This window comes from Callorhinchus milii, unplaced genomic scaffold (assembly GCF_018977255.1).
Source record: "Callorhinchus milii isolate IMCB2004 unplaced genomic scaffold, IMCB_Cmil_1.0 Scaffold27, whole genome shotgun sequence".
NCBI lineage: Eukaryota > Metazoa > Chordata > Chondrichthyes > Chimaeriformes > Callorhinchidae > Callorhinchus > Callorhinchus milii.
The window spans coordinates 4,454,159-4,571,685 of NW_024704768.1; the positions used below are offsets into that span (position 1 = coordinate 4,454,159).

Below are 117,527 nucleotides of genomic sequence, written 5' to 3' on the forward strand. Positions count from 1 at the left end.
GTGTATTTGTGGGCGAAACGCGGCAGCCAATTGCGCACAGCAGCGTCCCCACAAACACTCGTGGGCTGAGTGACCAGACCAGTAGGTTTCTTTTTTAAAAGGGATTATTAACCCCCGGAAAGAGATCCACCCAATCTTACAGTTTAGACCGATCCCATGTTTAGTGGAGCCGGTGCATAAGTGCCAGGACATTTGGTGTGGCCCCACAGTCACTACGCTTCACAGTGTATCCTGTGAAGCACTTGTAGTCTTCTCGACCACGTGTTAAGTCTCTGTATTAAATGCAGGATTATTATTGTTGTTGTTGTTATGATAAGAGGCTTTCTGGCTTTTGGAAGAGAATTTATTCCACGTTGAGCTGAAAAGTGACATGTCTTGGATCCATCATAAACGGGGATGAATTGCTCGGGCTAAATTGGTGCGTGGAGACATCAACCTTTCCCCCCACCTCCCCTCAACCCCACCAACCCTCCCCCCACCCCCCTCCCCCTCTCACCCCCAGGGAGAAAAACCTCCTGGAAGAACCTCAATAAATAGCATTTTATCACAACTTTCTCATCAGCGCTGACTGAAGCCATCTGCTCTCTCAGCCCATTCACTGACCCCAACCCCCAACCAACCAACCAAGCCTCCCCCCCTCCCCTCCCCTCCTCCCCTCGTAATACCAGCAGGTCTCTCCGCCTGCTGTGTAGCCACTGGCTCTTATCTTGATCTAACCCTTACCCTAACCCTCTCGGTCCTAAAAATCCTCTCCTCTAAAGGTCTGAAAGTGTTTTGCCTGCGGTGAGGGATTTACTGTAAATCCGTGCATGGATACGGTGCCTTATCACGTCAGTTGAGACGTCTCAAAGCGCGTCACAGGGGCAATAATAATCCCATCCTCTTCCGCCCCCCACCCCCCCCCAAAAACATAATAATAATAATAATTTGGTCACTCAATCCACAACTGTTTGTGTGGGACACTGCTGTGCGGCAATTGGCTGTCGGGTTTCACCTGCCAGGAGGGAGACGGAGAGTGTGGTGGGGGGATTGAGAATAAAACCACTTGCCCGTACTTCATCGTCCTGGGAGTGGGTTTTGTGGGGGGAGGGCGAGGCGAGGAGAGGGTGTGGGGGGGGGGTCTGAAGAGCGAGCCTCAGCAGATGCACAGATCAACGCCTATGCACTTGTCAGGGATCTGCCACGGGCCACATGGCTGTTTGTGGATAGCTGCGACTCGTGATATTATCAGCTCTCCGAGGACCTGCACAGCTGCAGAGATACAGTGGAATGCATTCTGCCTCCACCCGCCCTCCCCACCCTCCCACTCGCCCCCCCCCCGTCCCCGTCCCCCCACTGCCCCCTCCTGCCGTGTTGCTGGGTCGACCGTCTCCGTATCCGCTATCGCTTTCAGTCCTGACGTAAGTGTCGATAATAATTAATAATAATAATAATCCTGGCATTTGACCCGGCGCCTTATCACGTCATCGAGACGTCTCAAAGCGCTTCACGGGATAGGCTGTAAAGTGTAGTGACTGTGGGTTTCGTGGCGCCCACTCTCACACTCTGGCCAACCTGCACCTAATACTCTCCAGAATTAGGTAATCGGGGGCGGGGCGGGGGGGGGGGGGGGGGGGGTCCCTCCAGGGAGAGAGGGAGGGAGAGGGAGAGAGAGAGAGAGAGAGAGAGTGCATTCCATCCCGACAATCTCTCTCTGGGATTCCCAGGTGTAAGTGGGAGGCCTGGAATTCTCAGTTGGGTTTGGACCAAAGGCGACAGGTTTCCGCGCGTGTCAGACACCCCGATGACCCGTGTGTCTGTGTGTGTGTGTGTGTGTGCGTGTGTCTGTGTGTGTGTGTGTGTGTGCGCGCGCGTGTGTGTGCGTGTGCGCGTGAGAAAAATAAAACAGTCGTTAGATGAACGACTGACTTGAGGATTTCGAGCGAAAGCCGCGACATTTATTGGGATGCGAATGGTGATCGGGACAATCAGAACAATCCTCGCACGTAAACGCGGTACCTTTCCGTGTCGCCGTCGAGAGAGACAGAGAGAGAGAGTCGTCTCAGAGCGCGTCACGGAACGCGGCATCGGGCGAATCGACCACGTGGGTTTTGGTCGGCTGCCGCCTTTTCGCCCGCGCAACACGTGGGGTCGGGCGCTGTGTCGAATGCGACGGTTGTTGGGGCTGTCGTCGTCATCGTCACCTCCTCCTCCTCCTCGCGTCGGTCGGTCTTTCGAGACGGAGTCGGGAGGAAGAGGAGGAGGAGGAGGAGGAGGAAGAGGAGGAGGAGGCAGGGCGGGTGGGGGTGGGTGGGGAGGGGGGGGGTTGGGGGAGAGAGAAGTGGGATTATTGTGATGATTGTTAGTATTATCTCCTCGTGTTGGTCTTCCCCCTTCCCCCCCCCACCCCCTCCCCGCCCCCCCTCCCCCCACAGGCCTGTTGAAGATGCAGTGGACACAGGAGCATGCTCAGTGGCCCGAGCAGTACCTTGACGTCTCGTCCACGACCCCCTCCCCCGCTCACAAGACGGACGCCAACCGCCTCGCCCGGCAACGGCACCAATACCCTTGGGCCCACGATGACATCTCGGCCCTCACCGCCTCCAACCTCCTCAAGAAGTACGCGGAGAAGTACTCAGGGCTGGCTAACCCCGCCGCCTACGAGAGGTCCGACCTGAACCCCTACCCCCCGGAGGGGCTGTTCGGGCCCCCCCCCAACGGGCAGAAGATTGACGGAGACGGCTGGCAGATGTCCCTGAGTGCCGAAGGGACCTACTCGGTCAACGCCCTCCACGAGGACCTCAAGCCGGGCCCCGGCTCCTCCTCCGGCGGCGAGGGGGGGCTCGGGGGGGCTTCTTCCTCCTCTGTCACGGACCCCCGTTACCCCCCCAACCCCAACCCGTGCGGCCCCCCGCCCCCCTCCGCGGTCCCAGCGGAGTATTCCTCAGGTTACAACGGCAGTTACATGTCCCCCGGTTACTGTGGGCAGCCGGGACCCCCTCACCCACCCCCACTGCATACCCCGGGCCTCTTGCAGCCCGTCCACCCACCCCGACCCTCGCCCCGGGCTTCAACCCAGGTCCGATGTATACCTACCCGGCCAACAGCTACCCGACGCAACCCAACCTGGCTCCTGGCTACGTGGGCACTCACCCCACGGCCTCCTACTTGCCCTCGGGGATCGCGGCCCCCACCCCTCTGGCCCCTGCGTCTGCCAGGCCGCCCGTCCTGCCCGGCTACCCGTACCAAAGCCACCCCCTCCTGCCCGCCTCGCCCTCGACCTCCCCCTCGCCTGTCAGCAACGGGTCGGGCTCCCTGCTGAAGAGGAAGGCGTTTGAGATGAGTTCGGAGTTGGAGGAGGAGGAGGAGGTGGGGGGGGTTGTGGTGGTGGTGGGGGCGGGGGAGGGGGAGCGGCGGCGGGGAGGTGGGGGGAGGTACAAGCGGTACAGTTACGCACAGCCCCGTGTGCCCTCGGTCAACGCTTACCAGATGCCGGACGGTGGCGTGCCAGACGAGTTTGTACCGGGGGCCGGAGGCGGGGGGGCTGTGGGGAGGGTGGTGGTGGGGGGGGAGGAGGCGTTGATGAATGGGGAGAGAGCGGCGAGCGAGCACTTGCTCGGGCACCAGCTGCGACTGGCCAACGTGGAGACACTTGGAGAGCGTCCCACGCTGGAGGAGCAGCTGAAGGGCTTGGACCCGCGGCTCCTGGAGCTGGTGTCCAGCGAGATCGTGGACCGCGGGCCTCCCGTGCAGTGGGGGGACATCACCGGCCTGGGGGGGGCCAAGGCCGTGATCGAAGAGCAGGTCCTGTGGCCGCTCACCCGGCCGGGGGCGTACAGCGGGGTCAACCGGCCCCCCAAGAGCATCCTCCTGTTCGGCCCGCGAGGCGGGAGCAAGACCACGCTGACCCGATGCGTGGCCACCCAACTCGGGGCCACCTACCTCAAGATCGACGCCTCGTCCTTGGTGTCCAAGTGGAAGGGAGAAGCCGAGAAGATCCTGCAGGCCACTTTCCTAGTCGCACGTTCCGCCAGCCCTCCATCATCTTCGTCAATGAGCTGGAGGCCATCCTCTCGGCCGCCCCGGCCGGTCGGGACGAAGCCACGGCTGGTCAACTCCGGTCCTTACGGCCAAGTTCCTCGCCCAGCTGGAGGGGCTGGCCAACTCGAGCGGTGACCGGGTGCTGGTCATCGGGGGGACCCGGAGGCCGGACGACATGGAGGAGAGCGCCCGTCGGTACTTCCCCAAGCGCCTCTACATCTCCCCGCCCGACGGGCTGGCCAGGCGCCAAGTCCTGGGCTACAGTCTGGCCCAAGAGGACCACCGCCTGAGCGAGGCCGAGATCGACTCCATCGTCCAGCACACGGACGGCTACTCAGGAACGATCTGGTCCAGCTGTGCCACCAGGCCTCTTCCTCGGCCTCTTCCTCCTCCTCGTCCTCCTCCTCTTCCTCCTCAGCCTCCTCCTCGGCTCAGGCCCCCAGTCTGACCGGTCAGCTCCGGCCGCTCAGCTACAAAGACTTCGAGGTGGCCTTCCGCAAGGTGCGCCCCAGCGTCTCGCCCAAGGAATTGGAGCTCTACCTGCAGTGGAGCAAGTTGTTCGGGTCTTCTCCCCGGGAATAGAGAGGGGTGGGTGGGGTTGAGTGGGGTTCTGTGGGGTTGGGGGGGTGTTGGTGTGGAGAAGGGGGAGGGCAGGAGAGGAGAGAGGGAAAGAGGGATGATGGTGGAAGGAGAGGTTGGGGAGAATGGTGAGCCTGTGTGCGTATTTGTGTGTGTGTATTTGTGTGCGCGCGTGTGTGTGTGGGTCCGTGTGTGGGTGGGTGGGTGGGTGGGGGTGTGTGTATGGGTGGGGGTGGCAGGGAGTGGAGAGGGGTGAAGGTGGGGGAATATCCCAGGGAGAGAGAGAGAGAGGAGAGAGGGAGGGAGGGAGACAAAGAAGACTGGTACACACAAGCAACAGGAAAAAGTATTTGGGGGTGCGATCAGTTTAAGGAGCCCCCTCGCACCCAACCCCCTCCCCCACCCCACCCTCAACCACCACCCCCACCCCCCCACCCCCCAAGTCTTGATGCGTAATGCGAGTCAAACGGGGACCATCTGGAAAATCCACCGATATTTCCCCTCCGAGGTGTCAGTTTCAAAGGGGTTTGACCTGACTCGGGCTCTGGTGATGGTTCTGGTTATGAACCCCCTTCGGATTAACGAAATTGCCCATTTTTTGGGGGGGGCAGAAAGAGAGAGAGAGAGAGAGAGAGAGGAAACCGGTGATAAAAAGAGAATATTAAAATATTCCCCCCACGCCCCGGATCAGTCAAACCCCAGGTTCGCTCCCGACCGAGTTTAAGGTTAAATTAACGCTCAGAATTATTCGACTATTTATTTTGCTCCCGTCGAGTGTTTTTTTTTCTTTCTTTCTGTGTGTGTGCGTGTGCGTGTGCGCGTGCGTGTTTTTTTGTGTTTTTCCCTTTCCCCCCCCCCCCACCAAAAAAAAGAGGGACACGGGGGAACGGTTTTAAATACCTCTTTAAATGTCGTGCGCGTGTTTTTGTTCGGGTTCCGGACGGATGGATGAGTTTCACGACCTCGCTTCCAAGAACTCAGGAAAAAAAAAGGAAGGAAGGAAGGAAGGAAGAAACCGTATTAATTATTTACCTCAAAAAGAATGTGTGACGGATGCTTTTTTGGAAACGGGTCGTTCATATGATACAAATCGGGTTGTTTTTTTTTTTAACGAGAAGGTAAAATAAAACAGTCGGAACGTCGAAACATTGGGGAGTTCGAAGGGCGATCGGTACCTCGAAACCGCTCGATCGCAAATCCGATGCCTTTTGGGGAATGTTTTATCACCTCCGTGTGGTATAAATCTCTTTACATTTCCATTAACGCCCCCCACCCCCACCCCCCCCAAAAAAAAACAACCAAACCCCCCCCACCCCACCCCACCCCCCTCCCCTGTAGCTGGAGAGTCATTACTGTGTGTTTTACCTCAAACAACCTCACAGGTGTCTCGGAGATTGACTGTGAATGTATTTCCAGTTCCCCAGAAAACATTGTGGGGTTCTTTTTTTTAGGTGGTGGCGTGAGATTATTCCCTTCTCCTTCATTCAGCCCCCAACCCCCCCAACCCCACTCCCGCCCCCCCCCCCCCCAATCTCCCTTTCCCCCTCTCATCTTCCTCCCCACACACCCACCCGCCCCACTTTTCAGAACATGTTACTCTCAGGAAGTGCTACTCTTTCGATCATCTCGGAGATTGGACTCGTCAGGTTTTGGAGTCCTCTCTTCTGGAGTCCCGTTTCCCCCCCCCCACCCACCCCCACTCCACTCCCCCACTATAGCTCAGGGGTTAGACCCCCCCCCCTCGCCTGGCAAGCCAGAGGGACAGGACAGGGCGAAACCTTAGGCAAGTTTCCTTACTCCACACACGCACACACGCCCCCTTCCTCCCCGCCTCCGTCACTCCCCCCCCCCCCCCCCCCGCCCCACACCCGCCCCCCAAAAGAAATCTGAATTTGATTGAACTGTTATCTGTAAAATTTGGTTTTATCTCTTAAGGCTTCACCCCCGAATACGGCCAATGGCCTCGCGATGACCCTTCGCAAATGTTGTCCAATTGATGATGTGTGATTTAGTGTCCGTTAGAAGCACTTATTGATGATCCCCTCCCCTCATTGTAAGAGCACTTTCCTCTTCAAGTCCCACCTGCATCGAGTCCCAGGAGCTCAGGGGTTAGAGCCCTCGCCTCGCAAGCCAGAGGCCCGGGTTCGATTCCCGGGCGGGTCAAGTCAGGGCGAAACCTTAGGCAAGTTTCCTTACTCTCCCCCACCCCCCCCCCCCACCCCACCAACCACACACACACACCCCCCCCACACACACACACCTCTATTTACCAGCAGTAAGTAAGAACCCGGTTGTTAAGTCGATTGGCTGCCGCGTTTGGCCCTCAGTCACTACACTTGGCAGTGCATCCTGTGAAGCGATTTGAGACGTCTCGAAGACGTGATGAGGCGCTGTATCAAATGCAAAGATTATTATTATTATTATGATGATTAATTTCACCCCAGGACTGCTAAATAGAATGTTTTGTGAGATTTTGGGGGAGTTCTACCTACATTGGAGACTCATGTCTTTTGGAAGGGAATCCACCCATTCCCTCTCCCTCGTGAGTAAGGTCCTTCTCCTTCTCCTTCTCCTACCTACCTCACCCCCAACCCCTTTCCTCAACACCCCTCCCTCCTATATTGTCGCTCTTATGTTGTACATCTCAACACCTGGTTATATCTGAAGTCTTTGTGACAATCTAGGGTGGGGGGTGGGGGGGGGGGGGGCGGTGAGATAGGTTCAGAGCACACAAGTCACTCTACTTTAGATTAAAAAATAATCCTGTGAAGTGCTTTGTCAAATCAAACGCAACGTTCACACAATCACAATATTGGGGTTTGGATGAACAAGACCCTTCGGCCCATCTGATCTCATCACCTCCACAAGCCCCCTACCCCACCTGGCCCTACCCTACCCCACCTGGCCCTACCCTACCCCACCTGGCCCTACCCTACCCCACCTGGCCCTACCCTACCCTACCTGGCCCTACCCTACCCCATCTGGCCCTACCCTACCCCACCTTGCCCTACCCTACCCCACCTGGGCCTACCCTACCCCACCTGGCCCTACCCTACCCCACCTGGCCCTACCCTACCCCACCTGGCCCTACCCTACCCCACCTGGCCCTACCCTACCCCACCTTGCCCTACCCTACCCCACCTTGCCCTACCCTACCCCATCTGGCCCTACCCTACCCCACCTTGCCCTACCCTACCCCACCTTGCCCTACCCTACCCCATCTGGCCCTACCCTACCCCACCTGGCCCTACCCTACCCCACCTTGCCCTACCCTACCGTCCCCGTCCCACCCCCTCCACCCATCACAGCATCAAACTGCTTTCTGAACAAATAACTAACTTGACTTGAGGACACAATCCAAGTCTCTCACTTACTTGAAACCTTAGGCAAGTTCCCTGATTACACACACACACACACACACACACAGACACACACACACACACACAGACACACTCACACACCCACACACAGACAGACAAACACACAGACAGACACCCACACCCCCACACACACAGACAGACACCCACACCCCCACACACAGACAGACACACGCGCGCACACACACACACGCCTCTGTTTACCAGCAGTAAGTCGGAACCCGGATGTTAGTCGATTGGTGGATCGCTTTTCCAGGGGGTAATAAATAACCCCTTCCTAAGTAAATAAATAAATGAAAAACGTATTAATTTGGTTACTCGATCCACAGCTGTTTGACGGGTGAATGCTGTGTGCAAATCGGCTGCCCACAAAATGCACAGTCGATCCACTTTACAGTACATTCTGCGAAGGGCTTTGAGACGTCTCGAAAAGACATGATAAGGCGCTGTATCAAATTATGATTATTATTATTATTATTATTATTTTTACTCCACAATTTGTCCACCAAGTTTTTTCTATTGATCCAAAAAGTGGTGCTTCCCTTTGTGAAAGCTTTATTCTTGCTATTTCTGATTTTACACGATAACCATTTCTACCTCAGCAGTTTGTGTATGTATTTCACATGAAGTATTTATTTCATGTCTTTTTAAATAAATGTCATGTTTTAAAAGAAGTTTTAAGAATCGGAGAGAGAGAGAGATTAAAAAAATAAAGAAAGTTCTTGATCTGCAAAGTGGTCTACCTCAAAGCTAAGTGACTGTATTTCGAAGCAGTGGAAACAGTATTAAAGAGATTACATGAATTGACGTGTGCTTTTCTGTGTCTTTATCTGTCTGAGCTCCTCTCTTCTCCTTTCCTCCACACCCTCTATTTCCGTTGCCGTTCCACCGTCAATCACCAAAATCCTCAGCCAAGACTCCCCTAAAACCTCTGGTGGTGTAAATTCCCAGTGAGATTTTTTGGGGGAGGGAGTGGGGGTATGGGGGGGGGGGGGACGATGGGGAAGCAGATCCGATGGTAGCTTTCAAAAGCGAGTTGGATAGGGACTTGGAAAGGAAAGGAAAATTGTGCAGGGCTTTGGGGGTAAGAGCAGGGTGAGTGAGTGGGATTAGTTGGGGTAAGAGCGGGGGAGCGGGTGGGACTAGTTGGGGTAAAGCGGGGGAGCGGGTGGGACTAGTTGGGGTAAGAGCGGGGGAGTGAGTGGGACTAGTTGGGGTAAGAGCGGGGGAGCGGGTGGGACTAGTTGGGGTAAGAGCGGGGGAGTGAGTGGGACTAGTTGGGGTAAGAGCGGGGGAGCGGGTGGGACTAGTTGGTGGCTCTTCCAAAGAACTGGCACAGGCCCAATGGGCCGAATGGCCTCCTTCTGCTGTAAGATTCTATGAATTGGGACAATTGGTGGCTTTAAAGAGCGATAGGAAACCTTTACACATCAGGAACTCATTTGTGTTCAAAGCCTCCAGGCGGAGAGTGGGGGAGGGAGGGGGGGGGGGAAAGAGAGAGGTAGAGATGGGTGGTGGAGGGGGTGGGGGTGGGGGGGTTGGGCAGGTCCTCGCTTGCATTTTTAAACCTCCAAACAATCCATTGACTTCCCCTTTAAGACTGTCAGGTATCCTGACCGAACACAGACAAAAGCCTGAAGAACTTTACGAGAATCCCGAGGTATGAATTTTCCGAATAGTTGCAATAGTTTTTGCCGGGGAATGGGATGACTGTTTCCTTGTGACTGGCAGCAGTGAGTCACGGAGTGGGTGGGTTGGGGAGTGGGGGGGGAAATGTTAGAGGGAAGTGTAGAGGGTAGGGAGCGGGGGGTGGGGGGAGGTGACTGTAGTCATTGGTCAAAGAGGATGGTCTAAAAATATATATATATAATTATTGTGTACAGTGGAAGCTGTTTAAGATGAACACGTCATGACCAAACACACGTATAATTATCTACATTAATAATAATTATTATTACTATGTTTTTATTTGTATTATTAGAGTAGGAGTCCAGCAAATGGCCAGAGCTGGAGTTGGGGCAATCAGAAAGGCTTTACGAGCTGGAGCCAGGGTTGATATGAGGCCCGCTGTGTAACAGCTCGGAGGATTAAAGCCAGATGCCCAGGCCTGTTTTTCCACCATTAATGAAGTTCTTCTTTCTCTCTCCCTCTCTTTCTTTCTCTCTCTCTCTCTCTCTCTCTCTCCATCTCTCTCTTTCTCCCCCTCCTAATTCCTTCGAAATAAATGCAAATAACTACTGTTTGCGGGACGCTGCTGTGCGCAATTGGATGCCTGTCGGGACGTCAAGTCCTGGATGCTCTCAGCATCTCCCGGAGACAATAATGGAACCTCAGCGTCCTGTTCGACCCTCAACTGTCCTTCATCCCCCACATCCATGACCCGCTCCGCCTTCCCCCAACCTCCACAACATCGCCCGGCACCTCCACTGTCTCACCCCGCAGGTCACCCAGGCCCTCACACACGCCTTCATTACTACGCAAACTCCCTCCTCCCTCCACAGGCTGCAGATCATCCAGAACTCTGCAGCCCGTGTCCTCTCCCGGCACCGGGCTCAGCGACCCCATCACCCCCATCCTCGCCCGACTGCACTGGTTTCCCATCACACAGAGGAGACAGTTCACGATCCTGGTCCTCACCTTCAAAGCCCCGGCAGCAGTGAGTCGCGGAGAGGGTGGGAGGGTTTGGGAAGGAGGTGGAGGGAATGTATTTTTATTATAATCTTTTATCTATAAATGGGCGAAACGCGGCAGCCAATTGCACACAGTGTCCCACAGACCCTCGTGGAATGAGTGACCGAGTAAGTTTTTTATTATGAAGTCCCTCATCAAGTGATTGAGATCTTGAAACGTTGTGAGATGATGATAACAGCAGCAACTCACACTCTGAATAATTGGTAAGTGGGGCACAGGTTAGCGCAATGCTTTGTCTACAAATCGATGTTGATTTGAATCAATCCTCACCTTTGGCTGGGATATTGATCAACGATTTATACACTAAATGCTTTTTGTATTCGGTTTATGGGGTCAATGAAGCACACTGCAACATTTATGTGGAGTTCCCTGTGGCTCAGGGGTTAGAGCCCCCTCGCCTCGCGAGCCAGAGGACCCGGGTTCGATCCCCGGGCGGGACAGGACAGGGCGAAACCTCAGGCAAGTCTCCTTACTCCACACACACACACCTCTGTTTACCAGCAGTAAGTAGGAACCCAGTTGTGTTAGTCGATTGCTCTCGACTCTAACCTGCCCTCCCCCCCCCCCCCTCCCCACTCAGCGAGAGAGCGAGAGAGCGAGCCAGGACATTGCTGGAGTCTGAAAGCAGCTATTGTTCCTCTGGCAGCTGCTCAATGGTGCAGTTGGTCGGAGGAATTCAAAGGGGCCGAGCGATGGGGCGAGGCTGGGCTCTGGGTTTAACAACATCAGCAACTGAATCAACAGCTCATGGGAGAGAGGGGTACCTGGTGGTTAAACTCTCCTCTCCCCGCGCTCAGTCCCTGCGAGAGAAACCCGCTTCTCTGCGCTCTCTCTCTCTCTCTCTCTGCCGCTCTCCCACACAAACAACTCCACTCACGCACTATCGTGGCGATCCTCATTTGCGCTATTCCGTAACCAGTTTCCCAACGATTGCACGCGGCAATGTGCAGCCCCTGCGGCTGAGTGCGAACAGCCCTCGCCTCGCAAGCTGGTTCGATTCCCAGGCGGCACAGGTCGGGACGTTAAACCTTGGGCAAGTTTCCTTACTCCACACACATACACACACACACACACACACACACCCAGGCAGTCAACAGTCGACAGGAACGCGCTTGTTAGTCGATTGGGCAGTCTGCAGTATCCCGGCCCGGCCCGGCTCAGCCATCGGCAGGACCTGGAAGGGCCGACCGACCGGACACTGGGGGCAGGGAATCCTCCCCCTCAGCTCCTGTTAAGCTTTTTAATGAGACTCAACTCAACTCAACTCAACCCACAGCCTCAAACTCGGAGATGTTTGAGATTTCCTTTGAAAATAGCGTCATCTAGTGTTGAAACATCAATGACCCACTCAACACTTCACTGATATAAATATACTTGGTCTCACACTCTCATTCTCTCTCCCAATTCCCCCACCCCACCGCCCCCCGACTCCTCTCTCTCTCTCCCCCTGTCATATAATATCATATAATAATGATCCTGATTGAAGGCGCTGCGTGAAATGCAAGGATTATTTATTTATTTTCATTATAATTATTATTATTATTGTATCAGCCCACCCCAGCTCAGCTCAGCCCAGGCCAGGCCAGGCCAGGCCAACTCAGCCCAGCTCAGATCAGCTCAGCCCAGCTCAGCTCAGCTCAGCTCAGCCCAGGCCAGGCCAACTCAGATCAGCTCAGCCCAGCTCAGCTCAGCCCAGGCCAGGCCAGGCCAGGCCAGGCCAGGCCAGGCCAGGCCAACTCAGATCAGCTCAGCCCAGCTCAGCTCAGCCCAGCCCAGCTGAGTTGCCCCACAACTGAATCATCGCTTGGCGTTCCCTTTGGCAACCCCGATTCTCCGTTTCCATCGTGTGAAGAGAAGGGTTGATGGAGGGAGGAGAGTCGCATTCCTCCGCTCAAACCGCAGAGCGTGAAAGTTGTGCGCTCGCTGGGCTGTGTACGTGTGGTAACCTCCGAGACACCGAGATCTGTCTGGCTCCCCCATTACTGCGCGAAGCTGTTTCCCAAGACATGGGTGCCGTTTTCCGTCGGGTGAGATGCCAGGAAGCCCGGCAAGTCTTCTTTCATCTGCAACAGGAGGAACAAGAACAAAGGTTTACAAATAATCCTTCGGATCCTTGCATTTGATACAGCGCCTGATCACGTCTTCGAGACGTCTCAAAGCGCTTCACAGACCAACACTGTTTCTATTCACTTGCCAGGTAAGCAGAGGTGTGTGTGTGTGTGTGTGTGTGTGTGGTAGTGTAAGGAAACTTGCCCAACATTTCGCCCTGTCCTGTCTCGGGCTGGGAATTGAACCCAGGTCCTCTCTGTTGCGAGGCGAGGGGTCTAACCACTGAGGACTCCAAGATTACGGCAACTACATACACTGGGCAGTCAGGGATTTGGACCCGAGCTGAGGGTTGGGATCAAGAAAGGGGGGGTGGGTGGGGAGGGGAACCGGGGAGGGGCAGGCCCTGGGGGGGTAGGAGGGTGACCGAAGGAAGGCGGGGTTGAAGAGGAGGGTCTTGAAATGTGCCTTGAAGGAGACGAACGGTTAGATCGCTCGCTCTTGTTGCATCCAATAAAGTTATGGTTGTGGGTTGGGTTGACTTTTCAATCCCAACTGGAATCTTTACGGAGATTTTGCTCGGGTTTATTTTGCTGTCAAGTTATTGGTAGCATTCAAATGAGCGGGTCAGTCAAGCAAATGCTCCACCATAGACCAAGACAGACACAGATACAGGGGTCCAAACCCAAACCCTAACCGCTCACACCCCCTCCAAGGAGGATAGTCGGAGTGAGAGAGAGAGAGAGAGAGAGAGAGAGAGAGAGCTATGGAGACGGGAGAGAGAGGACCTTACCCTGTATAGATCATTGGAATGCCAGTGCTCCCGGTTGCTTGGGCGAAGGTGGGGATAGTCTCTAGAGAGGAATGGCGAGGCTGAGGGCAACACCGAGGCCGGGTGCCCTGGGGGGTGAGGAGCCAGTGGGCGCCCGAAAACCAGGAACGCCCCCCCGTTTTGCTGGGCTCCCAGGAGACAGTCTGTTCGTCCCAGAGTCTTGGGGAGTCCATGGAGGCCGTGGGGAGTTGGTGCTCCTCCGCCCCACGCAGGGGGTCCGACGGTGGCGAGGGTCCCTGCGAAGGGCGGTGTGTCGCTTGGGGGTTGCAGCCTGCAGTTGCGGGGGGCGGGGTAAGTGTCAGGGCCAAGGGTCTCGGGGGCCGGGTGGTGGGGCTGGAACCCGCAGAATCGCACCCCCACTTCGCCGTTAAGGCGCTCATTGGCCTTCGCGGCTGCCTGGTGCTGCTGCTGCTGCTGCTGCATGCGCTGGAGCTCCTGCTCCTGCATGCACGGGTGCCGCAAGGGTTCCTGGCTGGCCCAGGGACAGCCCGAATGCAACGGCAGGCGTTGGTGTTGGTGTTGGCGGGCAACCTCCCGCTGGCGACGGCTGCGTTGGTGTTCACAAGGTGGTGACGGAGCTGCCTGGGCGGCGAAACAAGGGCGAGGGAGGGGAGGCGGAGTGAGGGCCGGGGCTGGGGCAAGCTTGCCCCCGCCCACCCGCCAACCCGACTCCGAGAGAGGCGAGCCCACAACGGCCAGTGGGCAAAGCCCCCCGCCTGGGTGGTGGTGGTCTGTCGCTGGCCGCTCCCTCGAGACCAGGGAGCTTTGCACGTAAGACAGCACCTGGTCGTTGGTGAGGAGGTCGTTGAGAGGGAACCCGGCGTCCATCTCCATGGTCAAGGTCCTCTCCACCCACTGCATCAGCTCCAAGTCCTCCGGCCCCAGCCCCTCCAGCACGCTGGGTATCTCCTTGTCTCCCTCCCCGAGGTCGGTCTTGAGGACCTCGTCCAGAATGGACAACAGGTCTTCCTCCTGCTTGCAGTTGGTGCTGATCTCCTCCTCTTCAGCCTCTCCGTGCGGGAGACCCTCAAGACCATCCCCGCCCGCCCAAAGCCCAACTCCAGCCCCAGCCGTCCTGTCCAGGGTGAGCCTAGGCTGGCGTGGCGCCAGGTGGCTGATGTAAACGGACTCGTCCTGGCTCATCACGACTCCCAACAGAGAGTTGGGGTCGAGCCTCTCGCTTTGCTCCAGTTTGTCAGCGCCCAACGGGTGAGGGTTGGCGAAGGAGGTCAAGGGGGAGCTGGTGCCGTACAGCGCTGCGTCTGCGTTGGTGAAGGTCAGAGGGAATGCCAGGCTCCGCTTGGCAAAGTGATCGGCACCTTCTCTCTCCCTGCAGTTGGGGAAAAAGAACACGGTCAGAATCCTTAATAGTCGTCATCGTCATCATCATCATCATCATAATGATAACAATAATAATGACAATAATACTAATCGGGGCATTCGATACAGCGCCTCATCACGTCGTCAACACGTCTCAAAGCGCTCCACGGGATATATCATGAAGTGTAGTGACTGTGCTTTTTTGTGAGCCTTTTTTTTGACATTGGAAAAAAAAATTGAAATCGAAATTATTATTATTATTATTTTTGTTGTTGAAAATCAATTTGTTGTGGTTGTGGGTGTCGGTGTGGGTGTCGGTGCGGGTGTCGGTGCGGGTGTGGGTGTGTGCGGGTGTGGGGGGGGGGGGGGGGGGGGGGGGGTCGGTGTGGGTGGGAGTGTGGGGGTGGGTGTCGGTGTGGTTGTGTGCGGGAGTGTGTGGGTGTGGGTGTATGTGGGTGCGGGTGTGGTGTGGGTGGGGGTGTGGGGGTGGGTGTCGGTGTGGTTGTGTGCGGGAGTGTGTGGGTGTGGGTGTCGGTGTGGGTGGGGGTGTGGGGGTGGGTGTGGGGTGCGGGAGTGTGTGGGTGTGGGTGTCGGTATGGGTGGGGGGGTGTCAGTGTGGGTGGGGGTGTGTGTGTGGGTGTCGGTGTGGCTTACGTCAGGAGTCTCTGTTTGGCGATGATAGAATCCGGTTTCCCGTTCTTATAAACCAACCGGGCGTTGGATTGGACCCAAACCCATTCGTTCCATTTGGTCAGAAGTCGGAAAATTGTCAACCCAGTCTCCCCGGTCTTCATCACTGCAACAGGAAGTCAAAGGAATCATCATCATCATCATCATCATCACCAGAGAATGATGATGAGGCACCATCCCAATCGCCGAATGGTTCGATTTCAAGATCCTCACACACTCGTCTCTAAATCCCTTCACACCCTGACACCTCCCTCCCTCCCTCTCCGACCTGCTTACCCTTCACTTCCCCCCCCCCCCACCAGCCCACAACTCTCCCCCTCCCCCCACTCCACCACCCGGTCGTGCGTTATCCCTATCCCCTCCCTCCCTCCCTATCCCCTCCCTCCCTCCCTATCCCCTCCCTCCCTCCCTATCCCCTTCCTCCCTCCCTATCCCCTCCCTCCCTCCCTATCCCCTCCCTCCCTCCCTATCCCCTCCCTCCCTCCCTATCCCCTCCCTCCCTCCCTATCCTCTCCCTCCCTCCCTCTCCCCCTGGCTCAGGGTCAGACTCCGACACCATCAAGCACTCCAGGATACTATCCCACGTGAAGGGGGCGCTGTGTAAAATGCAAGTTGTTGTTTCGTTTCCCCCCCCACAAGGGAAAATGGAGAGACACTGGGATGGCACCCACCACCTGCTACCCTCACTGGCAACTGAGCCAGGCAGAGAGGTGAATGACTGGCTCGCGGGGAAGCCTGGCACTTACACCGGACGTGCATGTCAGCACAGTAAAGCATGTCAGCCGCATGGACAAACTGATACCCCGAGCCTCGCATACACAGCTCCATCTCCGTGTAGCCCAGCACCATCTTTGCCCTGTAATAATAATCAATAATCAGTAATAATCAATCATCCATAATAACCAACAATAATCAATATTAATAGCCAATACAACAATAATAATCCTGGCATTTGACCCAACGCCTCATCACATCTTCGGGACGTCTCGAAGCGTTTCACAGGATACACTGTAAAGCGTAGTGACTGTGTGTTTTGTGGACGAAACGCGGCAGCCAATTGCGTTTGAAAAGCAGTTTGATGTTGTGACGGGGGAACGGGAGGGGTGATGGGGGTGTAGGGGGTATAGGAGGTGGGGGGGGGTGTGGTGTAGGGGTGTAGGGTAGGGTGGGGTATTGGGGAGGTGGTGAGATGTGAGGTAGAGAAGATGAGCTGATGGTCTCACTGATACCTACTTGGTGTCACACCCGACAGGGGTAAAGTCCAGCTTGTGTCTGGTGTGAAACAACCCACTTTTAGTGCGTATCTCCAGGATGGAGGGCAATTCCAGAGGGGTGGCTACGGCGAAGAGGGCAAGCTGAGGGGGGAGCAGCGAGCCATCCTCCCCCCGTTTGTTCTGTCCGTGAAGATATTTCAGCCTCCCCTGGAGATTCAGTGGCTGAGAGACAGCAGAGGACACGGGGGCGTCAATAACAATAATAATCCTCGCATTCGACAGCCCGCACCTTATCTCGGCTTCGAGACGTCGCAAAGCGCTTCTTAGGCTATACCGTAAAGTGTAGTGACTGTGCAGCCAATTTCGCACAGCGGTGTCCCCACAATCAGTGGGTGTGGATTGAAGTGACCAAATTATTTATTTTTTGAAGGGATTATTACCCCCGAAAAAGCGATCCCCCAATCAACTAACAACCGGGTTCCTACTGACCGCTGGTAAACAGAGGCGTGTGTGTGTGTGTTCGTGAATGCGTATGTGTGTGTGTGTCTGTGTGTGTGTGTGTGTGTGTGTGTGGAGTAAGGAAACTTGCCTAAGGTTTCGCCCTGACCCTTCCGGGAATTGAACCCGGATCCTCTGGCTTGCGAGGCGAGGGGTCTAACCCCTGAGCTACAGGGGCTGTGGGGTGCGAGGCGAGGGGTCTAACCCCTGAGCTACAGGGGCTGTGGGGTGCGAGGCGAGGGGTCTAACCCCTGAGCTACAGGGGCTGTGGGGTGCGAGGGGAGGGGTCTAACCCCTGAGCTACAGGGGCTGTGGGGTGCGAGGCGTGGGGTCTAACCCCTGAGCTACAGGAACTCCACATCACTCTGTAATCGTTAGCAAATTGGTTATGAAATATGCGCAAGTTAGGTCGCGACGTGTCTCACCACAAAACCGGAGGCCGTGTCCAGAAGGGACCGCATTCGACACACGAAGCTTCGCTCCAGGAAGGCAGAATTCTCAGGCGGGAGGTGACGAGGTTCGAAGCTCACGGGGCTTTCAGCCTGGCCACCGGCACCTGCACGGGACGGGAAGCGTAGTAGTGACTGTCTGTTTCGTTGGGGGCGCCAACTCGCGCAGAGCGACGGAGCCGCAAACAGGCGTGAAGCGAGTGAAGGATTTTACACGCACTGGGAGAGAGAAACAGAGACAGAGAGAGAGACAGACACAGAGAGAGAGAGAGAGAGAGACAGAGAGAGAGAGAAACTCCCTTCTCTTTCCCAAAAGCGCCACCTGAACAGGCCCTAACCACCTCACTACAGGGCCTCTTTCATCCAACGTATCTTCTCCCCCAAAGAGAGACCTTGTTGGACTTGGTTGACTCACAAAAAAAGGAACAGGAGGAGACCATTCAGCACTTTGATCCTGTTCCGCCATTTAGTTAGATCACGGCTGATCTGTACCTCAACTGATCCTGTCAACTCCAATGCCCCTCCTGTCCCACCCCGCTGCCCGGTCTCCACTCCCCGGTGGAATCCCCTTAGACCATCCCCCCCGGATCCTGGCCAGGCACCGCTTGCTGACCAACCTCAGTCTTCCAGGCAAGGCGTTGGGATGGAATCCCCACCAATCCTGGCATTTTTTGGGGGCAGGGAAGGCTGAGTTCCCAGATTTCTACCCCCCACTTGGGTGCAAACATGGTCCCTGATTTCACCCTTAAACGGCCTGGTTGTAATTTTAAGACTGTGCTCACCTCTGGAGGGTTGGCAGTTGTTGAGCGGAGAAGGGTTTAGGGCCCAGTGAAGCTGACGTCGAAATTCAATACGGTCCTCGGGGTGAATAAGGTCATAAACAGGTTGATGCATGACGGCAGTCTGTAGCACAGGGGCACAAAGGGCAGAGATATCAGGCCGACAGCTTAACACCCCTTCACTCACACGCTTCCTACACGTCGCACATGGAACTGTTTTTATTTGGTCAGTGACTGAGCCAGTCTGACACACACACACACAGCGACTGAGCCAGTCTGACACACACACACACAGCGACTGAGCCAGTCTGACACACACACACACAGCGACTGAGCCAGACTGACACACACACACACAGCGACTGAGCCAGACTGACACACACACACAGCGACTGAGCCAGACTGACGCACACACACACACAGCGACTGAGCCAGACTGACACACACACACAGCGACTGAGCCAGACTGACGCACACACAGCGACTGAGCCAGACTGACGCACACACACACACACAGCGACTGAGCCAGTCTGACACACACACACACAGCGACTGAGCCAGACTGACGCACACACACAGCGACTGAGCCAGTCTGACACACACAAAGCGACTGAGCCAGTCTGACACACACACACACAGCGACTGAGCCAGTCTGACACACACACACACACACACACACAGCGACTGAGCCAGGCTGACACACAGCTTAGAATCCCTTTACTGACCTGATGGAAGCCCAGATACTCCTGTATCGTGGCCGATGCATAGAATATGCAACCGTCACCGACCACCACTATAATGAACCCATTCAGCACCTGTCAACACAGAGCATGCGATCCGCCATTGTTACTCATACAATTTAAGGGCAGCTCAAATATTGGGGGAAAGTGGGGGAGGGTGTTTGGGGGGGGGGGGGAGGGTGTTTGGGGGGGGAGTGTTTGGGGGGAGGCTGTTTGGTGGGGGGAGGTGTTTGGGGGGGGAGGGTGTTTGGGGGGGGTGTTTGGGGGAGGGTGTTTGGGGGGGGGAGGGTGTTTGGGGGGGGAGTGTTTGGGGGGAGGCTGTTTGGGGGGGGGGTTGGGGGGGTGTTTGGGGGAGGGTGTTTGGAGGGGGAGTGTTTGGGGGGAGGCTGTTTGGTGGGGGGAGGGTGTTTGGAGGGGGAGTGTTTGGGGGGAGGGTGTTTGGAGGGGGAGTGTTTGGGGGGAGGCTGTTTGGAGGGGGGGGGATGTTTGGGGCTTGTCCCCAGAGCAGCACTGACCTGTAGCAGGAGATCACTCTCTCTCAGGAGTTGAGCTGTGTCGCTCACAGACACTTTCTTCTCTCCCGGTGGCTCCACAGAAGCCCACGTCTTTCCGTTCCGCAGAGAAACTGCACGAGAGGCGATACACAGTGAGCAATACACACACACACACGCACGTACCCTGACACGCGCACAGACACACACAAACACAACACACACCTGACACAGACACACACACACCCTGACACAGACACACACACACCCTGACACAGACACACACACACCCTGACACAGACACACACACACCCTGACACAGACACACACACACCCTGACACAGACACACACCCTGACACAGACACACACACACCCTGACACAGACACACACACACCCTGACACAGACACACACACACCCTGACACAGACACACACACACCTGACACAGACACACACACACCCTGACACAGACACTCACACACCCTGACACAGACACACACACACCCTGACACAGACACACACACACCCTGACACAGACACACACACCTGACACAGACACACACACACCCTGACACAGACACACACACACCCTGACACAGACACACACACACACACACACACTTAAAAACAAACATACCCAGACGGACACGGACACACACACGCACATACACGCACGCACAGACATGTCCTGACTGTCCTGCGCCTTGGGATGTCCTCCCGAAACACGAAAGACGGCAATAAATGGAATGTGTTCTTGTTATAACATGAGTGTAAAATGATCATTTTCGCCCACAGAAACACACAGTCACTACACTTGACAGTGTATCCCGTGAAGTGCTTTGAGATGTCTCGACGACGTGATAGGGCTCTGTATCAAATGCCAGGATTATTATTATTATTATTATTATTATCATTATTATTAATCGACTCGGATTAGCCGTGGAGATGCCGGGGAGATTGCTGGTAAAGCAAAGAGGGGCAGAGCTCTGTGCTGAGAGGCGAGGCTGCGTCGGTGGTGTTGTTCTTGTCGACGACGGGTTATTCGCTGACTGACTGGGAGCTGTCGGGAAACGCAGAGTTTAATGGGAGAGACTCTTTAATGGCCACAGAACACTTCCCTGTTTCTACCAACAGAGGCTGGACACATAGCGTGCGAAGGCTTCTCCCGGGATCAAATTACAGCCGACTATATATAAGCACAAGGCGTCTGCGAGTCTACTGCTTATTGTGTTGCTCGCTCCTGGAGTACAGAGAGCAACGGTTGCCCAACCCTGTAACACGTTGGGAACAACAGTCTCTATACCAGCTCACCCCTCTCACTCTGTCTGTCTGTCTGTCTGTCTGTCTGGCTCAGGTCAAGGTCTGTGTGAGTGCCACCACCGGATAATAATAATAATAGTAATAAAATATTATATATCGACTGACAACCAGATTCCTACTCACTCACTGCCGGGTAAACAGAGGCCTGTGCGTGCGCGCGTGTGCGTGTGCGCGCGTGTGTGTGTGTGTGTGTGCGTGTGGAGTAAGGAAACTTCCCTAAGGTTTCACCCTGATCTGAGCTGATCGGCAATCGAACCCAGTTCCTCTCGCCTGCGAGGCAAATGCTCTACAATAGCCCCCACCCCCTCATGACGTCCCAGTGTGTGTCCCACTTCCTGATTTGACTTGATAGCGTGACAGAAGAAGCTTGTGGTTAAAGGCAGATGTGTTCCTGTACGTACATCAATCACTGTCGTTCAGTACGTGATCTATTTTGACGTGTGTCCTGTGACCCAATTTGAACTTTGAAAATCTCTACCGTTAGCCCCGATATGGAGAGAGAAGAGCGAGAGAGCGCGAGCGAGAGCGCAAGAGAGAGCGAGAGAGAGTGCGAGCGAGAGAGCGAGCGAGAGAGCGAGAGAGAGAGAGCGCGAAAGAGAGTGAGTGAGTGAGTGAGTGAGAGAGAGAGAGAGCGCGAGCGAGCACAAGAGAGAGCGCAAGAGAAAGCGAGAGAGCGAGAGAGAGTGCGAGCGAGAGAGAGCGCGAAGAGAGAGCGCGAAAGAGAGAGAGAGAGAGTGAGAGAGAGTGAGAGAGAGAGAGAGAGAGAGCGCGAAAGAGAGTGAGTGAGTGAGAGAGAGAGTGAGAGAGAGTGAGAGAGAGAGAGAGAGGAGAGAGAGAGAGAGAGCGGGAACACCCTCGTGGTTTTATCCGAAATTGAGTTCGAAAGTTAGAAATACTGAGAGTGCAAATTGTGCATTGCGTGAGACGTTAACAGATGTTCAACTCTCCCAACCCCCCCCCCTCCCTCTCTCTCTCTCGCTCTCTCTCTCGCTCTCCCCACCCCCTCTCCCCCCTCCCCCTCTCCCCCCTCTCTCCTCTCCCCATCCCTCTTTCTCTGCTCCCTCCAACCCACTATCTCCCTCTCTCTCGAGCCCTCTCTCTTCTCTCTACCCCTCGCTCTCTCTGCCCCTTCCTCTCTCTCTCCCCCGCCCCCCCCCCCCACCACCATCTCCCCCCTCTCTCTCTTCCCTTCTCTTACCTCTCCCCCACCTCTCTCTCTCCCCCCGTCCTCGCTCTTTCTCTCTCTCCCCCTCTCTCCATTCTTCCCACTCTCCCTTTCTCGCTCCCCCCCCCACCCACCTCTCCTTCCTCTGCCAACATCAAGAAGGAGAAAGAAAGAAAAAAAGGAAGGAAGGAAAGCGAGAGAGCGCGCGGATAAACTTATAAGTGATGTAAGGTCGGGATTTGAGCTGAGATGAGGCCAGACTTGGTGTGTGTTTTCCCTCCACCCCCACAAAAAACCCAATCAATTCTCAGTGTACGCACTCACACCTCCGTACAAACCACAGTCTTGTGTGTGTGGTGTGAGCGCATATACAGAGGCCACCGGTTTAAGCCGTGAGCACCCAGTTGGCAGGATGTTGTGGTGAAGAGGATTGGATCGAGGCTGTTGGCATTAACCGTGAGCCAACCCCCCCCCCCCCACCCCTCCACACACATACACACACACATACCAGGGCAAGTCCTGGCAGATCCTCATCATCTACTTCCCATCTACCTCCCATCCCACTCAACTCAGGCCCTGGAGCTCAGGGGTTAGAGCCCTCACTAGCGAGAGGATCTGGGTTTGATTCCTGGTTGGGTTAAGACAGGGAGAAACCTAAGGCAAGTTTCCTTACGCACACACACACACACAGACTCACACACAGACTCACACACAGATACACACACACAGATACACACACACACACACACACACACACACACACTGTTTACCAGCAGCAAGTAGGAACCCGCTTTTTAGTCGATTGGTGGATCACTTTCCGAGGGCAATAATCTCTTTAACAAAAAAATAATTTGGTCGCTCAGTCCCTGACTGTCTGTGCGGACGCTGCTGTGCCTAATTGGCTGTCGCGTTTCGCCCACAAAATAAATACAGCCACTGCACTTTACAGTGCATCCTGTGAAGCGCTTTGAGACGTCTGGAAGACGGGATAAGGCGCTGGAATATGCTGTAAAGTGTCGTCACTGTGCGATTTGTGGGCGCACAGACAGTCGTAGATTGAGTGACCAAATCGTTTTTGGAGGGACTATTACCCCCGGAAAGCGAATCGCCAATCGACCAACAAGCGGATTCCTGGTTATTTCTAGGTAAACGGCAGCGTGTGTCTGTGTGTGTGAGTGAGTCCGTGTGCGTGTGGAGTAAGGAAACTTGCCTAAGGTTTCGCCCTGACCTGACCCGGGTCCTCTCTGGCCTGCGAGGTGTGTGGGGGGGTGTCTAACCCCCTGAGCTACGGGAACAAGTCTTACCTTCGAAGAACCTCTTGAGGCGCAGGTAGCTGACGCTGAGGCGCAGGATGGAGAGCTTGTCAAGGCGGTCGGCCACATCCTCGCTGGTTGGGAGCAGTCGCAGGAGGTTGTTGAACTCAGTGTTCAGACGGTCTCGGTGTCTCTTGGAAGGGTTCGATCTCAAGCCGTTCCCAGGTAACGTCTCGGCACTGGGAATTGGGGAAACAAGAGCTTGCAATGAAACAACAACCACCACCGCAACAACAACTTGCGTTTGACTCAGTGCCCTTCACTCGGAGCTTAATAATAATAATAATAATAATAACCCCGGGGTTTGACCCAGCTCCTGATCAAGTCTTCGAGATGTCTCAAAGCGACATCTTTAACGTCCACCCGAACAAGGCACAGACAGTGGGGTGGGGGGGTGGGGGGGAGGTAGTGAGGGTTAACGTCTCATCCCCAAAGGACGGAGTCTCCAAAAATGCGTCTCTCTCTCTCTCTCTCTCCCCCCAACACCCCCAGGGCTGCACTGGAGCGTAAGTTTAGTCTATATAGGTCCCAAGTGCCAACGTGAAGGGGGTTTTGAACCCACAACCTTCTGACTCAGAGGTGAGAGAGAGAGCGCTCGCGACTGAAGTGGTGATGAGATGTGAGTTCTATTGACTACCTGGCAAACCATCGCTCTCTCTCTCTCTCTCTCTCTCCAGCGAGCGAGATTAATTTAGCGGTTTGAAAAACTTACTCATGTTGTGGGTAGAAAGTTCTTCACTTTCCAGGAAACTTATCGCTTCGCATTTACTGTTAACAGGAAAGTGATTTTTTTCCAGAGACCCGGAGATCGGTTCCTTGTTAAACTCTGACACTAAGAACTGAGCCCCCAGTAATAATGATTATAATAATAATAATAATAATCCTCGCATTTCGTATCACGCCTTATCGTGTCTTCGAGACGTCTCAAAGCATTTCACGGAATATACTGTAACGCGTAGTGACTGTATTTTGTGGGCGAAACGCGATAAGGCGCTACATCAAATCCAAGGATCTCACAAATACATATATATCACATATACTCACTCACACACTCACTCACACACTGTGTCTCACACTTACTAACACAGTCTCACACACACTCACTCATACACAGTCTCGCACACACTCACTCACACACAGTCTCACACACACTCACTCATACACAGTCTCGCATACACTCACTTACAAAGGAGTACACACACACACACAAGACAGATGCCCAGGAGAATGAAGAGGCATAGGCTGCAGCGATTTGGGGTAGGGGTGAGGGGGAGAGAGGGGTGAGGGGTGAGGTGTCAGGGGCTATAGTGTGGGGGGAGCAGAGGAAGGAAGTGGAGGGGGAATGGAGTGCTCAGTTGCCCTGACCAAACACTGGGCTTGACAACAAACCTCACCCCCAGACACATGTTAATCCCTGTAACCAGATAAACAGGTTCTGAGAGATGATACATCCATTAATCCACAAAGCCCCAATGCCTCACTCACTAACAGTCTCACCTCGATCCACTGGAGCATCAGCCGAGACTGTCAGCTCACAGTCCCTGTCAACCCTGAGGCTAATGAACCTACAACCTACTGACTGAGCCGGGCTGACACTCGCACTCACACACACACACACACACACACACACGCGCACTGAGCCGGGCTGACACTCGCACACTCACACACACACTGAGCCGGGCTGACACTCGCACTCACACTCACACACACACGCGCACTGAGCCGGGCTGACACTCGCACACTCACACACACACTGAGCCGGGCTGACACTCGCACTCACACTCACACACACACGCGCACTGAGCCGGGCTGACACTCACACACACACTCACACACACACACGCACTGAGTCGGGCTGACACTCACACTCACACACACTGAGCCGGGCTGACACTCGCACACTCACACACACACACACACACACACACACACACGCGCACTGAGCCGGGCTAACACTCACACACACTCACACACACACTGAGCCGGGCTGACACTCACTCACACACACACTGAGCCGGGCTGACACGCACTGAGCCGGGCTGACACACACTGAGCCGGGCTGACACGCACTGAGCCGGGCTGACACGCACTGAGCCGGGCTGACACACACTGAGCCGGGCTGACACACACTGAGCCGGGCTGACACACACTGAGCCGGGCTGACACACACTGAGCCGGGCTGACACACACTGAGCCGGGCTGACACACACGGGGGAAATGATTATCAAGCAGTGTCGACACAATCAAAACTCCCGAACGGTCAAAATTTATTATTATTTTTTAAACGCACAGATTTATAGCGTGAGACTCGAGTGGAAAATGAAAGGAACGAGGGCAGAAAATGTCACTTTGAAGCCATATCCTGGCATCAAAGCCTGACTCGGGGTGGGGTGGGGCGGAGAGTGGGGTGCGGGGGGGGGGGGGGGAGAGGGGGTGGGAATGGAGCTAATTGTGCTCAGGCCTTTGAACCTTTCCTGTTCCACTCGGGCCCTGAGCCCCGACCCATTGGAAGATTCTGTAATTGATCTGTTAAACACTATCTCAAATGATGTTTGTGATGTTCGTTATGTAATAATAGTTCTGACATTTGGCCCAACGCCTTATCACGTCTTCCAGACAACAGGTGACGGGTCACCCCTTAATGAGCTGTATAAATGGAGATCAGAAGAGAGAATTGGATGCACATACATACATATATATATATATACTTGGATTAAATTGGACATTAAATTGGACATTAAATTGGACATTAACTTGGACGGACATTTCTCCTCTTTCTCTTCTGGCTACGCCATCATTATCGCGATGTATTCTTTTCATCACTGTTACTAACTCCGAGTGAATAAAACATCTGTGTTTTCGCACAACATTGGTGTCATTCCTTACTCCAACCACAGGTTCAACTTGGTTTAAACCGGGGCCTTACCCCCTCCCCCTCTACCCCCCCCCACCACCCCCGCAACCCAGAACAACGATGACGACAACATCACGATCATCATCATCGTCATCATCTTGCACTTAATATAGCGCCTTCCGCGCAGGGCAAGGTCTCGGAGAAAGCCACAGAGCGGGAGGGAGAGAGGGAGAGAGAGAGAGAGAGAGAGAGAGAGAGACGCACGGGGAGAGGTTGGTGTTGTTGGTCTGGAGGTAGTCGTGTGTCTGGTGGAGACACAGGGGACAGGACAGGCTCCGTGATGTGCAAGTGATGGAAAATACTGATAGGCGGCGGCTGTAAAGCGGTCTCTCCTGTACCACACAACACACGACCAGCAAACAACAGCCCTCGACGCCGACAACAACAGACAACAGCTCGCCCTCCACGCAGTGTAGCGCCTCAGAGCGCTTAACACTGGCGGAGCCTGATGCTGAGCCGGGGGTGGGCGGGGAGTCGGTTGGTGGGGTGGTGGGGGCGGGGGGGGGGGAGATGACCGTCAGCACGGTCGAAGAGGGAGGTCTTTCGAACGCGATCTGAAGGCGGGCAATGAGGTGGGGGTAGGGGGTGCGGGGGGGGGTTTGGGGGGGGAGGAAGCGGAGGGATTGAGGTAGAGAGGTTTGGGGCGTAGTGGAGACGTGGAGGAAATAGGGAACGATGCAGCACCCCCCACCCCCCCCCCATCACCCCACTCACGTCGCGTTCCCCCTTGACCCCTGTCTCCCCCACTCCCCCCGAATCCCCTGACCCCCGATTTCTGAACCCAAACACAGTACAGTCTAAATAACAGTGTTGATGTAACTCTGTGCAGCTTTACTCCTCATCTCTCGCTCTCTTATATAACTTCTTCCTGGTGTTTCCGAGAATTTCAATCGGAGCCACTGGTGGGGGTGGGGGGGGGGAAGGGGGCTGAGCGGGGTGGGGTGGGGGGAGGCTTTGGGAGGGGGGGGGGGGTAAAAAGGACGGGTGGGGGATGTACGGCTGAATGAATTGAGCCTTTTAACAAACGCTGTGTCTGGAAAATGGTGTCAACAACATTTCCAAAATAACTTTTACACAAACTGACACCAGAGACACACACAGAGACACACACACACAGACACACACACACACACAGAGACACACACACACAGACACAGACACACACACACACACAGACACACACACACACACACAGAGAGACACACACACACAGACACAGACACACACAGACACACACACACAGACACACACTTACTTGAGACACACACACACACAGACACATAAAGAGACAGAGAAATACACACACACATACATACACTTACATAAAGGGAGACAGGTACAGACAGACACACACACACAGTTACGTAAACAGAGCAACACCACAGTTACATAAAGAGAGAGAGAGAGAGAGACACAGACACACAGAGAGAGACGGACGGAGAGACACACACACACACACACACACACCGAACACAGACAGAGTCACAAACAGAAGCCCAGAGGCAAAATTAAAGGGGTCGCATCAGAATTGAGCGAGAAACAGAACGAGAGAGAACGAGAGAGAGAGAGAGAGAGAGAGAGAGAGCGCTCGGGGTTAAAAGACAGAAACTTCACCTGTTGTTGTTGTTGTTGTTGTTATTCTGACCTCCTCTCTTCCTCTTCCTCCCCAGATAGATGCTTCTCGTCGCGGCGATCATGGTGCGGGCGGGTGGTGGGGGGGGCGGGAGGGGGACGGTGTGTGTGCGAGAGAGAGAGCGAGAGAGCGGTAGTGGGGTGGAGGGGAAAGGGGAGGAACGGCTGCACACACAAGAGAGCCTCTCTCCTTCCTTGACGAGTCACGGCTGACCGTCCGTCCGTCCATCCGTCCGTCCGTCTGCCTTGGGGCTGATCCGGCAATGCTTCGGGTTTCAGAGGCTCTGACGGTGGAGGAGCTGAAGCCGATCGAACAACAGGAACTGTGGGGCATGTAGTTAAACCCCAGTCACACCGACACCATCTGTGAGTCATCTCCTCCTCCTGACGGCACAGCCATCCGTCGAGATCCGCGGCCAAGTCATGGTTTCGCCCACAACAACAAAAACAGTCACTACGCTTCCCCCCCAAAGGGGTGTCCCGCGAAGGAAGGGGCTGCGAGGCGTCCGGGACGAGGGGCTGAGGCGCTGCGTCGAGTTATTAACGACGACGATGATGACAACCGTCGTATTCATTTGACATAAAAGGGCTTAATCTCCAACAGCTTCGCGGGGTTTCACTGTCTGCGACACAGTCGCCACCGGTCACAGCGTCACAGGAATATAATAATAATGTAATAACAGTCATATAATAATAATAAAATAATAATAATAATCCTGGCATTTGATACGGCGCCTTATCGGGTCATCGAGACGTCTCAAAGCGCTTCAAAGAGTATACTGTGAAGTGAAGTGACTGTGTACTTTGGGGACGACATGCGCACAGCAGCGCCCCCCCCACAAACAGCCGTGGATTGAGTGACATTTTTTATTGATTGATTGATTGATTGATTGATTGTTGGAGGGATTATTACCCCCGGAAAAGCCATCCGCCAATCGACTAACAACCGGGTTCCTACTGACCGCCGGTAAACACAGGCGGGTGTGCGTGGGGGTGTGTGTGTGTGGGGGTGTGTGTGTGTGGGGGTGTGTGTGTGTGGGGGGGGTGTATGTGTGGGGGTGCGCGTGGGTGGGGGGGTGTGTGTGTGTCTAAGGTTTCGACCTGACCCGCCGGGGAATCGAACCCGGGTCCTCTTGCTTGCGAGGCGAGGGTGGGGGTCTAATCCCTGAGCTACAGGGGGGGCTCCTCTGCGCAGTCGTAGAGACTCGAGGCCGCCCCCAGGTCATCGCCAGAGAAAAGCCCCGCAGGGCACCAGGCCATAAAGACACGGAGTTGGGGGGTGGGGGGGGTTTACGTGGAACACGGATGGTTTTATTTCCCGGAACCTTAAAACATTAAATAAGGAAACGCTTCGTCCCTCGAACGGACGACACTCGTTGGAAGAAACGAGGCACAAAACAACCGAAACAGGTACAGAGTAAACGGGTAAACGGCGACGACAACTTGCATTTACGGAGCGGTACTCACACCGACCGAGGAAGGAGGGGGTCTCGTCGCGCAGTCAGACTCGGACGCGGATTTATATACAGCTACGTACAATTTAAGGGAGGGTCGGAGTGGTGGGGGTGGTGGGGGGGTGGTGGGGGGGGGTTGGGGGGGTAGGGGGTGGGAGATTGTGGTCTCGTTTTCCCTGCCCTTTGCCTTCCCCATCTTCAGGGCGCACCTGAGGACCTTCCTCCTCGAGCGACCAGTGCCTACGGTCACTACCTCGCCCCCCCCCCCCTCCACCCCCAACCCCCATCGACACTGTGCTCCTTCACTGTCAAACCCCCACCCCCCACCCCCTTCCCCACCACCCCCCCCCACCCCACCCCTGTGTGAGGGGGCGCTGTGTAAATGCAAGTTGTCGTTTCTTATTTCATCACATTTTTTTGCTGACACCCTGTACAATAATACCTCACCTTCAGCTGGGGGGGGGTGGGGGGGTGGGGGTAGGGGGGTGGGGGTGGGGCTGGGGGGGGTGGGGGTGGGTGGGGGGTCATTCAGATAAGGATGGTTACGTAAAGGGTGTTCACAAAGTCCTGTTACACCCCCTCAACCCCCCCCCACCACATACACACACTCCCCCAGACCCCCACGCACCCCCAGACCCCCTCAACACCCCCCCCCCCCCCTCCTGCCTGTTTTTTTTGCTTACAACAAATTTATTACAATGAAAAAACACAGGGGCAACACCCCCAGAGAGATCGACAGTGGCGGAGCACAATGGGGGGGGGGGGGAAAGGGAAATGGGGGAGGGCGAGGGGGCAAGTAAGTGACCGGAGACACCTTAGCTCCAACAGGAAGGTCTTCAGGCGAGACCTGAAGATGGAGGAGGAGGGTAAGGGGAGTGTGGTGGTGTGGGGGGGGCCGGGGTGGGGGGGGTATTGAGCACCAAGAGTTTCGGGTGATAACTCGGCCGTCGGTGGTTGAGCGGAGGGCGCGAGGGACAAAGCAAGAGGCCGGAGCCAGCACTTACTGCGAGGTGTAGTGACTGTGTCATTTGCCAGCATTTACTGTAAGGTGTAGTGACTGTGCAATTTGTAGGTGACAGACAGACACACGCACACAACTGGTGAACAAAACCCACGTCTAAGACCGACTTGCAAATGCCTTTGGCCGATAAGTGCATTTAAGGCCCTGAGGGAATACCTTTTAATTGAGTCACTGAACTCTCGCCCCCCCCCCCGTTCCCCCCAACACTTTTCTTCTCCCCTCCCCCCCCCCAACCCCATCATTAACAATCACCCACATTTCTCGGTCACTCGAATAAATACTGAGGTCGCTCTATTAATCTTACGTCCGTTCACTTCACTTTTACACCCCCCCCCACCCCCAACCCGAACATTGGTTCTAGTGGCTTGAGCTGCCGAGGCTTCTCATCAAGTGGTCGAGACGTCTCGAAGCTCTTCGCAGGACACAGCTGTCGAGTGCAGTGTAGTGACTGTGTGCCTTTTGTGTAAAGAGGAGAGGTCTTCGAAGGCTGACCTGAAGACGAGGAAGGAATGGAGGGAGCGAGGCGGAGGGAGGGATAGAGGGGGAGAGAGTGACAGAGGGGGTGGGGGGGGGGGTGGGTTAGCGGCTGAAAGAACGGCCGTCGATGGTGGAGCGGTGGTGGGTTGGGGGGGGTGGGGGAGGGGTAAGCGGGTGGGAGAGGGTAGGGAGGTGCCAGGGAATGAAGGGGTTCAAGGACCAAACCCCCCGCCCCCCCCCCTTGACAGTTGGTCACCCCGAGATCAGTGCAATTGCGGCTTTCGATGATCGAAAACGCATGTCATTTCGTTTTGGGGTAAAACGGGGGGTGTGGGGGGAGGAGGGAGTAATAGGGCGGATAGGGTTTGCGGGAGACTTGTGGTTGTCGCCCGGGGAGGGGGGGGGGGGGTTGGCTGTGTGAGAGGGGGGGTGGTGGTGGTGGGGGCGGGCGGGCGGGGGGGGGGAGGGGGGGGGTTGTCCTGCCCGCGTAATTAATTATTAATTATTATTATTGAAAGTGTATAAAAAAATAAATTAGGCTCTGGAGTAGGCCTCGCTGTCGTTCCAATGTGTCACCCAGTCCTTTTGATAGCGGGTCTGCTTCTCGTCCAGGTGGAGCTGCCGGTCCTCCTTCCCTATCCTCACCGCGTGATACTGAGGCACCGTGTCGTTGTAACGCGACCGTTTGAAGAACCCGCACTGGAAAATAAACACAAGCGGGGAATAGGGGGAGAGGGGGGGGGAGAGGAGAGAGGGAGAGAGGGGGAGAGAGGAGAGGGGAGGAGAGAGGAGAGAGGGGGGAAGAGAGGATTAGATTATTCTTTTCCAGACACGAAGCAGCTAAGGACTTGATTTTGTTGGTGGAGTCTTATCGTAGTGGTCAGAGAGATCCGCCAATCGACTAACAACCGGGTTCCTAATTACCGGTGGTGTATCTGTGTGGTGTGTGGGAGGGGGGGTGGGGGGGGGGGAGGGGGTAAGGAAACTTGCCTAAGATTTTGCCCCGACCTGACCCGCCTGGGAATGGAACCCGGATCCCTCTCTAACCACCACGCTCACAAGATCAAATAGACCCGGGCCGAAAGGGTGCCGTCATGCAAACCAACCTGGTGATCAGAGACACGGGCTGAGAGACTGAGGGCGGACCTTCTACAGAACCACACAATACCACGGAGGGTCCCTGAGAAGGTCCCTCGTCTCAGCTTTGCCCGTGTCCCTATTCCGCGCCACGCCCAATCGATCGGTGCGCAGGCATTCTCTTAACCATCAGGAGGAACACATCAACACAGAACAAAACTGGGAGGCTGTCCACTCGGGGTGCAACCCTTGAAATAACACGTGGTTCCCATGCAGAAGGTCTCGAGTTACTGACACACCAGAAATCATAAGACACCGTCACCGTCCACAGGCAATGAACAACCACAGCTACAAACACAAACACACGCGTGCCCAATGCGTTACTACAGTGCGATGCGTACAGTCGGGGGAGGGGGTTGGGGGGGGGTGTAAGGATTATTCTCTTTCGCTGCTCTTGGGTTGACTTCAACAAAGAATGGTGACTGACTGACCCAAGGCGCGGTTGGTCGAAGAGGACAGTCTTGAGACTGGCCTGGAAGGAGGGGAGGGAGCGAGGGTTGGGGGTGGGTGGGGGGACATGTGGGACGGAGTTCCAGATGGGGGCGGAGATGCTGAAGGCCGGGCTGGGGGGACACTTGGTGCAGGCCGGAGCCCTCTGACCGGAGGGAGCAGACAGGTCTATTAGCAGGTCGCAGAGCGAGGCCTTGGAGGGCCTTGAAGGCGAGGACAAGGATTGGGAGATGTACCCTCTGGGGGATGGGGAGCCAGTGGAGCCGGGGGAAGGATGTGGGTGGGGGTGAGAATCAGGGGCATGTTTTGCGACACTTATATAAATCCTTACACCCCATCCTTGGGGCATGCGTGTGCTGGATACCTCATGCAGAAACACACACACGCATCCACCCCCCCCCACACACACACACACCAAAACATCAAGCTTTGCTCCACCAAAACCAAACACAAGCCCATCAACAGCCATTACCACAGGTGATGACACTAAGCCTCATTGGCCATTTTCTCCTTGTCAGAGGCCTGGGTTTCCAGGTGAGCCCTGTGATATTCCGTCTCGTAGCGAGCTTCTTTGCTCGTTCTCTTGAAGAAACCGCACTATACGGGAGGGAGGGAGGGAGGGAGGAGGGGCGAGGGATGGGGTGGGTGGGGAGTGGGGGGGGGAGAGGAGGAAGCAATGTGCAATCCTGGGGTTACATCAGATCAACACAAAGTGCCACGATTGCACCTCAATCTCTATCCAAGATGGCATAGGAACAAAGGAACAGGAGGAGGCCATTCAGCCCCTCGAGCCTGTTCTGCCATTCTATTGTTCTGTACTTCAAGCCCAATTACCTGCCTTTGCCCCATATCCTTTAATATCCTGCTGCCTGAGAGTATTAGGCACAGGTTGGGCAACAGCCATGGCTTGGGGGGTGGGGGGGAAGCCCAGAGTGTGCGTTGGGGGTAACTGCTGGAGTCTAACCAGCTAAACCCACACAGAGCTCGGCCACTGAGAGAGAGAGAGAGAGAGAGGGAGCGCTGTCTGGCCAAGCTTTCCCACTACTCGTCCAGCCGGGACCACCCTCCCCGCTAGTTAGTTAGTCAGTCAGTCAGTTAGTTAGTTAGGGCTTTGGCTGGAGGTTAACCGGAGCCGAGGGGGAGGACTCTCTGCCCCCAGTGACTGGTCGGCCCTTCCAGGTCCTGCGATGGCTGAGCCGGGCCGGGCTGAGCCGCCATCAGCAGTGAGTGCCCTGGGACACTGCGGCCCCTCCTGGCTCAGGATCCGGGGGCTCGAGACCGTCACAGAGAGAGAGGGGTGGTGGTGGGGGGGGGGGTCTCGATTCCGACATTGCCAAACATTTGGCCCGCTCAGTTCCGAGGAGACCCCTAAGAAATGGCCTGAGATGGGAGTTGATGAGTTGACCTTCCAGTCAGAGCGATCAGGGCTTCGTGTTAATGATTACCTTCCAAAGCAGGAACACAAGTAGAGCCAGGACTAGGATTCCTGCCAGAACAGCTATGAGAATGATTAGCCAGGATAGACCTCCATATTCTCCAATCGTTTTCTCTGGGTATATCGTTAAGGCAACCTGCAAAGGCCAAAGGTCCCACACAGTTAATAAATAACATTTATTGGTCAGCCGGGTGTCTGACACCCACTCTCTCCCAAACCAACCTTAGAGTTCCTCGAACGTGGAAATGCCCGTGTAAAATGCGAGTAATAATAATAATAAACCTGGCGCTGGGCTGAGATCCCTGAGACGTGGTGAGGCTTAAATTCACGGCCGTCTGACACACAGAGGCGAGAGTGTGAGCGACTGACTGAGCCAGGCTCACTCGTCACTGCTATATGAAAGGCCCCGTGTGAGTACAAGTCGTCGTCGTCGTTGTTGTTGTTGTTTACCTGGGCTCTTGATTCCTTGACCTTCAAGTTTTTGATTGAGGATTGGACGCTGATGACGGCGCGAATGATCAGCTCTATCCCTCGCACATTAGCGTATTCCTGTCAGCACACAAACACGCTGTCAGACATCGAGTCAAAGCCCTTTTAACAGTGAAAATAATAACAATAATGATCCCGGCGTTTGACCCGGCGCCTCATCACGTCTTCGAGACGTCTCAAAGCGCTTCGCGGGAGACACTGTAAAGTGTAGTGACCGCGTGTGTGTTTGCGGGCGAAACGCGGCAGCCGATTGCGCCGGCGACGTCCCCGCAAACAGCCGTGGATTGAGTGAACAATGTATTATTTTTTGAAGGGCTTATTATCCTCCAATTGGGTTCCTACAGACTGCTGGTAAACAGCGGCGTGTGTCTGTGTGTGTGTGTGCGTGCGTGCGTCTCTGTGTGTGTGTGTGTCTGTGTGTGTGTGTGCGTGTGTGCGTCTCTGTGTGTGTGTGTGCGTGTGCGTGTGTGCGTCTCTGTGTGTGTGTGTGTGTGTGCGTGCGTGTGTGCGTCTCTGTGTGTGTGTGTGTGTCTGTGTGTGTGTGTGTGTGCGTGTGTGCGTCTCTGTGTGTGTGTGTGTCTGTGTGTGTGTGTGGAGTAAGGAGAGGATGAAAGGTCTGACTGGCGATGGTTGGGACGGGAAGCTGCTGAGTGGAGGGAGTGAACTGATCGCTAATTTACCTCCAGAAAGGTACTGTTCCACAGACGTGCCCTTATTTTCACTCTGGTCGAAATGTTCAGCATTTGTAGGGGACACTGGTAAACAACACAGTTGGCGTTCCCCAACTCACAGTCCTGTGGATAAACAACAACAACAACAAATAATAATAATAATCCTCGGGTTTTGATGCAGACGTCTCAAAGCGCTTCACGGGGTAGACTGTAAAGTGTAGTGACTCTGTGCGTTTTGCAGGCGAAACTCGGCAGCCAATTGCGCCCAACAACGTCCGCCACAAACAGTCGTGGATGGAGTCATGGTGGAAGGGGAGGGCAGGGGACCTGGTGCAGGCCGGAGCCCACCGAGCGGAGAGGTCAGTGTGGAGTTAGCAGGTCACAGAGGTTACAGAGGGTGGGGGCAGAGAGGCTGAAGGTCTGATGGTAGGATGACAGGAGAGAGGCTGCGTGGGGGGGGGCTTTGAACTGTATCCTCTTGGGGATGGGGAGCCAGTGGAGTCGGGCGAGGGCGAGAGGGTGACAGAGAGGGTGACAGAGAGGGTGACAGAGAGCCGCAGAGTTCCGATGGAGCCGGTCAGTGAAGCTCCATCACTGACCAATGTTATTCTCTTCCTGGAGTCTGTCTGATGAGCCAGTGAGGGTCTGGTCTCCGTGGCCTCTCCTTCCTCCTCACTCTCCACCTCCCTCTTCACCCGGGAATTCTGACTGAGTGTCTGCCAACAACAACAACAACAATTTACACAGCGAGAGAGAGAGAGAGAGAGGGGGAGAGACACACCCTCCCCTCCCCTCCCCTATCCCACCTACTCTCCTCCTCACCCCGTCTCCCTGCCCCCCACCTCTCCCTCTCTCCCTCCCCGCCCCCTCGTGTCCTCGCTGCCCCCTCACCAGCCCGAGAGGGTTGATGTCCTCGGTTTGTTTGCACTTGGTCCCGATGTCTCCCTCCAGCTCCACTTTCAAGGGATACAGCAGCCACTTCCCGTTGCTGATCTCATGCGGCCAATTGATGTTCAGGAAGGTGGAGCTCAGTGTTTTCAAGGCGTTGCCTGTGTTCAGGACCTACAGACGTCAACAACAACAACAAGTTACAGTTATACGGCGACTGCCTTTCACGTCGAGAGGACATTCCAAGGCGCTAGACAGTCAGGGCTTTGGACCCGAGCTGGGGGAGCGGGGTTTGGGATCAGGAGGGGTGGAGGGCAGAGAGGGTGGGGGTAGGAGGGTGACGAAAGGTGCTGTTGGTCGGAGAGGAGGGTCTTGAGACAGGCGTTGAAGGAAGCGAGGGAGGGGTGGAGGGAGGGAGGGAGGGAGGGAGGGATGGAGGAAGGTGGAGGGAATGTGGGATGGCGTTCCAGAGGGTGGGGGTAGTGAGGCTGAAGCCTGATGGTGGGGCTGGGATGGGCGAGGAGGCCGGAGCCTACTGAGCGGAGGGAGCGGACAGTTGGACACACCCGACACTTACCGTTAACTCATAGTCCACACTGCTCCCCACGTCCTCCTCCCTCTTCATGGCGCTCTCACCCACCACATGACCCCCAAAAAATACCTGGTGAGGGGTCACCGACCTGTCAAGCACACGAGAGCGCGAGCACGTTGAGTTCGAATCAATCAATCGATCGACCGATGAATTAATTGATCAATGAATCGATTAGAAGACCGGTAAGGTCCCGGGAGAGCTTGACAGTGGCAGAGTCTGACCGCGAGCCGGGGGGGGGGGGTGGGGGTGGGGAGAGGGAGAGGGAATGGGGGGGAGATGACCCTAAATACAGGAACTCATCAAGTCACTTATTACTTACCCAGACAGGGACAGTGGGAGCTCGATCACCACATGAGCCACAGCTGTGATCGGGTCTAAGCCGCTTTGCTCACTGATACTGTTAAGAAAAACAAAATCAAAATTACAATCAATAAATATCAGCATCGAGAAGCAATCAGAACATTTCTCCAATCATTGATTGATTGATTGATTAATTGATTGATTTCGGTCAATCGGGTGTGGGGGGGGGGGGGGGGGGGAGCCCAGAGTGTGCGTCGGGGGGTAACTGCTGGTGTCTAACCGGCTAAACCCACACAGAGCTCGGCCATCGACAGAGAGAGAGAGAGAGAGGGAGCGCTGTCTGGCCAAGCTTTCCCGCTGTTGTCCAGCGAGGACCACCCTCCCTGTTAGTTAGTTAGTTAGTTAGTTAGGGCTTTGGCTGCGGAGTTAACCGGAGCCGAGGGGGAGGATTCCTTGACCCCCCCCCACCCCCCACCCCCATTTTTGCAATAATTTAAAAGGTCAGTGTCTCAGCTGAATATTTCTTCATTGATTTACACCAGAAATATTATGGTGGGGAACAGAGAGAGAGAGAGTGACAGTCACTCACACACACACCACCACCACCAAGGGTTCACCCCCCCCCCCCCCAGCAGGCGGCGCTGTTGTGTCACATAAGACAATGCACAGTACAACACTGCCCCCTGGGGGCAGCACAACGGAGGTGAACACATAAAGGGTTATTATTATGGGGATAATAATAATAATAATAATAATAATAATAATAATAATAATAATCCTGGCCTTTGACCCGGCGCCTTATCACGTCTTCGACACGTCTCAAAGCGCCTCACGGGGTACGCTGTAAAGTGTAGTGACTGTGGGCGAAACGCGGCAGCCAATTGCGCCCCCGGCGCCGTCCCCCCAAACGGTCACTGGATTGCAGTGACCGATTTATCACTATTGGCATTGTTTTTGATGCAACGGTTGTCGGGATTAAGCGAGGACCACACTGAGGGGGTTTCGCTGACCGACTGACTCGCACTTACGTGGTGAGTTGCAGGATAACGGGGAGAGAGGTGGTTTCGATGGTGATTCCAGATGTACTTAAGATCAGGTAAAAGGTGACCTGTTGAACCAAAGGGCACACTGTAACAGCAACAAACAATAACATTCACACGGAGCCTTTCACCTCGCAAGGCGCTGGACAGTCAGGGATTTGGACCCGAGCTGCGGGGTTAGGATTAGGAGGGGGTGGAGGGCAGGGAGGGTGGGGGGGGGGGGGGGGTAGGAGGGTGACCGAAGGCGCGGTCGAAGAGGAAGGTCTTCGGCTGTGATTTCAAGACGGGCAAAGAGGGGACGAGGCGGAGGGGTTAAAGCAAGGAGAATAATAATAATATTAATAGTAATGATCGGTGCAACGGTAGCGGTGCGTTTCACGTTGGGAGGACGAGTCAAGGAGTTTGGGAGGATTTCACAATGAACTGTGGTGACTGTGTGTTTTGTGGGCAAACGAGCAATTTCTCTCAGACTCGAACCAAGACAATATGGTGGGTGGGGGGAGAGGTGGTGGGGGTGGCGTGGGGGGGTGGGGAGGTTTACTTGATATCCACCAATGTGATGGTCTTGACTGTAAAATGGGGGGGTGGGGGGCAACTGAATTGATTTCCTGATGGAGAGGACCCACCCACCCACCCCCTTCTCTTCCCGCCTCTCCCCTCCAGGAGCCGATTGGAGGGTGGGCAGCGGAGTGAACCAACGCCCCGACTTACTTACCCGCGCTCCCCGTTTCATCGGATTGCCCAGCTCGCAGGTGGCCTCGGAGCCGTTCTGATTGGCCACGCAAACCACCTGCTGTTCCTGCGGAGGAGAGAGGAGAGAAGATCACAAGGTCGGTTTGGACAACCAGCAAATATTGGGGGTGGGGGGGGGAGGCGTCCTCCTGACCTGACAACAACAACTTGCATTTATATCGCGTCCCCAGAGCGCTTGACAACGAGCGTCTGGGAGAGACAGAGAGAAACAGAGACAAGAGGAGGGAGAGGCAGTGTTCGTACTTCACGTCCCCTTGGGGAGGACAGGGCTCTGGGACGCTGCCCTGTGTGAGGGGCCGCAGTGTGTAAATAATAATATTATTATTATAATAATAATATTAATAATAATTTGGTCACTTCAACCCACCGCTATTTTGTGGGGGACGTGGCTGGGCGCGATTGGCCTCCACTATTCGCCCGCAAAACACACAGTCACTGCGCTTTTTGCAGCGGCTCCTGCGAAGCGCTTTGGGACGTCCCCGTTTGGGTGGGGGACCGGTACCTGAGGAGCACGGAAGGCAGAGAAGGAAAGTGAGTCGGGGAAACTGGCGATCAACATGGCTTCGTGTGCGTCGTCCCCGTCGCTGGACGGATCCCTGGGGTCTGAGGGCAGATTAGTGACCGTGATCTGCATAGCGATGTCCTTCTGGTCACTGAGGGTGAACAGCTGCCAGTCCTCACGGTGCTCATCCCTGTCACGGTGGAGGAGAAACACCAACGGGATTAACTCCCAGTAACACAGGACCTGCATCATCATCATCATCGTCGTCATCATCATATCATCACCATAATAATAACAATAATAACAATAATAATAATAATAAACAAGTAAACGCTAAACAAATCACAAATAGTAAATGATGTTATTAATAATAATTAATAATAATAATCATAATCCTGGAATTTGACCCGTCGCCTCACCACGTCTTCGAGACGTCTCAAAGCGCCTGACGGGATAGGCCGCAAAGTGTAGTGACTGTGTGTTTTGTGGGCACGAAACGCGGCAACCACAGCGACGTCCCCGCAAACAATGGTGGATTGAGTGACCACATTTTATTGGGGGGTGGGGGGGAGGGTTTGTTGGGCAGGACACTGAGAGAGAGAGAGAGAGAGAAAGAATAGCGCCGCGAGATCTTTAACGCGATGATATCAAATGCAAGGATTATTATCATCGCTATTATTATTATTTTGATGATGAACGGACGTACAGAGGTAACGGCTGGAAGCCTTGGTCCTCGATTCTTGTGCCGTAGCTGTAACTGAGCTGAAGGTTACTCTGACAGATCTTATCCTCTCCGCACCCTTGCCTCAGGAAATTCACCTGCAAGAAACCAACACAGCAACACGGGTCAGGCACGCGTGGGTCACACCCCATCGTGGGAGCGGACGGGGAGGGGGTTTGGGACTTTGCTGGGAGCAAGAATTCCCCGGTAGCGCAGAAGTTACAGCGATTCAGGGGTTTGATTCCCGGGCGGGAAAGGTCGGTGCGAATCCTTAGCCAAGTTTCCTTACTCCATACACACACACACACAGAGAGACACATACACACACCCGCGCACACACACCCCGACACACACACCCCGACACACACACAGACACATACACACACCCGCACACACACACGCACACACACACACCTACCAACAACACGCGCGACTCTGTTTACCAGCAGTAAGTAGGAACCTAATTGTTAGTCGATTGGCGGGTGCCTTTCCGGGGGTGGGGGGGGGGGATTGACCATCACTGTACCTTCGGTCACCCTCCTAACCCTAACCCTAACCCTGGCACCTCCCTACCTCTTGCTTACTCCCACTAACCCACTAACCCGCTGCCTCCCCCCGTGTGTGTGCAGGTGTGTGCGGGTGTGTGTATGTGTCTGGCTGTGCTCTTCTTGTTGGGATAAGGCGCTACGACAAAGGTAAGGATTATTAACCTACACACACGAGAGAGGTTGGGACACGACGGGTCAAGCCACCAGCAGGAGATGGTGGAAAGACGAACTAGATGGGCCTCGGGCTTTTTCTCCTCTGACAATTGCTTACGTTCTTACCTCGTTCAGAAGCACGTTTGACTCCTGGGCATTCAAGACGGGCATCAGGCTCGTCAGCTGCCTCGCAGCATGTTTCTTCTTCTTCCTCTTGACCTGTTTGATGGTGTAGGTCAGGGTCACAGGAATCGGCCTCAGTTTGTCTCTGATGTTCTCCTGCAAACAGCGAGAATCTGTCATCACACGCTCGGGGGAGCAGCTCATTGTCAGAGACTCCGTCTCAGACGTTACACCTCACTCCCTCCCCGTCTCCGCCCTGTTGAGGTGGACGTTAAAGATCTCCCCTCGGCCCTGGTCGTTTAAAAGTAGGGAGTTTCTCCCTCCCTCCCCCGGTTTGTCCTGGCTGACAAAATCCACCCAAATGTGACAGTCAGGGAATTGGACCCTAGCTGGAGTGGGGGGGGGGGTTGGGGGCGTGGGTGTTGGGATCGGGAGGGGGTGAGGGGCAGGGAGAGTGGGGGTAGGAGGGTGACCGAAGGAGCGGTCGAAGAGGAGGGGCTTGAGACGGGACTTGAAGGAGGCGAGGGATGGAGGGAGGGAGGGAGTGGAGTTGGGTGAGGCGAGGCGAAGGGACTGTGGGATGGAGTTCCAAAGGGCTGAGGTGCTGTATGAAAGATCATCATCATTATTATTATTTCGCCCACAAAATATAAATGAAATTCACTTTACAGTGTACCCCGCGAAGCCCTTTGAGACGTCTTGAAGACGTGATCAGGGGCTGTATCAAATGCCAGGATTATTATTATTAATATGATCATTAATTATGATGAATTATTATTATCGTAGCTCTATTATAATAACGCTGTCTCTACTTGACGACGCTGAGCTCGATTGCTGACCTGCAGTTTCATTTTGACGGACACACAGCTCTGTGTGTGTTGGCTCCTCAAATCGATCTCGCCCGAATACTGGTTGTCCAGGTCGTTTGGTTTCTTCTGCAGGAAATGGATGCGGGGCACGGCCCCTTGTCTCCTCCTCAACCCGTCTGCCTCAACCGTGTAGCCCAGCACTGAGAACAACAAGCACCGCAAATCGGTCCCTTCGACCCACGGCTGTTTGTGGGGACGTCGCCGGGCGCGATCGGCTGCCGCGTTTCGCCCGCAAAAGCACGCAGTCACTACGCTTTACAGTCTGTCGTGCGAAGCGCTTTGAGACGCCTCGAAGACGTGTCAAGGCGCTGCGTAAATGCGAGGCGCAGTGCTATTGTCGGAGGCGACGAGCTTACTGATAACTCGGTCACCTCCGACGGGAATTTAATGAACTTACCAATCCTGGCGTTGTAGTTCTCAGGCTTCGAACTGTAAGCGAAACAGGCCTGGATAATAATACTGGGAGAACAGAGAGAGGGACCGCACGTCAGCAACAAAACATCCGTTACGCACCGACAATAATCGGGATCTTTACGGGGGAAAGGTCAGGCTCTGAACCCAACAACCGCAATAGTTTGAAATCATCGCCCTCTCTTTCGAAGCCCTCCCTGCCCCCCACCCGCTCCTCCCGACCTCTGTCGCCTCACTAACTCCTCATACACCTGTCCGCTCAGCGGGCTCCGGCCTGCTCCACGTCCCACACCCCACCCCGCCCGCCCGCCCAGCCCACCCCACCATTAGCGGTCAGGCCTTCAGCCTCTCTGCCCCCATCCTCTGGGTCTCCACCCCAGTCCCTTTGCCTCACCCTCTCCCTCTCTCGCTTCCTTCAAAGCGCATCTCAAGACCCTCCTCTTCGACCGCACCTTTGATCACTCTCCTACCCCCACCCTCCTCGCCCTCCACCCCCCTCCTGATCCCAACCCCCAGCTCGGGCCCAAATCCCTGACTGTCCAGCGCCTTGGGACGTCCTAAATGTCCTGTCCAGTTGAGATTGACAGAGGCTCCTCACCAGATGCCTGATCTTCCTTTACAGTTTTCCTGTTCCAGGTCAATTTGTTGGGGACGGATGATGGCACTCTTCGTCACGTTTATGACCGGCCGGGCTCTTGGGAGAGAGAGAAAGAGAGAGAGGGGGAGAGGGAGGGAGAGAGAAAGAGAGAGAGAGAGGGGGAGAGGGAGGGAGAGAGAGAGAGAGAGAAAGCGTTCGCAGTTACAACAGAGTTAGCAACGATCGAGTTGTCTTAAATCTAAGTTTTCTTCCAAAATAAGGGGTTGGAATCAGGAGGTGGGGGGTGGGGTGGGGGGGCTGTGGGTGTCGGTGCCCGCAGGCACGGTTGAAGAGGAAGGTCTTCAGGCACAGCCTGAAGTGAGGAACGGAGGGAGTGAGGGAGGGTGAGTGGCAGAGGGATAGAGGGAGGAAGAGTCTCAAAGCGCTTCACGGTAAAATGAAGTGACTGTGGGTTTTGTGAGCCATGGAGTGGAATGGAACTCACTCACTCACTCGGCCCCACATTGTCATCCTGCCCGAAAACCTCGGCTTCTCCCAAACCCTCTCCTGGAGAGAGAGAGAGAGAGAGGGAGGGGGAGAGAGAGATGGAGGGGGAGAGAGAGACTTACCGGTATAGAACCACAGAGTCTGAGAGTGACCCCACAACCACATCTGGGTAGAAATTGTCATCCATGTCAAGTCCTCCAGCCACTGAGTATCCGAACCTAGTCACTCCAACAGCTTCTCCTTCCAACACCTGAAGGTACACAGGGTGGGGAGGTGGGGGAGGTGAGAGGGTTGTAGGGATGGGGAGGGTTAGGGTTAGCAGCTCAGGGGTTAGAGCCCTCGCCTCGCAACCGAGAGGAACCAGATTCGATTCCCGGGCGGGTCAGGTCAGGGCGAAACCTTAGGCAAGTTTCCTTACTCCCCCCACACACAGACACACACATACACACACACACACACGCCTGGGTTTACCAGCAGTAAACAGGAACCCGGTTGTTAGTCGATTGGCGGATCACTTTTCCGGGGAATAATCGCTCAACAAAAAACAAATTGGTCGCTCAACCCACGGCTGTTTGTGGGGACGTCGCTGGGCGCAATTGGCTGCCGCGTTTCGCCCACAAAACACGCAGTCACCACACTTTACAGTGGATCCCGAGAAGCGCTTTGAGACGTCTCGAAGACGTGATCAGGCGCTGTGTCAAATACCAGGATTATTATTATTATGATGATGATGATGTGACTGTAGTTAAAGGGTTGAGCTGTGGATACCTGAGCAGGTGTGACGTTCAGACCAAAGTTGTTGCCGTGATAGATGTAAACCTTCCCGTGGCCGTCGTAAGGAGCTCCCACAGCAATATCTTACACAAGAGAAACAAGACAAACCATAAGAACAACAACAACAAGAACAACAAGAGCACAGCACCCCCTCATGCAGGGCAGTGTCCCGGAGCGCTCGACACTGGCGGAGCAGGACACCGAGCCTGGGGTGGGGGGGGGGGGGGGGCGGAGGTCGAAGAGGAGGGTCTTCAGGCGAGACCGGAATGCAGGGAAGGAGGTGGGCGAGGCGGAGGGATTGAGGGATTGAGGGAGAGAGAGCGGCACAGTTTCGGGGGCTTATTGGCTGAAAGCGCTGGCAGCTTTGACCCATCAACAAAAAACATTTAGAAACCATCGCTCTATAGAGTGATATTGATAATAATAATAACAATAATAATAATTAATAATAATAATGACTGAAGACTTTCCCCTTTGTTGGTGCTTGTGGTCACCTCCCCTCCACCCCAACACGTCCACATTTATTTATTTTTTTTATACCTCCAAACCCATCTTGGTTGACGTCGCCAACACTGGCCACGGCCAAACCGAACAGGGAGTCCTTGGTTCCGTTCAGTCGGAGTCTCTTCACTCTGTCCCACCTGCCCCCCCGGTTGATGTACACATACACCGCTCCTCCGATCTCCTCCTTACGGTCGAAAAAGTAGGGCGCTCCGACGATGAGATCCGTCCAACTGTAAACCCAAAGGCCAAAGGCACCGCCTGAAGTTTAACGCAGTGATAATTTGGTCGCTCGATCCACGGCTGTTCGTGGGGACGTCGCTGGGCGCGATTGGCTGCTGCGTTTCGCCCGCAAATTGCAGTCACTCCACTTTCCCGTGAAGGGCTTTGAGACGTCGCGATGGGGCGCTGGGTCAAGTGCGAGGGTTACCGTGATGATTATGATACTCTTACCCGTCGCTGTTGAGATCAGCTGTAGCCACAGAGTAGCCGAACGATGATCCCAACTCCTCGCCCCACAGGATGTGTTCCGGAGCGAGTCTGTTGACACCCTCCTTCCTCAGTAGGACCACAGCCCCCGTGTGGTTAGCCCTGGGTGCCCCGGCCACCACACTCAGCCCCTGGTGTGTCAGACGGTCACCTGAATCTACAGAGAACCCTGAAAAGGCAGGTTAACATCCGAGGCTTAGAGAGAGAGAGAGAGAGAGAGCAAGGGGGTGGGGGGAAGGGAGAAGGGGAGAGGGGGAGAAAGTGGAGGTGAGAGGGGGTGGAGAGGAACGGGGGTGAAGGGAGAGAGGGAGAAGGAGAGAGCTGGAGAGGGAGGGGGAGAGGGGGGGGAGCGAGTGAGACGGGGAGAGCGAGAGAGAGAAGGGGAGAAGGAGTGGGAGAGAGGGGGAGAAAGAGCGTTTCGAAAGGGGGTGCAGAGAGACACACACAATGGCTTAGTAACCTCATGCGATTAGGTTGCAACCTTTTCTTCCGTTCAAGGAGAAAGTTTTTTTATTTTTTTGCGTTTACATTATATTTTAAATTCAATTCCATTTTTTTTCATTTGAAGTTTTTACAATTGGGGTCCGATTCCGCCCACTCCTCCGACTTCCCATTCAAGGCCTCGCGACGTCCTCCCGACGTGAAAGACGCTATAAAAATATAATTTGTTGTTGTTGTTGCTGTTGACATGGATTGCTGTCTCCACACTTTATTGAGATGCTTTTATTTAATCTGTTGGGTGTCGCCAAGAACCATCGCTGTGCTTAAGAGTATCCCAACCCTGAGCGAGTTGGAAAGGGTGGTGGGGGGGGGTTGTGGTGGGGGGGCAGGGGGTATGGGGGAAATTGGGGAAAGACAGAGAAAGGACTTCTTTTTTATTTACGTTAGTTGATTGGCGGATCGCTTTTCCGGGGGGTGGGGGGTAATGATCCCTTAAAAAAAATAATTTGGTCACTTCAACCCTGTGAGGACGCTGCTGTGCGCAACTGGGGGAGAGAGTGTATTCGCAGCGTCTTCTCTGAAGCGCTTTGAGACGTCTCAAAGACGTGGTAAGGTGCTGCATCGAGTGCAAAGATTATTATGATATTTATCAGTAATTGATAGGTTTCGGGGTGGGGGTGGGGGTAGGGGGATGGTTTCGACGATGAGAATTTAATTGACGGATTGGGAAATGAAGCTCATTTTGGTTCAAAAGTGGCAACACTGGTTATTACGGCTTCTCAAATGCCTCTCATTCACCCACAGACATCGCACCGCCTCAAAGCAGTGCTGTGCCTAAATCAGGGGAGACATTTGAGGAGACTGTACGGAAAGGTGTTAAGATTGGGTTAGTAACACGGGTAAGTGCTGTTTTTTTTTAAAAAAAGAAGGAAAACAGGACGAAGGGACACAGGGTTTAGAGCAGGTTATATATAGCGAGGTTTATCTGTCAGGCTGGCTCAGTCACTCAGTCACACCCTCATCTCCAAGTCGGTGAGTTGTGGGTTCAAGCCCCCAAGTCAGGAGTTTCAGCTCACACAGCGCAGTCCTGGGGATAGAGAGAGAGAGAGAGAGAGAGATCGCCGCATTGTTGGAGATGCCGTCCTTCGGTTGAGATCTTTATTAAACCTCACTCCCCCGCCCACCATCTGTGGACTTTAAAGATCTTTCCCACGACGCTCTCTCTCTCTCTCTCTCTCTCTCTCTCTCGCTGTCCTCTGTGGGTGGTCGTGAGATGTCGCTGTGCGCATAATTGGCTGCTGTGTTTCGCCCTCGAAATACACGGCCGCTGTGCTCGACAGTAAATATCCTGTGAAGCGCTTTGAGAGTGTCGGTCTCAACGACGTGACGAGGCGCTGTGTCAAATGCCGGGGTGGGTGGGGGGGGGGGTTATGATTTCTCCTGTCGGGGAACCTGCTCAGAGAAACTGCCCGTTAGCCTCGGGTGCGGAATCCGAAACAGGGCAGCGATGGCAACAAAGGGATCATTGGACTTCAGGTACAAAAATATTTAGATTGTGAATCGGGTTCGAGCCATTTGTGCTCACGCAGACAGTCAGGGCTGTGGACAAGTGCAAATAGCTTCTCAGCAACGCCAGCGTAGAAATGTCACAGAATCCTAGAATCTTACAGCACAGGAAGAGGCCAATCCGCCTATCGTGCCTCTTTGAAAGAGCCACCAACTAGTCCCACTCACTCCCCCGATGTTACCCCATATTGTTACACGCTTTTTCCTTTCCAAGTCTCCATCCAATTCCCTTTCGAAAGCTCCTATTGAATCTGCTCCCACCAGCCTTTCAGGCCGTGCGTTCCAGACCGTAACAACTCTCTGGTCTGCCCTCTGGTTCTTTTGCCAATTATCTTAAATCTGTGTCCTCTGGTTACCGACCCACCCGCCCGCCTGCCAGAGGAAACAGTTCCTCCCCCTCTCTACCCTATCAAAACGCCTCGATTAAATCTCCCCTTTCACCTTCTCTGCTCCGAGGAGAACAATCAGCCCCTCTAGTCTGGTCTCTGCACATACCTGAAGTCCCTCAACCCTGGTACCATTCTGTCCACGTTTGAAAAATGCCCATCTTGTTTTTCATGCGCAAGGACCAAGCCGCCTCCTCGCTTCCTCCCCTTTTTCTCCCCCCACCCTCCCCAGAAACATTGCCCTCCCGTCCCCCCACACACTCTCTCTCTCTCTCTCCCCCCCCACCCCCACCAAGCCCACACCGCCCCACCCCAGGCAAGATGATGAATTTAGCATAAGCTGCCATGAGTGTGAGAGAAGTTGACAGCGTGGGCTGGGAATGGGTTGTCAACCTTGAGGACAGAGACGGGGGTATGAGAGAGGACATTCCGTGCAGTTAACCAATCACCCAATCGATTGTTAACTAACCCAAACAGTTGCTTACGTGATGATGGTATTATGTTTGGTATGTGGTGAGTGAAGGGGAAGGCAGGTCATTGGAGTCGAGGTACAGATCAGCCATGATTTTATAGAATGACGGAACAGGCTTGAGGGGCTGAATGGTCTCCTCCTGTTCCTAAGTTTGCTCCGGAACATGTGGGTGCCAGACATTCATGGCTTCCAATACATCCGATGACCTTAGTGTGACTTTGCTGTGCGTTTAATGGCCTGGTGTGTTCCCCTACTCACTGACACTCTGCGGATCGCTTTGGGACGTCCTCCCGACGTGAAAGGGGCTGTAACGTTGTATATAGGGGAGACCAGACGAGGAGAATTAGTTGCTGTGTTTTTAACCCAAAGAGACTTGTTATGGTCTGGAATCGAAAGGCTGGTGGAAACAGATTCACTCGGAGCTTTCGAAAGGGAATTGGATAGGGACTTGGAAAGGAAAAATGTGCAACAATATGGGGTAAGAAAGTGCGGGGGAGTGAGTGGGACGAGATGGTAGCTCTTTCAAAGAGCCGGCACAGGGATGATTGGGTAAGAACGGGGGAGTGAGCGGGAATGACCTCCTTCTGCGCTGTAAGAGTCTCTGACTATTATTATAGTTTTCCTAATTCCTGTGGCTCTGCTAATTAATGTTTCTGGGTTGCTGGTGGATGGATGGAATGTGACTCACAGTTAATGGCTCAGGATAAAAGGTGGGGGTGGGGGGGAAATGGTGGGAGGTGGGGGGGGGGGGGGGGGTGTGTGGGGGGAGAAAAGGGAATGCACTCATCTTAAGCATAGCGGAAGGTGATGGGTGAGAAAATGTGGACCGGGAATGACATGGCAATTATCCGAGGCAACACGCATATATACATGCAACGGACATATCAGTCAGGCAATAACATGCTAGAGTCTTGCCACCCACATGCAGACAAGGATGCAACACAACACCGATCTACACGGGCAGGTGCCATGCGTCTGGGCGTTTCGAGCTGTGTTTCAGTCACGTTTCCGAAGAAACTAACCCCCAAATTGGCCTCTTGAAACACTTCCGTGAGCATTTCTCCCCCAAAACACGTGCTTTGCCCCCAGGAATCTAGTGTTCCAACTTTTGGCACCCGCCCAAGGTCAGAATCAAGCTGCGAATTAAATCGATTGTGAATTAAATTAGGAATTAAACTTCTTATGATTTAAGCACAGGTCAAATGTCACGGTGTGACCTTGAACCTTGACTTTCTCTGTGACTTATCCATTCCTCATGTCGGCCACCTTTTGTGATCCCTCCCATTCCCCCCGCCCATTACCCCCATCCTCTCCCGGCTCCACTGATTCCCCATCCCCCATCCTCGTCTTCAAAGCCATCCATGGCCTTGCTCCTTCCTAACTCCATAGTGACTCGTGGGGCTGAATGACTCGCTAACCCTCTATTGACCATTCAGTGGGCTCTGGCCTGCTCCACGTCCCCCGCCCGGCCTGCCCTACCCCACCAGCGGCGCTCTCTGCCCCCCACCCTTTGGCACTCCATCCCGCACTCCCTCCGCCTCACTCTCTCTCTTGCCTCCTTCAAGACCCATCTTGAGACCCTTCTCTTTACCTTATTCTATGAGATCGCGGCGGAGTGACTCCTAAGTGGATAGATATTCGTCAGGTCAGGGGATCGAGGGATACGGAGTTGAGATACAGATCAGCCATGGTCTAATAGAATGGCGGAGCAGACTCAAGGGGCTGAATGGCCTCCTCCTGTTCCTACGTCACTATGTTACTCAGGCGAAAACAACGAAAAAGACAAGCTGGAGAATTTTCACCCAGAGGGAGATTTCAAGCGACCAATTAATTTCAGGGGTGAATCTCTGGCACAAGGCCATGTGGGTGGCTTCAACGTAGCTCGATGCAATTGACATGCAGGGTAACGGCAGAGAGAGAGAGAGAGAGAGAGAGATGTCCTCTATTGGTCTCTGAGAGCCAGGGATGTGATGGAACCCCAGGAAATGAGCAAAGGCCAGAGGGGCGTTTGGTTTTTGTCTTTGTAATAAAACCGGGGGCAAAGTTCCAAGCAATGCACCAACATTCCTTTGGTATCTCCCAAGAGGCCTGGACTGGTAATTTGTTGGCTCAAAGGAGTCAATTGGGCAAAATCTGTTACAGACGTAAAGGTCCGTCCACACTCTTGTACCCTACGTCACTGCTTCCTGTGGGCTTCTCGCCCACTGTGTTGTTCCTCGGGGTCTTCTCTGAGACGTCTTGCCTTAAGGGTGAAGAGACCCCCCCCCACCTTGTCTGATCATTGACCACAGCCCATCCCTCTAACACTGACGATCAGCCTAGTTGCTCCCCTCTGCACTGCCCCCCAAGACCTTGGGCACAGCCTCAATCAGGCTATACCGTCAGCGCATGCATAAGTGCATCCACATTCACACGTACATCTACAGATGAACACCTTCTTTTCGGGACGGATTCAGTCTCAGGGGGGTTTTCACAAGAGCTCGCCCCCTCCTCACAAATCGCCTGAACACCCCCCCCCCCCCCCACAGAAAGCAGTGATGTTTACGCACATGGAACAATTCTGATGAAGTGTCCGGAATGTGGGACAGAATCACTGAGAACGGGGCGAGAATTGGGTGGGTGGGTGTTTCAGCGAGAGAATGAGAGAGAGAGAGAGAGAGAGAGAGGGGGGTGACGGGGGTTTGTACAGGGCGACCAAAGAGTTGTGATAACATGACAATATCTAACAAGTCTTAAAATAAAATTTAAATTATATATATATATATATATTATGCATCATCACATCTTTTAGGACTTATTAGACACTGTAAAGGTCTCACCACTTTTTTGGTTGCTCTGTGTGTGTTGTCGGGAGAAAATACCAGAGGGGAGGGGACACAAATAGACCCACATTCTGTTACCACATGCGCACGTGTTACGAACCTAAGTAACTATGTTGGGCTACGTCGAATGGGCTTCGAAGTGGTTTGTCGATGGGGTCTGGAGTCTTGTACACCAGCTGGTCTGGGTCAGAGCTATTGGTCGTGGTCAGAAACATTACCCCTGTGCGTTGCGGGGGGAAGGGGAGAGAGAGAGAGAGAGACAAGAGAGGAAGGACACCAGTCAGAATGGGGAACAAAACGAGACGGAGGAAAGGGGAACACAGAAAATAGCTGAGGGTTTCTGTTTGGCTTTTGTTTCGGGGGGGAGTGGGGAGGAGGGCGGAGGGGAGGATAATATTTTTCAACGAGGGTGACTTTGTCACTTACTGAAAAAGCCAATTGGGGTTGAAGGTCCCACACACTGCAGCTCAGAGGAGATCAGAAGCCAGACAAGCCCACAGGTGACCAAAGGCATCATCAGTGCACTCCCAATTAGGGACCCCGTTGCCAGTCGATGGGCGGATCGTTTTCTCCGGGGGTAATAATCCCTTCCCCCCGCAAAAAAATTAATTGAAAAAAAACTGATAATGATTTGGTCACTCGATCCACGACTGTTTGGGGGGGACGTCGCTGGGCGCAATTGGATGCCTCGTTTCACCCACAAAATACGCAGTCACTACACTTTTCACTGTAATCAAACCCTCAGCCGTCTCCGTGTCTCCACTCACCTTCCTCCATCTGCAGGGGAGGCTACGGGTTCCTACCTAAGTAGCTATGTGCGGGCACTGGAACCAGCTCAGCCTCCTGTCTCCTCTCATCTCCTGTCTCATATGGCCCATCATCATAAATGCCCAAGTGCACTGATGAATAACTGAGCTGTTCAGTCCGGATATTACCTAAAAATACCAAGGGTTAGAGGAACAACAAACGGTGTTGGTGGGGGATGGGGAGGGGGTGTTGGAGTGGGGTGGAGTGGAAGAAAAAGGAATTAGTTTTACCCCCCCCTGTTATTTCCCCGGCTCCTGGTTGTCCTTCGTGTCCTCTGCTCCACTATCAGTGGCCGTGCTTTCAGCCACTACGCCCCCGAAACTCTGTCACTCTCTCCTTCTGTCCCTCCGCCTTGCTCCGTCTTCCTTCCCCATCTTCAGATCGCGGCTGAAGACCTTCTTCTTCGACCGTGCATACAGTCACCTCCAACCTCCCCTCACTCGGTGTCCAACCAAACCCTCCCTCCCCACCCCACCATGCCCATACACACCCCCCTTTCTCCCTCCCGTGATGCTGTCCTCAATGGTGAAGTCACCTTCAGGTTTTTGCTCAAGAATATTCTGGGGTTTCACTAAACTACGTTCAAAATCTGGAAGCAAAATGGAAATTAGATTGTGGGCACCATTTTTGATGGTGGAGGGTTGGGAGGGTGGGCGGGGGGGGGTTAAGGAGGGGGTAGATTGACAGCATCCATCACCATCACTCTTACCAGCTATCACCAACCCCCACTTACCTTCCTCCATTTGGGTCCCTGAACTTCACTTTGGAGAGAGACCGAGAGAGAGAGAGACAGAGAGAGAGACACAGAGACAGACACAGAGAGAGAAAGAGAGAGAGACAGAGCGAGAAAAGAGAGAGGCAGAGAAGAGAGACTAAGGCAGAGAGACAGCGAGACAGAAAGAGGGATAGAATGAGGGAGAGAGAAAGACTTGACAGTGAATGTTGCGAAACTCTTTGAGGAGATCCTCCCAACGTGAAGAGCGCTGGGTCAAACGCAAGAGATGATTATGATCACTTTAAGAAGCAGAAGTCACTGACCTTTCCAATTGTACGTCCCAGGGGCTCCAAACAGGATGTAATGATTGTCGGAGGTGAAGCCGGCAGAGATGCCCTGCTGGCAATAGCCAAAACGCTCGTGTCCCTGAGTACGCCCTTCACAGAACTTCCAGTCTCCTCCGTCCAGCTCCTCCTTGATGGTTAAGTCCTGACTGAGGACGTAGCAACGACCGATCATATCCCTGGTCTCTGCTTGTTGATGGACACGTTGCCTGGACTCATACCGATGAGCACACGTCTGAGGAGAAGGAGCTCTCTCACATTACTCATCATCATCATAATAATAATCCTCACGTTTGACCCGGTGCCTCATCACGTCTTCGAGACGTCTCAAAGCGCTTCACAGGATGTACTGTGGGGGCCAAACGCAGCAGCCAATTGCACCCAGCAACGTCCCCACAAACAGCCGTGGATTGAAGTGACCAAATTATTATCATTATTTTTTAATTTCCTGTTGAGGGATTATTTATTTTCCCCCCGGAAATCGATCCGCCAATCGACTAACACCCGGGTTCCTACTTACTGCTGAGTTACCTTACTCCACGCGCCTCTGTTTACCTACAGCACTTGACAGTGGCAGAGCTTGACGCCAAGTCAGGGGTAGGGGGTGGGGAGGAGGTGACCATAAGCACTGTAGGTCGAAGAGGAAGGTCTTCAGGCGCGACCTGAAATGGGGAAGGAGGAGGCGAGGAGGAGGGATAGAGGGAGAGTGTTCCAGAGTTTCGGGGCGGAGTGGCTGTTCTGCTGAATAACACTTACCACCACCTTTCCACCAACTCCTTGGCTTTTGACTGTTACTCCCAGCCACTGGTTCTCTTTGCTCTCCTTGGTCAGGTCCACTGGAAGGGAAAAGGCATCAGACCGTATAAAACCGTCTGTGGTCAACTGTCACCCTATTAACTCGTCTTAGATTTTCTCCATAATGGCTTCCCTGCATCCTTGGGCCCACAGGTTTCGAGTCGCAAAGGGGCAGCACCTTCAGGACAGACACCAGGAAGTTTTCCCTTATGGAGTCCTGTAGCTCATTGGTTTAGAGCCTCGCCTCGCAAGTGAGAGCAACCGGGTTTGATTCCCAGGCGGGTCGGGGAGAAACCTCAGGCCAGTTGGACTGAATTTTGGGACACGACATGTCAAGCGTCTGCCAGGATGGACCTTGGTCTTTCTTTCTTTTAGAGAATTCTTATGTTCTAGGCCACTTTGGAGAGAAATTAGGAGGCAGTTTTTCACACAAAGGCTAATGGGAATCTGGAACTCTCTCTCCCTCTGTCTATCTCCCCAAAAGGCTATGGATTATATCTGGATCCATTCACATTAAGACTGAGGTGGAGAGATGTTTGTCAGGTAAGGGGATCGAGGAATATGGGGCAAAGGGGGGGGTAATTAGAGTTGAGGTACAGATAAGCCGTGATCTAACAGAATGGCGGAACAGACTCGAGGGGCTGAATGGCTTCCTCCTGTTCCTGTGTTTCTATGGATGGAAATTTTGCGGTAAATGAAATAGTCGAACCCTCATTGTCGATGTCGACTTGATCACATTTGTCATCCTCCGTAATGATGGGGCAGTTGAAGAGGCCGCCTGTTCGATTGGCCAACTGATGGGTCAATCCCTTAGCGAGAGGAGCTCCCACCAGGACACTGGAAACACACAGACCAATAAACACCTTTACATTAATAACAATAATTATAATAATACTCATAATAATAATAATCACAATAACAATCATAATCATAACAGCCACGAATGTTTTTGGGGACACTGCTGTGTGCGACTCGCTGCTGTGTTTCGCCTACAAAACACACAGTCACTACACTTTACAGTGTTTTCTGTGAAGCGCTTTGAAACATTGCAGCGACGTGATAAGGTGCTGTGTCAAATGCCAGGATATTTATTGCTATTATTATTTATTATAGAAGACAGGAAGCCTTCCGCCAGCTCGGAATCTGGTTCCGATCAGGAATTGGCTTATCTGGATAATAATAATCCTCGCATTTGACACAGTGCCTTATTATGTCTTCAAGACGTCTCAAAGCGCTTCACAGGATACGCATGTAAAGTGCAGTGACTGTATACCCTGTGGGCGAAACGCACCAGCCAATCGCACACAGCAGCGTCCCCACAAACAGCCGTGGGTTGAGTGACCAAATTATTCATGTTTATTTTTCTTGAGGGATTATTATCAGGGGTGTGTGTGTGTGTGGAGGAAGGAAACTCGCTAGAGGTTTCACCACTTGCCAGGAATCGGACCCTGGTCTCTCGCTCTAACCACTCCGATAACTGGAAAGAGAGCGGGAGGAAGAGCTCTGTGGCTCCTCGTGTCTAGAATTCCACACAGAGCTATTATGCGAGTGGTATTAGGCAGTTTAACTGTCCTTCGCTTCTGCGTTAGATCTTTCTGCCTTATTAGGGCAACTGGATGCCTTCAGTGTCGGAGCTGCTATTCACAGTGCATTCCTGCATCCAGGCTCCTTCAGACACACGCACACATATACACACACATACACACACTCGCTCGCTCACACACACACACACACACACACACTGACGCAAGCTTACACTCACTCACAGTCACACACACACTCTCATACACACTCGCACACAATTACACTGACACACACACACACACTCTCTCGTACATACTCTTACAAACGCGCGCGCACAAGTACACTAACTTATACACACACACACTTGACTCATTGGTCCGAATTGTTTTTTTCTCTCTCAATAAAACACTATATATATATATACACAAACACAACACTTCTGTGAAGCGCTTTGAGACGCGTTGAGATGATGATGACGATGGACTAGATTTTTGGAATTCCGAAATGATTTCTCTTCCGCTCCTGATTAACCGCTGATAAACCCTCCGCACCTGGACCGGGGGAGGTGGTGGGTGGGGGGGAGGGAGGGGGGAGGGTTGTGGGGGTGGGGGAAGGGGATGGGGTGTCAGCTGTTCTCTCAGATCACAGAGCCATCCTCTGGGTCGAAGGCATTTCACGGTAGTTTTAGTAACTCTGCATTTTTCGAATGGTTGAAATGTCTCAAATTAGTTTGTTTGGCACCCACACCCCACCCCCCCCACCCCGTCCCCTTTGCCTCCTCCCCTCCTCTCCCCTCTCCCTGCATTCTTCTTTCCCAGCGTAGTGTAGTGACTGTGTGTTTCGTAGGTGAACTCAGCAGCCAGTTTGCACACAGCGACGTCCCACAAACAGCCATGAGCTGAGCGACCGATTTTATCTGGTGGGAGGGACTGTCGACCAGGACATCAAATAGACCACTGCGGTGGGAGGGGTGGAGACAGATCAATGGAGGACACCTGAGATCATGAGAAACAGGAGATCGCACCTTCAAAGACGGGGAACAAGAGTGAGTCATTGCAATGGTTGGGAGGGGGGGGCGCGGGGGGGTATAAAGGGGTGAGATATTGGGAAATTGGACCACAATTCACTAAGTAATAGAAAGGTTATGTAAATTGATATCACCACTTAGCAGCAATCGACAGCTGTGTGGAGTCAGTAATGTTCCCGATTGACGGCCACAAAGATTAGCAGATCGGAAGCCATGACATCACCATTATTGTTGTTGCTTATCTCTTCACTTGACAGAATAATAATAATAATAATAATAATAATAACAATAATGACAATAATAGTCAGAACGATCTTTCCGTTTGGGCGGAACGCGGCAGCCAATTTTGCGCACACAAAGTGGGTGACGTGGGGAGAAGGAAGGCAAGGGAGTGGGCGAGAGAGCGAAACGAAAGAGAAATGAAGAGTAACTTGAGAAAGTATGCGTTGGCCTGAGTGAGGCCGAGCCCAGCCTCCCAACGAGCATTCCTGGAGTCAGAGAGAGAGAGAGAGAGAGAGATGCACAAACAACACCCACTCGCGCACTCACACACAAACAAAAGCAGCTGTTGTCAGCCCAGCTATCGCCTGTCTCAAAGCTGACACCCGCAACACCAGGGGGAAAAGAAAATACTGAACTAAAAACCTTTATCGGGTGTCATTTATCACAATAATAGCCCTTGCATTTGACCAGGCGACTCATCACGCATCAGAGACGTCTCAAAGGGCTTCACGGGATAGACTGTCACGTGAATTGACCGTGCGTTTTGTGGACAACATATACTTATGCTTGAGACGCACGGCCGTTTGAGGGATGTTGCTGTGCGCAAATTGGCTGCGGCGTTGGTCTATAAAACAACCCGGTTATTAATAATTGGCATCAGTGACCTTCATACATTGGAGTCAGAGAGAGAGAGAGAGAGAGCAGGTTAATCATTACCCTGGATGCCGTCTGACCAGCCTTCACACAAACATGAGGCTGAGGGAACAAAGAAAATTTGCACTTGATGTGGACTCAACTCACAGAAGAAAGTGCGCTTGATGTGGTTCTCACTCCCCACCCGACCAACACCAACCCCTGCTTGTGGGGACGTCGCTGGGCACAACTGTTTCGCCCACAAAATTCACAGGCACTGCCCTTTACATACAGCGTGTCCCGTGAAGCGCTTTGAGACGTCTCGACGACGTGATAAGGCGTTGGTTCAAATGCAAAGATTATATTATAATGTTAGCTGAACAGGGCACAGACAGAGGGGGGGGGGGTGAGGTTTCTGAGTGTTTCATCTGAAAGGCGAGAGTGTACCCACCGAGCTTTGCGTTAACAAAGATAGTTGGTTGAGTTTGATGCATTCTTGCCTATAACCCTAGCACACTGGAGTCACAGTTGAGGCTGGATTCCTCGCTGCATTCCTCTCGCCAGCCTCAGCTGTCAGCTTCCGAGATTTCCTGTCATTGAAGTGGAAGATAATAGGGCTTCCTTCACACCGGGGTCTGGGCTGGAAGACACCGGGTCATAGCGCCCTACCCAGCGAGCACACACTCGCATCAGAAAGTCAGAGCGTTGGGGAAGGGTCAGAATTTGTCGTCGTCTTATTGTTAATAATATTATTGATAATAATAATAATAATTCTTGCTTTTGATACAGCGCCTGATCACGTCTTCGAGGCGTCTCAAAGCGCTTCACAGGACACACCGTAAAGTGAATTGACCGTGTACTTTGTGGGCGAAAGGCGGCAGCCAATTGCGCGCAGCAGCGTCCCCCACAAACAGAAGTGGATTGAAGTGACCAATTATTATAATTTTTTATATTTTGAGGCGGAGGGGCGGGGGTGTGTGTGGGGTGTGTGTGGGTGGGTGTGGGGTGTGTGTGGGTGGGGTGTGGGTGGGTGTGGGTGTGAAGTAAGGAAACTTGCCTAAACTTTCGCCTGACCGGACGGGAATCGAACCCGGGTCCCTGTGGCTTGCGAAGCCACAGCAATGCCGGTTCAGCCTTGTTTAAAACCAAATCTCTTTGCCATCACAGGCAGATCCAGGGAGTGTGTGTGTGGGGGGGGGAGTGGGGAGAGGAGGGGGAGGATTACAGGTTAGAGATCACTTCTCTTCCATTACAACGCAATTTGTCCAGCAGCTGTTCCCACATTTCTCCGCTATTGTGAATTATTTATGAGAATGTCAGCTTTCACAGGGGAGAGAGAGAGAGAGAGAGAGTCAGCTGTGTGTGTGTGTGTGTGTGTGTGTGTGTGCGCAGAGAACATCAGTCACTGGCAACAGCCTGCACTGACACAGCGACTTTCACTTCGGGAGGACGTCCAAAGGCGCTGGCCAGTGCGAGCTGGGGGTTGGGATCAGGAGGGAGGAGGTGCGGAGGTGAGGGGAGGGAGACCGAAGGCACCGTTTGTCGAAGAGGAGGGTCTTGAGATGGACCTTGAAGGAGGCGAGGGAAGAGGTGGAGGGGGTCGGGATGTAATTCCAGAGGGCAGGGGCAGAGGGGCTGAAGGCCCACCTGTTGATGGTTTTATCTGCCTGTCCTTGTCCTGAAAGACGCCTTGTGTGGCGGGTGATCGCGTTTGCTCAATTATCTTTCATTGATCAGGTAGCTGCACATCGTGCTGGCCATCTAATGGATGTTATTGCTGGCGTCCCCCAGTATTGGAGGTAGATGAGGACACATGAGAGCTGGTCAGCAACAGCAACTCAAGCCCCAGCAGATACCTGGCGTTTGTGGGTCCTGAAGCATATTGGTTACAGCCCTCGCCGCGCAAGCCAGAGGACCCGGGTTGGATTCCCGGGTGGGTCAGGTCAGGGCGAAACCTTAGGCAGGTCTCCCTACTCCACCCATCCACCCACACCCCAATCACCCACCCACCCACACCGCCTCTGTTTACCAGCAGTAAGTAGGGGGCAATAAACCCTTCAAAAAAATTGGGTCACTCAATCCACGACTGTTTGTGGGACGTCGCTGGGCGCAATCGGCTGTGGAGTTTTGCCCATAAAGCGCTGTGCGTCCTGCGAAGCGCTTTGGGACGTCTCAACGACACGAAGAGGCGATGTATCAAATGCGAGGATTATTATTGTTTCATTAGTTCTGCGAGTTTTCCTAAAGCAGCAAAAGCCAGCGACGTGAGGAGCAAACAGAAACCGCGGGTCCCTCAGAAATGCCATGAATTTTAAACAAGACTAATTGGAAATTCCGCCGACTCCCACGAGGACAGAGAGTGAGAGAGATTGTCGCAGGGAATCAAAACAGGTGTATTGACTTCCCTTAACAAACAGAAGGCTTTCTCTCCCCCCCCACCGCCTGCAACCCCAACCTGCACCCCATTCCCCCCACTGCTCAAAGCCCAGAGAGGCACTGACTGAGTTTCTAACCGAGGGGGGCTAACATATTAATAAGAATAATAATCCTTGCATACGAGGCGAGGGCTCTAACCACCGCGCTACAAGAATACCTGTCTCCAGGATTTGACCTGCCCGATACCGGGAAACACGGAAAGTCTGGCTCCGGGGAAAGCAACCAGCAAGCCCGGAATTCCACACAGTACCAACCAAAGCTGCGTAAGGTAGAGGCTCATTAGACATTCCTGACCACGAGGAGCTTTAAAACTGAGCTCCACACTATACGAAAGGAAATTGGATAATTGATTGAAGACAAACAGTATGAATGGCTGCAGGGAAAGAGCAGGGAATTGGGATTACAGTCGTGTACAATATTGATCCCTTCATTTTGATGCAGCGCCTTTCACATCGGGAGGGCGTTTCGAAGCGCCTGACAGGAGTCACTGTGAAGTGTAGTGACTGTGCGTTTTGTAGGCAAACACGGTCGCATAATAATAATAATAATAATCCTTATTATATGTGTGTTTGACAAAGCGACTTATAAGTGTTCGAGACGTCTCAAAGCGCTTCACAGGATACGCTGTAAAGTAAATTGACTGTATATTTTTGGGCGAAAAAAGCGGTGACCAATTGCGCACAGTGACGTCCCCACAAACAGCCGTGGATTGAGTGACCAAATTATTATTGTTTGAGAGGGGAGGGATTATTACTCCCGGAAAACGATCCACCGATCGACTAAAAACCAAGTTCCTACTTACTGATTGATAAACGGAAGCGGTTTGAGACACTCTATCAGATGCCAGGATCATTATTATTACTATTATTATTAATTATTATGCTTCTGTGAGCCGGGAGCTTTGCGTCGTAAATTGGATTGGACGGCTATGACCTGGTTTGGTCGGGGAGAGGAGATTTCCGTTGGCTTGTTAACAACAATCCCCTGCGGGAAGCTGCAGACAGGTACATCTTAAAGATTCCGCGCACACTTCAGACCGTCTGAAATTGCCAATAGCTTATTGACAGCCACGCGCTGACTTCACTGAAACTGCCCGGCCCCGTCGCTGAGCTCGTTTCACTCACTCACGTCCTCCCCTTCCCCCTCCCCCCACCCCCACATCTTTAATTTGAAATGAATTAATTTTCCACACGTCCCCACGTTCGGCCGCTCGCCGGAGAATCTGTTCTGTAGCTTAAAGTAATGAAAACGTCATCAGCTTCAACTCTCGCTACCTCCCCCTCTCTCTCTCTTTCTCTCCTCTGCTTCATCCACCCATCTACGCTCTCTCCCCTTCCTCTCTCCTTCCTCTCCCCCACCCCGATTATTCGTATAAAAATCCTTGCGTTTGATACAGCGCCTCATCAAGTCGTTGAGACGTCTCAAAGCGCTTCACGGGATATAATGTAAGACTATTTTGTGGGCGAAACGCGGCAGCCAATTGCGCACAGCAGCGTTCCCCACAAACAGGCGTGGATTGAGCGACCAAATTATCACTGTTTTCGAAGGGATTATTCGCCCTGGAAAGCGATCCCCCCAATCCACTAACACGCGGGTTCCTACTGGTAAACAGAGGGGAGTGTGTGGGGAGTGAGGAAACTTGCCCTGACCCACCAGGGAATCGAACCCGGGTCCTCTCGCTCGCTGAGCTACAGGGATTCCCTGCGAGATTCTGGTAGCCAGTACGTCTTTGTTATAAGCGGTGAATTCCTGAAGAACTGACGGCTTATGGGGGGGGTGTGGGGGATGAGAGGAGAGGGGAAGGGGGAGGGGGGGTCAGTCAATAAGCTCAGCCTTTTGCTGTCATGAAAATAGCATGGTGGCTTGGCAACGACATCCTTAACCACTTCCCCTTCGAGTAAGGTGTCCCTGAGGCAGGGTCTGAGGATACATTACTCAGTCACAGATGCCGCAAGATGGTCCTTCAAACAGAGTTCTGATAAAGAAGCGGAAATAAAGGCAGATCCTTCGCACTTCATCTCCAGAGAGAAAGGGAGAAAGGGAGAGAGGGAGAGGAACAGAATGAACGTCTTTTGGAACGGATCCAAGAGACCTGAATAATCAATCCGGCTGATCCCACAGAGAAAGTCCCGGATTACACGCAGACGAATTCCGTTCTCCAGCCTCTTGTGGGGCGGGCTTTCAGCCAACCAAAAACCATTCTGAAAAAAGTTACTTTAAAAGGGAATGGTCAGCTGGCTGGTATTTCAACCCAGGTTCCATTTCTGCAGCACGTTCCCCCCCGCGCTCAGACACTACACAGAGCCCCTGTAGCTCAACGGTTAGAGCCCTGGCCTCGCAAGCCAGAGGCCTCGGGTTCGATCCCTGGGCCGGTCAGGGCAAAATCTTAGGCAAGTTGACTTACTCCACGCACACACACGCGCGCGCCTCTGTTCACCACAACAACTTGCACTCATATACAGCGTCCATCACCCAGGGTAGCGTCTCAAAGCGCTTAAGAGTGGCGTGAGCCTGATTCCGAGCCTGGGGTTGGTGTGGGGCGCGGGGTGGGGGCCGGGGAAGTGACCGTAAGCTCGGTCGAAAAGGTCTTCAGGCGGGACTTGAAAAAGTAGATAAGGGGGCGAGGCGGAGGGATTGAGGGAGTGTGTTCCGGAGTTTCGGGGCGCAGTGGCTGAACGCGCGACCCCCGATGGCAGAGCAGATGGACGCGAAGGACGAGCAGGAGGTCGGTGCCAGTCGAGTGGAGCGCCGGGTGGTGGATTCGGGGAGTGAGGAGGTCAGGAGAGGGGATGGGGAGGGGGGGGGGAGGTGGCCAGAGAGAGAAGGGATTTGAACACGATTGTGCGGAACTTGAAGTCGATCTGTTAGCAAATCAGTCAGTAGGAACCCGGTTGTCAGTCGATTGGCGGATCGCGTTTCCGAGGGTAATAATCCCTCCCCGAAAAAAAAAGGTGTTCTTAATTTGGTCGCTCAGTCCCACGACTGTTTGTGGGGACGCCGCTGGTCACAATTGGCTGCCGCGTTTCGCCCGCAAAATACACAGTCACTACCCTTTTTGCAGTGTATCCTGTGAAGCGCTTTGAGACGTCTCAACAACTGTATCAAATGCAAGGATTATTATTGTTGTTGTTGTCGTGCCTCCTGCCTGTTCGGGTGGACATTAAGGATCCTGTGGTACTACTGGAAAAGAGAAGAGAGTTTCTCTCTCCTGAGCCAGATAAAAAGTGGAGACTCACTTCACTGCCTTCATCGCATCATGAGAGTGGTTCAGGTGAAGAAGGCCCTCGGAGCCGTTTGATCTCATCTTACCAGAATGTCCACCCGGCTGGGTATTTTGTGGGCCAAGCACGGCAGCCAACTGCACGCAGCAGCGTCCCACAAAACACTCGTGGATTGCGTGACCAATTTTTTTTTGGAAGGGATTATTACCCTCGTAAAGTGATCTGCTCATCATCTAACCACCCAGGGTTCCTACTTGCTGGTAAACAGAGGCGTGTGTGTGTGTCTGTGTCCATGTGTGTGTGTGTGTGTGTAGTAAGGAAACTTGCCTAACATTTCGCCCTGACCTGTCCCGCCCGGGAATCGAACCCGGGTCCTCTCTGGCTTGCGAGGCGAGGGCTCTAACCCCTGAGCTACAGGGACCAATGAGGTCCCAGCAAAGTGCCTTTGACGTGACTAAAGTTGCGGAGTGATGTGGTCTGCTCAGGCCTCCTGCCTGTCCCCACCACCCCCATAGGTGGCCGTGCCTTCAGTCACCACACTACACCCCAAAACTCTGTCACTCCCTCCCTCAATCCTTGTCCCCTCCCTCCCTCCCTCCCCACCTTCAAATCCCACCTAAAGACCTTCCCTCTTTGATCGTGCTTACGGTCAGCTCCCCACCCCCCCCCCCCCCACCCACCTCTCCCAGCAGCTCGGGGTCAGAAACAAGCTCAAGTTGTTGTTGTTGAGTGTGACGCGGGAGCCCTATCGAGAGCATCGGAGACTGTAAGGAACAGAGTGGGCAACACGTGTTTGCCGGGAGTCAGTCGAAAATAACCAACTAACGACCCTCAAATAGCTCTGCTCCTGTGGTATGAAAGCTGCATTACCAAAAAAGGTTAATGGACGACCCCAAGGTTTACGGAGTCTGCCTCTCGCATCTCCTCACTGCGGTCATTAACCCTCTCAGGCCCACTCCGCACCAGACTTAACAATAATATCTGCGGAAACACCGTTTCAGCGAGCGAGTTAATAAACCTACGAAACAGGCTCCCGAGGGCGACGGACAGTGGGAGCGGAAAGTGTTGATTTCTGATCGTAACCCGAACATTCGATGCAGAGCCTTAGCAAGTCGTGGCGACGTCTCAAAGCGCTTCACGGGATACACTGCAAAGTGTAGCGGGCGAACGCGGCAGCCAATTGCGCACGGCAGCGTCTCATCACGTGCTTAGCACATCGTTGAGACGTCTCAACGATGTGATAAGTCGCTATATCGAATGCAAGGATTATTATTAAGATGATGAAAGAAGACCGAGGTACATCCAGTTCGTCTTCCATCATCCTCCTGGCAGTCGCTTGACAGGTCGTGTCCCAATCTGTACACTGTATTCCCACCACCGCCCCCCACCCCAGATATTATTCCCTAACAGAAATCTCTCTCATTTGTTGTTGCATGAATCGACAGTTTCTGCTTCTACCGTCTGTCTGTCTGTCTGTCTGTCTGTTAACTCGCTCACTGAAGTAGTGTTTCCTCAGATTTGTCCTGAATTTACCCCCCACTTCGATCGCGGGCCGTGTGTCCTCTGGTTCTACTGTTCAGTACAAGTGTAAACACTGCAAAGGTGTCAGAAATCGAACGCCTTGCAACAACAACAACAACAACGACAAATGACAGTTACACGGTGCCTTTCACATCGGGAGGACGTTCCAAGGCGCTGGACAGTCAGGGATTCGGACCCGAGCTGGGGGTCGGGATCAGGAGGGGGTGGAGGGCGGGGAGGTAGGAGGGTGAACCCATTAAACAGAACCTCTGGGTCATGGAGAGAGACAAAACAAATCAGCCCTTTTTGCTCTCAGTCAGTCAGAGAGATGGATAGACGGAGTCAGTCTTCTCTGTCTGTCCAATGCGTTAGAAGTACAGGGAATGCAATAATTGTATGTCTGCCTAAGATCGCCCTCTCCTCTCTCACCCAAACCTCCTGCCAACCTGCACCTTGCAAACCGCTTCCTGCTATAATTGGATTCCATTCAGTTGTGTGCGCACGTGTTGGGGGGGTGGGGGTGGGGGTGGGGGTTTGGGGGGTGGGGGGGGGAGGAAGAAGAAACCAATCGATTGAAATCGCTAAGATGCTCCCAAGGGCGAAATCATGTCCTTGGATCAAGGGATTGATTCGTATCAGTGTGCGTGTGTTTGGTGGGGGTTGGGGTGGGGGGTTATCAGTGTGTGTGTGTGAGTGTGTGGGGGGGGTTGGGATGTGGGATATCAGCCTGGGTCAGCTGTTAGCAACCACACTCTCTCTCTGAGTCAGAAGGTCATAAATAATAATAATCCTAATAATAATCCAGTGTGAGGGGGGAGGTTGGGGGGGTGGGGGGGGAGAGGGATATCAGTATGTGGGAGGCACTGAAGTTGACAGAAACAAGAAAGCATATCTTTGATGCAGAATTCAGCAGAAACACAGGGCTTCAGATACTGAAACACTGCAAATCTATTTCTATTTTTTTCTCCTTTGCAAAAATATATCATCTGTAGACAGAGAAACCACAGGAAACTCTGCCCTCGAACAGAGACCGAAGGGAGAGACAGAGAGAGAGACACACACCAGAGATAGAGAGACACACACACACACACACACACAACGAGACATAGATAGATAGATAAATACATAGAGAGAGAGACAAACACACACGCGAGAGAGACACAGGAAAGATAGCTACAGGGAGACACACACGAGAAACATATACACACACAGGATACACAGAGAAACACACAGGACAGACACACACACACACAGGACAGAGACACACACACACACACACAGGACAGAGACACACACACACACACAGGACAGAGACACACACACACACACACACAGGACAGAGACACACACACACACACAGGACAGAGACACACACACACACACACAGGACAGAGACACACACACACACACACACAGGACAGAGACACACACACACAGGACAGACAGAGAGAGACACACACACACAGAATAGATAGATAGATAGAGACATACGAGTAGATAGAGAGAGACAGACACACACACACACACACACACACTGGGTAGATAGACACACACACACACACACGATGGAGAGACACACACACAGAGCACAGACAGAGGGACACAGAGGCAGATCCGTGTGTGTGCATTGAGGTACAGTAGTTGTGCACTCACCAGCTGAGAGCCTGTGGGCTGTTCTGTTTGTGCAAAGCCACTGAGAAACCAAACAGACTGTCTTTCTGTCCCTCCTTCAGAATCGTGTGGGTAACATCCAGGTTGAAGGCAGACACCCAGACAGACAGGAGCAGGGACAGGAGAGCCAGAGGGAGCATTCTCCCAGGGATGCCAGTCTCCCCCTCCCTCCCCAGGGCTCTCTCTCACACTCACTCACACACACACACAGTGTGTGGGAGAGGGATTGCTTGAACCACCCCTTATGCACTGAGGAGAGAGAGAGAGAGAGAGAGAGAAGCTGCCAACTGCACAGTGCTAAAATGTTCTCTCTCCAACTCTCTCAAGACCTCCTGTAACCCTTCACCACCCTCTGGCTCCTTTCCCTCTCCCCCACACACACCCCCCTCTCTCTCTCCTTCCCTTCACAACTTTCACAACCTCTCTCTCTCTCTCTCTCCCCCTCACCACAGAGAAATTTCACACACACACACACACACCCTACCACTCCTCTGAAGCAAAATAACATCCAATCTAACTGTGAGCACTGCCTCTATTAATAGGTCACTGGAAATGGAAACTGACTGACTGAGCTGTTGGTATTCAGGAGATGAGATAGAGATTATGTCATGGACAACTATGAATGATTTATTTTTCGCAGTCTCGGTTGACTCAAAATATCACTGGCATATTTCTTCTCTTTTTTTTAAAATCGGTTTAGTTAGCTCTTCTCCTCTGAGTCAGAAGGTTATAACAATAATCATCCTTGCACTTGATAGAGCGCCTTGCCAAGTCGTCGAGACGTCCGAAAGCGCTTATGGGTTAAAGCTACCCCTTGCCGCACCCCCACCCCCCCCCCCCCCAACCACCACCCCATTTGCCAACTCACCTCCCAGTCTAGGCTGACCCTACAGCACAGTGCTGGAGGTAGCACCGCTTTTCAGATCGTTTTCCGGGGTAATAATCCCTTTATAAGTAAATAATAATAATTTGGTCACTCAGTCCACGACTGGTTGTGGGGAACGCTGCTGTGCGCAATTGGCTGCCGGGTTTCGCTCATAAGACATACAATCAGTTCAGTTGACGGTATATCCGGTGAAGCGCTTTGAAGACGTCTCGAAGACGTGATAAGGCGCTGTGTCAAATGCCAGGATTATTAAATCAATTTGTGCTACTTAGCAAGCAGCACACACCTGTGAACACTTGTCAATTTGGGTTGGACTGCACTGGTTTAAATCTGCGTCTCGAATTTATTGCCCTCGAATTACAGTGTTTGCAATGGGTCAGTAATTATTAATGATAATAATACTTACATATAGCTCCTGAATCACGTTGTTCAGACATCGTTTGTCCACAAATCCACGGTCACTCCATTCCATATATATATAGATTGTATGTCAGGTTATTTATATATTCAGCGAGGAATTTATTTTCATTCTGGGGGAAAGGATTAATAATAATAAGCCTTGCATTCAATATAGTGCCTTATCACATAACTGCCGGTAAATGTATTTTTAATTTTAATTAACGGGAAGAGGCGCTGGATCTCGAGACTCAGCCTTAGCCCGAGACTCGAGCAACCTGTTGCGAATTCATTTCCAACACTTTTTTATTTCACCCGCTCTAATTTATGGGGTTTCTCAGCCGGGTTCTGTAACAGCATCGATTTTAGCTGCTAAAACCGTGAAACAGATGCACTGCGGTGATGTCAGGACACATTAATCCCCTTGAAATGCAGACATATGGCAGGATTTCTTGGGAAAAAGCTTGCAGGCTGAAGCTCTGAGAGCAGTTATTGTTGTGTTATTCTCCCAAAGGGTTAAACAGCGTCATCGCGGTGGCTTGGTTTATGCAAACGCTTGTCTGCAACCTGTATCTTTTCAAAGCTTATCTGGACATTCATCATAACCGCACTGATCTAGCACCAGCTGGGCTCAGTGGTAGCTCCCTAGCCTCGGAGTTAGAAGGCTGTGGGTTCAAGCCCCACACGTCGGGGACTTCGAACACAAGCTGACACTCGGGGGCATCGCTGGGAGTGTTTTTGTCAGAGGTGGCACATCCTGCAAATGAGATCTCACCCAGGCTGCCTGTTCAGCTGCACATTAAAGATCCTCACGCGCTACTTGAAGAATATCCCCCATGTCCTGGTCAACAATCCCCCAGATAATTAATAATAATAATAATCCTTGCATTTGGTATAGCGTCTTATCGCGTGACATCTCAACCTGCTTCGTAGGGTTCACTGTGAAATAATAATAATCCTTGCATTTGATATAGCGCCTTATCAATTTGTTTGAGACGACTCAAAGCGCTTCACAGGATGTACCGGAAAGAGGATTGACTGTCTATTTTGTGGGCGAAACGCGGCAGCCAATTGTTGACAGCAGCGTCCCCACAAACAGTCGTGGGGCGAGTGACCAATTTTATCGGCGGATTGTTGGCCAGATACCAGGAGAGGGAGGGAAACTCTCTTCTCATCTCAAATATAGATCGTTAACATCCACTTGAGCTCTGGTGATTGGGTGGTCTGAGCTGTCACTCACCCGGATGTTGGGCTCCGAGTAATTATTGGCAACCAATAATGGGAATTTTCCCGATGAACCACATAGCCAGTCCACCCCTGGATACGTTAAGGGTAATCCGAGACAAGTTAAAGCCCTGTGTAGATAATTAACGAGACCCGGAGTTGTTCACTTGCTCTCGACCCTTGAGCCAAAGACCCCGTGTGCAGGCAAGATGTAGCTGGACACTTTTGGCCCTTTGGTTTCACATCACTGTTTCTTTTTAAAATGGATTATAATCCTTTCATTTGACACGGTGCCTTATACGTGCTGCTGAAACGTCTCAAAGTCCTTCACAAGATTTTGCGGGAGACCCCCCCCCACAGTTGCTGTTGTTAGTTTACCCGCAGGAAGGTCCCGCAAACAGCCACAAAGTGGTTTTTATTCCCGAAGGGATTGTCGGCCAGGACACCGGGGGAGAGAGAGAGCGAGAGAGACTCCCTTTTCTTTTCGAATGGTAACTAAGGATCTTTAACGTCCACCTGAACACGACATGGGAGTCAGCGACCTCGATTTAACATTTCATCCGAAGGACACAGACGCAGCACTCGCCCCCCACCCCCCCCACCTCAGCGCAACACTGGAACATTAGCGTAGACTGCGAGCTCCAAGTTTCCAACGTGGGGTGTGAACCCACAAACTTCTTTGAAGGCGAGGACGAGGATTTTGAACTGGGGGTGGGGAGCCAGTGGAGCCGGGCCAGGATGGGGAGGTGGGTGCTGGAGAATAAGAGGCAACAGTTCAAAGTAAGTGGCTGTGTGACGGGCTCGGAGATTTTTCGGTGCGATAAGGCATCATGTCAAATGCGAGGAGTCTGATTATTATTTATTGGCCTCCCCAGCTCGCTGCTTAGTCACAAGGAGCACAGTCTTCCCCCTGTCTTCCTACAGCTGTTTACGAAATGACAGATAGAGCACTGTGCCTCGCTGAAATATCATTAGTGCTGCTCTGCCCAACACGTCCCACCAACAGAATACAGGATCAGCTTCTTCAGGAAACTTTTTCACAGTTCTGTCGTTAATAATGAACATTTCCCGTTGATGATAATAATAATAATAATAATAATGATCCTTGCCTTTGATACAGCGCCTTGTCACGTCGTTGAGACGCCTCAAATCGCTTCACAGAATATAGTTTGCTTACTCCACGTGCCTCTGTTTACTTAGCAGTAATTCCGGAGAAAATAATTCCTTCGAAGAAAAATAATAATGAAGTTGGTTATTCAATCCACAACTGTTTGTGGGACACCTATGTGTGCAATTGGCTGCTGTGTTCTGCCCATAAAATACAGTCAATTCACTTTATATTCTATGAAGTGCTTTGAGATGTGTCGATGACGTGATAAGACGCTATATCAAATGCAAGGATTACTATGATTATACGATGCTGGAAGTAATTTGAAAAAGGGTTTGATGCTGCAGAGGGAGGTCAGGAGGTTGTCCATTCTGGTATATTGAGATAAAATGGGCTGAAAGGCCATTTTCCCCCAAAACCCCTCTTGTGATCTTGTGAATTTTTTCCCCACAGATTTCACAAGTTATATCTCTATCTCCCGTTCAGTAGCTTCCTGACAGCATCACCATCAAAACTGCCGATGCACAGGCTAGTAACTTAAGGAGGCGAGATGAACAGAATAACATATTTACCTGGGAAGGTGGGGTGGATGGCTAAAAAGTTTTATTCAGTCTGTCCATTCGTTGCACATACACCATCCTTTAGCCAATTCTTAAAACTGGATAACAATTTACATTTACACAGCGGCTTTCGTGTCGGGGGGCTGGGGGGACGTCTCATAGGTCTGGTCCGACCACACAACTGACTGACAACCCAAGCTCTGTGTGCGCGTGTGTGGTGGAGAGGGTGCGTAGGTGACCAAAAATACCCGGACATAAGAAGCCATTACACTCCAACCTGGCTGAGTGTGTGAGAGGTCTCCACGTGCTAAGGCACAACATCAAACATGGTTATTTGATTTAGCTCTGCATTGCCCTAACTGTGCTAACTGGCTGAGGAACAGTGAATGTGTTGCTGATTTATGCCCCGTCACTGAATACAAGGGGGTAGTTGATCTGGAAAGTTTTCTTCTGGCATGAATGCATGAATTAATCAAAGAATGAATGGCTCTCCTCAACTGCCTCGAACATTCACACACCGATGGGGAGAGATATGCCTACCCTCACATGTCAGGGAGAAATTCCACCCGGGTCTAAGATCCATTTTATTTACATAGCATTTCGGAGCATCGAGATGTCGGCAAATGGAGGCATCAATTTTGAACCCTTTTTTTTTCTCTCTCCGTTCTGTAAGAAAATAAATCGTCTTCAAAGCTAAAACGGATTTCAACAACGTGCCAAGTTGTGGTGCTCCGCAACATTACACAAGCAATCCACATCCGGGTAGAATATCTTCCCAGTGTAATCTGTAAATTGGAAACTACAACACTTTGGTTTTCTACATATGTTTATCCACTTAGAAAATAATATCAGGATACAGTATGTCGTTTAGGACATGGCATGTCAAGCGACTGCCAGGATTGTGAAAGGCAAACTAGATAGACCTTGGTCTTCCTTCACCAAGGAAATTCTTATTTTCTTTTGGCTAACTAATAGTTAATCCTCTTAAGAGTGTTCTTCATTTGCCATTCATACTGCTCTGCTGAGTGGGATTTCACCCACAAAACACAAGGATTATTATTATTATTATCACGTCATGTGTGTATTCCCCGCACCCGTTGGGACAGCCTAGCTCAATGGTACCACTCTCGCCACTGAGCCAGAAGGTTGTGGGTTCAAGCCCCAACATTGGGACATGGAATGCTGGTCAGGTGGACATTAAAGATCCCACGGTGCTATTTGAAAAGAGAAGGGAGTTTCTCTCCCTCTCTCCCTCCCCCACCCCAGTGTCCCGGCTGACAATCCCCCAAATACAATTGGCCACCCACACAGGGACGTGCATTCCTATACGCAAACTGGCTGCTGCGTTTCGCCCACAAACACACAGTCACTACACTTTACAGTATGAGCTGTGAAGCGCTTTGTGACGTCTCAACGACGTGATAAGGCGCTGTATCGAATGCCAGGATTATTGTTATTAGTTTGACCACTAAGTGTGTGTGTGAGTGTGTGTGTGTCTATCTGTGAGTGTGTGTGAATGTCTGTGTGTTGCGAGAGAGTGTGTATGTAGGTGTGTCTGCGAGTGTGTATCTGTGAGTGTGTGTGGGTGTGTCTGTGAGTGTGTGTGGGTGCGTGAGAGGGTATGTGTATGTGTGAATGAGTGCGTGTCTGTGTGTTTGTGGGTGTGTCTATGCTATATCGAATGGACGTGGAGTCCTGTAGCTCAGTGGTTAGAGCACTCGCTTTGCAAGCGAGAGACCTGAGTTCAATTCCAGGCAGAGGGCGAAACCTCGGGCAAGTTTCCTTACTCCACACAGAGCCTAATAATAATCCCTCCAAAACCAAAAACAATAATAAATTGGTCATTTTCAATCTATGACTGTTTGTGGGACATTGCTGTGCGCAATTGGCTGCCGCGTTCGCCCACAAATATACAGTCAACTCACTTTACAGTGTGTTCTGTGAAGCGCTTTGGGACGTCCTCTCCCGACGTGAAAAGCGCTATATCAAATGCAAGGATTATTATTATTATTATTACGCGCGAGTGTGTGAGAGGGTTGTGTGTGGGTGTGAAGCCACGTGGTGAGTCGGTGCGCACGTGGCGGGGACCACGTGGCGGGAATGGAACGCCGTGTATCCCCCCCGTCCGGGTCGGCGAAGGGAGGGAAACGGGAATCTCGCGAGAAGAGACTCGACTCGGAGGGGGGATAGGAAGTCTCGCGAGAGTTGGCTGAGGGAGGGCGGGAGGGAGAAGACGGGAGGAGAAGGCGGTGGTTGCTGCGGGCGGGCGGGCGGCCGCCATGTTGTCCCGGCTGCTGAAGGACCACCAGGCCAAGCAGGGCGAGCGCAAGGAGCTCCAAGGTACCGCTTTGTTCATCGACGGCCCCCCTCCATCTCCTCTCGCGCTGTCGCCGCTGTTGTGCGCGCGCGTGCGTGTTTTTATATATATATATATATATACCGCGGTTAAAGCGGCTGCAACCGACAGGAGGAGCGAGCGTCTCCATGGCGACAGCGCCGGTCTTCTGGTCCCGCCCCGCCCCCGCGCTGATTGGCCCGCGAGGGGAGGCGCTCGAGTTGCGATTGGCCGACGGCGCCGTCTGTCGGAGGCGGCGGTCCAATCGGGGCTTGCTTACTGAGGGGTGGGCGGGGGGGGGGGCGGAGGGCGAGGGGCGGGGTTGGAGCGGGTCCCGCCCATTTCCGCCTCCAGTCCCCGCCCACAAACACACTGTGTGCCCAGACTCATACACTGATATGTAGTGCATGTGTATCACACGCACATGTATGTACACACACATGTTTAGGAGGAGTTCTGGGGCTCGGTGGTCGTGGCCAGGGCTTAACCTTGGGCAGGTTTCCGCCCGCACACGCGTGGCCGATAATAATCCCCCTCCCCCCACCTCCCCCACCCCAGAAAAAGAAAAAGGATAATAAAGAATAAGTGTCCGATGTGTGTTTTGAGAAGATTTTAATCGCTTTCTTGGGGTATTCTGGTATTTAGGAGGTCAGACCACTAGAAAAAAATACAGATTTTTGTGTTGAGAAAACCATTGACATTGGGGTACGTTACACTGTGCTCCTGAGATATAATAATAATAATAATCCTTGCGTTTGATACAGCGCTTTTCACGTCGGGAGGACGTCCCAAAGCGCTTCACAGAACACACTGTAAAGTGAGTTGACTGTATATTTGTGGGCGAACGCGGCGGCCGATTGCGCACAGCAATGTCCCACAAACAGTCGTGGATTGAAAATGACCAATTTATTATTGTTTTGGTTTTGGAGGATTATTATTAGGCTCTGTGTGGAGTAAGGAAACTTGCCCGAGGTTTGGCCCTCTGCCTGGGATTGAACTCAGGTCTCTCACTCGCAAAGCGAGTGCTCTAACCACTGAGCTACAGGACTCCACAGGACATGTGTATGTTATCACATATTTGTTTAATAACTATTGGTGAACGCAGACAGAGGAAGGCCTGACAGATTGATAGAGCAATTTCATTTTCTCTCACCGCAGATTCTGGGCTAAACTTTCTGCTTGAACAGTATATTGTTCTTAGGAACTAGTAGGTAGATGCGCAATTAATGGAGACTAACAGACACACAGGAACAGAGGGTCAAGTGGACCGTGGATTATGTTACCACTGGTTTATTTTTGTGATGAGCAATGGCTGCTATCAACGACGACAACAAATGACATTTACACAGCGCCTTTAACGTCAGGCGGACGTCCCAAGGCGCTGGGCAGTCAGGGGAATGTACCCGAGCTGGGGGTTGGCATCAGGAAGGGGGAGATTTTGAGAATAATAATAATAATAATCCTTGCATTTGATATATCGCGCTTTTCACGTCTTCTAGGCGTCCCAAAGCGCTTCACAGAATATACTGTAAAGTGAATTGACTGTATATTTGTGGGCGAAACGAAGGTGACCGAAGCCGCGGTCAAAGAGGAAGGTCCTGACTCGCGCCTTGAAGGAGGCAAAGGAGGGAGCGAGGTGAAGGGACTGTGGGATGGAGTTCCAACGGTTGGGGGAAGAGAGGCTGAAGGCCCGACTGCTGATGGTGGGGTGGACGGGGCAGGGGGCAGGCTGGAGCCCGCTGAGTGGACGGAGCGGTCAGGTCTGCACGGACAGATCTACATCAGTGCTGTGTCCCTGGAAGTTGCATCGCCTGCAGCTTCTCAGTATCGAGCGAACAAATATCAAATTATAGATTATATCTTAAGTCTCCATCTGGGAAATATCAAATGGCTGTGTATTCTGAAACCTGATGGCAATATTCCAGGGGCTGCCTGGTGTCAAAACACTGCCAGAAAGTGATGGCCTAACGCTGTGACTGGAAATGGGCGATCGAGTAATGCTGTGTACTGTGAGAAACCTGATTCACACAGTATCACTTTCCCTCCCTCTTCTTAACTCGTCGAGCAGCACAGATTTTCCCGTCCACGTTAATTGATACGGTATACCACGAGTAAAAAGCTCGTCATTCACTCACATCTGGAATTCCGTTGCCGGTGCGTTAGCCTTGAATTGTATCTGGGTGTCGCTCCCTGGATGCACGCCCACCACACCAGTGGGACTGATATTTGAGAGCCGAGCGGGTGGTACCACATCGATGTGTAGTTATTTCCCAGAGTGGTTTGGCAGCCGTACCACCAGCATTTTATCCTCTTCCCCCACCCACCCCACCATCCCGCAGAACGCTGCTGGAGTCCTAAAGCGTAGTAATAATAATAATAATAATAACAACAATAACAATAATAGTAGTAGTGAGAGGACCCTGGTTCAATTCCCGGGTAGGGCGCCTCATCACGTCGTCGAGCCGTCTCAGAGCGCTTCACAGAATACACTGTAAGGAGGGCGAAACGCGGCAGCCAGTTAGTTGCGGGCAGCAGCGACCCACACACAGTGGTTAAAATCGAAATTAAAAATTCAACTGAGATTAAGTGAAATGCACGCAGTAGATGGAGAGTGAAGGGCCATTGTGATAGGGCCATTATCAGTGTTCTCTCTCTCTCTCTCTCTCTCTCTCTCCCTTTCTCTCTCCCCTTTCCCGATCAATAGCAATGTACTTGTGGCACCGCATTTTTTTTAATGGAACAAAAACTGAAACTCTAGCTATCTGTTACGCTATCCAATGCAGCCCTGCATTCAGCGGAAGATAAACAAAAGCTGTTTCTCCGCAGCTTCTCTTAAGTTGGCCATTTCTTAAAACCCCCGGGAGAGCAAAGTTATTCTCTGGGCAGAAGCGTTGAGGGTCGGCCAACATGTTTCGTCTGATGCCGTGGGAAAAACATTTCCTAAAACGGTTGTCAGTCACGTGGGTCCCAGTGTGAACAGATTTTATTTGAATTTTTGTCCTCCTTGTTTTTTGGCGAGCAGCGTTGTTACAGAATACGATTGGCTCCAGGGCCTCCCAGACACAGTAATTAGGATGCTACTTTAAACATGTTCCCAACAGGTCAGAAGACCGAGAGGGAAAATGAACCAGGTTTTCAGCTCCCGATGAATCGCAGCTGGGTGTGTATGGATGTCGGTTGAGGACATTTGAATTGCTGTGTGCTATTGGTTGCCCGCGTCCGGCTACAAGTGCACAGTCACTCCACTTCTCTGTAAATACTGTGAAGTGCCTCGATCCTCTGGGGAATGGCGGTGGGGTGGGTGATAGCTTGGATCTTTTCACTCTAGCTTGGATACTTTTAAATGTGATGATGGGCTTCCGGCATGTGTCAAACAGCAACTAAATGCAGTATAAAAGGCAAAATACTGCAGATGCTAGAAATCTGACATAAGAACCAGATGTCGCTGGGAACACTCAGCAGGTCAGGCAGCATCTATGGACTCACTTTCCTCTCTCCATAGATGCTGCCTGACCTGCTGCGTGTCCCCAGCATCTTCTGCTTTTATTATCAACTGAATGTAGTCTCTTACTGTGTTTTTCCTTTCAGAGAAAAGAAGGAGGGAGGCGGTTGCAGCCGCCACGTGTCTCATCGAAGCGCTGGTGGATCATCTGAATGTTGGGTTAGTATTTACGTTTCTCAGTAATCTCCAAAGAAAGGCCTTCAGGCACGACCTGAAGATGGGGAAGGAAGTGACAAGACGGGGGCAATAGAGGAAGAGAGATATGAGGAGTTCAAAGACTCAGCTTGGGGGCTCGAACCTGCAGCTTTCTCATTCAGAGGCACGAGCGCCAGGCTGACACCTCTTGCTCTCCAGAATAGATCTATTCTATTTTAATACCTGGAAAGTGCCTATCTATAATGTCGCGACGTCTCAAAGGGCCTCACAGTTAGTTATTGCTATCAAGTACAAAGTAAAAACCCTTTTATTGAGGTTTCTAGGCGAAAACCTGAGATGACTCAGCAGCGACTCACTGGCAAGTCACGGTCAATAGCTGCAGCGTGAGTCATTAAGCTCTCTGATGTCTTCCGTTCCTGCTGCGTGCTAAACACTGAAGCAAGGAACTGATTTGGATGTGTGTTCCATATTTTGTGTGTTTGCTGCTGTGGGAGTTCTCATAGGCTTCTTGTCTGCTGCGTTAACAGTCTTTGAGGCATCATTATGATTCTTTCCCCCACCCCAAACTCTCTTTCGTCGTCAATTTCCTCCAGTTCTTTCCTGAAGTCACTGGCTGATTCAGACTGGGTGTGGTTCCGTTGGCAGCTCTCCTCGTTACTTCTGAGCTGCGGCAGTGAGCGGGTGGCATGGTATTCAACGGGGAGGGGATGGGGGGAAGAGAGAGAGAGAGAGAGGTCAGAGACTACAGCTGAACCGCTGGCTCCTGGATGGTTCGTCGGAGAGGGGAGGAGAGGAGGAAGCAGGTGGTCCAAGCTGGCAATGGTCTCGGGCCGATGAAATCGTCCGCCGAGCTGGATGTTGGAGCACTCTGACCTAACTAACCCATTGCAGAAATAGTTCGATTAACTGTGCGACACAGTTGTCATGAAATCCGACTGTAAAATCACTGTAGAGAATATCTCCTCTCCTCGTATGGCAACAGTATATTCCACAAAACTAACATTCTGTGGGTTTCGGCACGTTTGTTTGACTGCACCGAGATGTTAACTAAATCTGCGGCGTGGTGGTTCATGTCAGTGTTCAGTTGCCCGCAGGGTGTAAGTAAACCGTGGGGGTATGATAGTGGAAATTACTGGCAGCATTAGTGCTGTATTTTCTGTTATCTATGCTAGTTGCACAATAGTGAAAGCAGATCTCGCTCTGTTGTCTAGTAGCTGAGGAATAATGCAGTCTGACCTTCAAAGCCCTTCATGATTTCGCCCCACCCTTTTCTGTAGTCTCCCACAGCCGCATTATTAGCTCTGCTATTTACATTCCTTCAGCTGTTCGTTCCTACATTTGTACACAAGCCTTCAGAACGCTACACTATATATAATATAGAATCCTGTAGCTCAGTGGTTAGAGCACTCGCCTCGCAAGTGAGAAGACCCGGGTTTGATTCCCCGGCGGGTCAGGGCGAAACCTTTCCTTACTCCACACACACACGCGCGCCTGTGTTTACCCAGCAGTAAGTAGAAACCCGCTTGCTCATCAATTGGCAGGATAATAATCCCTTCAAAAATAAACTAATAATTGGTTCACTCAATCCAGGACTGTTTGTGGGGACGCTGCTGTGCGCATTTGGCTGCTGCGACGCCCGCAACATACACAAGTCAATTCAGTTGACAGTATACTCTGAGAAGCGCCTGGAGACGTCTCAATGGCATGATAAGGCGTTATATCAAATGCAATGATTATTATCAACAGAGGGTAGTCAGTTGTTGTGGTCAGTAACTCACATCGATTGGTTCAAGGAGTGGGGGGGGTGGTTGGGAGGAAGGGAGAGGTGAGTTTGGACCGCTAATCCCAGTGCTTCGTGTTTGAGCAGAAATAGAATCACTTCGACAGCGATCGAATTGCCGTGGGGTTGTGAAGATTACGTCTTTGCTGTATACGCAGCTATGTTATTCCGCTTTGAACTCTGCTTCTCTGGTATCTGCTTATCCCCGGCCTGACCCGCCAGCACAGGCACAGCGGCAGCTGTGTGAAGCAGGTGCGGGCGGGTGGGTTGTCAGTGGGGGAGCGGAGGGAGGAGAGGGAGGGGGACTCAGAAATGCTCGAGGCGCTTGTTTGGCACAGATCGGGATGAGCTGCAAACTCTCTGTGCGTACCACAGCTGTGCTTATGATTAATGATGCCCTTCTCTCTCCCCCCGCCCCCCCCCACCCGCCCCTTCCCCCGTATATGTTGGTAGCGTTTGTAATTCTGTCTGAACCTAATTTGGTCTTCTCCAATGATTTAGCATGATCTCAGATCAGCTGTCCGCGAAAAAGAAAAGACAAGAAATGGGAAGGCAATGCCGGGGTCTGTGGGTGTGGGATGGGACGTCTTGAAGTGTTGAAGGGATGAGATTTGTGGGCTTAGCGATGTGTGACATACACCCACACACACACACACACACACACAGCTCTCCCTTTTATTCTGTCTCGGCTTTGCTTACTATTTGAGCCAGATGGTCGTGGTTTCGTGATGTGGAATGCGTGCGTTTAGTCTAGGTTCCGGCACATATTTTATGGCAATCGCACGCGCACGTCATGTCCTGAACTATATGCTGTACTTCCCCCCACACCCCCCCACCTCCCCCCCCCCCCCCACCAGATATTATTCGCTAACAGAAATCTATTCAAATTTTTTCTGGAAAGAATCAACACTTTCTGCTCCCACCATCCGTCCGTCCGTCTCCCTAGTAGTGTTTCCGCAGATCCGTTCTGAATTTACACCGCACTTCGATCGCAGGCCGTGTCTTCTGTTTCTACTGTTCAGTACACGATAAAACAGCTTCTCATTTTCTACATTATCTAGTAGAAACTTAAAAAACCACTGTCATAATCGCCTCTCGACCTTCTCTTTCTGGAAGGGTGGAGGGTGGGTGGGGTGGGGAGGTTTCTCAATCGCTCCTCCTCATAGCCCAGAACCTGCATCCCCTCAACCATTCTGGTTGCTCTCCTCCGTATCCTCTCAATCGCTGTAATCCTTGTACAGCGACCAGATCCACGTACAGTTTGTGACCAAATTTAGTCGGTGAACTTATATCCACTAGGAACTGGTATGAGAAAGAGGAATTCTTTCAATTGTTCCGTTTTCGAATCCAGCATGTCTTTCGGTGAGGACTTGCAGGCTGCTGTTAATAGAAAAATTATCTGACAGATAGCTATTCTCTGAGGTATTCCTGTTGTTCTGTGTTTGCTCTGCCCCTATTCCATCCCCCGCCATGATAGATAGCGGGTGTAAGAATTATCAAAACAAATTTTGAATCTGATCTGCACTGTCAAGCTCTTCCCTATCTTTAACTCTTCTGCATAGGCTGTTTCACTGTTTTTCATTTGTTGGATATCCAGGAAATTCTGGCAGCCCTTGTGTTTCCTACGATTGTGTCCTGTTATAATAGCGTTCACCGCAAATGCTGTGTGATTTTTTTTCATAAGGAACTATTTGGGATGCTGGATTTACTTTTTGCTAGATACCGAATTATCTATTCAAACCCAGATAAGTCTATTCATGTTGTCTTTCAATCTCATTGACTCCTTTTCCTCTCCACTGGAGTATGGTTCCACTTGTGGGTCCAAAGGCGCGAAGATCCAAAAGGTCAAAGACGAAAGGTTTTGAGACTATCCTTGAAGGAGCCAAGAGAGGGAATGAGGCTAAGGGACTGTGGGATGGAGTTCCAAAGGGTGGGGTCAGAGAGGCTGAAGGCCTTCAATTTGAAAGTACTTTCATTTGCAAAGCTCCTTATTTATTATGAATTGGCTGCCGCGTTCGCCCACAAATATACAGTCAGTTCACTTTACAGTGTGTTCTGTGAAGCGCTTTGGGACGTCCTCCCGACGTGAAAAGCGCTATATCAAATGCGAGGATTATTATTATTATTATTATATGATGTAACATCTCAAAGTACTTTATAGTAATTACCGTGAGCTATAGTGGTTGTGACAGTCAAACACAGATGCCGTTTGTGCATAGCAACGTCTCGCAAAGAGACATGACGGGAAGGACCACTTTATCCAGAGGATTGTTGGCCAGGACCCTGGATTATTTACCTTCTACCTGAAGATCAGGCAGACAGAATTGCATTTTTTATCTCACCTAAAAGATGGCATCACTTAACAAGTGCCCCCCCAGTGATGTGGTGGAGCTGCTGCTAGTCTGTGAGCTCAAAAGTCTCTATGCAGGGCTCAGACTCACTAATTTTAAACATAATTTATTTTCCCCTCGGAATTGCATGCGCCTCTCTTCAGCCAGCCTCACATTAATGTTTCCCTTGGATTCATTTAATAAATAACGAGCTTACTTATCGTTCAAGGTTTTATTAGTAGTCTCTTGAGATGGTACAAACCAATTTTGGGGCAGTAGTTCGAGATTTCCTCAGCACGTCAGCAACACAGACCTTCAAATGGACTCAGTTGATTGATGCGTTTGGTGGAGAAATTTGCTTTTCCAGGTCCGACTGTTTGATAAAAGTGTGTTCTCACAGTCATGGAATAAGAAAGGGCACTATTTTCTTAGATCTTTGGCTTTCTTACAGCCACGTGAGTTACAAGCCATTTAATCCCATTGCCTGTTAAAGATAAACATCTTAAACCTGGAGAGGAAATCCCGAGCAACCCCTAAGATTAGGCCACTGTGTTTAAAATGAATTGGAGGTTATAAAACGACTGTGTGCTAGCCGGGAGCTTATAATTATCTTTTTACAAGCTCGGCTTCTGTTGCAAGATACCACATGACATTCATCTGGAACGAATAATGGGTTGCGATGTGGAGTGACCGTCTGCAGGCTAGGGCCGTCAAATTGTGGTGAATGCCTACTTGATAATAATAATACTATAATAATAATCCTTGCATTTTGATACAGCGCCTTATCACGTCTTTGAGACATCTGAAAGCACTTCACGGGATATGCTGTAAATTGAATTGACTGGATATTTTGTGGGAGAAATATGGGTCTTTGCCCCACATCCCTTGATATCCTGACCTAACAAACCCCTATCCACCTCAGTCTCGAAAGTGCGAATGGATCCGGCCAGAAGCCAGAGAGTTCCAGATCTCCGCTCGCCTTCACGGAAAAAGTGCTTCCTGATTTCACTTCTAACGCTCTAATTTTAAGATTAAAAACAAGTCGCTGGAACTCGCAGCAGGTCAGGCAGCATCTATGGAGAGAGAGGAAAATGAGTCAACGTTTCAGGTCGCTGACCTTTCGTCAGAAATCTTTCGCGTTCCCAACGACTTCTGTTTTTATTTCAGATTCCCAGCAGTGTCCTGCAGCACTTCGCCTTTTTGTTTATTGTCTGATTTTGAGATGATGCCTCCAGTGGGATTGGGAAGAGATCCGCAGCTCAGGCGTGAACTGTGGGGAGGCTCATTAAAGGATCTTGTGGTGTAGAAGTGCTAATGGACTTGCTTCGCTCAGCAGCAATTGTGCCTGCTTAGGGCTAAACACTAAACAGCATTGTCGATATTTTTTTCACAAAAGACCAAAATCCCAAGGCCGGTAGCACGCCCACTCTTCCAGCTGCGCAGCACAGAGAGAAAAAAAAAAGCCCTTGAATGCGTAAAGAGGCGAAGAATGGGAGCAAAATTATATTTATTTTATTTAAAAAAAAGCCTTTCCCGTTACAGAATGATTACATTCAACAATTATATATGAATTTGCCAGGAGAAAGAGCAGCAAGTTCCATCCGACATCCTGGCACTCTCTTTAACATGTCGTGTCCCAAGCTATATACTGTATCCCCAGATATTATTTCCTAACAGAAATCTATCTAATATAAGATATGCTTGTCATAATAATAATAATAATAATCCTTGCATTTGATTCAGCGCCTTGTCACCTCTTCGAGACATCTGAAAGCACTTCACACAATATATTGTTAAGTGAATTGACTGTATATTTTGTGGGCGAAGTGACCTCGGAATTTTGTTCCATGGCACAAACATTGTATTTTAATCACGACCACAAAGCTAAACAGTATTGTGAAAGCGATGAAGGATTAGGTTTCGAACATTGACCTTACTGGAGAATGTTGTCTCATTATAATAAGTAGCGCATAAAATGTGGAGTGATGGAAGTCTTTAGAGTACTGTACTTATCTTTATCAGACAGCCTTACCCCGCCTCCCCCTCCGTTCTCACGCTTCATATTTAGAAATTGTTTGAAGGGAATCGACTAACATTGAGACAATAGAAGCCGCCAATCTTTGCATTGATCTCATACGTGAGGCTTGAGTTTATGACATTTTAATAAGACATGCTAGACGAGAAAAGACCAAGGTCTATCTCGTTCGCCTTCCACCTTGCTGTCGGTCGCAGGCACATATGTCCCAAACTACCTTATGTACAATAGGTATTTAATACATAGGTATTATGGGATATTGTAAGTATATGTGGAGTCCTGTAGCTCAGTGGTTAGAGCACTCGCTTTGCAAGTGAGAGACCTGAGTTCAATTCCAGGCAGAGGGCCAAACCTCGGGCAAGTTTCCTTACTCCACACAGAGCCTAATAATAATCCTCCAAAACCAAAACAATAATAAATTGGTCACTTTCAATCTACGACTGTTTGTGGGACATTGCTGTGCGCAATTGGCTGCCGCGTTCGCCCACAAATATACAGTCAATTCACTTTACGGTGTGTTCTGTGAAGCGCTTTGGGACGTCCTCCCGACGTGAAAAGCGCTATATCAAATGCAAGGATTATTATTATTATTATATATCTCAAAGGTTTGTGATAAATCTCTGTTGTGTCACAGTCTATGATTCTGTGGGTACTGAATATCAGATAATTATCGTAATAATCCTTACAGTTGATATGTGGAGGATGTCTAAAAGTGCTTTGAATAGTTTGATTTCTCAGCGAAACCCAGCAGCCAGTTTGTGCACAGGAATGTCCCACAAATAGCTATGAAGTGATTGAGGGATTTTATTTGAAGGATTGTTGGCCAGACACTGGGAGAAACTCTTCTCTATTCGAACAATGTGGCATTTCCCCCGTGTTTAGTTCATGGGTGGGGAGAGGATGTAATTGCAACAACTACAACTTGAATTTGAATAGCGCCCTTCACATAGAGTCACTTCGTGAATTCAGGGAAGGATTTATTTGGTGGCACTTGAAGATAATAATAACATCATAATAATAATCCTCGCTTTTTTTGAAGGGATTATTACCCCCGTAAACCGAGCTGCCAATTGGCCCGCCCGGGAATCAAACCTGGGTCCTCTCGCTTGTGAGGCGAGCGCTCTAACCACTACGCTACAGGACTCCACAAGGAGTGAGACTTTGGCTCCAGCTGGCTGGGTTATAATAAGATTTCTCGGTAGTATGTGAACCACATTTGAAGTCCTGTATTTCTTCCAGCCAAGAGCGAGACAATGCGATCATTCCCGAGAGGACAGCAGTAGGATTTCCGTTGAAAAACACAATAAGGCTTATGACATTTTTCTAAACCACTACGACAAACTCTACCATTATTTTACCATTTACATCCTCCATTTAAGAAGGTTCAACAAATGATCTGAGCGGTGGCGCATTTAGCTGGTGTCATACAGATAAATTATCAGCGGGGAAGGGAGTGGCGTTTCACCTTGTATGTCCATTCACTTATCTCACACCGGCTCAGTGTTCTCGCAGTAACTTCCTGGGTTAGATGATGCATTGAGAGGTGTTAAATGACTCATAATCACTTGTCGCTCAGATTCGTAGAACAATAAGCTCGACAGGATGCCAGACTACCTTGCGTTTAGAGGTTATGTTTATATAATACTGTATAATACACATTTATACCCAGCCTTTCGCCCCAGGAGGAACGCTCCAAGTGCTTCACAGGATTCTCTGTAAAGTGTAGTAACTGCTTGTGCACATTGACGTCCCACAAACAGCCATGAAGGGAGTGAGCAATTTTACCTGGGGGATTGTTGGGCCGGGGCAAATGTATTAAAATCTCTCACTTAGAATAATATCCGTGAGTCAGAGCAGCGTTACATGCTGTGCAAGCCACTGGTATGCAGCACTGCTATCTTATACCAAACTGAGTTCACTTGTGCAGATCTGACTAATCACCAAAGATTAAATTTAAGTTAAACTGTTTCCTCTGGCGGGCGGGCGGGTGGGTAACAGATTTAAGATGATTGGCAAAAGAACCAGAGGGGAGACCAGACGAGGAGACTTTTTTTTGCCCAGAGAGTTGTTACGGTCTGGAACGCACGGCCTGAAAGGCTGGTGGGAGCAGATCCGATGGTAGGTTTCAAAAGGGAATTGGATAGGGACTTAGAAAGGAAAGGAGCATTGTGCAGGGCTTTGGGGGTGAGAGCGCGGGAGTGAGTGGGACAAGTTGGTGGCTCTTCCAAAGAGCCGGTCACAGGCCCGATGGACAGAATGGCCTCCTTCTGTGCTGTAGGTTTCTATGATTCAATCGTCCCGAACTACCAGCTTGTGACAGACAAAGACTATAATATTGCACGTCGAGCATCAGTTTAATGTACAAAATAATGGAAAGCACATGCCAAACATGCATTGTAAGGGGGGGGTGGGGTGGGGGTTAATGCTTCTCTTGTGAAACAGGATGGCTCTGTGATTTCCCCCTCCATACTTTATTGACTGTCCCCTTTGCTCCTCGGTGTCAAACGCTGGTAAAATGTGGGTGGAAAGTAATTGGATCCAACCAAGTGCCTGTGACAGAAAACCATTTGTTCTCTCGAGCTCTGTGACAAAAAAAAAATCCTGTGCCCGTTTGTCTGGTACAACTATGAGCCCCATTCAGTACTGCAAATGTTAACAGACCCAAGCTTTTTGAAGTTCCCACGCCCAGCATAGTTTAATTCCCTTCCTTGTGAGAGTTGCTTTTGTTGCTGATGTTCACTTGAGAGTGCCCTCTCTCCCCCTCTCTCTCTCTCCCTCTCTCGTGTGTGAGACCCATCCATCGCCTGATTAAGGCCAAGTCCTGTAATATTTTCCAGTTCCCCCACCAACAGACGTTTTCGGTCACTGCAAGTCGTCGAAGGAGATTTTCGAAGCGCTCTGAGCCGGGTCGGAGCGCCGAACAGCTGTGGGAGGCAGAGATTCCGAGACTTGGCAACGCCAGAATTCCCCAGCTCTGAGCTAAATTCATTTTTTTTTTTTTAACCCTTCATCGCACAGCGCAGCAATCTGTAGGTTTCAGTTCACCAGCGAAATGTGGGGTCGCTCACTCGATGGGATTGAAAGCGGGCTGCAAAAATAGTGACGTCAAAATAGCCAGTAAACTCGTAGCAGTTTTTATTGTAAGTTTATGCACTGCTGTGTGCAATTGGCCGTCGCGTTTCTCCCGTAAAATAAACAGTCACTCCACCTTACAGTATATTCTGTGAAGCGCTTTGAGACGCCTTAAAGATGCGATAAGGCGCTATATCAAATGCAAGGGTTATCCAATGTTAAGTGTAAGGTTTATATGGATTATTATTAGTATTTATACAGCACCGTCCCTGGAGGATTCAAGTCGCAAAGATGGTTCTTGTTGGGCGAGGAGGGAGAGCTTCAGAATTTACTTATTATTTTCAGCTCAGCTCTCGTGACTTGACATCAGTCCCATTTTTTTGTGCTGTTATTGGCAGTTCTGTATGGGCCTTGTGTGTGCATCAATCTGCCCTTAACATACGTTTTTTTTTATGCTTCAGCAAAACCCTCTCTTCCTGTCAAGTGATGGCAGGAAGGCCAGACCAAGCTGGATAAATGTGCAGACGGTTAGGGTAAGACTTCCCTGTTGCAAAAGACCTGTAACGATTCAAATAGTCTCCCCAGCTCCACCTTCCACAAAATTCAGCTGATCCAAAACTCCACCACCCGCATGCTTACCCATACTGAACTCCCACCCCCATCACTCCAGTTCTAGCCAGGCTTCACTATCCCTATCGCTTAATGGATCGATTTGACACACTCATTTTCAAATCCCCTCGTGCCCTGGCACCTCCTTACCTCTCCGACCTGCTTCCTCCCCAACCCACTACCCGTTGCCTCCTGCTTGTCCCTTGTGCCCTCCGCTCCGCCATCAGTGCCCGTGCTTTCAGCCACTACGCCCTAAAACACTCTCCCTCTATCCCTCCATCTTGCCCCTTCCTTCCGCATCGCCTGAAGACCTTCTTCTTAGACCATGTTTATGGCCCCCTCCCCTCGGCCCAGCTGGGAGTCGTGCTCTACCAATGTCAAGCGCTCTGGGACGCTAACCTGTGTGAGGGGAGCTGTGTGCAGGCAAGTTGTCGAGATATCCGTCATACAGTCTTGCACGGATGCAGTGTACTTAAGCAATAGTTGGGTACAAGACTGATAACTCTGCAAGCCAGCGTGACGTAAAAATACACTCATATTCCAGTGGGGTGGCAAAATACACCAACCATATCCAAACCATTCTGTTTTCCGAGCTATAACGAGTTTCAGCCAGTACACAGCAGGTTGAGGGTGGCGAATGAGCTCGGAGAATGTACTTATAATGGCTAACTAATTCTGGAGCCAGTCTCACTAATAAGCAACAGAAAAAATTCCACAGCTTTGAGCCCCCTGGAACACATTAAATTAACTATTGTTTGACTGACTTCCAAATTGCTATCCAGTGAACCTCCCGCCCCCCCCCTCTCCCAACACTCCCGGCTGTCAAATTCATGTATAATGCTGTGCGAGGACAGCATAGGGCTCCACAGTTGACTAGCCTGCCAATGATCACTACCGGGGTTCACACCTAATATTTTATAACAGCGTCACGAAGGTACCAGAGGGTTGAGAATTTCTCCATCCGCTGGTGAGTCAGAGGATGGAGACGTAGAGTGGAAACAAGTACGGGGACATAATTAACAATAAACACTGCAGCCAGAGCCCATTATAACATACTTTTTTTTGACAGCGCTGATTCAGGTTAATGAGCCAGGGTTTGTGGACTCTTATTTACCGGGGAGAGGAAATGGAGCCTGCTCACTTCCTGACTGCTTGTCTGTCCTCCCTCAAGTTTAAAATGTCCGACTTCTAGGTCACAATAATCCTGGCGTTTGATATTTGCGCCTTATCGCGTCTTCGAGACGTCTCAAAGCGCTTCACAGAATATACGGTAAAGTGAATTGACTGTATATTTTGTGAGCGGAGGTTTGCAGAGGTTGGGTGGGTGGGTGGGTGGGGCGAGGATCTTGAATTGGATGCGTTGTTAGTGATGGAGAATCAGTGGAGCCCAAGACAGGATAAGGTAGGGGAGAGGGGATGATAGTCTGATTTAGGCTCGTGGAGCCTGGAGTTCTTGACTTCCCTTTAACTTTCAAGGCTGCAGCTGAACAAACCACATAATCCCAAGACCGTATCTTAAAATATATGGGAAAAACTGGCTCTTGCCTATGAGGTACAGATGCTAAGCATATTTCACAAGGAGTTCTGTGATCCTCTTACCATTAAGGCTTCACTTTGGGGAATGCACTGCACACAAATAAACAAAGCAAGTCTTGTTTTCACACAAGTGATACGCCAAAGAATAGAATTAATAACCTTTCAGATTGTGGGTTTGTGCATTTTTTGGAGCCCTGCAGCATGTTGTGGAGTCCTGTAGCGTAGCAGTTAGAGCACTCGCCTCGCACGCGAGAGGACACGGGTTTGATTGCCGGGCGGGACAGGGTGAAACCTTAGGCAAGTTTCCTTTCTCCGCAGAACGCCCCTGTTTACCCAGCAGTAAATAGGTTTCTTAGTCGATTGGCGGATCACTTTTCCGGGAGTAATAATCCTTTCAAAAATAACAAATAAATAAATAAAAATGATAATAATAATTTGGTCACTCAGTCCATGACTGTTTTGTGGGACACTGCTGTGCGCAATTGGCTGCCGTGTTTTTCCCACAAAATACACAGTCGATTTAATTTGCAGTATATTCTTTGAGACGTCTCGAAGGCGTGATAAGATGCTAAATCAAATGCAAGGATTATTATTATTATTAGTGGTAGTAGTAGTATTTCTTATTCTGAAAGTTTCTTCCTGAATGTGGGTAACATTTGAAGTCTGTACATTATCCGCTCGCTATTTGCGATTTATTTTTCTTTAAATGGAATGGGAAAACCCATGTTCTTATGACCTGCTTCCACCCAAAGCGGGTTCACATAGGCTAGCGTTGGCTTGTGTCCGAGGTGGATGATGATAGCGGAGTGCAGACGACAATAGAGCGGCAGGAAACCCCCATTGTACAGAATGTACCTTTCAGACCCCGCCTAAAGACCTTCCTTTTCGATCGTGCTAAACCTAACCCCCCAACACCCCCCCCCACACCCACCCGGCTCGAGGTCAGACTGCGCCACTTTCAAGCGCTCCAGGACTTTACCCGTCGTGAAGGGCGCTGTGTAAAATGCAAGTTGTTGTTGTTATTTTGCAGCGTAGGATACTTTCACTGAGGATTCTCTCCTTGGGGACTGGGAGGTGCACTTTCTGCCTTTATTTACGTTGTCCCCGACACAGTTTAGTTGCTTGAATATCAGGGCTGAGGTTCTCTGCTTCAAACCAGAGCAGCTTATTATTTAAGCAATTTAGGTATTCTAATTAACGCCTCTGTTTACACCGCAGTAAGTAGGAACACGGTTTTTTAGTCGATTGTCGGATTGCCTTCTGGGGTAATAATCCCTCCCGAGAATTATTTTTTTCTAAAAATTGGTCACTCAATCCAGGACTGTTTGAGGGATACTGCTGTGCGCAATTGGCTGCCGTGTTTTGCCCACAAAATATACAGTCAATTCGCTTCGAGACGTGATGAGGCGCTATATCAAATGCAAGGATTATTATTATTATTAATACCGTAATCTCCTTAATCACCTTGTACGGGTAAGAATCCGCGTGCTGTATGTTCTCCCAGCGCGTCGAGTCATTAAGAACAGTTACGATTGCTTAATTACTTGCGCCGTGCCCTGATAACGAAGTAGCATCTGTAGCTCATTGTAACTTAAAAAGAACTGAAGCCTGGATCTTGATAACAAAGAAAAAAGCCGTTTGCCAAGATTTTGTGCTTTGATCAGAGGGCGCTACATTAGCAAAAATAAAACAGCGGGCCACGTCAATAAATCATCTGGACCTTATCGACTTACTGCGCTGCTCTCGTGAAATGAGGTAATGTGTGGTGAAGGTTTTTCAAAATTCTGTGGGTGTGTACGTGTCTTGTGTTTGTGCCTGTGTGGTTGCAAGGGTGTAAATAGCAAAAAAAAAAGCTTTGAATAGCAATTTAACTGATTCTCCCTCCACCCACACACACACACATACACACATACACCCCCACACACACACACACACACACACGCGCACACGTACACGGGGCACACATTCCACAGTAAACAGTCAGATGTGAGAGCGCATTCAATGTTTCACGTCCAAAATTAGATTCAGGAAGTCAAGGTGGAGATAGAGAGAGATTGAGTGAGTAATGGTCTCCGGCAGATGCGCTTGCAAAATGTTCCGTACTGAGGTGTCAGCCAGGGCCGAGTCTGGTAGCTCTCTCGCCCCCGAGCCAGAGGTTTGCGTCCCAAACGCTTAACACAGAGTGATTTTGAGCTCATAGAGCAGTGCTGAGGGGAGCGTCTGCCTTGTCAGAGGTGCCGTCGTTCGGATAATAATAATAACAATAATCCTTGCACCTTCTTTGAAGGGCTTTGAGAAGTCTCCAAGGCATGATAAGGCCCTACATCAAATGCAAGAATTATTATTATTATTATAAGAACAACAACCTGCATTTATATAGAATCCTTCACGTGTACAAATACCATGGCTTCACGGCTTCCGTTTTCAAACCCAAGGGAATCCACGAGTGTCATGTCGCAATTAGTTGAGCCAGTGCGGTCAGGGTTAAAGAAATAATCAACAGTCTGAGGAGCGAAACTGGTGGAACTTCCTGTGAAGAACTCCGATTTGAATACCGGTTGCAAGCCAACGACAAAAATCCTGTTTCGTTTCAAGGCAACAAAATTATACTTGAATTGATTCCCGTTGATCTGGAGTTGACTTTAGTTTTATCTGCCTGTCCAGATGGTGACTCAAACCTTTGTTCTGGTTTTATTTTCAGGAAGGAAGCTTGTTTTTTTTAAATAACTGTATCTTGTGATTACTTGGCGACAGAAATTCCTTCCCTGATCCTCCTCCCCAACCCCCCACCACCTCCCCCCGCCGGCCCACCCCAAACGCCTGAGTACAGCGCCTTGGGACGTCCTCCCGCCGTGAAAGGCGCTCAATAAATGGAATCTTGTTGTTGTTGTGAGTAATAGTTTGTGAACAAACTGAATTTACTGAGGTGTGTTTTATATCTTCTGATCATTCTGTTAGGGAATCATAAAGGTAATAAATAATATTTCTTGCACTTGAGATAGGGATTTCACGTTTAGGAGGACGTCTCAAAGTGCTTCAAATACTTTACTGTAAAGTGTAGTGACTATTATTTTGTAGTGGCTATGTATCTTGTACCTAAGTCCTAGCTGGACAAGCAGCGAGAAAGCTTGCAGACAGTAATATCAATGGCAAGCTATACGGTTTTAGCTGGTTAGACTCCACCAATTACCCCAACCACAATCTGGGGTCTCCAATCTCTTCAGAACACACCAGAAACCCTTCAAAAAAATCAAATCCTTGACTGTTTGTGGGACGCTGCTATGCGTAATTAGCTGCCGCGTTTCGCCCACAAAACAGTCAGTCCACTTTATGATATATTCTGTGAAGCGCTTTCAGACGTCTCAATGGCGTGATGAGGCGCTGTATCAAATGTAAGGATTATTATTATTGGAATAGGTGAAGTCAAGCTCAGAAAGAGACATTTCGTCAGAGTGAAGCGAGGTGCAGTGATGCAGTGGGTTAAACATGCTTTTAGCTTCAGGTCCTGGAACTGAATCCATCCCACAATGAAGGGATTAATCATTCCCCTTGGACAATGCAAGGCTTCAAGGCTTCAATTAAATGGCTTTGGCAGTGTCTTTTACAGTTTTATGTAGGAAATAGTGGTGCACTGGTGTTTGGGTGGGATGGAGATTGGGGGCAAGTAACATAAGACATATGGTTATAGTTATAAGGAGAGGCTTGAAAATTGGGAAAAAGAGAGGATCCAACAGAAATCCAATAAAACATCCTGAAAGGTTTTCAAAGCACAAATTTCCTTCTCATCTCATTGGAAAAAAATTAAGGAAGAGATTTGGAAACTTTTTTTACACTCAGAGGGTTATTAGTCACAGAATGCCCATCCGACCTCTATTGCCCCTCTTTCTTGCTAGCATCCAAGGCCCTCCCTGGAAACAACAACAACAACAAATGACACTTGTGTCGCTCCCTTCAAATTGAAAGATGTCCCAGGGCGCTGGACAGTCAGGGGTGTTTGGACCCAAGCTGGGGTCGGGAGGGGTGGAGGGATGGCTGTGGTGGAGGTGAGAGGGCGACCGAAGGCACAGTCGAAGAGGAAAGTTTAGACGGGACTTGAAGGAGCCAAGAGGGGTGCAGGGCACCCAAAGCACTCAAAGACATTTTTCTGCAAACATTTACATTTTGATCTCAGGACCTACATTGTTCTAACATTGTCTGACAAGCTGAAAAACGCTTCCATGGTGAGCCAGTTTTACAAGCCAGTTTAGGGCTCAGGCAACAAGCGTGTGAACCGTAATACTAGGCAAGGCATACATATTTGAAGAAGATTCCCTAAATGGTCATTCACTGGAGCACATCCACTCTCTACACTCAAAATAGCAGGAGGTAATGCTGAAACATGCAATGGCAATGTAAATCAAATAAAATACGCAGACAAGTTGGTGATAAAGAATTGCCCCTTATAGTTACCGAACCCTTCAACTTCAACGGAGCTGACAACTAAAATTTCCCTCTCATTTAGTTGGAGAAAAATAAAAGGAAACAGATTTGGAGAAAAATGTTTTACGCACAGAGGGTTATCAAGTCATCGAATTGCCACCGACCACAAAGAGTAACTAAAGCAAAATCTATTATAGCTTTTAAAGAGAAGTTGGATAATAATATAATAATAATCCTTGCATTTGATAAAGTGCCTTATCACGTTGTTGAGACGTCTCAAACCGCTTCATAGAATATAATGTAAACTGAATTGACAGTATTTTATTAATGGAACACGGCAGTAAATTATTATTCATTTTATTTATTTTGGGGAGAGATTGTTACCCCTGGAAAGCGATCCGCCAATCAATTAATAACCGGGTTCCTACATACTGCCACGTAAGCAGAGGCGTGTGTGTGGAATAAGGAAACTTACCTAAAGGTTTGTCCTGTCTGAGAATCAGACCAGGGTCCTCTCGTTTGCGAGGCGAGCGCTCTAACCACTGAGCTACAGGACTTTTATGCATTTTCGGAGGAGGTGAAAAGACACTCACGGTGGAGCGTGTGATTTGGTTATCAAGAGTGAATGCTGTTGGGCGGTGGGGGTTGGGGAAGGATGGGAAGAGAGAAAAATGATAGAGAAATTGGCAGGACAGATGATCAGAGCACTGGAGGCTGCTCTGCGTGTGTTTGGTGTAGAACAGCAGGGTTAGGGGGGGCCTGGGAGAAGGGGAATCTGGGGAGCTAATTAAATGCCACATTCAGTGGATTACTGTCATTTAGATGCAAACTTTGTTTAGATTATAATTAGTTGTCATCCTTTGAGTTAATATTTAAGAACTGGCTAGCTCCTTCACATGTACAGAGCTAGAATCCCACGAATTGGAAAATGGTTGCTTTTGCAGTTATATTTAAGAAATAAATCATTCTCCCTGTGTTTATTTTTTACTTTTTCAATCCTTCGTTTAAAAAAGAATCCTTTCAGGAGTTGCAACCCAATCTCGTCTGTAAAAATTAATTTTTTTATACATCTACATAAAATGCTTTTTTTCTGACCGTAAAGGATTAATTTTGCATTATTAACAAGCGTATAAAAAGCAGCTCGGGGTAAATCTGTCTCCAGCTGGGCTGAACAGTGTTTTCTAAACGAGTTTAAACACCGGGACGAGAGCCAAGCTTCATAACTTTCGCACACTGGTTTGTGTAAACTTAAAGCAGTGACGTTCTTTGTGGTGGTCCTGTTCCACGGACTGATTTTGACTCTTGCCAACCTGCGCCGAATACTTTCCGGGATTGGGTAAGCAGAGCGCGTCCCTCCAGAGAGAGGGAGGGAGAGCATTCCATCCCAACAATCTAATCCATCTCTGGGATTTCCATGTGTAGGTGGAACGCCTGGAATTCTCAGGTTGGTTTGGATACGCTTAATAACAATAAAAATCCTTGCATTTGACACAGCGCCTTATCACGTCTTTGAGACGCCTCGAAGCGGATTCACAGAACATACTGTAAAGTGAATGGACTGTAATATTTTGTGGCCGAAATAGGGCTGTAAATCTGCTACCGTGCCGGTGCTGTGCGCTAACCCACATCAGCCAAGCCAGGACAGAGCCCACAGGCGAGGGAGGGATTGGTGGAAAAGGGATCCTATAACTAATTTTCACTTCAGACAGTGACTTCAGCTGCTGAGCCATCCAAAGCGATTGTGTTTATTCTAACGACCATGAACACAAACTCTTCCTTAAATGTTAACTACACTCTTTACTCAGTTGCCATGGAACTATTTACTTACTATTTACGTCCACTCATTGCTGTCTGATCTGCGCTACAACAAAAGAAATCGCAGAATAAATTAGCATGAAATGTGCCAACGTACGTGAGGAATATATTAAAATTCCCCGGTTTTCAGACCCTGAATTCTTTCATGCTGCAAATCCTTGTTGCATGGTAGCTGCTTGCAGTCGCACCTAATCGTGTGTTAGCCGGGTTCAGTGGTGCCTCGCTCACTTCTTGAGACTGAAGGTTGTGGGTTCAATCTCCAAATCGGGATTTTGAGTTCACGAACGATGGCTGATATCAGTACAAGTGGCAATTATAGATGGCTGAAAGCACGGTCAAAGAGGAAGGTCTTGAGGCTGTCACTCAATCCATGACTGTTTGTGGGACACTGCCGTGCGCAATTTAGCTGCCGGGTTTTTCCCACAAATACACAGTCAATTCACTTTACAGTGTATCCTGTGAAGGCCTTTGAGACGTCTCAAAAACGGGATCAGGCCCTGTATCAAATGCAAGGATTATTATTATTAAGGTTACGCGAAGTAGTAGTTTACCCGAGTCCTTGCGTTTGATTCAGGAGCTGCTGTGTTTTGTAAGTGAAATTCATTAGTCATTTAATCTCGTCTTAAATCTGTACAGTTCTCTTTCATCTGCGACCTCAAATAATCAGTGTAAAGCTGGAGTTGGGCTTTGATCAGGTCTTTGATTCAGAATACCTCGGCTCCACTTTTCTATTGTAGCTCCAGTGACTCGTTGGGATCAGGAGGCGTGGAGGGCTGGGATGGTGGGGTTAGGAAGGTGACCCCATAAAACAGACCCTCTGGGAAATAGAGAGAGAGAGAGAGAAAAAAATTGGTTAATTCCCTGACAATCGTTGACTTGTATTGATCAAATCTTTGACTATGTGCCGACCAGGCAACTTAGCTGTGACGAGCATGACTGATAATGTAGAACGCACACTTGCGTGTGTTTCCATTGCTTCCAGTTTCCTCTCTGTTGTCAGGTCCCTGAAGGTTAAATACAATCGCCAAGACTGTGAGGAATTAATCACATCCCCTGCAGGGTCTTCCTGCTAATCTAGATTACGGGAGACAAAATGCCTTCAGGCTTCCAAATATAGCCACCCTGAGGAAGTATCCTTGGGATTCCTTTCATTATCACTCACCTTAAAGTATTGTGAATCTGTATATTCGTAATAAATAGTTTCATTCGCTCAGCGGTCTCCAGCCTGCTCCACATCCCCCTGCCCGACCTGCCCGACCTGCCCTACCATTGGCGGTTAGGCCTTCACCCTCTCTGCCCCCACCCTCTGGAACTCCATCCCACATTCCCTCCACCTCGCCCCCTCCCTCGCCTCCTCCAAAGCCCGTCTCAATTACCTCCTCTTCGATGGTGCTTTCGGTCACCCTCCTCCCCCCCCTAACCCCCCCCCCATGCCCTCCACCCACCACTCCTGATCCCAACCCCCAGCTCGGGTCCAAATCCCTGACCGTCTCTGCCAGCGCCTTGGGATGTCCTCCTGACGTGAAAGGAATGGAATTTGTTTCACAATGGTAAAAAAAATCCCCCAAATTTGACAATCAGTGCTCGCCTCCTAAAAAAGTCACAATTTAGACCTTGTGACGATTTTCAGTGCAAAAATTTAATTTGTGGCACATGATTCATTGATGTCCGTACAAAGAGGGTGTTTGTATTTGAATCTAGTTCCACTGCAAAGTTAAGCTCACTCACTGCCTAAAGCTTGTGGGAAAAATTGCTTTGAAAGTTTATAGGCATTCCCTTCTCTGGTGCTCAGTGCGGCTTTAACCCCTTGGAGGCTTTAATAATAATAATAATCCTTGCTTTCGATATAGCGCCTTATCACGTCTTCAGGGACGCCTCCAAGCGCTTCACAGAATATGCTTTAAAGTGTAGTGGCTGTGTACTTTGTGGGAGAAACGCGGCAGCTAAATTGCGCACAGAAGAGTCCTCACAAACAGTCGTGGATTGAGCTATCACGTTTTTTTTGGAGGGATTATTACCCCCAGCAAGCGATCCGCCAATCGACGACTAATAACCGGGTTCCTACTTACTGCTGGTAAACAGAGGCGCGCGCGTGTGCGCGTGTGGAGTAAGGAAACTTGCCAAAGATTTCACCCTGACCTGCTCCGCCCGGGAATCGAACCCAGGTCCTCTCACTTGCAAGGCGTGCTCTCTAACCACTGATTCTCACCTGCCGAACCTCGTTATCTCGGTTTCCCTGCCACAGGGAGGCACAGAGGCGAAGGCCGACACTTCCTGGCAGGAAGGAGAGGAAATTGGGTAGAAGAATTAGTCAGTGGTGTCAGCAAAGCTCCACTGATTGCTTTCCCCATCAGCATTGTTAGCGACGTGGAATGTGTGAGGTTCACGGGGAAAACAGCCTTAAACATAGAGGGAATCTCCTTTTTAACAAAAAAAATCTGGGAATACCGTCAACATAATGACTGTTTGTTCCTCTAGTCACCGTTGATCATAATCCGCCTCCTCTTCCTACAAAATGACGCTGTGCATCTTAATAATAATAAGAAGAATCCTTGCATTTGATACCGCGTGTTTCATGTCTCAAAGGGCTTCACAGACTATATCGTAAAGTGAATTGACTTTATATTTTGCGGGCGAAACGCGGCAGCTCATTGCGCACAGCAGCGTCCCCCACAAACAGCGTGGATTGAAGTGAACAATTTTATTGCTGTGTTTTTTTTCTCGAATGAAGTGCAACAGATTCCGCACCTGTATTTTTTAAAGATGAAATGTGTCACGACTTAAGGTCATAGAAATTATAGCACATACTGCTCTCTCTCTCTCTCTCTCTCTCTCTCTCTCTCTCTCTCACCCCCACCTCCCCAACCCGGAGCCAGCGTAGGATTAGCTCAGGATGTCCAGATGTGCTTCACACACAATAGACAGTCGAAACAATAAGCACTGATTCATTGCTGCAGCTGAATGTAGACATAAAAGGCAGGTCGGGGCTGTGGTGGCTTCAAGTTTCTTTATCAAAACGAGAGGTGCGCATTATCTCCCTCCCAGGAGTGGAAACGCTACACCTCTAATGTGGGCTTTGTGTCAACCGAAAGCCTTTATCCAACCTGTTCCCTTCTTGTCGGTGACCAAGAGAACCTTAAAAGGTGATGCTCTGCCACTTGATTAGCCCCGAAGGCCATTGATAACTTGTGAGGTGCATTAATGGATAATGGCAAATAGGTTATTAACGAGTATAAAGCCAGTCATTTCTCCTCCGAGCCTCCAGTTCAACCTGAGTTCACTTCTTCTCTCTTCCCCCCAACCGACCTTCTATGAAGGTTACTTTTAGATCTGCCACTAATTTTATTGCCCTTGAAAGTGTGAAGGTCTAAGTGGGTTCAGTTTCAGAGCCAGATGATCATGTTGGCTCGGGTCAGCCGGGTGTCTTGACACATCCATCACCGTGCTTGTCCAGCCAGGACCGCCCTCCCCGTTAGTTATTTAGTTAGTTAGTCAGTTAGGGCCTTGGCTGCAGGGTTAACAGGAGCTGAGGGGGTGGATTCCCTGCCCCCACTGACTGGTCAGCCCTTCCAGGTCCAGCTGATGAGCCGGGCCGGGCTGGGCTGTCATCGCGTGTGAGATACCCTGTATGTTAATAGTAATAATAATAATGATGACCCTTGCATTTGATACAGCGTCTTATCACGTCGTTAAGACGTCTCAGAGCGCTTCATAGGATATACTGTAAAGTGTAGTGACTGTGTATTTTGTGTTAGAAACGTGGCAGCCAATTGCACACAGCAGCCCACACAAACAGTGGGTGGATTGAACAACCAAATTATTATTATTATTATTAATATTATTATGGTGTAATGTTTAGATGATTCCCAGCATTGTTGAGCGTGTTGGAGTGCACTCGGTCTGCGTGGATCTTGACTGGTGGGTGTCTGTGTTCTGTCTCTCGCAGAGTGGCCCAGGCCTACGTGAACCAGCGGAAACTGGATAACGAAGTGAAGACGTTACAGATCCAGGCGGCATACTTTGCCAAACAGACGCAGCAGTGGCTCGGGATGGTGGAGAACTTCAACCAGGCCCTCAAGGTACATCCTGTCCTGTCCTGGCCTATTGGGGTTGTCCCGAGCGTCTGGGAACCGAAGCACACGGAAACTAGCGGAGATTAGCAATAATAATACTAATACGCTTGCATTGGATGCAGCGCCCTATCACGTCATCGTGACGCCTCAAAGCCCTTCACACAATATACAACAACAGGTACAACAACTTGCATTTAAATAGCGCCCCATCACACATTTAATTTATTGAATATACTGTAAAATGGATTGACTGTGTATTTTGTGGGCGGAACAGCAGTCCCACAAAGAATCGTGGATTGAGTGACCAAATTATTATTTATTTATAATGATTTATTTATTATGTGAAGACACAAAAGCGAGATTGGCGATCATGGCTGGTTAGGATCTTATGGACCGAAATGACCACATTACATGGGGTTCTACCATGTATGACCATCTCTACCATGCATGACCATTTCCATGGCCCTGCAAATTCTGTGTGAAAGCACATGACGCTGACATGTTACAGCGGGAAAAAAAAGTCCCCTTGAAGCACGTGTTTGACTTCTATCTGCGGGAACATTGAAATTCCATAAATACATTACAGTACGTGATTTCTGGGACAATGTCCAAACTGACTAGTTTGATTGTAATCACTCAGGAAATATAAAAGCTGCAAATAATAGAACGCCACAGATTTGCCAGAGGCCTGGAGCTTCCAGCCTAGGTTATAATATTAAAGCTAATATCCTGCGTCAGGGAGTTGATTAACATCAGTGGAGATGGACTTTAAATCTCGAAGGCTGTATGTGTGTGTGCGCGTGTGGGTGGGTGGGTGCTTGTGTGTGTGTGGGTGGGTGGGTGCTTGTGTGTGGGTGGGTGTGGTGTACTGAATATACCACTGGTTTGTGCCTGGATCTCAATATCTCTGCTCGCATAGCAACTGTTTTCTTCATGTGCGATGCGTGTGCTGCCGGTAATTGCCAATGTGAACAGGATAAGGCAATCTGGGATGGAGCACAAGAATCTAATTAATTGAAGCATATTCTTCCCTCTTATCCTCTTTCCCCCCCCCTCCCCGCTTCCCTCCCTCACCCCTCCCTCCTCATACTCTAGGTTTGAACCTTTCTGTCTTAAGAGTAATCTACTCAAGCGCAGCCAAATATTTTTCTCTAAGGAACTGTCCCCACCCCCCCTCCCAGTCCCACATGATATTCAACAGGGGGCAAAGGGGAAGAGTGAAAAAAATTCATCTTTTCCTCTCATTCTCTACAGCACAGAAGAAGGCCGTTCGGTCCATTGTGTGTGTTCTGGCACTTTTAGCTCTCCTTTGAGTTCCATTTCCCTCGCTTGAAGACCAGCTAAATGAAAGCCAAGCTTCTCTTAAATATTCCCATTAAATAGTATCCAGAGAATATTGACCCAGTGCACATGTCTCGACACGTGGAAACCCATCACCGTTGCTTAAGAGTCTCCAAACCAAGCTGAGAATTCCAGGCCTCCCACCGACACGTGGAAACCCCAGAGAGAGATTGTTGGGATGGAATGCGCTCTCTCTCTCTCCCCCTGGAGGGACGCCCCCTGCTTACCTAATTCCGGAGAGTATTAGGCGCAGGTTGGCGAGAGTCAAGGCTTTGGGGGGGGTGAGGGATGGGGGGCCCAGAGTTGTGCATTGGGGACAACTGCTGGAGTCTAACCAGCTAAACCCACCATAGCTTGGCCATTGAGAGAGACAGTGCGTTGTCTGGCCAAGCCTTTCCCACTGTTGTCCAGCTAGGACCACCCTCCCCGTTAGTTAGTGCTTTGGCTGCAGGGTTAACAGGAGCTGAGGGGGAAGATTCCCTGCCACTGAGTGACATGTTTATTCATTTTAATTTCTTCAGCACTCAACTCAATGCAGCGCGAGTAGTTATGGGAATAGGATGTTCCTGTGATTTATTATGAGGGGGCTGCCCTGGTTCACGTGGCTGTGTGGAATTTAGCACGTAAGCATCACTCTGCCCTCAGTGCGTCATTGTGTCAGAAAACTGTACTGAATCGATCTTTTGATCAGACTCAGCCAACTGCTGACCACAGGCCAACTATCCACGAATAACAGCCACGAGAGGGCAGTGGAGCAGGGTCCGTGAAGCCTTTCCGCACCGTGGGATAATAATATTAACAATAATATTCCTTGCACTTGCCACACACACACGTAATTTTGTTGTTGTTGGTACAGCACCTTGTCAGGTTGTTGAGAGGTCTCAAAATGCTTCACTGTAAAGTGAATTCGCTGCATGTCTTGTGGGCGAAACGCGGCAGCCAATCGCGCACAGCAGCGTCCCCACAAACAGCCGTGGATCGAGTGACCAAATTATTATTATTGCTTTTTAATTTATTAATTTTTGAAAGGTTTATGCCCCCGGAAAGCGATCCGCCAATCGACTAACAACCGGGTTCCTGCTCGCTGCTGGGTAAACAGAGGAGTGTGTGTGTGTGTGTGTGTGCGGAGTTCTTTGGAAAGGATGATTATCCCAGGAATGGGCTTCCTTCCACACTGTAAGTGTCTCGGGTTCTAAGGTCATCTCAAAACGAGTGTCTGCTGGAACGCTGTAAGAATGGCTCTTCCCAGCATCGTCTTTCTTTCTAACAAGCTGGAGACCTCCTCACGCCCTCGGGAGGCCGAGCGAGCAGGAGGTGGCTGTGAATTTGCAGACTTAGGCTGGTGGTGGTGGTGGTGGTGGTGGTGCAGTGAGTTATTCTGAGAGCGAAAAGCGAGTCTGGTTCACCGCACTGACTCGACTGCATCCACAGACCGCCATCGTGTGGCAGCACAGGGGAAGTCACCCGACAGGAGCTGTTGGGTCGTTCCGAGTGCCTGACACACCCCACAAACCCGGCGGGTTCCTGCAAAGTGCTTGGAGTCATGCTCCCCAGGGTGCAAGACGCTATTACCAAATGCAGGGATTAATATTATTATTATTATTATTATTGTTATTGTCACTTTGGCAATCCACTTTACAGTGTATCCCGCAAAGCGCTTTGAGACGCCTCGAAGACCTGATAAGGCCCTGGGTCAAATGCCAGGATTATTATTATTATTATTTATTATTATTTATTTATTATTATTATTATAACTGGTAGCATAACTCTGCCTGGTGCTCTCTTACTCTCACTAAGTAACTAAAACCAGCTAACTGTCCGTTTGCCACTCTCTCCCCCTCTCTCTCTCTCTCCCTCCCTCCCTCCCTCTCTCTCCTCCTAGGAAATCGGTGACGTGGAGAATTGGGCACGGAGCATCGAGATGGACATGAGGACAATCGCCACAGCCCTGGAATACGTGTACAAGGGGCAGCTGCAGTCCACCACGTGAGGACACGATTCCCCAACAGGGACCTGACCGGGAGTGAGGAAGGCTCGACGTCCCCGACTGACAGACGCGGAGCCCGGCTTCCCGCTGGGAATGTTGCTCTTAAAAGCAGCGATTCATCGTGTCCTCTTTTTTGGGGGGGAAAAAAATCCAGTATCATTTGCTCTATGTTTCTCCCCCCAATTGCCCCCCCACCCCCACCCCTCCCCTCTTAACCCCGTGTGAGGGGAGTGGGGGCGGGGGGTGGTGGTTGTTAAAACGTCTTTTGTCACTTCCCCATGTTTTGATGGCTGTTGTGTTTTTCCCACTGGTTTTCTCTCCCCCCCCCCCCCGGCTGGGTTCGGAGTAACGGTTCGGGAAATTGTTCCGGTCGGCTCCTGACGGAATTCAGTGCGGACGTGATGCGATGTGCTGATGTGATGCGTGTCGCGTTTCGCTGCTCAGACAGTCTGTCCGTGAATCCATAGAGAGCTTTGTAGTTACCTCACTCTGCCCCCACCCCCCCGACCCTCCGTCACGCCACCCCCACCCACTCTCGCTCGCCACTGGTAATACGACAGGGTGTAACTTGGCAGCAAAGCGTGGCATTGTAAGTGATTTCCTCACAAGCCCAGTGCCATATGTTACTGCACTTTCGGACGTTCCTGCCGACGGAGGGTGGATGTTGCTTCTCCTGCCTGCAGTGCGCTGTCAGAGAAATGTTTCTTGCATTTGCCAACCGATGTGTTCAGCAGCTATCTGTTCGGCCCTCCTCCCTGCAGTGCTTGCTTTTCCTCGGCGAGTTACCCGTCTGTACCCGTTGTCGGTCTTCCGCCCCGCGTCTCATCCCGGGAAAGGTGGTCACTTTGTGGTGAGCCTCGGAACGTGAGGAGCCAAATAAAAGCCACGTTGTGTTTGAATTAGGCCATTTTGTCGCATTTGTCCGGCAGGTTACGCACTCAGTAATGCTGTCCCACATGAAGTCCAAAGTCCAGTTCAAGGCTTCACTCATCTTCCCTCAAATCCTTGGAACAAAGGGGCCCTCTGTTAGGGTAATTATAGAGCCCTGTAGCTCAGTGGCCAGAGCACTCGCCTCGCGAGCGAGAGACTTGGGTTTGATTCCCGGCCAGGGCAAAACCTTGGGCAAGTTTCCTTCCTGCACACACACGCCTGATAATAATCCCTGAAAAAAAAACCAATAATAATGTGGTCACTCAATCCACGGCTGTTTGTGGGACATTCACTGCTGTGCGCAATTGGCCGCCGCGTTCGCCCACAAATATACAGTCAATTCACTTTACAGTGTGTTCTGTGAAGCACTTTGGGACGTCCTCCCGACGTGAAAAGCGCTATATTAAATGCGAGGATTATTATTATTATCCGCCCAGGAAACCAGAGGAAACAACTGGGTTCCTGCTTACTGCTAGGTAACTAGAGACGTGTGGGGTAAGGAAAGTTTTGCGCTGTCCGGGGATCGAACCCAACTCTACAAACCTCTTTCACTCTCTCTCTGTCTAAACTGTAATCCTATTACTACCTATTACGTGATTCTCAAAGCATTTTGCCAGAACTTTCCTCGTCAGTGAAAAAGCGCATTCATTTCCTTTCAAGAAACGATTAAAATTTTTGTTCCTAATTCCAACGTTGATTTCTTATAACTCTCTACTCTCCTCCCCCCCCCCCCGGGAAAGGATTGAGACGAGGGTGGGGTGGCAGGGTAGGCGGTGAGGAGGGGGTTTAGAGAGAGAAAATAATCCGCAGAAAACATTTTACGTAAGAACAATACAAACAGAAAATACAACGAGTTATGTGAAGGCTGGAATTGGCCCCATAGATTAGAGTAACGTTGCAACCAATGGCGTGATCTGATACAGCTTTTCTTATCAGGCTGTTCAGTACTCCTCCCCTCCCCGAAACAAGATAAAAGCTCGCATTTGTTGTACAACTTCTATTTGAAGGGCATTTTTTTTTCCAGTCTCTGTAGCGGGAGCAGAGCTGGTGGAGGAGTGAAGCTTCGGACCTGCCTTTGGTCTCCCGAGTTACCCGGAGAGTTGTAGCAGAAGGTTCGCTCTCGACTTCAGGGTAAGTCGAGTTCAAACTGCGAGGCTGATAAACAAGAAGGGAGATGGTTCTCTCTTCCCTCCCCCTCCCCAGGAGAATAATCATTGCCTTTGATACGGCAACTTATCACGTTGGCGAGGAGTCTCAAAGCGCTTCACGGAATATACTATAAACTGCAGTGACTGTGTTTTGTGGGCGAAACACGGCAGCCAATTGAAGGGCCCTGTGTAAATGCAAGTGGTTCAGTATCTATACGCTGATTGTTTGAGCTGCACAGAGTGTAGCTTTATGTGAGTGCTCATGAGCGTAATGTGGGTCAAGATTTTCCCTAATCTACTTTCACGCAAGATTCTCATCCGATCTCCCCAGTGCCTTGATCCACAATACTCAACCTATTGCAATATACATGGGTCGGTTGTTTTTCTAAGGCTCCTGTTTGTTATGGGGCTCGCTGCAATCTCAGTGATGTGCATCCAAGTGTTTGTAATCTGGGAAAACCTTACATCCCACACTCGGAGATGTCATAATCCTTTTTCTCTCAGACCAACAGGAATTATAGTAATCCTGGCGTTCGATGCAGCCCCTTATCACGCCGCCGAGACGCCTCGAAGCGCTTCACGGCACTTAATGTAAAATAAATCGACTGTGCGTATTTTGTGGGCGGAACGGGGCAGCCAATTTGCGCACGGCAGCCTCCCAGAAACTGTCGTGGATTGAGTGACCAAATTATTATTCTTGTTAATTCTTGAAGGGATTATTAGCCCAAGTGATCTGCCAATCGATCAACAACTGGGTTCCTTACTTGCTGCTCGGTTAACAGAGACGTGTGTGTGTGCGCGCGCGCGTGTGTGCAGTAAAGAAACTTGCCTAAAATATGGCCCTGCCCAAAATCCACTTCACGATGTATCCTGTGAAGCGCCTTGAGACGTCTCGATGACGTGATGAGGCGCTGTATCGAATGCAAGGATTATTATTATTATTACAAGTCGAGAGACGAGACTGCTACCCGCTGAGCCAGGCTGACCGTTGAGTTTCGTGGGGAAGGGGGGCGCGGGAGGTCTTGAGGATATATCGAGCTGAAGCCTACCTAGCTAAATGCTCGCCTCAGCCCTACTGTCACCTTTCACCTTCGCTCTAGTCGGTTCCTTGCTCCACACAGCTCCCTTGCTCTTACTAAACACTTGTTATGTAAGAGATTGTTCCTTCTCAATGAAGTCGTTGAGCTAAGACTTTTGCCCCCCCCCCCCCCCCCCCCCCGAGTAGGATTAGTGTAATACAACTAATCTGGCCCTAATCCCGATATGTACCATTAACCACTGCAAAAGGCACGACTTAGCGATAACTCAGCCACGAGCTATGCTGTCACACAGTCACGCAGGCGCGATGCAAAGTGTATTGTGAATCACACGTCGTGGAAATGAAGGTGGAAATTGCCTTGGAAATGATGTGAATTTAGGCAGCCTGCACAAGCCACCAGTGAGGCTAACAGCAACCACAGGATCACAGTTGTGTAGCACCTTTCCCGTCGGGAGGACGTCGCAAGGCGCTGGACAGTGAACAGCATTTCAGACCCGAGCTGGGGTCAGGTAAGGAGGAGAAGGGAGGGGAGGAGAAGGAGGCGGCCGATGGCACGGTCGAAGGGGAGGGTTTTGAGGTGGGACTTGAAGGAGGCTATGGAGGGGGCGAGGCGGAGTGATTGGGGGGTGGAATTCCAGAGGTTGGGGGCAGAGTGGCTGAAGGTTCCGGAGGTGAGGGAAGGCAGAGCGGGTCAGGGCTTGGAATGGGGAAGAAAAGACAATTGAGGGTCGAACAAGACTCCCGGGTTCCTGACTGTCTGGTGAGTTGAAGGGTGCAACCATGGAGGTTGATGCTGCCAGAGCCTGAGGTGCTGAGGCTCAAACAGGTTCCTCCTTGCCACTAGGTAAACAGAGCCGCGGGTAAGTGTGTTGGGAAAGGAAACTCGCCTCAGGTTTTTGCCTGTCAAAATGTACGTGGAGGTAGTGAATGTGCGGACATTTGTTGTGTGTGAGAGTGTGTGTGAGACTGTGTGAGTGCGCGTGCGAGAGCTTGTGTGAGAATGTGTGTGAGTGTTCAAGTGTATAAGAGAGTGCGTGAGTGTGCGTGTGAGTGTTTGTGAGTGTGAGAGAGTGCGTGTGTGAGAGTGTGTTTGAGTGTTTGTGAGTGTGTGAGATTATGTGTGTACGCGCGTGTGAGAGTGTGTGTGAGAGAGTGCGTGTGTGAAAATGTGTATGTTTGTGGTACGGGGTTCAATAAGAGCAAACTGAACTTTCAGCCTTCAGTTGGGAAAGCAGGCTTCAGGTCACTGAAACTGAATACTGGCACAAACAATAATTAGGTAATTTTGAACCTAAGGTTGGCCGAAGCTCCACTGAGATGCTGTGTATCTGATATACTGCCTCAGCTGCGAGCAACTGAACCATGGACATTACATCTGTTGAGTTGTAACTTTTTCCCCGTTCGTCCCAACCGTCGTCTTACAAACAGACCCTACACCGCGGATATATCCAAAGTAAGATTTATTGCAATTGCAAGAGCTGATTCAAGAGCAGTCGACAGTCCCAAGAATGAACTGCTTTTGGTCAGTTGAAGCAGCCCTTTTATCCCCAAAAGTGCTCAAGGTCGTAAAGCATACAAAGGCAATTAAAAAAACATTATCAACCATGTGGTTCCAACAACTATTCGAATGGTGACGTCAATCAATCTATATCTCTAAACAAGGTTAAATGTCATCTACTTAATTAGTACCTATTCGTGTTGATTATGATTCTTTAAAAAATCAATCAAATATAATTGGCATAGAGTATGTACCTGATTAATACCGTTGTCTAAAGTATACAAGATACAATCTAAAGCTATCTAACAAGAATACAACCTTTAACATTTATAACACAGAGTAAGAAATAATGAGGGAAGGGGCTCAGGTTAGGGGAGGATTCGGGGACGTTAGAGGCATAAGCGTATCTCCAGACGGTGTTTGTGTCAGACAATGTCTTATTCATTTCAAAGCTGCAGAAGTTTCTGCTCGTTACTGCTTCTCTGCTTCCATGGAATGTGCAGACAGATAAGGATGCAGTCGGCATTGCCAAGTCTGAGCTTTCCCAGGACTTGTTTTTTTTTTAATGTTTCAGCTAATGTTTGATTTAAAAAGGCACACAATCATTTCGAGGTGTAAAAGACTTTTCTACAATTTCACTACAATTTCATTACAGTGTCACTACAATTTCACACATCTACTCGCCCTTTAAACTACACGCAACAAAAATGTGCAACGATACCTTTTTAAAAACACTTTCTTGCCCGACCTCGTAGTGGCAAACATGTCAACTGCATGATCCAAACCTCGTGTAGGTGTCAAATCGTGGTCAACAGGTGGGATTATCACCCCCCGGGAAAGCAATTCGCCAATCGACTAACAACCGGGTTCTTACTGACTGCTGATAAACAGAGGTGTGTGTGACTTGCTTAAGGTTTCACCCCGACCCGCCCGGGAATCAAACCAGAGTCCTCTCGCTTGCGAGGCGAGGGCTCTCACCACTGTGCTGTGGGCAACGCCAATGAACTAATCCTGATTCCTAATCACCAGCACTGATCTTCTCAGGATCCCACGGCTGCCCTCAAGCCGACCTGATGTGGTTGTGTCTGGTCTGCGGTGTGATCTTGTTGGCCCTCGGTTGGGTTGTGAGAGACCGTCAGAAGATCAGCAGCGTCAAGGACAAGTATGTCCTCATCACTGGCTGCGATACCGGCTTCGGGAACCTACTGGCAAAGACCCTGGACAAGAGAGGCTTCCGTGTCCTGGCCGGCTGCTTGACCCAACGAGGTGCCGATGATCTTCAAAGGAGCTGCTCGTCCAGGCTCCAAACCACTTTGTTAGACGTGACAGATAACGGCAGCATCCAGAAGGCCATGGAATGGGCCAAGGCCGAGGTGGGGGAGAAAGGTGAGGAAACTCGCGCTGGTCTGCCATAAACCAACAGGGAAAAACTGGCAGGAATCTGACCTGGATAACTCGTGCAATCGCACCCAACCCGCCCCGCCTGGCCGGGAATCTTACCCTCGTTCTCCCGCTTGCGAGGCGAGCACCCTAACCACCAGGCTACAGGGCGTGCAATATAATATACATAGTGCTTCAACAGGAAAAATTGTGCTGGGCTTTGGGGTAAGAGTGGGGGTTGGGGATGGGGGGGGGGAGTGAGTGGGACTAGTTGGGGTAAGAGCGGGACAGTGAGTTGGTGGCTCTTTCAAAGAGCTGGCACAGGCCCCGATGGATGGAATGGCCTCCTATCGCGCTGTGAGGTTCTGTGATTATAAGGTGTGGTGTCGTCCCTCGCAGGGCTGTGGGGATTGGTGAACAACGCTGGAAGGTCCACCCCCATCGGCCCGACAGAGTGGCTGAGGATGGAAGATTACCACAAGGTTCTGAGCGTGAACCTGACGGGGCTGATTGAGGTGACCCTGAGCTTCATCCCCCTGGTGAAAAGGGCCAAGGGGCGCATTGTCAACACGGCCAGCGTGATGGGCCGCATCTCCTTCGCCGGCGGAGGTTACTGCCTCTCAAAGTGCGGAGTGGAATCATTCTCCGATAGCCTGAGGTTTGTTTCGCCCACGTAGTAGGCAATCGCTGCACCTTTACAGCAAAATCCTTTGGTGACGCGATGAGGCGTTACCTCGAATGCAAGAATTATTATCATTATCATCATTATTAATGTGAGTTCTTTCCTCCCAGGAGGGACATGCAATATTCTGGGGTGAGAGTTAGCATCATCGAGCCTGGCTTCTTCAAGACAGCGATGACCAACTTGGAAGGGATCGAGAAAGACCTTGATCGCCTGTGGGGCAGACTGGCTCCAGACGTACGTGAGAGTTACGGACAACAATATTTTGACAAATGTGAGTGTTCTTCACCCACCTGCCAATCCCAATTGGGGGCAGTCGCTCACCCTGACTCCGGGTGTCAGCCTGGCTCAGTCACCAGCACTCTCGCGCCCGAGTCTGAAGGTCATGTGGCGTAGCTCAGGGGTTAGAGACACACACACACACACACACACACACACCTCCGTTTATCAAGTAGTAAAGTAGGAACCCGCTTGTTAGTATTGGCACGATCTTCAGGTGAGTGGGTTGAGGGGGAGTGGGTGGTGGGTGGGGGTTGGGGGTGGGGAGTGTGGGGGCGAGGAGGAGGGATTGTTTCGGGGCGCAGTGGCTGGATGGTGGAGTGTGGAGAGGGTTGGGAGGGCGAGGGACAAACAGGAGGCCATTTTGCCCCGTTGACAGGACAGGGCGTCGTACTTGGCCAGTAAATCCCGACTCACCCGGACTCGCTTTCTCTGCAGACGTGAACATCCAGAAGTTGTCGATGAACATCTTGTGCGACACGGACCTCACGAAGGTCACGTGGTGCATGGAGCACGCCCTGGTGGCCAAGTACCCTCGCACACGCTACGCTGCAGGCTGGGATGCCAAGTTCTTCTGGGTCCCCATCTCCTACGCCCCCACCCTGATCTGTGACTTCATGCTGGCCCTTCTGCTCCCCAAACCTGCCCACAGCGTCTGATAGACAGGGCCTAAAAGGGAATGGAGCGCAGCTGAAGTGAACCCTTCATTATAGTTGTCTGGGGAAAGTGTTTCCGTAGCTCAGGGGGTTAGAGCCCTCGCCTCGCAAGCCAGAGGACCCGGGTTCAATTCCCGGGGCGGATCAGGTCAGGGCGAAACCTTAGGCAAGTTTCCTTACTCCACACACAGACACACACACACCAGCAGTAGGAACCCGGTTGTTAAGTCGATTGGCGGATCGCTTTCCGGGCAGTAATCCTTCAAAAAAAATATTTGGTCACTCAATCCATGACTCTTTGCGGGGGACTCTTTGCTGCTGTGCACAATTGGCTGCCGCGTTTTGCCCACAAAATGCACAGTCACTACACTTTACAGTATATTCTGTGAAGCGTTTTGAGATGTCTTGACGAGTTGATATGTAAGTAAGTAGGAATCCAGTTGTTAGTCGGTTGTTAGATCGCTTTCCGGGGGGTAATAATTTGGTCACTCAATCCACGACTGTTTGTGAGATGTTGATGTAAGCAAATTGGCTGCTGCGTTTCGCCCACAAAATACGCAGTCACTACACTTGATATTAAGATCCTGTGAAGCTATTATCAAAAGCAAGGATTATTATCAGCTTAGATTTCTACAGAGAAAAATTAATTCATGAGCGGGGGAAAGGTGAAAGTCCGGGTTTGCTTAGAGCCAAGGAAGTTTGTGGAGGGAAAAGGAAATTCAAATAAATATACAAATGCAAAATAAAATGTTCATTTCAACTCCTGTGGAAACCTCCCTATCTTCTGCCAGTCATAAAAGCATGAGAATTGCCAGATGAAAGAAGGTCAATCCAGTTCCCCTTCCACCAACCATCCTGGCAATCGCTTGCACATGTCGTGTGCCAAACTATATACTTTATCCCCTTTATCTGTTATTCTCTTAACCGAAATCTAACTCATTTTTTCATGAAAGAATCAACACTTTCTGCTTCCACCGACTGTCTCCCTCCCTCCCTCCCTCCCTCCCTCGGGAGCCTCCTGTTCCATACGTTTATTACTCGTTCACTGAAGTAGTGTTTCCTCAGATTTGTTCTGAATTTACCCCCCACTCGATCGCAGGCCGTGTGCCCTCTGGTTCTACTGTTCTGGACAAGACAAAACAGCTTCTCGTGGTCTACATTACCCAATCCCTTTAAGGTTGCAAAAGCTGCAATCATATTGCCTCTTGGCCTTCTCTACTCCAGCGGGAACCTGTCCAGTTTATGTCATTGCCTCTGTGCAGTTGACCTCTATGCCACATCCTCTCTGCGTTACATTGAACTGATTTTCAGCATCTGATATCGACACGAGTGCCAAATAACAGCTGATTATTAATCAACTCCAGTCCGCAACAGTCTCAGATACCGGGACCTCACAGGGGTGTTTCGTACCTTATACGGGATTGATAACGTGAATCCGGATCAATACCTCTGTCCCGAGCGACGAGGCAGCAGAGCAAGAGGACCCGGGGTGAGAGGTACAAAGGGGGCAATTTCAGGACAGACACCAGGAAGTGTTTTCTTTACCCAGGGGGTAATTACAACAACAACAACAACAACCTTGCACTCGTATAGCGCCCTCCGAGCAGGGTAGCGTCTCAGAGCGCTCAGCCAATGACCGGGACAGGGTCGCCAGGAAGGGTGGGGGCGGGGAGGGTTTGAGGACTGATGGATGGGGGTGGGGTATGGGGCACGGGGCGGGGCGGGGGGGTTGCTGGGTGCGGGCGGGTGCTGTGGAGGTGATGAGATCAGAAGGGCCGAAGGGTCTTCTTCATCCAGACCCCGAAACAAAATCCGTAAGGACCAACCTCCTCGCTGGTCTCCAGCTCAGCCACTGGAGGGCGAACGCTCACCAGGATCAACAGAGTTAGCACTACCGTCATCATCCCAGTTGGATAATGGACGTTGGGAGCCTGAAGTCCATGGGGGAGGGGGAGGGGGAGAACATCGGCAGCCTTCGGCCGAGCCACATGGTTCCCGCTGAGAGGCCAGGGTTTGCAAGGTGGGGGTGGTGGGAGTCCCTGTAGCTCAGTGGTTAGCTCCCTCGCCTCGCCAGCGAGAGGACCCGGGTTCGAGAGCTTAGGCAAGTTTCTTTACTCCGCGCGCGCGCACACGCACACCAGCAACCAGGAACCCGGTTGTTAGTCAATCGGCGGATCGCCTTTCCAGGGAGAGGAGGTGACCGAGCGCAAGATAAAGCCGTGGGCAGTTGTTCAGCCACCAAACTGGGCTGATCAGACGGTTAATCAACAGCTGTGACCAATGAGGAGAATTGCAAACAAGTTAACATTTAACAGCCCTTTGGACAAATATGTAGACAAGGCGGAGTATCTCTGAACACTCTGCGCTCTCTGCTACAGCAACAATAATCCGCACACTTCATACAACGTCGTGTCATGTATCTGAAACAGCTCAAAGTGTTTTCACACGGCTTCTTGTTTGCGGGGCGTCGCTGTGTGAATATTGACTGCAAAACACACAGTCGCCCCACTTTATGATGATAATATAAACAGTACAAACAAAATTACATTTACATAGCGCCTTTTCACATCGGGGGGACTTCCATTTGATACAGCGCCTTAACACGTCGTCGAGGGACGTCTCACAGCGTTTCACAGGATACACTGTAAAGTGTAGTGACTGTGTGTTTTGTTGGCAAGGTACCCCACAAACATAGATTGAGTGAGCATTGAGAATATTTTTTATCTTGTGGCTGAACTGGCTCCACGGAATGTCAGAATCTAACCTCCCCCCACCCCACCGTGATGGTCTCGAGCCCCCGGTTTCTGAGCCAGGCAGGACCGCGGTGTCCCAGGGCACTCACTGCTGATGGCGGCCCAGCCCGGCCCGGCTCAGCCATCGGCAGGACCTGGAAGGGCCGACCAGTCACTGGGGGCAGAGAATCCTCCCCCTCAGCTCCTGGTAACCTGCAGCCAAAGCCCTAACCAACTAACGGGGAGTGTGGTCCTCGCTGGACAAGCAGCGGGAAAGCTTGGCCAGACAGCGCTCTCTCTCTCTCTCTCTCTCTCGATGGCCGAGCTATGCGTGGGTTTAGCTGGTTAGACTCCAGCAGTTACCCCCAACGCACGCTCTGGCCAACCTGCGCCTAATACTCTCCGGAATTAGGTAAGCAGGATGTGTTCCTCCGGGTTAGAGAGAGAGAGATTGAGAGAGAGAGATCCCATTCCATTCCAATAAACGTGTAGCTGAGACGCATAGAATTCTCAGTTTGGTTTGGAGTCTTAAGTAACGGTGATGTGATGGGTTTCTGCGTGTGTCAGACACCCCCCCACCGACCGACCAAAAAAAGGTGTAATTCGATTCGGCAAGCAAGAGGTTAACTTGGTCTCAATTGCCGGCCTGGATCCCCACGTGGACAAATTATGGGTCCAAACAGGATTAACAGGCAGAAAATAGAAAGATCTAATAAAGACCATTAGTGGTAAATTAGTCCAAGTGAAAGCAATTCAAAAGAACCGCCTTTCCCCTCATTCCGAGAGTAAACAGCTCCTGCAGAGCAATCTGTCCTTCAAATAAAATCTCCGCATTGATAATCAACCACGCAAAAATGCCACCTAACCACTTAAAAGAATACAGTGAACTGGGAATATAGACTAGAGAGCTCCAGTGGGGGGAGCGAGCCCCAGCACAGACACGACGGGGAGCGAGAGAGAGATAGAGCAGGAAATGGGGTTAGAGTAGAGAGTTCCAGTGGGGGGAGTGAGCCCCAGCACAGACACGACGGGGAGCGAGAGAGAGAGAGAGCAGGAAATGGGGTTAGAGTAGAGAGCTCCAGTGGGGGAGCGAGCCCCAACACAGACACGACGGGGAGAGAGAGAGAGCAGCGAATGGGGTTAGAGTAGAGAGCTCCAGTGGGGGAGCGAGCCCCAGCACAGACACGACGGGGAGCGAGAGAGAGAGAGAGAGAGAGAGAGAGAGCAAAAGGGGTTAGAGTAGAGAGCTCCAGTGGGGGAGCGAGCCCCAGCACAGACACGACGGGGAGAATGACTCTCTTTCTGTGCTGTAGTGTCTGCAAACCAGCAAAGAAACAACAATTAAGGCCCGGCCTTCGTGCCCAAGCCAAATAAATCAGTGCAAACACAGGACTTTGAGCCATCCCTGAAGCTGTGTGGACAAGAGGAGATTTAGTTTACGGATTACACAGGGTGGAGCCGGGGAGATCTCCGGGTTAGGGTTAGGGTAACCCTAAGTATTATTGCAAGAGGCCGGAGACAACAGGAGCAAAACAACATGAAAACCCAGACTTCACACCAGTGGTCTTTACTAGTTGGCCTCCACAAGGCTAGAGAAAAGAGTCCTGTAACGTAAATAATAATAATAATATTTATGCTTTTGTGTCTTTGGCCCCCAACCCCCCCCCAAACTCCCGCGCCCTCCATTCCTCTTGACCCCAACTCCCAGCTCAGGTCCAAAAACCCCTGACTGTCCAGGACTCTGGGATGTCTTTCCGACGCGAAGGGCACTCACGGCACGGGTGTCATTTGCCGTTGTTGCAATAGCAAACCTTGCCTTTGGTACAGGCGCCTTGCCATGTCTTCGAGACGTCTCAAGGCGCTTCACGGAATATACTGTAAAGTGTAGTGACTGTGTGCTTCGTGGCACGAAATGGTTAGAGCACTCGCAAGCGAGAGGAGCCGGGTTCGAGTCCCCGGGCGGGTAACTGAAGTCGTGGAGGATTGAACTCACAACCTTTTCGATCTGGAGGCGAGAGGGCTAGCGACCGAGGCCGGGCAACAGCAGGGGCTACGGGAACAGGGTTAGGTCCGGAGCCGGGTGGCAGTCGGTGTGTTGGTCGGGGAGGGGAACGGCAGTGTGGATTGTGGCAGTGATAGAGTTAACGGGGAGAGCGCTGAGCTCGCTCAGAGCTGCGAGCCCCGGCTGCCTGCGTGGAACAAGAGGCGGGACTGAGGGCAGCTTCATCTCGTTTATGTTGAACGCAGAGAGAGCGGTAGAGAGAGAGAGAGAGAGAGGGGGGGAGAGAGAGAGAGTGGAAACGGGGTCTATATTTAAAAGGCTTTGGCTGCGCCCCAACGCGTCTCCACTCTTGGCTCAGTTCCTTGCATCATACTGATTTTCCACTTGAGTTTCCGACGCTCAGCGGTCGTTGCTTTTGCTGCGTCACATCTGCATCTCAATAGAAACCACAGAGGTTTTGTGGCGAATGCAGTGCCCCCTCCCCCCCCCCACCCCACCCATGTTTCGTAGTGAATCGTGCGCCAATTTACACACAGCAAAGTCTCCCTCTCGCCACCAGCCCACAAGGCTATCGATATTTTTCCTTATCGCTGGGAGGGATTGTTGGCCAGGAGACCGAGAGAGAGAGAGAGAGAGTGAAACTCCCTCCCCTCACCCCCTCTCCCCCAAACCCTCCCCCCACGCGTTCCAACAGCCTCGCGGGAGATTTTTAACGTCCACCTGAACAGTGAGGTTTAACGTCTCATCCCCGAAGGACGGCGACTCCCATAATTCGATGCTCTCTCAACCCCACCCCCCACCCCCCAGCGCTGGGCTGGAGATTCAGCAAATGCTCTCCTTTGTAAACGAGTGCAAGTTGTCGTCGATCGTATAACTTTTAAGAGAGAAGTAGATAATCATTTGGGGAGGACAAGTGTCGAAGTGTCGAACCTCCTCACATTTGTGCCTCTTCCTCCCCACACCCCACTCCCCCTCTCTCTGTGCATCTCACTGACCACATGTTGAGTTTGGAGAAAAACCTACTGTTTTTCACACACCGAGCAGTTAGTGATGTGTCTGGCAATATGTGACAACCCATATCGCGCTTGCACATTTTCACACCTCTGCTGGTTGTAACAGACTACAAGCACTTAGAAAAATGTTGGAACGCGTGGGGGGAGGGTTTGGGGGAGAGGGGGTGAGTGAGGGGAGGGAGAGGCACAAATGTGAGAAGGTTCGACACTGTTTGATTTTAGAAAAACATCCAGTTCTGCCATTCTCAGTTCTGCGCTCTGAGATGCCGTCCGGCGTGGAGGGCGCTATATAAATCCAAGTTGTTGTTGTTGTTAAATGTACCTTCAATAATAATAACAGCCCTGGCATTTGATGCAGCGCTTTACCACGTCGTTGAGACGTCTCAAAAGCACTTCACGGTAAAGTGGGCTGAGTGCGTGTTTTGTGGGCGAAATGCAGCAGCCAATTGCGCGCAGCAGTGTCCCACAAAGTCGTGGATTGAGCGACCAACTTTTTTTTTATTTGTAGGGATCATTACCCCCGAAAAGCGATTCGCCAATCGACTAACAACCGGGTTCCTGCTTACTGCTGGTAAACAGAGGCGTGTGTGTGTGTGTGTGTGTGTGGAGTAAGGAAACCTGCCTAAGGTTTCGCCCTGACCTGACCCACCCGGTGATCAAAACTGGGTCCTCTGGCTTGTGGGGCGAGGGCTCTAACCCCTGAGCTGCAGGAACTCCTTCTTCTTGGATGCCAGACAAAAGATATCCAATTATTAACAGGCCCAGGGCAGGGCTCAATTGCAGTGAGCTCCAGCCCAGGCCTGTGTTTAGTTGGCCTTGGGTGGCTTAATGATTAGCCAAGGCTACGCTTTGCTGCAGCTGATTGGCTTCAAAGGCAAGAACTTGGCATTTCTCACAAAGAGAATCTCCTTCTCATTGAGTAAAAACTTTCACATCTACGAACAGCAGCAAAGCCTCGCATTCGATACCAGCGCCTTTCAAGTCAGGTCCCTGGCACCGAACCAGAGGGGAGACGAGACGAGGAGAAATCTTTTTTTTTCTTTACCCAGAGAGTTGTTACGGGCTGGAACGCACAGCCTGAAAGGCTGGTGATGGAAGCAGATTCGATAGAAGCTTCAAAAGGGAATTGGATAGGGACTTGAACAGCAAAGGAAAAATAGAAGGACTAGTTGGGGTAAGAGCGGGGGAGTGAGCGGGACTAGTTGGGGTAAGAGCGGGGGAGTGAGTGGGACTAGTGGGTTCCTCCTCCAAAGAGCCAGGACAGGCCCAATGGACCGAATGGCCTCCTTCTGTGCTGCAAGGTTCTATAATTTTACGATTCTAGAATCCTTTCTGCGTCAGAAGCTTTAAAGTATTTGGATTTCTGCTGATTTCTTCTTCATTTCGTATATTTTTTGGGGGGAGGGGGGTCAGCCTCACGTCTGACACGGGCGGAAACCCATCACCATTGCTTAAGAGTCTCCAAACCCAACTGAGAATTCCAGGCCCAGAGATAGATTGTTGGGATGGAATGCGCTCTCTCCCCCACCCCGGGGGGACGCCCCCCTGCTTACCTAATTCCGGAGAGTATTAAGCGCAGGTTGGTAAGAGCCAAGGCTTGGCAGCTGGGGGCTGGGGGGGGGGGGACTGTGAGCTCAAAGGCCCCGACGTGGGGGGTGAGGCTTGAACCCAAAACCTTCTGATTCGGAGGTGAGAGCCAGATTAACAGGTCGGGGGGGGGGGGTGGCGAAGAGTGAAGAAAACTTGTAAAGGAGACTCTTAGAACATTGACCCCCTCCTTATGCCCCCGGCTCCCCCAACCCGCCAATCACCCCACCAGGTGGGACAACCCAAACCAACCCACCACAAAGCTCCGTCAACAATATTTCTGGACAAAATGCAGCATTGAACGGTGACACAGTCTAGAAAAAGGTTTATTTTCTTGCCACATCACAGTACACCCCCAAAAAAAAATCCCTCCACACACGAGGAGCCAGATTTACAGCATGCATCTCATCGACGTGCCAGGAGAGAGAGAGAGAGAGAGAAGGGGGGGGGGGGGGGGGGGGGGGGGGGCTGTGGGGGGGGGGGGGGGGGGGGCGGGGGGGGGGGGGGGGGGGGGGGAGAGAGAGGGAGAGGGAATGGGAGGGAGAGGGAGAGAGAACGAGAGGGAGAGAGAAAAAAATACCCCCAAAAAACTCGAGAATTCTAGCAAACTTTGTCTCGCCAACGTCACCCGAGGGAAGGAGTCAATGAACTTTTGAGACAATTGCTTTGAGTTTGTGATACTTCAATCCTCCCCCTCAGCTCCTGTCAATCCTGCAGCCAAAGCCCTCACTAACTAACGGGGAGGGTTGTCCTGCCAGCGGGAAAGCTTGGCCAGACAGCACTCTCTCTCTCAGTGGCCAAGCTATGTGTGAGTTTAGTTGGTTAGACTCCAGCAGTTACCCCTAACCCACACTCCGGGATCCCCCACCACCCCCACCAAAGCCTTGGCTCTCGCCAACCTGCGCCTAATACTCACCGTAATTAGGTAAGCGGGGGGCGTCCCTCCAGGGGGGGAGAGAGAGAGAGAGAGAGAGCGCATTCCATCCCAACAATCTCTCTCTGGGGTTTCCATGTGTAGACGAGAGGCCTATAATTCTCAGTTGGGTTTGGAGACTCTTAAGCGACGGTGATGGGTTTCCGTGTGTGTCAAGACACCCCCCCCCCACCCACCCAGCCGATCAAAAAAAAAGTTCAATGCTTTCCCTCCGTGTCTCCTCTCGCTCCCAACCCCGCACACATACATGCAGGACTTTTGACAAGCTCAGAGAAATCTCACTGGGCATAAAGAAATGCAAACTTCTGGAGGCAGAGCCGTGGATCAGGGTTGACGGGTTGGGGGGGGGTTGGGGGGGAGGGTGAGGGAGGGAGGATAAAGCATTAATCGTCAATGAAAAACGACAAAAGTTACGTCTAGTGTACAATATGGCCATTTATATGTAGAGATATATATATATATATAATCCTCGGACCTGATATGATACACTGGCATTTAATATAGAATGTATATAGTGAGAGAGACGGACCCACAGTCTTGGCTTGATGCCGCCAAGACATAAACAAATGCACAAAACCAACCATTATCTCCCCCCACAATGGCTGGCTCCTCTTTGGCTTTCTTCTTTTTCTTCAACGACGACGACGACGACGACAAAAAAAGCAGGTCAAGTATTTATATTTGTAACAATAATAATCCTGACATTCGACACAGGGGTCTTATCATGTCGTCGAGGCGTCTCAAAGCGCTTCACAGGACATACTGTAAAGTGGAGTGACTGTGTGTTTTGCGGGCAGCCAATTGGGCCCAGGCATGTCCCACAAACAAGTCGTGGATTGACTGACCAAATTTTTTCGAATGTATTTATTGGGAGGGATTATTAACCCCCACAGAGAGCGATCTGCCACATGACTGACAGCCGAGTTC

General features: G+C 51.2%; 5 protein-coding genes and 1 long non-coding RNA gene across 10 annotated transcripts; 4 read left to right on the forward strand and 2 right to left on the reverse strand.

Annotated features, from left to right (window-relative positions):
• The first annotated feature begins 2,422 nt into the window (after positions 1–2,422).
• Positions 2,423–4,630, forward strand: LOC103173784 (fidgetin-like protein 2). Its single transcript, XM_042344167.1, is given in 6 exon segments — positions 2,423–3,026; positions 3,029–3,348; positions 3,607–4,003; positions 4,006–4,107; positions 4,110–4,355; positions 4,358–4,630. Coding segments are annotated over 6 exon segments (1,911 nt in total). The 5' UTR covers positions 2,423–2,425; the 3' UTR covers positions 4,603–4,630.
• A 7,879-nt stretch (positions 4,631–12,509) lies between these two features.
• On the reverse strand, positions 12,510–28,139 carry LOC121850960 (aryl hydrocarbon receptor-like). Its single transcript, XM_042344339.1, has 11 exons — positions 28,054–28,139; positions 23,517–23,704; positions 19,751–19,860; positions 19,221–19,310; positions 18,499–18,619; positions 17,693–17,823; positions 16,789–16,991; positions 16,302–16,411; positions 15,520–15,661; positions 13,507–14,875; positions 12,510–12,730 (listed from the first exon to the last, which is right to left on the reverse strand). The coding sequence occupies exons 1-11, from the start codon at positions 28,134–28,136 to the stop codon at positions 12,647–12,649; spliced, it is 2,631 nt and encodes an 876-aa protein (XP_042200273.1). The 5' UTR covers positions 28,137–28,139; the 3' UTR covers positions 12,510–12,646.
• Positions 28,140–31,508: 3,369 nt separating this feature from the next.
• LOC103171972 (integrin alpha-7) lies at positions 31,509–65,947 on the reverse strand. Of its 3 annotated transcripts, XM_042344205.1 has the most exons (26): positions 65,539–65,947; positions 54,011–54,138; positions 53,263–53,342; positions 52,486–52,741; positions 51,444–51,575; positions 44,918–45,122; positions 44,504–44,697; positions 43,958–44,046; positions 43,312–43,439; positions 42,704–42,799; positions 42,092–42,153; positions 41,665–41,834; positions 40,829–40,981; positions 39,987–40,099; positions 39,281–39,470; positions 38,741–38,824; positions 38,014–38,093; positions 37,005–37,082; positions 36,671–36,773; positions 36,097–36,267; positions 35,805–35,921; positions 35,215–35,328; positions 34,496–34,594; positions 34,056–34,181; positions 33,083–33,207; positions 31,659–31,722 (listed from the first exon to the last, which is right to left on the reverse strand). In XM_042344205.1, exons 1-25 carry the CDS (start codon positions 65,694–65,696, stop codon positions 33,097–33,099), a joined length of 3,237 nt encoding a protein of 1,078 aa, XP_042200139.1. In that variant the 5' UTR covers positions 65,697–65,947; the 3' UTR covers positions 31,659–31,722; positions 33,083–33,096. The 3 variants fall into 3 exon arrangements, with proteins under 3 accessions (XP_042200138.1, XP_042200137.1, XP_042200139.1); XM_042344204.1 differs by lacking the exons at positions 33,083–33,207; positions 51,444–51,575 and adding an exon at positions 50,741–50,860 and having other exon boundaries at positions 31,509–31,722; XM_042344203.1 differs by lacking the exon at positions 33,083–33,207 and having other exon boundaries at positions 31,509–31,722.
• On the forward strand, positions 35,535–55,688 carry LOC121850924. Of its 2 annotated transcripts, none has more exons than XR_006085807.1 (3): positions 35,535–35,564; positions 38,689–38,855; positions 55,672–55,688. It is a non-coding gene; the product is annotated as an uncharacterized LOC121850924 (long non-coding RNA). The 2 variants fall into 2 exon arrangements; XR_006085806.1 differs by lacking the exon at positions 55,672–55,688 and adding an exon at positions 39,229–39,287.
• A 6,000-nt stretch (positions 65,948–71,947) lies between the features above and the next one.
• Positions 71,948–101,046, forward strand: bloc1s1 (biogenesis of lysosomal organelles complex-1, subunit 1). The gene is made up of 4 exons (XM_042344399.1): positions 71,948–72,070; positions 75,654–75,726; positions 97,266–97,398; positions 100,616–101,046. Exons 1-4 carry the CDS (start codon positions 72,010–72,012, stop codon positions 100,721–100,723), a joined length of 375 nt encoding a protein of 124 aa, XP_042200333.1. The 5' UTR covers positions 71,948–72,009; the 3' UTR covers positions 100,724–101,046.
• A 1,598-nt stretch (positions 101,047–102,644) lies between these two features.
• On the forward strand, positions 102,645–108,536 carry rdh5 (retinol dehydrogenase 5 (11-cis/9-cis)). Of its 2 annotated transcripts, none has more exons than XM_007896694.2 (5): positions 102,645–102,781; positions 106,380–106,721; positions 107,115–107,373; positions 107,508–107,671; positions 108,115–108,536. In XM_007896694.2, exons 2-5 carry the CDS (start codon positions 106,409–106,411, stop codon positions 108,333–108,335), a joined length of 957 nt encoding a protein of 318 aa, XP_007894885.1. In that variant the 5' UTR covers positions 102,645–102,781; positions 106,380–106,408; the 3' UTR covers positions 108,336–108,536. The 2 variants fall into 2 exon arrangements, with proteins under 2 accessions (XP_007894885.1, XP_042200293.1); XM_042344359.1 differs by lacking the exon at positions 102,645–102,781 and adding an exon at positions 104,546–104,597 and having other exon boundaries at positions 108,115–108,467.
• The last annotated feature ends 8,991 nt before the right edge of the window (positions 108,537–117,527 follow it).

What these genes read in the sequence shown, in the direction of transcription:
- LOC121850960 (XM_042344339.1), bottom strand. Translation starts at nt 28,136, where the DNA reads ATGATCGCCGCGACGAGAAGCATCTATCTGGGGAGGAAGAGGAAGAGA. An exon ending in GCCAAACAGAGACTCCTGAC is followed by an intron (nt 14,876 to 15,519) that starts GTAAGCCACACC and finishes CCCCAACTGCAG; the next exon opens with GGAGAGAGAAGGTGCCGATC. An exon ending in ATTCCAATGATCTATACAGG is followed by an intron (nt 12,731 to 13,506) that starts GTAAGGTCCTCT and finishes CTCCTGTTGCAG; the next exon opens with ATGAAAGAAGACTTGCCGGG.
- LOC103171972 (XM_042344203.1), bottom strand. Translation starts at nt 65,696, where the DNA reads ATGCTCCCTCTGGCTCTCCTGTCCCTGCTCCTGTCTGTCTGGGTGTCT. An exon ending in GCCCGCACATAGCTACTTAG is followed by an intron (nt 45,123 to 51,443) that starts GTAGGAACCCGT and finishes CTGCCTTTTCAG; the next exon opens with GGTTCTCTGTAGATTCAGGT. An exon ending in CTCCCACTGTCCCTGTCTGG is followed by an intron (nt 36,774 to 37,004) that starts GTAAGTAATAAG and finishes TGTGCTTGACAG; the next exon opens with GTCGGTGACCCCTCACCAGG.
- bloc1s1 (XM_042344399.1), top strand. Translation starts at nt 72,010, where the DNA reads ATGTTGTCCCGGCTGCTGAAGGACCACCAGGCCAAGCAGGGCGAGCGC. An exon ending in GTGGATCATCTGAATGTTGG is followed by an intron (nt 75,727 to 97,265) that starts GTTAGTATTTAC and finishes TGTCTCTCGCAG; the next exon opens with AGTGGCCCAGGCCTACGTGA. An exon ending in ACTTCAACCAGGCCCTCAAG is followed by an intron (nt 97,399 to 100,615) that starts GTACATCCTGTC and finishes CTCTCCTCCTAG; the next exon opens with GAAATCGGTGACGTGGAGAA.
- rdh5 (XM_007896694.2), top strand. Translation starts at nt 106,409, where the DNA reads ATGTGGTTGTGTCTGGTCTGCGGTGTGATCTTGTTGGCCCTCGGTTGG. An exon ending in GGCCGAGGTGGGGGAGAAAG is followed by an intron (nt 106,722 to 107,114) that starts GTGAGGAAACTC and finishes CGTCCCTCGCAG; the next exon opens with GGCTGTGGGGATTGGTGAAC. An exon ending in ACAACAATATTTTGACAAAT is followed by an intron (nt 107,672 to 108,114) that starts GTGAGTGTTCTT and finishes CTTTCTCTGCAG; the next exon opens with ACGTGAACATCCAGAAGTTG.